The sequence below is a fragment of the Bufo gargarizans genome, chromosome 6 (assembly GCF_014858855.1).
Source record: "Bufo gargarizans isolate SCDJY-AF-19 chromosome 6, ASM1485885v1, whole genome shotgun sequence".
In the NCBI taxonomy this organism is placed as follows: domain Eukaryota; kingdom Metazoa; phylum Chordata; class Amphibia; order Anura; family Bufonidae; genus Bufo; species Bufo gargarizans.
The window spans coordinates 134910821-135054999 of NC_058085.1; positions in this window are offsets into that span (position 1 = coordinate 134910821).

The window sequence follows — 144179 nt, forward strand, 5'->3', positions numbered from 1 at the left end:
CAATCAGTTTCTTGTCTGCCTTTCATTGGAAAGAAAGCTCTGCTAGTTGTAAAAGTGTACACATGTAAGCACACATGCATTCCTCCTACAGTCAATACACAAACAAGGTAATGATGGCTAACAATAGTAGGGTACAATTTTCAAGATACCAGATCTTTGGCCTCCACGGGCTTTCAATTACAATTGCATCCTTTTATACAGACATCTTAAAGATTCCCATTAAGGATTAACACAGTGGTGTAACAAATAATCATGGGATGGAAAACTTGGAAAGGGGTCTCACTCTACCATGATCATCTTCATCAAGATGAAGAATCTCATTAGCGTCTTCATCATGGTAAGGGCTCATGCACACAACCATATTTTTCTTCAGTGTGGTAGCTGTTTTTTCTACTATTACACACTGGACTATTGATTTCTATGGGGCCAAGTACTTATCCATTTTTCCTGGATCCATGTGCCCAGTCCACAGTTCTTATTCTTCTATATATTTGTGGATTAGAATAGCCCTTTCTATTGATTGCAGTGAGAAAACAAAAACAAAAAAACTATGCACATGGAAGGCATCCGTTTTTCACTTATACGTTTTTTGCGGACTGAAAATCTGATTTTGTTGTGTGCATGATGCCAAAGGGAAGCTCATGAGCATCATCATCAAGATCAAAAAGAAGCTCCTGACCACATTCATCAAGGTAGAGAAGCTCATTACCAGCCTTCTTCAGAACCATTTTCATCAGTGTGAAGAAGCTCATGACCACCCTCTTAAGAGTAAAAAAGATCATGACCACTTTCATCCAGATACAAAAACTTATTACCACTTTATCATGATGAGGAAGCTCATGGTCATCTTTACAGGGTAAATAAGCTTATAATGACCATCATCGGGATAGAGAAGCTTATACGACGACCACCTCCTGATTATGGTGTAATGACCACCTTCTGATTATGACTACCTTCATGTGGGTGAAGAAGCACAAGACTAGCTTCAGTTTGGTGAAGAAATTCATGATCACCTTCATGAGGAAGATGAACAAGCTCAATCATGGCCACTTTTATCTGGGTGAAGAAGCTCATGACTACCTTTATGTGGATGAAGACACTCATGACCATCTTCATCAGGCTGAAGAAGCAGATAAATACCATTATCAGGATGAAGAAGGTATACGTTGAATTATCAGAATTAATATTTTTTGTGCATCCTGAAGCTGTATATTGAGGAATGGTAAAAACAGCAGTACAGGTCAAATTTCAAAAACAGGACTGCAGGATTACATATATTCAATATGTAGTCTATGGTTTAGTCATTTGTGGGGCCTTGTTATTAAATCTCAGAGCACAACTTTATTAGACTATTTTATATTTTATTTAATGGAACAAATGGATCGCTCAGAACCTTTTGACACTGTTGTCATATCTAGTCATAAATCTCATGTACATGTTGAGCAGTGACATGTCTTGTGTGCAAATACAAATGAACATAAGTATTTAAGCAATGTAAACAGTGAATCGTTTGAAAACGAGATCCTTTAGTCCACATACTTAAACTATTATTTGATTTAAAACACGGTTATTATGGGATTAAAGGAGTTTATACGACAGCTGATGAGGTGCAGATGTAGAGTGTAAGCTCCTTGGTCCTTCAGCCTAAGGGCTAAGCATCATGGGAAGTAACGTAAGCTTGTAATGAGAAGGTCGGCAAGTTTTCGTAGAGCTAATTAGGATGTCCTGCATTTGGAGGGAGAACGTAATTCTGAACAGATTCGCACCACATGTTCCACTTCGCTTCACAAGTGGTTTTGGTTCACTCTGTAGAAGGCAGCTGTCTCAAAGTCTTACCCACAGTCTGCTGTAGGTTGTAGAAAAATGTAGGGATCATATCTATAACTGAGCATGACTCTCATACTTAATAGAGAGATTAATGGAAACTTGTGGTCCTCAAGCAACTTATCCTGAAGCAGAAGAATCCTGTAGCAGAATAGTTCAACATAACTCTAAACAATGAAGTTCTGAACATTGACTTTGAAGTATTTTGTCTTCATCTGAGATGAACATCTGTCAGTGGGATGCTCTGGCATATGCTCCAGCTTGAGGTGATACATCTTGGATGAAGTCTTCAAAAGCCATTGTTTATTTAGGCATTTGTTTCAATCAGGGTCATGTTACTGTTAAGGTGCCTGCAGGCATTGAGTTGGTAGGTAGAGTGAAGTGATGTTGTGATGTCATCTACGGCCTGTAGAATCAGATAACAAAATGATAACTATCGATGTATAGCATCAGTGCCATGGAATCTGGAAGCTAGGTATGTTGGATTTTAATGTATTTTTTCAGAGATGTGATTCATTGTGTTGTTAGGATAGGACTATATAAAAGACTTCACTAAATATAGCCTAATTAGCAAATATACCGGTGCACCTTGATGATGCTGGCTTCCACATTCTCAACACCCAGCCAACAGGGTCAGCACTTGCCTTCCCTCCTTCTTTCCTGGTCTGAAAAAAAGTCATGGTACAGTAGATAGAAACTAGGCATGTTGAAACAGAGTATGTACTTTAGAAAGGAGATACACTAATAAGGGCTTGTTCACATCACCGCTATTATTCAGTTATGGCTTTCCATAATAACATGATTATAACGGAAAATAACGGAATCCACAAGACGGAAATCAAAACGGAAACCTTTACAAGCATTCCATTTTGATCCATCCTGTCAACAGAACTTTGTTTTCCGTCCAGCATAACGGAAACCAGACGGATCCGTTATGCTTGCCCATATACCTTTACTATGACGGGTCAAAATGGAATGCCTCTAAAGGTTTCCATTTAAATTCCGTCTTATGGATTCCGTTATTTTCCATTATAACCATGTTTTAACGGAAAGCCATAACCGAATACATAACGGTGATGTGAACAAGCCCTAAGCTGTAAGGCTAGGAGTCTAGGACTATACATTAAAATTCACTGAACATAGCATTTGCAGCAGATGTAAGATTATAGATATGGCAACCCTCCACCCCATTTGTGCAGGTTACTTAAGTCCATGACAAGAGACCATCCCTTCTTTCCTTCCTTTCTCCCTTCTATCATTCTTACCTCCCGTCTTTGCTTTCTTCCATTCATACTCCCTTCCATCCATCCTTTCTCCCTTCCATCTATCCTTGATTTCTTCCACCTCCTTCCTTCCTTCATTCCTCCCTGTTATCCATCTTCCCTCCCTTCCATCCATCCATCCATTTTCCCTCCCTTCCCATTCATCTTTCCTCCCTTCCATCCTTCCTAACATACGGCAATTACAATGATACCAGAGCCATTCATTGGTGTTTCTGCATTTGGAGGAAAGTAGAGGATAAGTCCATTACTTGACCTTCCTTTCTGTCAATGTAACATCACTGATCTCTATAAGTGTTAGGAACATTTTAAATAGCAAAATGTTAGCATAAAACAGTATGATAGGAATTGGCAAGAACAACACCTATGTAGATTAGACGTCAAGCAACAGTATTGTCAGACTGGCATCTAGAGGGTACAGAAGTCATTTTGATTCCATGAGCCACTGTACTATGCATTGTTTTCATACCCACCTCACAATATACAATATGAATCCATTAACTATTCTGTGACACAGATTACTAGGCTTTGGAACCTACAAATGATTTTTCCTAAGTGAAAAAACCTAATATTTAAAAAAGCAGTAGCATAACTTAAAGGGGTTGTCTAACTTCAGCAAATAGCATTTATTATGTAGAGGAAGTTAATACAAGGCACTTACTGATGTATTGTGATTGTCCATATTGCCTCCTTTGCTGGCTGCATTCATTTTTCCATCACATTATGCACTTCTCGTTTCCATGGTTACAACCACCCTGCAATCCATCTGTGGTGGTCATGCTTGTTGCACACTATATGAAAAAGTGTCTGCCTCTGGTGTCCAGGACAAATGGGAGCGTACATAGGCTGGTGCTTTTTCCTATAGTGTGCAAGCACGACACGACCACCACTGATCGATTGCAGGGTGGTCATAACCATGGAAACAAGCAGTATATAATGTGATGGAATGAATCCAGCCAGCAAAGGAAGCAATATGGACTATTACAATACATTAGAAAGTGCCTTATATTAACTTTATCTACATGAAAAATCTAATTTTCTAAATTGAGACAACCCCTATAAACATACCCTCCTCTTGCAAGTTTTAAAAGTACAAATGTTGCCAAGTAATCTTGTTTGACAGAGTTTGAGTTTCGCAAAGATACTTCATATCTGTGTCAAGTAGAAGTTAAGCCGAGTTACTGAACTATTCCATTTTGTGTATGCCTTTTCGGTTATGTTAAAGAGAGGATGTTCAGATAAAAAAATCTTGCACTGTATGGACCATCTGGTGGTCAGGGCCTATAGTCTGATAAGCAAAGTGTTGGAAAACACATATTCATAAGTACGCCATGGGTGGTCAGGAGGTAATTCTGTAAAGGGTCGTCTAGTGGTTGCATGGACCCACAGAGCTGCCAGGCAATAATGATCAAGTGGCTGGTGCAGCCCCAGAAGTAATCCCTAGACTGCGCCAGAGGTAATAGTTAAAGCCTGCCGCCATTTTTGGCACAATCTAACCCTTTGATAGACGATCGGTATTGCTTACAGTCCTCTTGACCCCTGGAAAAGACCACTATATCCAAAGTTAAAGTTATTGTTACACAACTGGCCAAAATGTGTAAACCACCAAATGCAATTTCCATCTTAAAGATACTGTAACCATCAAGTGGCTTCGAAGGTTTCATAAAATGGATCACAAAATAGCATTCTCGCTAGTGATGTGCCATTCTTGCACATGTGCCCGCTGAGGCCAGTGATTGACAGCAGTGGTCACGGGACCTAATTACTTGTGATCCAGTGGGGACCTGAAATAGCCAGGATCGGAGTCATAGCTCTATTGGGACTGTCATAGGGTGAGTGGTGTTTTTTTCCCCGGACGCTCTTTAATTTTTCCATTATGCCCAACAATGTCTTTAATGCAATAGGGTCTTCCATCTACCATGGCCTTAGTCACTGGTAGTTGGGTGCCACTGCTACCACTGCACCCCCCATTGCAACACCCTTGGTATTGCTATAGTGAAAATGTATGTGAAAGACATTTTTGCCTCTAAATGCCCTTTTCAGCGCGTAGCTTTCATTTTATTTATGTTTCCATTTATTGCAGTATGGTGAGAGGGTGGTGACAAAAATATTACCCAAGTGAAAGATATCACTTTACATTACCAGTTGTACCCCCTGCCTACCAAAAATCAACTCCCTCAAAAAAAAAAATGCAGGTTAGCCACCCTCTTGCCCTATTCTGTGGCAATTATGCAGCCCTGAATAAATGTTATGTTACGGAATATCTTAACAGATTTTATCAGCCACTTATAACCACTCCAACGGCTGTTAAAAAAGAGAGTATTTCCATTTAAAGGGTTTCAACCAGATTAGCAGCCCATTCCACCCTGCCGTTCATGTGTTCCAATATTAGATTACGGCTTGCTGGAGCATTCTGTACAAAGTAATGTACAGCGTTCTTATTGACTGCTATGGAAAAATGCTCAGTCAATTTCATTAATTCAACACCAAGGAGGAGGCAGAATTAGAAAAATCTTACTCATATATAATTGGAAGTCACTTTCTTTTTTTTCCAGCTCATTCCATGAACAAAGAATATGCTGAGAGAGCTTTCTGGTCATTGCGGGTAGGATTGGAAATAGGGAAAACGACACAATGATTCATACTTAAGTCACTGGCAAAACTCCACACACTCCCTTATAAGAAAAGAGGGGGCTTAATGTGCCTTTGTGATGGGATGAATACAGGGCAAGAACGTAGTAAGAGACGACAATGAGTTTGATCCTATTAGCAAGAATAGCACGTGATCTCACTGGGAAATATAATTCTGCCTTGTTTCTATATATCATGCCAATATATGAGTAGCGTGAAGTCATCGGTAGTGTATGGGAGATTAGATCATTTAGTGCAAGGAGGTTAATTTACATGAATCAGCCATAGAGCTATCACTATATGAAGGCTCCATAGATTGAATGGATACCTTCCTAAACTGAACTAGTTGAAGGGACTTTTCCCTTTCTGTTAGAGAGGTTTAGAAACTGGTCTGAAGTTGCCTTGCCGCTGGGACCGTCAGCAATTAGCTGTATTCTGGGGAGAAACAGTAACAAGAATTTGAGTCCCCTGCAATTCCTGCAAAAAGCAAAATGAAGAAATGAATGGGTTATCTATGCATACATGTGCTGGGTCCTTCAGAAAGACATCCTTGGTAGCCACTCTTCACATAGATAAAGATAAGGATCCTAAAGGGAGAAACCTCCTCTATCACCTCAGACTTCTCTAAAGGTGGATTCTCTAGGGAAAAAATTCCCTAGGTTCTCAACCTGTAGTATGTGTACCACAAAGGGGACATACCAGGTCTCTATGGGATACTTGCACTCTGCTCATATAGTACGTGTGTAGCTCAGTGTATGATCACTTACTTGGGGGTACTTTGGTTTAGCTTATAATGACTGAGACTTACAGGTCTAGACTAAGAGAAGAAGGAAGATCTACATTATGTCTTCATCATACATTGGAATAAGATATAGAACAGATTCACCAGTCTTCCTATAGTCTTCATAAAACCACCATTTGTGTATGACACAACGGCTATGGTAGGGGTCTACAAATTTCTCCAAGAACAGGAAGTTGTGATGACAGAGGACAGGAATGGAATTAGTGATCTTATAAAGTAGATGTTAAACTCAGAATAATTCAAATCCATGTGGATTGTATTTAATTTCAGGATATAAGTAGCTGAACAAGATTGATGTAAGAAGGAAAGCTGAGGAGAAGTGGGAGCATTTGAGGTTAAGGCAACGTCCATCACTGTGTGGGAAACACAGTCCATTGTGGAAAGTCCTGGATTTAGTCGACCACTTGTACATATCCACAGGGATTTTATATTGAACAGTATATTATGAGCTATGTCAAAAAAAGGAAGCTGAGCTGAACACTTTTGAGAAATTTGAGATATTGGACCAAAGTGTATGAGAGCAGTGAGTAAAAGGGTGTGGACTAAGTATGTCTGAAAATTGAAACAGTTATTTTTTTTTTTCAGCACCAGCGCCACTCTTGACCATGAACAATGGTTGTATGAACACTAGTGTTGATCGAGCACCATAGTGCTCGGGGGCTGGGGGCCGAACACATTGGGATGCTCGGGTGTTTTACCGAGCACCCGAATATAATGGAAGTCAATGGGAGAACCCGAGCATTAAACCAGGCACCACCTGCTCTGAAGAGGGGAGGGTGCATGGTTCATAGGAAAAGGTCAGAAATTGATGGAAACACCACCAAAATGGTTCGGGAACAGCATGGGGAGGATGTCTGAATGCATCTTTTACTCCCAGGTCGCTGCTGGGAACGATGTGGTCCGAGTAGTACACCACTTTTAGAGACTGACAATAATACGCACAAAGCCGAAGATAAAATCGATTTTAGAGGAAACATTGTTAGGAAACATTCTTTCCTGTACATTTACTTGAATATAAAGTGCAAGTGCTGCCAAAAATTACAAGCAAGATGCTCTCCGATACAACCTGTATATCACATAAAAGAGGGCCTCATCCACATTGTGGTACAATTGTTCAGGAAGCGGGACTCCTACACTAATAAAGCCTATGCACTAAGTGAAAGGCCTGCCAAAAATTACAAGGAACCGGCACTCCAATACACCTTACAATTACACATAAAGGAGGGCATCATACACACCCTTGAAAAATTATGATTGATGGCCTGCTGGTGACCCTCAAAAACATTTGGAGCAAGCGCCTGCTGATCTGACCATCTAAAACATTATGGGCGAGGGCCTGCTGCCACTTTGGTGACACTAGATAACCATTCAGATGTCTGCCCTATCAACTTTCGATGTTATTTTCAGCGCCAACCACAGTGATCACGGGTAAGGGGGAATCAGTGTTGGATTCCAGAGAGGGAGCCTGAACGGCTACAGCTACCACATCCAAGCAAGGCAGCATGCGCGCAAATTACCTATTAGGTATAATTAGGTGAGGGCCTGCAGGTGAGCTGACTCTGTAAAAGATTGTAGGTGAGCTGACCCTCTAAAACAATATATGCGAGGGCCTGCAGGTGATCTGACCCTCTAAAAAATTATATGCGAGGGCCTGCTGCTGAGCTGACCCTCTAAAACATTATGGTTGAGGGCCTGCTGCTGAGCTGACCATTTAAAAAATTATGGGATAGTGCCTGCTGCTTAGCAGACCATTTAAAAAAATTACAGTGTTCAAAGCAGGCCGGGTCACCTGAATACTTCAGCTAGGAATAATGGAATAGGACTATTTTGTTGGTTTTCGGAACTGGGGCCATGATTAAGAGGGACAGCTGGGGGCATTCGTATTGCGCCGCTAGAGGTGAAATTCTTGGACCAGGGCAAGACGAACCAAAGCAAAAGCATCATAACGTCATAGTTTCGACCATAAACGATGACGACCAGTGATCCGGCGGCATTGTTTCCATGACCCGCCGAGCTACTTCCGGGAAACCAAAGTCTTTGGGTTCCAGGGGGAGTCTGGTTTCAAAGCTGACAAACTACACTGTATGTCACAAATACATTTTTGAAGCTCACATATTACACGGCAGATGTGGCCCTGGTAAGATCACTGTCTGAAGCGGACACAGTCTACGGTAAAAGTACAATGTATGTCACAGATACATTTTTGAAGTGCACACGTTACACTGCAGATGTTGCCCTGGTATTATCACTGTCAGAAACGGACACCGTCTATGGAAAAATTACAATGTATGTCACAGAAATGTTTTTGAAGCGCATACGTTACACTAAAGATGTGGCCCTGGCATGGTCACTGTCAGAAGCAGAAACTAACTACGGAAAAATAACACTGTATGTCACAGATAAATTTTTCAAGCGCACACATTACACTGCAGATGTGGCCCTGGTAAGGTCACTGTGGACACCATCTACAGAAAAATTACATTGTATGTCACAGATACATTTTTGAAGTGTACACGTTACACTGCAGATGTGGCCCTGGTAAGGTCACTATCAGAAGCGGATAACGTATACGGAAAAAGTACACTGGATGTATTTGATATTTTAGGGATGCGCACACTTTACACTGGAGATGTGGCGCAGCTAATCTCACTGTCCGCAGCAGACACCGTCTATTGAAAAAGTACACTGGACGTCCCAGATATTTTTGGGATGCGCACACTTTACACTGGAGATGTGGCGCAGCTAATCTCACTGTCCGCAGTGGACACCGTCTATTGAAAAAGTACACTGGATGTCACAGAAATTTTTCGGATGCGCACACTTTACCCTGGAGAGGTGGCACGGATAATTTAACTGTCCGCAGCGGACACCATCTACGGAAAAAGTACACTGGATGTAACTGATATTTTACGGATGCGCACACTTTACCCTGGAGATGTGGCACGGATAATTTAACTGTCCGCAGTGGACACCATCTGCGGAAAAAGTACACTGGATGTCACCAATATTTTACAGATGTGCACACTTTAAACAGGAGATGTGGCGCAGATAATTTAACTGTCCACAGCGGACACCGTCTACGGAAAAAGTACACTGGATGTCACTGATATTTTAGGAATGCACACACTTTACACAAGAGATGTGGCGCTAATAATTTAACTGTCTGCAGTGGCCTATAACACTGTATTTATCGCAGGATGCGCTAAAAATATATATTGCTGCTGTCACACACATTAGTCCTTAAAAGGACTTTTGGGTCTCTGAAAAGTTTTTTGTATGAAAATCTTCCTATTACACTCCCTACACTATCTGTCCCTTCCTCTGCACAGCTCTTCCTAACACTGAGCAATTTAGCGCAGGTTGCGCTACAAACATATATTGCTGCTGTCACACACAATAGCCCTTACAAGGACTTAAAAATTCAATTACATTCCCTACACACTCTCTGTCCTTTCCTATGCTCAGCTCTCCCTGACTACGAATGAGCCGAACATGCGTCATCGGGTGCTATATAGCACCCAATGACGCGTTCTGGCCAGTCAATCACCGTAATGCCAGTAGCCAACATGGCTACTGGCATTACAGTGAGGGCAGTACTTACCTTCTCGTTTATTGGCTGCGTAGCAGACAAGAAACGTGTGGGGAGGAATTTCGAGCATGGCGCTCGAGCACATGCGGTACTCGGTCGATTGAGCACATGCGGTACTCGCCATTGAGATGCTCGAGCCGAACAGGTGTTCGGCCGAGCATGCTCGATCATCACTAATGAATACCCATTAGCGATCATCTTGCAGTGTAGTACTGCCACCGATTGCCTGATGAACGAACAACTGCTCGATCATCGGGCAATGCAAATCTTTTGACATGTTAAAAAATTATTGTTTGCAGGCAGCAGATCGTGGTGTCTAATAACGATCTGCCGCCAACAAACCAGTACACAGCATGGGCACGAGTGATGGCACAACAATTGCTCCTCCCCATTCTGCGGAGGAGATCGCTGCATGCAATCAGAACTGTCTAATCCGCTAGCGAGCAGGCGATTGCTGGGAGGAAACATTTTCCTTCCGACAATCGTCTGCCACAGTGGGCTGTGTAATACAGCCTTAAAGGGAACCTGTCACCAGTTTTATGGTGTCCTAACTAAGGGCAACATAAATAAGTGACTGATTCTCTTAGCAAAATGCTGGGTCACTTTCTTTAATTGACCCAGTCAATCTTCCAACATCTTGTATTGAAAAGCTCCAGCTGATAATGATGAGTCATGAATATTCATGAGCTCCTGACTCTCCCCGCCCACCTGCTGCTGAGTGACAGTTTGTTTCCATATGAATCAGCAGCAGGTGGGCAGGGGAGTGGCTGTAGCTCTGAATTAAATATACGCTGGACTCAATGACATCACGATTATAATGTCAGAGAGCAGAGATAAGGCTGATCAGCTCCCCAACTGACGGAAAAGACAGAAAATCAGCTATGTACAGCTATGTAGAGAAAAAAAGGCTCCATATTTTTAATAAAGACTGATTTTTAAAGAGTACAATGCAGTTATTAAAATTTTTTTTTCACCTGAAAGGTGTACATAGCCTTTAACCTCTTAAGGACACAGGGCATACAGGTACGCCCTACCACGGTATAGAAGGGGTTGATCCGCAGTGATCGCTGGGGTTTGTGTTTGAGGGAGCGCATCGAGTCCCCGCGCTGCTGTGGCGGGGACTCAATGTCTCAGAAGGCAGCCCGATGCCGTGCAGAGGCTGCCCAATGCCTTGCACGGCATCCGGACCTGCCTTCTAAGGGAGCTGAGGAGATCTAGCCTCAGGCTGGGTCTCCTAGGCAATCTGTTTGTGTACTACTCACTGTAGTACACGAACAGGCAATGCATTACAATACAAATGTATTGTAATGAATTGCAGAGGGGATCAGACCCCCAAAAGTGAACATCAGAAATAAAGTAAAGAAAAAAAAGTTAAAAAAAAATGTTTTTAATAAAATTAATAAAGTAATAAAATTAATTAATAAAGTAAAAAAAGAAAAAAAGAAAACCGTCCCTTTCCCCTTATTTTATAATAAAAAACTGAAAAACAAAACACACATACTGTATTAGGTATCGCCGCGTCCGTAATGACCGGCTCTATAAATATATCACATGATCCATGCTGTCTGATAAATACCATTAAAAAAAAGGTGTAAAATGAAAAGCTATTTTTGTCACCTTACATCACAAAAAGTTCAACACCAAGTGATCAAAAAGGTGTATGCCCCCCCCAAATAGTACCAATCTAACCATCACCTCATCCCGCAAAAAATGAGCCCCTACCTAAGCCAATTCCCCCCCCCCCCCCCCCAAAAAAAAACTATGGCTCAGAATATGGAGACACTAAAACCTAATTTTTTTTTGTTAAAAAAATTCTGGTATTGTGTAAAACTTAAGTAAATAAAAAAAGTATACATATTAGGTATTGCCGCATCCATAAGAAACTGCTCTATAAAAATATCACATGACCTAACCCCTCAGGCGAACACCGTAAAAAAAATAAAAAAAGTGTAAATAAAGCCATTTTTGGTCACCTTACATCACAAAAAGTGTAATAGCAAGCGATAAAAAAGTCATACGCACCCCAAAATAGTGCCAATCAAATCGTCATCTCATCTCGAAAAAAATGAGCCTCTACACAAGACAGTTGCCCAAAAAATTAATAAAACTATGGCTTTCAGAATGTGGAGACACTAAAGAATCTTTTTTTTTTTTTACTGTTTTGTTATGTAAAACTGAAACAAATAACCAAAAAAAGTAGTCATATTTGATATTGACGCGTCCGTGACAACCCGCTCTATAAAAATACCACATGATCTAACCTGTCAAATGAATTTTGTAAATAACAAAAAATAAAAACGGTGCCAAAACAGCTATTTCTTATTACCAAAAATCATATGTACCCTAAAATAGTACTAACAAAACTGCCACCCTATCCCGTAGTTTCCAAAATGGGGTCACTTTTTTGGAGTTTCTACTCTAGGGGTGCATCAGGGGGGCTTCAAATGGGACATGGTGTCAAAAAAAACAGTCCAGCAAAATCTGCCTTCCAAAAACTGTATGGCATTCCTTTCCCTCTGCGCCCTGCCGTGTGACCGTAGAGCAGTTTACGACCACATATGGGGTGTTTCTGTAAACTACAGAATCAGGGCCATAAATATTGAGTTTTGTTTGGCTGTTAACTCTTGCTTTGTAACTGGAAAAAATTGATTCAAATGAAAAATCTGCCAAAAAAGTAAGATTTTGAAATGTTATCTCTATTTTCCATTAATTCTTGTGGAACACCTAAAGGGTTAACAAAGTTTGTAAAATCAGTTTTGAATACCTTGAGGGGTGTAAATGGGGTCATTTTTCGGGTGGTTTCTATTATGTAAGCCTACAAAAGTGACTTCAGACCTAAACTGGTCCTGAAAAAGTGGGTTTATAGAAATTTTTCGGAAACATTTCAAGATTAGCTTCTAAACTTCTAAGCCTTGTAACGTCCCCAAAAAATAAAATGGCATTCCCAAAATGATCCAAACATGAAGTAGACATATGGGGAATGTAAAATAATAACTATTTTTGGAGGTATTACTATCTATTATAACGTTAGAGAAATTGAAATTTGGAAATTTTCTAAATTTTTGGTAACTTTTGTATTTTTTTCTAAATAAAAATGATTTTTTTTTACTCTATTTTACCACTGTCATGAAGTACAATATGTGATAAAAAAAAAAAATCTCAGAATGGCCTGGATAAGTAAAAGCGTTTTAAAATTATTCACACATAAAGTGACGCTGGTCAGATTTGGAAAAAATGGCCTGGTCCTTAAGGTGAAATATGGCCGTGTCCTTAAGGGGTTAAAGGACCTCCCTGCTGAAACCCTTACATAAGCCATAGGGTCCATTCACATGACCGTAAGTGTTTTGCGGTCCGCAAATTGCAGATCTGCAAAACACGGGTACCAGCCATGTGTGTTCTGCGGAACATACACGGCCAGACCTATGATAGAAATGCCTATTCTTGTTCGCAATTGTGGACAAGAATAGGACATGCTCTTTTTTTGCGGGGCTGCGGAACAGAACTATGGATGCGGACAGCACATGGTGTGCTGTCCGCATCTTTTGTGACCCCACTGAAATGAATGGGTCCTCCCCAGTTCCACAAAACTGCGGAACGGATGCGGACCCAGAAATACGTTAGTGTGAATGGATCCTAACCCTTTTCAGCCTGGGCCAGCCCCTGCAAATTCAGGAATGTTGGCAACTATGAGAGCCAGCTTAGGCTACTTTCACACTAGCGACAAGAACCTCTGGCAGGCTGTTCCGTCGGGTGAGCAGCCTGTGGGATCTGTTCTGCCGCTAGTAACGTGTGCCCCGGCCTGCCGCTCCGTCCCCTATTGACTATAATGGGGGCAGGGCGGAGTTCCGGCAGAGAGGCTGCCGGAATAAATGTCGGACATGTCATTTTATTCCGGCAGCCTCTCGACGTGCACGCCGGGGGCACACATTCACTAGTGGCAGGACTGATCCGACAGGCGGTTCACCCGACGGAACAGCCTGCCAGAGGTCCATGTCGCTAGTGTGAAAGTAGCCTTAAGCGCAAGACCTGTGCTGTTGCTGGGCACAAAGTTGACCATTAGAGATGAGCGAAGTATTCAAATATTTTTTTGATTCTACGAATTTTACCCAAAAATTCCCTTTGTGACTAATTACTTCGACACGAAGTTCATTTCTTTGTAAGTAGTGGGTGAAATGACAGGAAGTGGCAATATCGCCGCTCCCTTTCATTGTCCCCCTCAGATACCGCGTTCATAGCTCATCTGACAGTAATAACACAGTGTCAAATTAAAAATAAATAAAAATGAATTAAATTTATTAATTAAGTCATACTTTCCTCATCCATTTGATCGCAATGGGCCGGCCATCATCACGTCGGCTGGCGTGGTGACAGTCATAGTCACCGTGCACGGGATTTCATGCTAGACCTTTAATCAAGATGGCGGCGGCTGGCCCATCACAATTAAATGGTTGAGGTAAGGCTACTTTCACACTAGCGTTCGTCGGTCCGCTCGTGAGCTCCGTTTGAAGGAGCTCACGAGCGGACCCGAACGCAGCCGTCCAGCCCTGATGCAGTCTGAATGGAGCGGATCCGCTCAGACTGCATCAGTCTGGCGGCGTTTAGCCTCCGCTCCGCTCGCCTCCGCACGGACAGGCGGACAGCTGAACGCTGCTTGCAGCGTTCGGGTGTCCGCCTGGCCGCGCGGAGGCGTGCGGATCCGTTCAGACTTACAATGTAAGTCAATGGGAACGGATCCGCTTGAAGATGTCACCAATTGACTCAATCTTAAAGCGGATCCGTCCCCCATTGACTTTACATGGGTAAATCGATTTGCTACCATGAAGCACGAGGAAATTTATCTTGAATTTTCACTGATTTGCTCAACACCATTGACCATGTTTTCTAACTCTTCTCTCTTCTCCTGTTTGCAATGGCTGTAGCTAAAATTGCCGAACCAACTAACAGAAAAAAATATTTTTTCCATTTCTTTGTGACATTCAGTTTTTAGTGGCTTCCTACTATATGACCTGGTGATCTCTGCTGTATAAACACAAAGTATTCTTAACTTCCTGTGACAGGCATGGTTTATATTTCTATGACTCCTAGCAGCAGCTTATGATTTGATAGGATCCTGACCATCTATTTTTACCCTTTCTGCATTATATATGACTCTGCTCTTGTTTAGCTCTGTCTGCGCTACTCCTGACCTCCCTGTACTGTATGCAATAATATATCGGCTAATACCAGTATCCTCCCCTCCTCCACCACATTCAGACACTGCATTGATTTTTACAATTAACCTCAGCTATTGCTATAAAAACTCCCTGTCCTCCCTTTTCATCCCGACATCGGGGGAGGGTAGAATGGAAAGAATAGATAGAGGGATATTTTTCATTATTTTTTTAATACCCTATATTATCTTGTGAGTCTCTCAACATGTATCTGCTTGTCACATGGCTCCGTGTACAAAGGGGTGAAACCCAGGTTAGGTCCATCAAGGCTCTATAGAAATCATCTTTAGATCACATGCTGATATATGGCAGGAATTCCATAGAAATCCACTGCAGCATGCAATTTATGCTACTGTAGGGGAAGGAGAGGGTTATGATGTAGGGTCAGTGTAGAGGCCAGCTCAATAGATGCTCATGTTACCTATTCAGTAGGGGTGGAAGGCTAATCTGAGCTTGTCAATTCCTGGTTGGCCCCATCCTTTTTGCCACTGAAGGCAGGAATCTGCAGGACTCATCTACAGTACATTGTAAGTAAGCAAGGGGAATTGGCCAAACGGACATTGAAAGGAAGTGGGGTGAGAAATCAGTTCCTTCTGTCCTAGGTGGCAAAACCAAGCGCCATATTTAGGGACTATTTAGAACTTTGCTATAGGTCCCCCTCCCTTCTATATACACTACTGTGGTTGGAGGACATTGGGGACATAGTCTAGTGTGGCCCCTCTGCTTATCAAACAGGTTGTGTCTATTGACTGGAATCTGTTATTATGTGCCACTCAGTCTATCTACCTACAGTCTCTCTGCTGGGGTAATCAATATTTCTGTATGGTAGCTTTCACCTTAGCTGGCAACTCACAGCAGCTCAAGACCCGCTATACGGTACAGTAGTAGTGCAAATAATAACAGATTCCAGTCAATAGACACAACCTGTTTGATAACCAGAGGGGACACACTAGACTATGTCCCCAATGTCCTCCAACCACAGTAGTGTATATAGAAGGGAGGGGGACCTATAGCAAAGTTCTAAATAGTCCCTCAATATGCTATAGGTCCCCCTCCCTTCTATATACACTACTGTGGTTGGAGGACATTGGGGACATAGTCTAGTGTGGCCCCTCTGGTTATCAAACAGGTTGTGTCTATTGACGGGAATCTGTTATTATTTACACTACCACTGTACCGTATAGCGGGTCTTGAGCTGCTGTGAGTTACCAGCTAAGGTGAAAGCTACCATACAGAAATATTGATTACCCCAGCAGAGAGACTGTAGGTAGATAGACTGAGTGGCACATAAGTGATGACTCTGACCAACTATGGTGGGATTAAAGAGTTCACTGCACCACGGGCTTAAAGGGATTCTGTCACCTCAACAATCGGTTTCAAAATAAGTATACCGCCATGTAGAGTATGTGACCTGAAACATAATTATACCTTTCTTTTGAAAATCCAGTCTTTTAAGCATGAGAAATGCTTCTTTTTATTTCTATGTAAATAAGGTCTCAGGATTAGGGGACCAGATTTTCACAAGATAACCTACCCTACATGCTGGCATGCCTAGTCCATTTAATTCAACAATTGGAGGTCCTCTTAAAGAAAAACAGATCGGCATCATGGTCTCCCTCACCTTTAAGACTATATATAATCTGCCAGTGTATATGCTGTAGCTAAGTACTGCCAAGATTAGGTCAACACTGCAACTAGGGATGAGCGAATTGACTTTGGATGTTTCATCCGAAGTCGATTCGCTCATCCCTAACTACAACCATTATGCGTGGGAGCCAGGGCCGTCTTTACCAAGGGGCAAAAGGGGCAGCTGCCCCTGACCCAGTTGCTCCTGGGGGGCCCAAGGCAGCTGCCTCTTGAGCCCTGCTAGCCACTGCCCCGGGTGTCAGGCTGTCAGCGTCACAGGGGGTGCTGCCATGCCATGAGTCCCGGCATTGTACTGTGTTAGAGCTGTGAATGTGATCTAGGACCTTAATGACATCATCATCATGTGACCAGTAACCTAGCAATATTACTGGTCACATGGCTATAAAGGTCATCACAGGTCCTACCAGGAGTGTTGCAGGTGAAGTTTGCCTTAACTGTGAAGCTTTGTTTTGTGAAGATTATATCAGAAAAAGGTGACACTCAGGGGCTGTTATGCTAATATACTGTAAACTACTGTATAGTGGGGTGCTGTATACTGTGTGGGGCCTGTATGCTGTGGGTGCTGTATATTGTGGAGTGCTATACTGCTGTACTGTATACTGTGGGGGGCTGTATACTTTATACTGTGGGTGATGTATAGTGGTGAGTGCTATACTGCTGTACTGTATAGTGTGGGGGCTGTATAGTGTGGGGTGCTGTATCGTGTATAGTTTGGGGTGCTGTATACGGTGAGGTGCTATACTGCTCTACTGTATACTGTTGTATACTGTGGGGTGCTGTATACTGTGGGCTGCTATACTATATACTGTGGGGTACTGTATAGTGTGGGGTGCTATACTGCATACTGTGTGGTGCTGTATACTATAGGGTGCTATACTGCATACTGTGGGTTGCTATATACTATAGGGTGCTATACTGCATACTGTGGGGTGCTGGGGTGCACTGTAACGCTAGGGTGGCCGAGCCCCGGTCTCCTTCCTGCAGAGCAGTGCCAACTTCCAGTCTGAGCCCAGCTGCCCAGAGCACTTATCCTGAGCCGCTAGAGTCTTCAGAACTGGAAGTATTTACAGTCATTCACTGTACTCTACCAGATGTGTGGATTTTTTGTGTGTGTGTTGTGGTGGAGGGCGTGATTGCCTGCTAAGGTGTGGGAAGGCGGGATCCAGGGGGCCCAAGTAAATTTTTGCCCAGGGTCCAATCAATGTTAAAGACGGCCCTGGTGGGAGCCTCTACTTGAGTAAAGTTGGTTGTATTGTCTTTTTGTGTCCACTATAAACTACTACTGCACCATTCCTCTCCAGGGCGGTAACTGCTACAATCCCTTGCCTGTCTGTTATAAGATCATTTTGCCATCCCACAAAGGCAGTCCCTAGAGGAAGTGGGGCCCATTGTAGGCTGGTCACACCACCATTTTAAGGACTGAGGAGACCCTGCCCAGGTATATGGAAATGGAGGCATCAATAACTCATTTGCCAAGTGGTTAGGAGTGTAATGGTATGATTTAATGTTTGCTTTGTAGCCCACCTCCTTCATCTATGTATGCTCTGCAAATAAGATTTGTCTTGTCCCCAGGAATGTCCTAAAATAACAAAACCATATAAGGATTTATTTTATAGGGGATATAGGAAGTCCTAGGGGTGATGGAGACAAGGGAGTGAGCACTGAGGACATAACATAAGCTATTGTTATCCCTCAGACATTCACAAGTCTATGGAGATATTAAAGGACACCAGTTGTTCCTACAGATTAGTAAGTATAAAATGATAGGATACTATGTATATCCTATATGAAAATGTCACATAAACACATATGAGGGGACAATAGGAACATAGCAGAGTTATATAAAAAGACCTTGTAAAAGTGATAGAAGTAATGGGTAGATACTTTTCATGATCTAGTCGGGTGAGACTTAAAAGACTTGTCCTATTATAACAACTCAGCACTATGGGACTGCTAAAGATAGCCAAGTACAAGCACTTGTCAATCTCCACCTGCCCCATAGAGTAGAGTGGAGCAGCAGCATGAGTGTCCACCGCTCCACTGAAATAGGGGAACACAGGCCCCTGTTCTCATGATCGGTTGGGATCCCAGAGGTTGGACCGCCGACGATCAGACACTTAGCTCGTATCCTGTGGATAGGAGATAAGTTGTAGTAGGATAACCCCTTTATTAGGCTGCCTCCATCCTATGCTGGATTGACTTAATTAGGAAAATGCATTTCTTGCTGTTTTTCTTTTTCATTTCAGCAGTACTATACAATGGAAAATTAGATACAAAATATTGTGCTTCTGCAGCAGTCAGCTTAAAAGATAAGACCTCTTACATAGATAGGTGATCCAAAGTCAGTTTACTGCTGCTGTCAAGGGAATATGTTATCTGCAAGATAATCCGCATTCTAATAGTAGGTATAGATTTGAGATATCACTATGCCATTTCAGTTTGTCCACAGAAGAGCTTTACAATGATTAGTGTAATTTCTGAGGCTCTTAATTCTGTAACTACAGGGTTCTCTCTCTGGTTGGAGTGAATAGTCTAAGTGAGAAACTCAAATTAGGCTATTTTCCATGCTAAAAGACCAAGGACAGGAAGTAGAATACAAGGGATGACTTAAAAAAATGCTATTCAGAAAACCATCCACCCATAGTCACATTTAGTTATAATTATAATTTTTGATGTGTGCCTTTAAAGCTTATAAAGTGGCTCCATGGCATGAAAGTATAACCTATAATCCAAGAACTAGCACCACATAAAACCAAGGTCCTTCAAAGGGGTTGTGAGCAGTTAGTTTCCAAGGTCCCTTTTCATGTCTCCTTTCTTCGAAACACAATGGCACTCCAGTCCATGAGTTGCATACAGTTTCGCAGCTAGCCCAATTTACTTCAGTGAAGGTGAGGTGGAAGAAAGCAGTCATATCCCATGCAAACCCTTTAACTCTTTTTCTTCTTTGTTTATACAGGTACTTTCACACTAGCGTTTTTTCTAAATCCGACATGGATCAGCAAAAACGCTTCCATCACTGATAATACAACCATCTGCATCCGTTATGAACGGATCCGGTTGTATTATGTCTTCTATAGCCATGACGGTCTTGAACACCATGGAAAGTCAATGGGGGATGGATCCGTTTTCTATTGTGTCCGAGAAAACGTCCCCATTGACTTACATTGTGTGTCAGGACGGACCCGTCTTGCTCTGCATCACATCGCAGACAGAACAACTCTGCTTGCAGCGTTATTCTGTCCGCGATGGGGACGCAACCAAACGGGACGGAATGCATTCTGGAGCATTACGTTTCGTTCAGTTCAGTTTTGTCCCCATTGACAATAAATGGGGACAAAACGGAAGCGTTTTCACCCGCTATTGAAATCCTGTGATGGATCTCAATAGCGGAAAGGGAAAGCGCACATGTGAAAGTAGCCTAATTTAATGTCATCAGTTAACAATAAAGGTCCCTTTAGGCAGGACAACACAGCAGGCGGTTATTGGGAAGGCAGCGTTCCTTATTGGCAATCGTCCGCTCACCAGTCTTAGCCTAAAATCCATTGGACTGAAAAAGTGAATTTATTTAGATGCTGACCCTTGTTAATACAGTTTGTGCATCTTCTGGCAGCCCGTGTGCAGTGCCACAGAGGACTACTGCTAAGGATTCATTACTACTAAAAGAGCTAATGTAATATTGCTGAGGTAAATGTTGTGATTTGTTGTTAAATCACTTATTTTTATATTCACTGTGTATTTATTAACTTTATGCACTTATATAGCACTGCTATATTCCGCAGAGCTTTACAGATATTATCACCTCTTGCTGTCCCCAATGGAGCTCACAATCTAAGTTCCCTATCAGTATGTCTTTGGAGTGTGGGAGGAATCGGGATCACCCGAAGGAAACACAGGGAGAACATACAAACTCCATGCAGATGTTGTCCTTGGTTAGATTCAAATCTAGGACCACAAGGCAGCAGTGCTAAATAGTGAGCCACCATGCTGACCAGTGGGTATTCCTAAAAGCAATGTACGGGAAATATATAGTTAAGATTAGCAGATTTAGTTAGGTTGCCAGGGTGATGGACTTGGTCCCGTTAGTGGAGTTGGAGTGAAGCAGAGCTACAGAAAAGACTTACATGTACAAACTTCTGTAGACTAGACCCAAGTCCAGAGACCCTTTCTCTATGAGACTATAGCTGCCTAAGAAGCAAATTTGTCATCACAGTGTCCCTGAAGGAAAGAAATCAGCCATCTTAGAAGGTCCAGGACCATAAAGGCAGTACAACATAACATGAGCAAGGTATTTGTTAGACAGAATGACTTTGCTGCTTTGTGGGGAGGGCATATAGCCTCAGCACCCGCTACACTTATATAATGGATTAGCCATCTGTTTGAGGAACTGCGGTACTGATTGTGAGAGTGGTGCATGCCTGCGGTCAATTTGTTTAGAGAGACCATCATTGCCGCTGTCTATACACAGCTATTGGGAAAAGCAAGTGCAGTGGGCCCAGGAGGGGCGAGTTGAGGATGAATCACAGTGCAATCCTCACAATGATACTCCCTAGGACTGTGCAGTGAGAGGAGGACACACCCTTTCCTCCCTCAGGGCACACACACTGGTGTTAGGCCCCTTTCACACGGACGAGTATTCCGCGCAGATGCGATGCGTGAGTTGAACGCATTGCACCCGCACTGAATCCCGACCCATTCATTTCTATGGGGCTGTTCATATGAGCGGTGATTTTCACGCATCACTTATGTGTTGCGTGAAAATCACAGCATGCTCTATTTTGTGCGTTTTCTTTACGTAACGCAGGCCCCATAGAAATGAATGGGGTTGCGTGAAAATCGCAAGCATCCACAAGCAAGTGCAGATGCGGTGCGATTTTCGCACGATTGCTAGGAGACGATCGGGATGGAGACCCGATTATTATTATTTTCCCTTATAACATGGTTATAAGGGAAAATAATAGCATTCTGAATACAGAATGCACAGTAAAACAGCGCTAGAGGGGTTAAAAAAAATAATAATAATAATTTAACTCACCTTAATCCACTTGATCGCGCAGCCGGCATCTCTTCTGTCTTCTTTCTTTGCTTTGTGCAGGAACAGGACCTGTGGTGACGTCACTCCGGTCATCACATGGTCCGTCACATGATCTTTTACCATGGTGACGTACCATGTGATGACCGGAGTGACGTCATCAAAGGTCCTGTAATTATTGCAATGCTCACCACAGGTCCTATTGAACAAAGGACAGATGCCGGGCCGCGATCAAGTGGACTAAGGTGAGTTAAACCATTTTTTTTATTTTGTTTTAACCCTTCCAGCGCTAGTTTACTATGCATTCTGTATTCAGAATGCTATTATTTTCCCTTATAACCATGTTATAAGGAAAAATAATACAATCTTCAGAACATCAATCCCAAGCCCTAACTTCTGTGAAGAAGTTAAGGTTTGGGTACCAAACATGCGCGATTTTTCTCCCGCGAGTGCAAAACACATGACAATGTTTTGCACTCGCGCAGAAAAATCGCGCATCTTTCCGCAACGCACACGCCTCTTATCCGGGCCAAAAGTATGACGCCCGTGTGAAAGAGGCCTTATAGTAAATGTGTTGGGCTGTAGCTGGGTCCAACCCCTTTGTGTGCCAAAATTCACTATTTTTGTATTCCATAAAAGTGGAGTAAATCCTTTATTAAACCCTCTGACCCTCAGTGTATTCATATGTGATGCAGCTGCAGCTCCAGCCTATCTCCCCTACCGTCTGCTTCTGTTAGAGTTAACCTGGTCAGCTCTTACAAGCAGGGGCAGTGAAGAGAACTGAGAAGCTACCCCTCATAAAATACACTGGAGATTCTGCACACAGCCGCATAGATAGTATAGACAGACAATGTGAGGTGGGGGGGGGGGGGGAGCTTATAACTGGGAATATGACTGGGATCACATGACATAGTTACCTATAATGAAAGGCTTCTAAACGTCTGTCTGCAACTGAGCTGGAATGAAACAAATTACACTGTTAGAATATGTGACTAAACATCAGCAACCTCTAGAAACAAACACTGCGCATGCGCCTATTTCCCATGTGCAGTGTTTATCAGTGGAGGATTTGGGTGGATGTGTCTGGTCTGGGAGGACGGGATTGCGAAGGGGTGTTCAAAAATTTGCAGTAGGGCCCAGTAATTTCTAGTTATGCCAAGCTAATGCCTGGTATTTCAGCTTAGCTGCTTGAAGTGAATGGGGATAAGCGGCAATACTACATCCAACCTGTAGACAGGAGTGGTGCTGTTACTGGAAGAATGCAGCGATGTTTGTATAATGCTGTATAACCCCTGGGACACCCCTATAAGTTGTAATATTTGTTGGTGGAGTCCTGTAATTGCCTTCTATGCATGTACAGTATATGGTTCACATATTTGGATGATGACGGAATTCTCAGTCCATCTCTCACTCATCGTCTTTGTCTTTCTGTTGCGTTCCATCTATCAGATATCCGTCTATATTTATCTATTCTCCTTGTATTGCAATCTCTTCTACTGGCCGACCCTTACATCCTGCCTCCCTCCTCCTCCATCTCTCTCTGCCCCACTCTACTCTCTTCCTGCCTTTCATGTTCTTCTCACAAGAGGACGATTGTGCTGAGCTGACTGACATTCACGAGAGACACAGAAGCCTCCAATTCAAGCCTATCTATCTTATGGTACTCACTTTGCCTCAACTCCCATAATCCTCAGGGAAAAGGGTCTGTTTGTGAGGTTCATCAGGAGAAGCATTAAGTATGGTCTGCAGCAATGACCTTCTATTGTGTCTGTGCTCTAGATCCTGCAGAATGTGATCCAGGCCCAGACCTGCAATGTAGCCCCTGGAAATGGCATTTCTTGTCACATATCCCTCAATACAAGAAAGTTATATTACTTATACACTTACAATTATACTATTCTGTAAATCTATCCAGCTAAATATTCTAAATGTCTGTCTATCCATCTATAATCTATCTTTCTGTTTATCAATTATCTATCTATCTATTAAAGGGGTTGGCCACTTTCTGGTTACTGTTGACTGATGTGTTTGTGAGATGATTATATGGCACTTACTAATATAACCTTTGTTGAAATTCTGCACCATTTCCAATATCTCATAAGGCATGCTCCCTTGTTTACAAAGTCTTTTGTGCTGTCCACACGGAGGTCCTGTCCATAAGATGGCTGCTGATGGAGGGTCATGTCATCAGGCAAATCACTTCTGTGTGATGTCTCCTACGTTCAAATGCACAGAACATGCCATCTCTACTTGTTCTGTTGGGAGTTTAGTGCAGGTGCAGTGTGTTTGAATGGTGGAGCTATCACATGTACCTGGTCACATGACCCTCCATCAGCAGCCATTTTATGGACAGGACCTCTGTGTAGACAGCACAAAAGACTTTGTAAACAAGGGGGCATACCTCATGAAATATAGAAAATGGTCCAGAATATCTATAAAGACTACATTAGTAAGTGTCATATAATCATCTCAAAAACACATTGATTAACAGTAGCCAGAAAGTGGCTGACCCCTTTAACTATATATTTATATTAACTATCTATCTTGCATGTGTCTGTTTTTATCTATCCGTCTATGAACGCTGCACTCTGGTTTATAAAAACCAGGTGTGGGGGGGCACACTTCAAATGACAACACTCTGAGGGATGGTAATATTACAATTTAATAAAATTTAAATTAAGATTACTCCCCTAAAACATACATAAAATGTGGTACATCATTGAATATGTTCCAACCAATAAAAATGCACACTCGATTCGCAGGATGGCTCTGTACAGCAATGTATATTGTTGTCCACAATCGGCAGTGCTAACCAAACAATTGATAGCTAAAGTCCGGCACATTCAAGCTAAAGGTGATAATGTCCCGCAAGTAAGTGGGGCAGATGTATATGTTCACATCCACTGTTTATTCCAGTGCCCTCTCAATCTCATGCCCCCACTTAGGAGCTGACAGTCAAGAACTTGAAAATGCTGTTATGAAGAAAAGTGCTCCAAACCGAGCCCGGTCTTACCCTTCACCGCTGTTGTAGCGTTGTAGCGTTGTTCCAGGAGGCCGCACACCCGCAGCGTCCCACGTGGTGTGCTGCTGCCTGTACGCGGCGTCCCACGTGACCTGGTTTCCAAGGGGACCGGATGCAAGCTCGTGTGACGTGTAACTTGTGCGTCAGCGTCCACTCTATGCTTTTAGGTTACGTAACTCTTTCTTTTCTTTGCCGGCTTTCTCGCTTTTTTCTTTGCTCGTATGTAGATCAACGCTTACTCTAGACACCGCCAGACGCGTTTCGGGGTCTCAAGCCCCTTCCTCAGTGGCCTACTGGGTAAGCGGATCTTTACTCTTTATAAAGGGTTAGCTCCACCCTCCTTCCTCCATATTGTTTCTACTTCCACTACTCTGTGGGGTGGATTTACTTTGCATGAACCGGGCTGTCACCCTGATGTGCCATTTTATCATACATTTTGTATAAAATAAAATACTTTAAAACAATAAATACAAATGCCCCATATCTGTAAAATTGATATCAGAGAAGACTACAAGGTCTCACATAACAAACGCATGAAAAACGCATCAAAACCGCATTGCGTCTTCCATGCGTTTTTTCTTAAAATTTACTTTTCCTTATGTGTAACCTCAATTTTGCCTTCATATGTTGGGGTGACCAGCACATTCATAGCTGGGACCGTACATTTGCCTTTCCTTCAAAGGCAAAAATTTCCTTAATTTTGTGTAGTCGAGGTGGATATTACTGATCTCTATGTAGTTAGGAGAGGCCGTCCTGCGGGGATGATGCATTTACTTTCAATGTGGAAGGGGAAATGTCAGTAGGGATTGAGAGGTCAATGGATGATGTTTTTAAAGTATTGGAGAAGACTCTACAACGTCAATTAAGAAATAAATGGGAAATAAGGTCACTCACACAGTATCTGGACAAGGGATTCATCCCTAAAGGTTTGACACTCACCAAGATACCTGCTATGGACTTGGTGGATGACAAATTCAAACTGGAGTGGGATACGTTTTTGAAAGCCCAATCAGGAACCCTTGTCCAGATGATTATAAAAAGGAGGATACAAATATCAGAGGAGTTGACGGGACAAATTGATTCCCTAAAGCGAGAAATGGAGACATTTCCAGACACTGAAGTAGTGCAGAAATGGCACGAAAGAATATGCAAAAATTTGGATTCCCTGGAAAGGGAAATAATAGGGAAGAAATCTAGAAAGTTACATCATCTAGAAAGGAAGGAAGCCACTGAAGCTAATGTACGGAGGGAGGTCGAGGACACTGACACTCAGGAACACAATATAGATTATGGAAATGTAAAAATTTCAAATAGATTTGAAACACTGGCTACACCTCATTTTTTAGATTACACTCCACCACACCACAGAGCACGAATAAGGAACACACGCACTCCCACGCCACCACGGCAGAATGTGAGGAAACACAAGAACACACGCACTCCCACGCCACCACGGCAGAACATGAGGAAACACAATTACAGACAAGGGTATGCACACGATTACAATTTGAGGGAGCGTCCGATAGAACACACACGGGACAGGGACAATTTTCCATTATCACGACAACAACACAGGTATCAACAGAACACGGAACAATATCACACGCCAATATTGACCAGATCAAAGTGGCAAGAACACAAAGGACAATTAGGAGAGGACGACATGCACGAAAGAAGGACACACAGAAATCCACACAACCGACGACCAACATAATTAACATTAGTGACACTGTACTTACAGACACTCAGGTACAGTTATTGAATAAGGGCCTCAAATTTGCCCCGTCAAATCCTCTGGACAAGTTTGCCACATATATTGGGGTTGAAAAATTCATTAGACGGCTATGCCTCAAAAAGTATTTTTTGAAAAATCCGATCAACAGAGAAATGGATAGTGAAGGAAGCATCAATAGGTATTCACATACTGATCTAAAAGCTAAATCAAAGAAATTTCCCAGGCAAGAGATCAGTAGTGAAATGGCGACTTTTAAAAATAATGTTGAACGAGACTTGCGAGGAATAAAAAGCCGTAGGATTAATGCCAATTTAAATAGAGAAGAGATGAAGGCGATCAAGTCCTTACAGGAGATGAATGACATTATAATTAGGCCAGCCGACAAAGGTGGGGCGGTAGTAGTACAGAACATGGAAGACTATATGAAAGAGTGTCAGAAACAACTGCGCTCAGGAAATACGTATCAAAAATTGAAAGGGGATCCTACAGAAGAATACTACAAAACGTTAAAAATATACTGTGAAAGGGGAGTGGAGATGGACTTTCTTTCGGAACAGGAGGCCAGGTTTATACTGAATACTGAAAAAAGGATACCAATGTTCTACTGTATCCCCAAGATCCATAAAAACCTGCAGTCGCCTCCAGGGCGACCGATAGTGTCTGGGATTGAATCCATATCATGTAATTTATCAAAGTACATAGATAAATGGCTTCAACCCTATGTTAAACAAGTACCATCTTACATACGTGACACTACTGACATAGTCGGAACCCTGGAGGCGATTAGGTGGGTGGATGGCTGGATCTTGGGGACCTTGGATGTGGGGTCTTTGTATACCATTATTGACCACACCCAAGGCATACAAGCTTTACAAGAACAAATGTCGGGAGATGCGGGTATCCCTAGTGAGCAGTTGGAGTTCCTATTGGGAGGGGTTAGGTATATATTGGCCCACAATTATTTTTCCTTTGATAGGGAGTTCTATGTACAGCGAACTGGCACCGCCATGGGCACCAGATTCGCCCCCAGCTATGCCAACTTGTTTTTGGCTCAATGGGAGAAAGAGGTCATCATGCCGAGGCTGGGGTCGGATCTGGTGCTATGGCGGCGCTACATAGATGACGTCCTGTTCATATGGCAAGATACAGCAGAATCCTTGGATCTATTTCTTCAAGATATTAATAAGAATGATAAAAATCTGGTATTCACCCCTAGCATCAGTAAATCAAAAGTAGAATTTCTAGATCTTGAGATATGGGTGAAGGGGGACCAGCTACAATGCAATACTTTCTTCAAACCAGTCGCTAAAAACAGTTTTATCAGATACGCTAGCTGTCATTTACCCCGCTGGTTAATCAATGTGCCAACCAGTCAGTTCCGCAGGCTACGGCGGAACTGTACTGAAGATGCCAGGTTTGAGGAGGAAGCGACTGTTTTGAAAGAACAATTGCTAGAAAAAGATTACCCGGTACAGGTGATCGAAAGGTCACTTGCAAAAGTGAAAAAAATGGAAAGAAAAGATTTTTTCGGGTAAAGGATCCCCAAGGTTGTGACGAGGTACTGAGAATTATTTTACCTTTTAATTCTCAGTACAAGACTATAGAGAGGAGCATTCGCAAACATTGGGGACACCTATTAAATGATAAGTGGGTTGGCCCCCTTTTAAGTGAAGTTCCCAAAATCACCTACACTAGGGCAAATAACCTGGCCGGGAAGATAGCCCCGACAGTGCAATTGAGGAAGGAAAGCCATAAAAAAGCAAAAGAAAATTGGTTAGCAGTAAATGGATTCTTTAAATGCGGCAGGTGTTCCAATTGTAAAATCACCAGTTTCCCAAAAAAGACCACGAAAGTGGTATCCACAGTTAATACGTTCAGTTTGGAGATACAGGAATGCCTAACCTGCGATTCCACAGATGTTATTTATCTGCTACAATGTGGATGCAGGAAGCAGTATATAGGCAGAACCAAAAGAACGCTGAAAAAGAGAGTGGCAGAGCATGTGGCAAATATCAAAAAAGGCCTGGAGACGCACTCTCTATCTAAACATTTTAAATTAATACATAACTGTGATCCCACAAGTCTAAAATTCGTGGCAATTGAAAAAGTCAAAAAAGCCTGGAGAGGGGGAAACCATATTGCACACATGTCACGACAAGAATCCAGAAGGATCTTCGAGTATGACACCATCATTCCTAGAGGCCTCAATGCTGAGCTGGAGGTCTTTGGGTTTTTGTGAGGGTTGTCCTGTGGAGATGGGAGATCGTAGTCTGGCCGTTTTACCGACACTGTGATTTCCCCTCCCCGCAGGACGGCCTCTCCTAACTACATATAGATCAGCAATATCCATCTCGACTATACAAAATTAAGGAAAAATTTTTTTTTTTCCTTTAAAGGAAAGGCAAATGTACGGTCCCAGCTATGAATGTGCTTGTTACCCCAACATATGAAGGCAAAATTGAGGTTATACATAAGGAAAAGTAATTTTAAGAAAAAACGCATGGAAGACGCAATGCGGTTTTGATGCGTTTTTCATGCGTTTGTTATGTGAGACCTTGTAGTCTTCTCTGATATCAATTTTACAGATATGGGGCATTTGTATTTATTGTTTTAAAGTATTTTATTTTATACAAAATGTATGATAAAATGGCACATCAGGGTGACAGCCCGGTTCATGCAAAGTAAATCCACCCCACAGAGTAGTGGAAGTAGAAACAATATGGAGGAAGGAGGGTGGAGCTAACCCTTTATAAAGAGTAAAGATCCGCTTACCCAGTAGGCCACTGAGGAAGGGGCTTGAGACCCCGAAACGCGTCAGGCGGTGTCTAGAGTAAGCGTTGATCTACATACGAGCAAAGAAAAAAGCGAGAAAGCCGGCAAAGAAAAGAAAGAGTTACGTAACCTAAAAGCATAGAGTGGACGCTGACGCACAAGTTACACGTCACACGAGCTTGCATCCGGTCCCCTTGGAAACCAGGTCACGTGGGACGCCGCGTACAGGCAGCAGCACACCACGTGGGACGCTGCGGGTGTGCGGCCTCCTGGAACAACGCTACAACGCTACAACAGCGGTGAAGGGTAAGACCGGGCTCGGTTTGGAGCACTTTTCTTCATAACAGCATTTTCAAGTTCTTGACTGTCAGCTCCTAAGTGGGGGCATGAGATTGAGAGGGCACTGGAATAAACAGTGGATGTGAACATATACATCTGCCCCACTTACTTGCGGGACATTATCACCTTTAGCTTGAAGGTGCCGGACTTTAGCTATCAATTGTTTGGTTAGCACTGCCGATTGTGGACAACAATATACATTGCTGTACAGAGCCTTCCTGCGAATCGAGTGTGCATTTTTATTGGTTGGAACATATTCAATGATGTACCACATTTTATGTATGTTTTAGGGGAGTAATCTTAATTTAAATTTTATTAAATTGTAATATTACCATCCCTCAGAGTGTTGTCATTTGAAGTGTGCCCCCCCACACCTGGTTTTTCTAGACATTTCTTTACATTTGGTCCTAAGGGTGGGACCAGGGGGTGTGCACCTTATCCGTATAGGAAGAGGGTGAGCCACCGCTGCCGTTTGATTTGCACTCTGGTTTATGTATGCAATGCATACATCAGATAAAGCCAACTTTATAGTAAAGTTTATGAATCTTTGTTTTATAAAGTAAAAAAATACAGATTTCTGGTAGATGCCCAGTACATTGTAAATGAAAGGGAACCTGTCATGTTGAACATGATGCTTGATCTTCATTTAGAATGCTATAGAGGAGAAGCTGAGCAGATTAATATATCGTTTTGTCGGAAAAGATTCAGTACAACTTGTATTCTTTCTTTTAATCTCTGCTCTTTTTATGGAGTCCAGTAGGCGGTCCTAATCAATGACCGACAGCCTCCCCTGTGTTGCTGTCAGTCACTAGGAGCATGCACTGGACTGCTAAGCTTAGAAAGAACAGGAAATTAAAGAAGTTCTCCCATTGTTGTTGTTTTTTTTTTTCGAAACCTAAAGAAATGTCTATCAGTATGTCAAAAGAGTTCTCAGTGTTGCTTCATCCCTGCTACAAGTCTCCTGCTTTCTGCTTTTCCTGTGCTGCTCTGCCACCTTTATCTACTATATTCAGAAATATGGCTGCTGCTCTTTCAAAATTCCTTTCCATGTTGCTGCAGTCTTGCCTACAAGTCCCAGAATTCTGTTGCCTGAAGGGGGATTGTAAATGAGAGTGGGGGTCTACTCCATAACGTTGTTTCCACCTGCTGATCCTCCCCCAGGCAGTCTGTATTCTCATTGTCCCGACAGGACCTTACATAGTTGCCAACAGTCCCGAATTTGTAGGGACTGTTTTTCACAGACAGTTCTGGCAAATTTGGTCTGTCCCTGCTCAAAATGGATGGAGCTACAGATAACCCCACCCATAACTGGTCGTTTTGGATGGAGTTGTGGCATTCCTGTGGGTGGAGTTTTGTGCGCCCTGATCTTACCAACCTAAATGTTGGTCATGTGACCCCTGTTTTCAGAGTTCCAAACATTAAAACACTCATTTGACTAAATTATTATGTTTAATTTCCTAATATAAAGCAGCTTATAGAATAGCCATACCTCCCAACCGTCCCTGATCCAGCAGGGCAGTCCCGGATTTTGGTGGCTGTCCTGTGGTCCTGTTACGGCTGAGGTATGTCCCACTCTCAGCTGTCTTTGCGTCCACAGGACGCAGGGATAGCTGATTGTAATGGTGAAGCAGGGAGCCATCCGACCTCCGCTTGAAGTTCCGCCGCTCGACACTGCTGGTCTGTGTAGGAGGAGCAGTGTAGGCAAGGAGTCAGCCTCTGCTCCTCCTACACAGCCCAGCAGCTCGATGTGCATACTGACTGCTGCTGACAGGGAGTGGAGATCATCGGAGGAACTAGGTGAGAATTTACTTTTTTTTTTTTACTTTCTGTAAAGGGGACACATATCTAGGCATAACTACTGTGAAAGGGCCACATATCTGACCATAACTAATGTGAAGGGAGCACACATGTAGGCATAACTATCGTAAAGATGACACATCCCTGGGCATAACCACAATCCAAAGACATACTGACAGGGACCTTAGATTGTGAGCCCCATTGGGGACAGTGTGATGCTAATGTCTATAAAGCTCTGCGGAATATGTCAGCGCTATATAAGAGCATAAAATAAATAAATAACTACTATGAAGGGGGCACATATGGGCATAACTACTGTGAAGGAAGCACATCTGGCCATAACTATTGTGAAGGGGGCAAATATCTGGGCATGACTACTGTGAAGTGGCACATCTGGGCATAACTACTGTGAAGGAAACACATACACGGTCATAACTTCTGTTAAGGGGCACTTGTGGACATAACTACTTTGTGGTGGCATAAAGGGGGTATACTTACTATGTGGGGGCATTGGGTGTGTATAGTTATGTTTTGGGTGGAGTTAGAGGTTTGGCCAAGTAACAACGCTGCACATAATGTCCCTTTTTGTGCTTTTCAAAAGTTAGGATGTATGGAATAGCTAAAATAGCTCTATGCATTTGCTGGCTGTTTCACTTATCTGCTAAGTGAAAATAAAATGACTTGATCGGGTGATGTAAAAATGTCCCTTCAGGTAAGTGTTTCTTAGGGTGGGTTCACATCACGTTTTTCTCATTTGTGTTGACGTATACAAAAAACATATGTGTGATAGATGCCTCAGACTGATGCCATACAGTGGCATCCGTTCACCATATGGTTCCATTGTAAAACAAAAGTATAAGTTTTTTTACCGGACTGTGCAGGATACATGACCTGCGTATTGTCGAGTCGTTTCCTTCCCAATCTCCCACATTCCCAACCCAATAAAGACACAACTCTGCAGGTGGATTTTAGTGGCCACAGCAGCCATTTTATTAATAACATAAATACAATAAATAACATAAATAATAACCAACCCAAGGCCTTCCCACCTGAAGGCCCGCCCAAGAACACAGAAAACCCTTAGAAAAATGAGAGCACGGGGAGGGTCCTTAGAGCCCCGTAAAAATGACGGATAACTGGCCCGCCCTCAGTTAAATTACCTCTAGCCGATAAAACGCCAGCTCAGAGGCAGAAACCGGTAACAAATGTGGGCAGATACTCGCCATATCACACAATCCAATACCTGGGGAGTCCAGAGCCCCCTTGGCTCCCTCTCCACCATACCAGAGCCACCATAACCACCAACTCCAAGGACCCACCACCTCCCACGACACAAGGAGGTGAAACCTCACCTTCTTGCATCCCACCACACCCGCAACTCCAACTCAATTCCATCCTGTAAACCTGAACACCATAAATCAATCCGCACTACATTCAGATGAACCGCATCCCCACTCCAAAATGCCTCCTCTCCCGCCTCCAGCTCCCTATGTCGAACTGCAATGCCACCATTCCGCACTACCTATCGCCCTATTAACCTTTATCCTCGCTTTGTCCAGCCTCTCCACAGACCTATCATCTCTCCATTGCTTAAGCGGAACCATGTCTGACCAAATCGCAGCAAATCAAATTTAATGTCCTTCGTGAGTTCCCGAAAGGGGCGTGCCCCCAAATTATTACACGCAACACCAAAACCCCCGGGGCATATCTAACCTTGCAAACTTGTAAAACTCCAGAAGAACCCGACTACACAGCATTCCTCTCATCCCCAACCAGCGGATCACCGCCACCTCTCTTGACAAACCCAACTGTCTTCCGTCTGGCCTGACCGCTGCTCGCAACGCTCCCCAGAACACGTAAGAGTGCCCCATAATCCACACCAGACACATCGAACCACCTGCAAGGAAAACAAAATACAACCCATTACCAAAAACGACCCTCAACATGCCCTAACCCCTGCCAAAAAGATCTCCCCTTTTATAGCAATGCGGGTCTAACATATGACCGGAAAAGAATAGACTCCCATCGGCCGATTCGACTTATACCTTCGTCCCCAACTCCCTTCTAGCCGCTTCCGTGGTCGCGCCTAACCTGAAAAGAATGACCTCCAAACAACGAGGGGTCCCTATTCAAACCTCTCAAGCAGACTCACATTACAGCAATAAACTGGAAACAAGAAAGTAACGACCCATCCTCATGAACCAACAATGGTCCATCCCCCCCAACCTCTCGCCCCCAAAAAATCTCTAAGGCATCAAACCGGGCACGCATCTGACCCAACCACCTGATATAAATCAACCCGACAACCCCGACCCAACTGGTCCGTTTTCTACTTCCTAATGCAAAATTCCATCCTATCGTGAAATAAATCCACGTCCTTTCTGCGAAGCCCACCTGCTCAGCTCTTACACCAACTCCCCAATACGCAACGCCCCCAAAAAAGCAAGGGAAAAAGCCAACTTAAACAGCAACAACAACCTCCCCCACTGACACACAAACCCGCTACAACTGCCCCATCATATCCACCAACAACGCGAAGGAAACAGGCTGACGCTGATCCACCCCCGGCGACCAGCTCCTCCGACCCTTTAATGCCTGCACAACCCAAAATGATTTTGTCACATCCGCTGCAGCCCGACAAACTTATTCATTCTGGAAACTGACCATCCCTCCTCCCCACAGTGCCCCACAAACAGCAACATCAAAGCCATGTCTTCTAACCCACACCCCTGAAAACGCTGCCTCCATTCCACCCATAACCCCCATGCCATATCATATGCCGCCCATGTCTCTGCCGACAAGGATCCCCTCACCAATTCTTCAACCGACCAAATGGCAGATTCCACAACTCCTGGGGAAAGCTCGCTCACTGCACGTCCGCCTGCAGTGCCAGCACCGGAAAACGTTACCACTGAAAACGAGACAAAGCATCTGCAATTGAGTTACTAACCCCAGGTACATGGGTCACTACTATCCAAGCATTCAAGAAAAAACAACCTAAAATCAAATGCTGAAGCAAGCACACAACCGGCAGTGACAAAGCCGAAATGCGATTAATGGCCTCCACCATTCCCAAATCATCACGATGAAATCACAACTTCCGATTTTGAAAAAATTTCCCCCAACTGGACACCACAATAGGTAAGAGCTCCAGGAACACCAAATTCTTCACCAAACCTTTGTCACAGCTGAGGATGGGGAAAACCCTCAGCCGTGCGGTATCAGAAGATGGATGGTCAGAGCATGGCCACGACAGGAATCAGGGAGCAGGTCACCTCCTAACAATGCCTAATTCTGACCCTGTCTCCTAGCCTGTATGAGCCGACCCTGAAGGTAGGAGGGCTCATACTCCGTAACCTGATATTCCTGCTAGCCCTCAGGGTGGCCCTGGACTAGGAGCAGGGTAAGATGACCTGTTCCTCCTAGACACGGAGGAAATGGAGTCTCACTGGCCAAGCTACATAGAAAGGGGGACATAAACAGACATATGGCAATGACAGGTAAGTGAGACTAGTGCCACACCTACATGCCACAGACACACAACCTGCAACCCATGTACAAGTGCTGCTGTCCACAACAACACAAAGGACACAGCACACACCAGACATCACACGGGAACCCAGGAAACCATATGCTGCAATAACAAGGAGACCAAACAATCTTCAAAACACCATACGTGAACTTATGACCACAAGGGTGGCCCCCACTGGCAGATGGTAACACACAGGCGGATGACTCCAGCTTACATAGCTGAAGTACCCCACAGACTACTGCTCTCAGCAGAGGCTAAATAGCCCATGTAGCCACACCCACACAGACACACCCAGTGATCACACACACAGAAGGGAGTTAACCCTTCAAACACAAGGCAAGGGAAGACGGCCACTTAAAGGGGAAGTACACACATAAACACACACTTCACCTGTTGCCGCGGGCAACGGCATGCGTGGCAACCATGTCCTGGGGATCAGCCATAGGGCTGAGACACTGCCACCACATGCACACAACACCACACGTTGCCACGGGCAACCAAGTGAAGGAAAGTGTCACAAAACACACCATAGGCCGTGACAACCTTCCTCCTTCCATCGCGTTGGCCACTCCCCTACACACCAATGATCCCGCAAATCTGCCCCAAAACCGTATCCCCCCACAGCATCCGTAAACAAGTCCAGATCTGCTGCCAACACCCCATCCGCTATCCATAAAGACCGCCCATTATATGTTTCCAAAAAGGACGCCCACACCCTCAAATCATCTCGCAACTCCCGATTAAGCCGCAAAGTGATGAAAAGCCTGAACTCCCGCCGTCTCCCGTGCCAACTTCCTACTAAAAATTAGAACCATGGGCATAATACGCCACGCAAAATTAAGTTTCCCTAATATGGACTGCAACTTGCGAAGCCGCATTTTTTGTCAACCACATGCAGCCCACACCCCCGCGGTAGATCCTCCACTTTATCCTCAGGCAACCTGCACTCCATAGTCACAGTATCGATGACTATCCCCCAAAAACTTAACTCCATCGTAGGGCCTTCTGTTTTTTTTAGACACCAATGGAACACAAAAAAAGTGTGACATAGCATCGAAAGAATGCAGCATCACAGAGCATCCATTCGATCCTGGTGGCCCTATGAACAGAAAAATCATCCAAATAATGGATAATAAAACCCCAACCCGACCACTCTCGCACCACCCACTCAAAAAAAATACCAAACGTCTCAAAATAGGCGCACGAAACCGAACAACCCATGGGCAAACACCGATCAGCGAAAAAATCCCCGTCCCAAAAACAACCAAGCAAATGCTAACAATCCGCCAAAAGACGAAACGCTGCCTCAATATCCACCTTAGCCAATAAAGCTCCCCGCCCATAATTCCAAACCCAATGAACTGGCTCATCAAACGATGTATACACGACAGAACACAACTCTGCCACAATCCCGTCATTAACCGAACTACCTCTTCGGCACGACCCCCAACGGTGACTGCCGTAAATCCTGCATCGGTAAGTCCTCAAAGGGCCCTGCCATGCGACCTAATTCTACCTCCTTCCTCAATTTTTTGGGTCACCATCCCTGGAAGCTCCTTAGCTGACCTTAAATTCTCCCCCCCCCCCCCCCCGCCAAAACTCCCCCTCAACAAACGGGATATGAAAACCGTCCCTAAAACCTGTTAACAGAAATTCTACCATCTCTGCATTCGGGTACCTATTAGGAAAGGGCTCCATCTCGGTTACCCAAATTGGCGTCCACCCCTTTTCCAGTCGCATCACCCCAACCCTTTCCTTTTTGCCCCTTGACGCACCTCTGTGTTTCATGATTCCCGCCGCATGAGGAACACTCGTGCTTACATTTGCACTTGTCCCTATACTTGCATCCGCCCTCATTGAACAGAAATCAAAACCCCTTTTGTGAGGCCGCCGAGCACTCCGATTGCCCAGAACCCCTGGCGCCCCCTGTAAAGGGCTGCCCTGCCCTGAACTGGGCCATCACCCGCATCCACAGGCCAATGTCCTTATGATCCCAACGGATGCTAGACCGAACCGCTTTTCGTTGCCGAAACTGCTCATCGTACCTCAACCACCCCTGCCCCCTATATTCCCGATACGCCTCCCCTATCACGTCCAGGTAACAGAAAAGCTCAGAACAATTTTCCAGCGCCTTCTCCCCAATGACACTGGCCAGGATCACAAATGCCTGCAACCAGTTAAAAAAGGTCAGCGGAATCTGTACCGCCACTTATCCTCATCCTCCTTCTACCTATCCTCCTTCCTATCCCTATCTAAATTGAAACGTTCAAGCGGGATTAACGAAAATATGTCCACATATTCCCCTTTCCAAATGTTTTCCCTTACCTCCTGCTTCAAGTGGACCCACAGGGGCCCCTCAAAACAAACATATACTTCCCCTTTTGTCGCGTCATCCATACGCGGCTCCCCCCATCCTTTTCTTTAGTCCCCTCCTTCTCTTTTTCCCCGTCCTTATCTGCCGACCCTTGCGGCGATACCCCCAACAACCCACTGGCCCCCGTACCCACATCCCTACTATCCCTTGTCCCTCCCGTCACCACTCCACCACTATTACCCGTTGACCCTGACCCTTGTAAACCCCACGCCGCCAATGGTGACCCCATCACTGACCCCATACCTACCAACCCCCTTCACTAAATCCCATAACCCCAATGATAACTCCTCCAGCCCGCCTGCGACGGACACTCCTGGGCCCCCCAACCCCGGCAGCCCCCCCAAGACAAGCAAACATTAATGAGGAACCCCCACGTGTCTCACCTGGCTGCGTGGACACTGTGATTCCACCAGACGAATCGTGAGGTAGTGGAACTTGACTGGCGTTAGACTCCCCTCTGGCCGTCCTCAGATCTTCTGCACCTCCTGTGCCCCCTCGTGCTGCTGCTGCCAAAGCCTGAATTTCTGCAGCCTAACCACTAGGGGCCGCCATTGTCAAAGCTGGAGGCGCCTCTGAGCCAGCCACGTGCTGCCCGATAACTGAAGCAAGCCCAGGGCCGCCTTCTTGACCCCGCCGTCCTGAGGAAATAGCCTGGACCTCTCTCCACCGCTGGGCAAGGTGGCCAAGTCCTGGCCCGATCCGGGTCCTGTCTCCCCGCCGACTGTATCTGAGGAGGGGGTATCCCGCCTCACTACAGGATTCCTCCCGGCCCGCGACCACCTAGATGCCCTGTTCCTACCTGCGGCGTATGCCGAAGGGTCCCCGGAGGGGCTCCTTAACTGGCGTCCGGACCCTCAGGGTCACCTCCGCACTAAGGCCCACCGGTGGCCTAGTCCTCCACGGCCAGCTGATGGGGGAAGCCGAGGAAGCAGCATCCCCCGGCCCCAGAAGCAGGCCTTGCACCAATAAGGGCTGCTGCAACACTGCTGTCCCAACCAAATGGCCCCTTTTCCCGCCCTTGCTACCCCTTTTAAACCTTAAACCCCTCCACTAGCAAACCGCCCCCCTTTTGCCCATCACTTAACCCTGTAGGTCCCAAATTCCACTCCCTCCAAATTCCACTCCCTCTCATGCTAGGCCTCCCCCCAGGCTTGAAGCCCTAAGTCCGGCCTGTACTAGAGCGTGGTGTGCTGCGTTTTTGTTTCAGGTGACAATAAACCTTCAGTCTCTGCTTGTCGTTTCCATCTGCAAAGGAAGGACAGAAACTGGCTTCCTAGGGAAGACATAAGTATAAAGACTGGTTAGTCCTATCTAAGTCAGATGATGCACTAACTGAAAATGAAGATGTGAATTGCTGTCTAAACTAAGAATCTCAAAATGTAACTTTATTAGTAAAGGAGGTTTAAAGGGGTTTTCCGAGACTTAAATACTTATGACCTATACTCTGGACACTCACCACCCCAGCCAATGAGCTGTTTGAGAAGGCAGCAAAGTGGTCTTCTCGCAGCTTTCCCTAGGACGAGTGACATCACGTTCATCGGTCTCGTGGCACTGACACAGCTCAGCACCATAGAAGTGAATGGGACTAAGCTGCTATATAATGTACAGCATTGTGCTTGGTGAGCAGAGAGAAGGTCACGACACTCACAGGAGCGATGATGCCTTCTCAAACATCTGATCGGCGGGGGGTCCCGGTTGTAGGACCTCCCACCGATTAGATACTGATGACCTATCTAGAGGTCATCAGTATCTCTATAACAGGTCATCAGTATTTCTATAACACGCTGCCTGCAGATTGGACTGTGTGTACAATGTGACAGATTCCCCTTAAATACGCCGCACACCACAGCTACTGATATGTACTAATGTTTCCGGTGTGGCATTTCACTGTGAGTGAACACAAGTCAGATCTGCTTTGTCAGCAGAAACCCCGGATGAGCCATCCCTGGGCAGGTTTACCTCCAGAGGTCACATTGATAAGTCATCATTCTATGGTCTAGTAAGCACAGGGCTTTTTCTCGCCCCAATCCACCCCCCCCCCCCCTCCCGTTTCGATGGCGCAGGCCTGTCTTCTCTCTATACAGATATACAGAATACAAGACGCAGCCTCAGACAATGTGAATGACTAAGCCTGAGACAACAACCACACTGCCCCTTGTGAGCAACATTCTTATTTAATTAAGAAAAGTAAAATTAAAAGAATAAATACAATTAGTAATAAAATTAATATAAACCATCCCCTTGCATTGACTAATTAAACCTACAATGAGTCCTGTGCGGCACAGAAGCCACTTTGGCTGCCTTATAATTATACGTAATAAGCCATGCAATTACCATAGCAGCTAATATGCAAAAATAGCTTGGAATTTATGCAGTTTACTGTAGTTTTGGTTCTCATTTTACCTCCTGGTGGTACAGCTGGGGCCCCTTTTGAAGAGTTGTCAACAGGCAGATCAGCCTTTGGGCCAACTGTTAGCAATACCAGATGCAGCCTCTAGACAAGAGTGGCACTGTTTTAGAGACATACAGAAAAAAAAAAAAGCAAACCCTACTGTTTGTAACCCTAGACAACCCTTTTAATACTACGAAGAAGTCAGGTGATAATCTCACTATAAACTATAAGCCATACCTTTGCTGTCCGTTTTCCTTCAGTAGTGTCTTAATCATACTCTTCTATTGTAATGTTGAGTATGCTTTGATTAGAGAATCCCCTACATGGCAGCATAATGGTTCATTACAGGTGTTGTCTGAGATTTTGATATTAGTTACCTGTCCTCAGGATAGGCCATCAATGACAGATTGGTGCACCACAGTTTCTTCAAACAGCTGATTGATGGGGGTGCCGGTGGTGCCACAAACCTGATATTGATGGTCTATCCTCTTCGTAGGGCTCTGACGTCACATTCATCAGTCACATGGCCCTCTGTCCCCTCAACCACCTAACTGCTTTGCCCCAGTCCAGTTCCAGCAGTGGGAAAAGTAGCTAACTGGAGGGGGGAGGGCTGCTTTAGGGTACTTTCACACTTGCAGCAGAGGATTCCGGCAGGCAGTTCCGTCGCCGGAATTGCCTGCCGGATCTGGCAATCCGGACGCAAACGAATGGCATTTGTCAGACGGATCCGGATGCGGATCTGTCTGACAAATGCATTGAAATACCGGATCCGTTTCTCCGGTGTCATCCGGAAAAACAGATCCGGTATTTATTTTATCTATCTGCATTTTTAAAGGTCTGCGCATGCGCAGACCAGAAGAACGGATCAGTTTTGCCAAACACTTAATGCCGGATCCAGCACTAATACATTTCAAAGGAAATGAATGCCGGATCTGACATTCTGGCAAGTGCTCAGGGTTTTTGGCCGGAGAGAAAATTGCAGCATGCTGCAGTATTTTCTCCTGCCAAAAACATAAGAGGGACAGAACTGATGCATACTGATGCATACTGAATGGAATGCTCTCCATTCAGAATGCATTAGAATAAAACTGATCAGTTTTTTTCTGGTATTGAGCTCCTGTGATGGAACTCAACACCGGAAAAGAAAAACGCTAGTGTGAAAGTACCCTTAGATGCTGCTATCTCCTGACAGCAATATGTTCAGTACAGGGGAAGATATCACTGATAGAAATCGGGATGCTGTGGATGCAGCTGAAAGTGAAAATAAAAGCAGGTTTTACCTGAAATTATTCCAGACTCGATTTCTAAGAGTGATTTCTCCTCTGTTGCTTGGACTTTAGCACTCATTTGGTCTTGTGAAGCCTGTAATGTCAGCTTTCAAACAAGACCAGTTGCATGTTTCTAGCTGCTACCATTCAGGAGATAGCAGCATCTAAAGCAGCCCTCCCCCTCCAGTTAGCTACTTTTCCCACTGCCCGAGCTAGACTCGGGCAAAACAGTTAGGTGGTTAATGTGAATGGGGTTGAGCAACAATGCCAAGCACAGCTGCTATCCAATAGATGGTGCTGTGCTTGGTAAGCTGCAAGGAGGCAGCGGTGCTCACAGGAGTGCTGCTGCCTCCTCAAACAGCTGATTGATGGGGCGCTGGGTGTCATCAATAGTAAAAACCTGGACAATCCCATTAAGCAATACATACATGGACTGAGTGTATTCCGCATATGTACCCATTTCCAATCAAAATATGCTTAGGATAAACAGATCCTTTCAATTCAGACCTTACGTAAACAAATGACAGCATATTCTGAAATGTCAACTGAAAAGATAGGTACGCTTTAAAGGGGTATTACAGTAGGTACAAGTTAGGGGATAACTATCAGATCGGTGTGGTCTTCCCACTGGGACCCCCACCGGTCACGAGAACAGGGGCGAAGGCTGCTCCTCTGAAATGATTGGAGCAACCAGTCGCACATGTTCCTGGCCACTCCATTAATTTCCATGGAAGTTCTGGAGATAGTCGTGTAGAGCGCTCGACTATCTCCAAAACTCCTATAGAAATTAATGGAGCAGCCGTGTGCATGTGTGACCAGCCGCTCCTGTCATTTTAGGGGAACAGCAAGGTGCCTGCAGGCTGTACGTAGCCCCCATTCTTCTGACCAGTGGGAGTCCCTCACACTGATCTCATAGTTATCCTGTGGATAACTTGTACCTACTGGAATACCCCTTTAAAGCATACCTATCTTTTCAGTTGACATTTCAGAATATGCTGTCATTTGTGTCTGTAAGAGGAATACTTTTATATGCCACTTTTTCAACAGTTTTTACATCTGCAGACTCCATTTAGAAAATTCAGTCATCCCTGAACTAATGGGTGGAGAGAAGCTGCTATGATGACTCCAACACACAGCAAACAGAAACTAGAAGAGATTATACCCCCCTCCCCCCCCCCTATTGCTCTCTCAGACATACAGAGAAGCTGCAGCATGGTAGAATTACAGAGAAGAACACAGCAGTGTAGCTATAAATGCAGTGGCTGTGAGACAGTAAAACACTTACTGCTGGCTGCAGCAGCATCTGTGTGTGTCTCTCTGCTTCTCCCTCCCTCGGCTTGTACTCCACTCTCTCCTTTTTCTAAACTTCTATTGGTAGCATGAAATCTAATGTTTAAGTGGGCAAAATGTCTGCAATATCTCCAAGACCAGTGAATTAACAAAAAAGGGAACAGACTAGGAGGAGGGGAGTCTGATAAGTGAAGAAATAAGCATTTTTCTCTATAAAATATATTGAAAATTTTCTTATATTAATCTGGTCTATTGATTGATGCGATCTTTGTTGACAGCCCTTTCCCAAATAACTTACCCAGACGTTACTGGCGGGGAAGCAGTTGGAAGCCTTATTTCCCTGCTAAAGTTGGTCCTTCAAATGAAGAGCGAGCTTCTCCTTAATAACAAAGGGGAGTACCAAGTGTGGGATTCCTACTATAACCTCAATATGCCTAATAGGGATTGTCTAAAGCAGACCACCACATTCAGGATGAACATTTATTACATATTACATACACTACGTGCAGAATTATTAGGCAAATTAGTATTTTGACCACATCATCCTCTTTATGCATGTTGTCTTACTCCAAGCTGTATAGGCTCGAAAGCCTACTACCAATTAAGCATATTAGGTGATGTGCATCTCTGTAATGAGAAGGGGTGTGGTCTAATGACATCAACACCCTATATCAGGTGTGCATAATTATTAGGCAACTTCCTTTCCTTTGGCAAAATGGGTCAAAAGAAGGACTTGACAGGCTCAGAAAAGTCAAAAATAGTGAGATATCTTGCAGAGGGATGCAGCACTCTTAAAATTGCAAAGCTTCTGAAGCGTGATCATCGAACAATCAAGCGTTTCAGTCAAAATAGTCAACAGGGTCGCAAGAAGCGTGTGGTAAAACCAAGGCGCAAAATAACTGCCCATGAACTGAGAAAAGTCAAGCGTGCAGCTGCCAAGATGCCACTTGCCACCAGTTTGGCCATATTTCAGAGCTGCAACATCACTGGAGTGCCCAAAAGCACAAGGTGTGCAATACTCAGAGACATGGCCAAGGTAAGAAAGGCTGAAAGACGACCACCACTGAACAAGACACACAAGCTGAAACGTCAATACTGGGCCAAGAAATATCTCAAGACTGATTTTTCTAAGGTTTTATGGACTGATGAAATGAGAGTGAGTCTTGATGGGCCAGATGGCTGGATTGGTAAAGGGCAGAGAGCTCCAGTCCGACTCAGATGCCAGCAAGGTGAAGGTGGAGTACTGGTTTGGGCTGGTATCATCAAAGATGAGCTTGTGGGGCCTTTTTGGGTTGAGGATGGAGTCAAGCTCAACTCCCAGTCCTACTGCCAGTTTCTGGAAGACACCTTCTTCAAGCAGTGGTACAGGAAGAAGTCTGCAAGGTAAGAAAAACATGATTTTCATGCAGGACAATGCTCCATCACACGCGTCCAAGTACTCCACAACGTGGCTGGCAAGAAAGGGTATAAAAGAAGAAAATCTAATGACATGGCCTCCTTGTTCACCTGATCTGAACCCCATTGAGAACCTGTGGTCCATCATCAAATGTGAGATTTACAAGGAGGGAAAACAGTCCACCTCTCTGAACAGTGTCTGGGAGGCTGTGGTTGCTGCTGCACGCAATGTTGATGGTGAACAGATCAAAACACTGACAGAATCCATGGATGGCAGGCTTTTGAGTGTCCTTGCAAAGAAAGGGGGCTATATTGGTCACTGATTTGTTTTTGTTTTGTTTTTGAATGTCAGAAATGTATATTTGTGAATGTTGAGATGTTATATTGGTTTCACTGGTAAAAATAAATAATTGAAATGGGTATATATTTGTTTTTTGTTAAGTTGCCTAATAATTATGCACAGTAATAGTCACCTGCACACACAGATATCCCCCTAAAATAGCTAAAACTAAAAACAAACTAAAAACTACTTCCAAAAATATTCAGCTTTGATATTAATGAGTTTTTTGGGTTCATTGAGAACATGGTTGTTGTTCAATAATAAAATTAATCCTCAAAAATACAACTTGCATAATAATTCTGCACTCCCTGTATAGTGAGTTGAGTACCAGCTGACAATCTAAAGTGTATTTGGAGCTCACAACTCTACCCTGACAGCATTGAATTTGAATGCCCATTTCTTTGTTTCCCTCAGGAGACAAGCCACCACCACATACACACTTGGCTGAAACAAGCATGTATGTGTATGGGAGAAATCAGGAGATCAAGCTGAATGAACATTAGGCTGATGGCTGTCGAAGGTGTATGGGCACCTTTATTCTTCCTCCCTTGCTTTCATCCTGAAGTTGCATGATGTCTTGTACTGTCTAATCAAGCTTCCCGATACCCGACTTACAAAGATTTATTACAAGCATGTACAGCATGGATGGACAGTCTATTACACAGGACATAGCACTTTCAAACTTTCTAAGATTCTTTCAGTACATGCATTCAAATGGTAGTCACCCAGAGAGGACATCAGATGGTTGCTAAGCAACCTGAACTTTGACATACACTAAGTGGGTCAAAAGTACATACATTATATCATGTGACCTCATGGTCCAGTAGAGATGGTCTTGTGGCAGTCATTTTGTGGCGAACTTTGCTCATTCGCGATTCGCCAAAAATGCGAACATATGGCGATATCCGCTGGCGCCATATTCTTTTGGATTGCGCCGAACTTTGACCCATGACACATCCATCAGGTGGGACAGGATAGCCAATTGAGACGTTTCAGCACATGGACACACCCCCACCCTATAACAGAACCTGATCTGGCAGCCATTTTACATTCTGTGTTTTGCCAGTGTAGGGAGAGGTTGCTGTGTGGAGCAGGGACAGGCTGTTAGGAACACCAGCTAGCTAATAGGGCCACAAAAGTCCTTTTAAGGACTGGTATAAGTGTGCTATTGATGGGTGTGATATACTTATTATATACTTTCTAACATAGAAAGTATATTATAGTGCATTTGTATTGTGCAGCAGTTGTGTGCGGTTCTCCTGCGATACCGCAGCTATATAGAGGGACAAGCGGTATTGGAAGAACTATTTGCAACGGATGTGATATACGTGTTGGCCCAAAAAAAACTGATTGATGGCTGCGATATACCTGTTGCCCCAAATAAACAGGGTGGTGTGACATAACTGTTGTAGCAAAAAAAAAAATTAAGGGGTGTGATACTGATTAGGGGGTTTGATATACCTGCTTTCACAAAATACTGATTGAGGGCTGCGTTATGCCTGCTTCCACAAAATACTGATTAAGTGGTTTGATATACCTGTTTCCACCAAATATTGATTGAGGCCTGCGTTATACCTGCTTCCACAAAATACTGATTAAGGAATTTGATATCCTGCTTTCACAAAATAGTGATTGAGGGCTGCGATATACCTGCTTCCACAAAATACTATTTAAGGGGTTTGATATACCTGTTTCCACCAAATATTGATTGAGGCCTGCGATATACCTGCTTCCACAAAATACTGATTAAGGGGTTTGATATACCTGTTTCCACCAAATATTGATTGAGGCCTGCGATATACCTGCTTCAACAAAAACCTGATTAAGGGGATTAATATACCTGTTTCCACCAAATATTGATTGAGGCCTGCGATATAGCTGCTTCAACAAAAAACTGATTAAGGGGATTAATATACCTGCATCCACCAAAATATTAATTGAGGCCTGCGATATACCTGCTTCCACAAAATACTAATTAAGGGGTTTGATATACCTGTTTCCACCAAATATTGATTGAGAACTATGATATACCTGCTTCCACAAAATACTGATTAAGGGGATTGATATACCTGTTTCCACCAAATATTGATTGAGGCCTGCAAGATACCTGCTTCCACAAAACACTGATTAAGGGGTTTGATATACCTGCTTCCACCAAATACTGATTGAGGGCTGCGATATACCTGCTTCCACAAAATACTGATTAAGGGGTTCTATATCCCTGTTCCCACCAAATATTTATTGAGGTCTGCGATACACCTGCTTCCACAAAATACCGATTAAGGGGTTTGATATACCTGTTTCCACAAATACTGCTCTTCTCTAGAGACTTAGGCACAGGGTCATTTTGAAAGTGACAGGCAGAGAAAGAGGCAGGCCATTCCGCAGGGGTGGTAGGGGTCGGGCAAGCGTACCAGGCCGGAGCCTAAGTGGGAAGTTGGAGAAGGCGCGTGCGATTACTTCAAAGGACACACCATAGTTGGTTGAGTGGCTCATTCAGCCTCCCATTTCTGAACCCTCCTCACTCTCTGCTGTGTGCACCCCCAAAGACACCACCACCATAGCCCCTCCACTCGAGTCAGAGGAATTATTTTCCCATCCATTCCCAGACCTTACCGATGTACAGCCATTCTTGACATCAGATGAGGAAGAGGAGGTAGCAATGGCTGCCATCCAGCGGTCTGACTACCCAGATCACACCAAGGAGGGAGGTCCCTGCTGTTGCTGCCTACTCCGAGATGTCAAATGTCAGTGGTGGTGAAGGTGACGATGATGACGTGTCGATAGATGTCACGTGGATGCCCACAAAAGAGGAAGAGGAGCGGAGTTCAGAGGGAGAGACGGAGCAGCAGAGAGGGAGGAGGAGAAGCAGGCAGAGCTTGCAGGGCACAGGAGGCAAAAAGCATACTGCAAATGTATCTGGAGCAAGCCATCCACCATGCACGGTCACTTCTGGTGCTCCCAGGATGCCGGCACATGGCTCCGCAGCGTGGTTTTTTTTTTTACGTGTCAGCTGCTGACAATAGTGTTGCCATCTGCAGCCTGTGTTGTCAACGCATAAGTTGTGGTAAGCCCAACACTCCACTAGGGACGACCGCCTTAAGAAGGCATCTGGCCTCCCATCACTGAGCCCAGTTGGAGCAACTCCGTCAGAACCCACAAAGTCACACTCTACATCCTGCCTCTTCTCCTTCTACTCTCTCCCCTCATTTGTCCTCCACTCCACCTTCCACCGTGCCATCGTCGCGTTTATCTGTCAGAAGGCAGGATTCCATGGCCCAAATGTTTAAGCGTAAAAAGTTGATGACGCCGGAAAACCCTCTTGCCCAACTTCTGACCGCAGGAACTGCTAGCCCGCCAACTACTGCCATATAAACTGGTGGACTCGGAGGCCTTTAGAAAATTTGTGGCCATTGGCACAAGGCAATGGAAGGTCCCCAGAAGGAAATATTTCTCCCAGAGCTATATGGCCACGTTCAGCAGCAAGTGAATATATCTCTGGCACACAGTGTCGGTGCCAAGATTCATCTGACCACAGACACGTGGTCTAGCAAACACAGGCAGGGAAGGTACATAGCTTTTACTGCCCACTGGGTGAACCTTCTGACGGCCATCAAGCATGTAACTCATTGCTTCCGTGTGGATTTGGTGTTACCACCATGGATTGCATGCAGGCCTGCCTCTTCTCCTCCTCCTACTCAATCCTCCATCTCCTCCTCAGCTTACTCCTCCTTTTCCACTGCTACCACCTCTTCCACTGCGCCCCCCAAGCTTCCCAGAACCTATTCGACGTGCCAGTTGAGACATTCCCTGGAAGCCAAGAGCCACACTGGTCCTGCACTGCTTTCACTCAGTGGCTAACCCCGCTCAATTTGACAGTTGGTAAACTGGTGTGTGACAATAGTGCTGAAACTGGGCAAAATGACACACATGCCGTGCATGGCACATGTCCTGAACTTAGTCATGCAGCAATTCGTTGCCAAATACCCCGGGTTTCAGGACATCTTGCGGCAGGCCAGGAAAATCTCTGGCCATTTTAGAAGATCTTACACGGCCATGACTCGCCTTGCTGACATTCAGCGGCGACACCACCTACCCGTCAGACGTCTGATTTGTGACAGACCGACGCGCTGGAACACCACCTTGTATATGCTTCATGGGCTGCTCCAGCAGCAACGTGCCGTTAACGACTACCTGTACAAACTCTACAGCAGGACAGGTTCTGGGGAGCTTGGTTTCTTTTCACAGCTCCAGTGGCTGCTCATGCGCGATGGCATGCAGACTTCTGCGACCATTTCATGAGATCACCAAACTGGTCATTCGCAGCCAGGGCACCATCAGTGACATCATACCTTACGTCTTCTTTCTGGAGCGTGCATTGCGTCGTGTCATTGATCAAGCCATCGAGGAGCAGGAGCTGGAAGATGAGGAAGTTGCAATGCTGAATGAATTCCCAGGGGGTGCTACTCCATCTGAGACAAGTCAGCAGGAGTCTGAAGAGGAGTCAGAGGATGGTGGCTGGAGGGAGGAGGAGGAGAAGCAAGAAGAACAGTCTTTGACGGGGACTTTAAACTTTTCGGGGATCCCTGGTGTTGTCCATGGCTGGGGGGAGGAGACTGAGGACGACATTCTCCTGGGTGATGAGAAGGAGCCAGGGCGCTCCACCGCTTCCAATTTAGTGCAAATGGGGTCTTTATGCTCCAGTGTTGGAAGAGGGACCCCATATACAAAGCATAAAGGGCAAGGACCAGTACTGGGTGGCAACATACTTAGACCCCCGGTACAAGCACAAAATGGCAGACATGTTACCAGCATCCCAGAGGGCTGTCAGAATGCAGCATTTCCAGGCCTTGCTGCGAGAGATGCTGCATTCTGCTGTTGCGGGCGCTGGCAGAGGAATTTCCACCCACAGCGAAACCGAAGCGGGTACCAATCCTACCATGCCTGCAAGAAGAGGGCGGTTTGAAGATGTGTTGGTCACTTCAGATATGAGATCATTCTTGAAGCCAACCCATCGACAGCCGCGCTCCGGATCCAGCCTCACAGAACGCCTAGACCAACAGGTGTCCGACTACATCGGGTTAACGGCTGATGTGGACGCTCTGAGAAGCGAGGAACCCCTGGACTACTGGGTGTGCAGGCTTGACCTGTGGCCAGAGCTAGCACAATTTGTTGTGGAACTCTAGGTTTGCCCCTCGTTGAGTGTCCTGTCCGAAAAGACCTTCAGCGCAGCAGAGGGGATCGTGACCGATAAACACACTCGCCTAGCTTACGACATTGTGGACTACCTAACATTTCTAAAAATGAATGAGGCGTGGATCTCTGAGGAATTCAACACCTGTGACGACCATGTGCAATTGAATTTCCTCATGCCAGCCCACACATATATCGGCCACCACACAGAACAAAGAATGGTCCTTGTCTTATGTATATACAGCGGCATAAAAGGCCTTTTCTGTCAGGTGAATGCCAAATTTTTGGGGCCTCTACTCCAGTGGCCTACAGAATTTTTTTTATACAGTGACCGCCTAATGTAGCTCCAGCCACATCATCAACAGTTCTTTTCTTTCAGGTGAATGCCTAATTTTTGGGGACTGTACTGGCCTACAGTTAAATTTGTATCCACTGACCGCCTAATGTACCTCCAGCCACATAAGCACAAGTTCTTTTCTGTCAGGTGAATGCCTAATTTTTGGGGCCTGTACTGGCCTACAGTTAAATTTGTATCCACTGACCGCCTAATGTACCCCCAGCCACATAAGCACAAGTTCTTTTCTGTCAGGTTACTGCCTAATTTTTGGGGTCTGTACTGGCCTACAGTAAAATTTTTAGCCAGTGACCACCTAATGTACTGTACCTCCAGCCACATCATCACAAGTTCTTTTCTGTAAGATAAATGCCTTATTTTTGGGGCCTGTACTCCCGTGGCCTAAAATAAAAATTTTCTAGGCTCCAGCAGGGCACATTTTTGAGAGTTTCCCTTTAAGACACATAAAAATGGACCCTGAATGAAATACATATTTTTTGTGGGAATTTTTGCCAATGATCCCCCTCTGGTATGTCACTGTCCATGTTGTGGGACTATTTGTGCACTTCTAGTAAGTATTTGGTTGCTGCAAATATGACCTGAAGATTTTTCAGGTTCGCCTGCCATTAAAGTCAATAGGGCCCGCCGCAAATGCGTGGCTCGCGAGCATTTGATCGCAAACACGCATTCGCGAATAGTCCCGGCCGATGTTCGTCCATCACTATAGTCGAGAGGGCTCTGGCATTGTACTTGTATCTACACATATGTGTACAGTACATGTCTCCATGGCCATATTTTTTGCATATTACTGTAAAATTTGAACAATCCTATAGATTTTACTGATGTGTCTTATTGTTTTAGTTTAAGATCATTTATACAACTTTTTTGTTTGGTAACTTATTCCATTGTCAATGTCAAGTATTGGAATGATCTGTAGTACAATATTTTTTTCCTTTTTACTCCGAATGAATGGCTGCCTGCAGTCTTGTTGCTTTAGATCTTGGCATGTGCTTATACTATAAGATTCCTCTGCATAAAGCGGCATATCAGGAAACAATTAAATTGGGTCGGGTTTCAAGGTTCACCATCTTCAAAGCAGTACCGTCTCGTGCCGGTGATGTATACACGCTGTCACATTCTAATCAGCATTTCAACTGTAGCGTGTAGTGATTTATCACCAAGGATTTTAAAAAACACATTAGAAAACATCGACTTTTACTAGTTTTTACGCTATAGTGGAGCATATTTTCTTAGAACTCTGCTTTTTTGCTGTCAACGAGGCAGGTATGTCCCTACCAATCAGTGCTGAGAGGGGTAGTTAATATAGGGGCACATCCAATGGGAATGGTTGTCAAAATATTCATATATTTCAAGGAGAAATAACAGAGAATCACAAAATTAATAAAAACAAAAAGTTATTGAAAAATCAACAAAACACATGAAGACTGTTAGTTATTTGAGACGCAAGAAGGAGATGAGCACTGCATGGTATAAGGTACAACAAGCACATAATAAGGCCTCATGTTCACGACCGTGGTGTGTTTTGCGGTCCGCAAAATCTCGGATCTGCAAAACACGGATGGCGTCTGTGCGCATTCCGCAATTTGCGGAACGGCACGGACAGCCTTCGATATAAATGCCTATTCTTGTCCGCAAATCGCGGACAAGAATAGGACATGTTATATTTTTTTAGCGGGCCCACGGAACGGAGCAACGGATGCGGACAGCACACAGAGTGTTGTCTGCATCTTTTGCGGCCCCATTGAAGTGAATGAGTCCGCATCCGAGCCACCAAAACAACGGCCGTGTGCATGAGGCCTAACAAGTAGAACAAAAAGAGCAAAAACAGTCTTGCTAAAAAGAGTCACAACTAGAATAAATCCAAAAATATATATCTTCATTAATGAGTCTTCGCATAAAACCAATTAAAAACAGACACACAAGGGATTGATTACAATTGTCCCTACCACGATACAAGCTATAAATCAGGCTAAACAGAGTATGGCCCAATGCAAAGAAACAACATACAGATATATGAGAGTTCACACAAAATACATACATGTAGAACATTTTCTCAAGTGCTAAAGTGCAGTGGCAAGTAAAAAAATATGACAGTAAAATAACATCCAAATAATCAAAAAGCAGCAATAGAAAAAATAGTGATGCAGAACCCGAAAATAGTGGAGCGATGGTCCAGTGTACAGTAATAGGGATTAATTTCTGGAACAAAATCTACAGCATTTCAATAATGCTTATTTACTTAATGCATATTTTCCTAATTTCACATATCCCTAGCTGTCTAACCCCACTGATAAATGTTGCATGACATATCCAAGATGTGTAAGACATTTCAGGAAAATGAGAGTTCATTGGGTTTATCGCTGCAGATTCCATAGAGGACACTCTATAAATGATACGAGCCCTCTTGGCCTGAGAAGATATCCAAGACCTTCATTTGCATAAAGCACAGGGACACTCGCCCCCCACTTTCCATTTGGGAAAACATTGTAGGGAATGCAGGTGCTACCACTGTATCTCCTTTAGTAGGGTGTCTGGATGGACTAAATTAAAGTGCAGGCAACAGATGCCCTTGAAGTCATGGCTGAAGTGCACAGAAAGAATGCAAAGGGATGAAGCAATGTAGGTAGCAAAGTCAATTAAACCAGTCATATGAAGAAGAAAAAAAACCTTTCAAAATCTTCAGTCTCTGGGGGCAATTTAAGGTGCATGTAGACATGAGCGGACACTAGTAAATAAATGCATAGTGCATGTGGTTTCTAAGAAGCTTTTTAAGACGCTCTTTGAAGGAGCTTGCTGGATATAGGGAGGTAATACCAGCTTTTACACAGGAATGTTCATACATATATTATAACATGCATGTGTACCAAATAAAATGAAGATACATCAGCTGTCAGGTCATGCATAGAATTACTAACAGCCAGGCCATTAAAATGGGAAAGTCAGGTGGCAAATAACATGGCCAATAATGGAACTGCCTTAGGGGTTATTATGCAGTCCTCTTGGGGTCCTGAAAGGCAAACCAGCAGAATTTTGCAGGAATAAAAAAGACTCCATAACTAAAAACATTTGCCACTCAGGAAGCTGGGAAAGCTGTGGCCTTCCTACCACACAAGGGAACCATAACTTAAGCTGTCCTATGTGGGTCGTGGACTTCAGAGAAAAGTAAAAAATAGGTCCCTTGCTCCAGGAAGCCCAGACAAACGGGGCTGGGAGATGCAATCAACTATCTGGTCACTGGCATTTTGGTGCGAGGTGTAGGTAAAGAAGTCCAGCAGCTTTATTCTGAGGTCCTATTTACATAGGCAGATGATTCGGCCAATTATCAAGAATGAAGATTCATATAAACACTCATTACCAATAACTACACATGTAAATGTGTCACCAATCACCCAATCTTGCTTGTTGGGTGACCAGTCATTTATGCAGCACATAAAGTCATTGTTTTCCAGCAGCACAATGCCTTGTGTAAACAGCGATGTGCTTCTGACAAACTGTGAATCTGTATAGGGATGAATGATCGTAGTAGTGATTGTTTATCCCCACACATCACAGATTTTTATTTATGGAAATGCAGGTAAACGAGTGGGCAGTGATCACGAATGAACGGTTTATTTCCAATCATCGCCCTGCACATTGACCCTTGTAAATGGGCCCTTAGTCAGTAGACGAATAAGAAGGTTGGTGATCAGGAATGAAAAGTGTCTGTTCATTGACAAATTCTACTGAACAGAAGCTAAGCTACAGGAACCCGACACAGCCACTATATAGGGCACAGAGCTGTCTGCTTCTGGCTTCGTACATTGTGTTAATTCAGGTGGTCATCACTCTTGCTAGCAGATCATAGTGGGAGTACCAGGTGTCAGACCCTCACTGATCTGATATTACTGACCTATCTTAAATGGGTTGGCCCATCTGGGACATTGATGGGATATTGCTAGGATATGCCATCAATACCAGATAGGTTCAGGTCCTACTTCTAGGACCCGCTCCTATCTAAAGAATGGGACCCCCGAAGTAAAGAAGAGCATAACCGTGCATGTGCAGTTTGCTTTCCTATCATTACCATGGGAGTTCCAAAAATAGCCAAGCGAGCACGCCCAGCTCAACCATTTCTGGACATTTCATAGCACTTTGGAGCTCTGTTCTGGAGGATAGGACCCATGCCTATATGACATTGATGGCATCTCCTAGCAATATGCCATCAATGTCCCAGATGGGAATACCACTTTAATTCTATGTCATCAATAGCAAAGTACTGGAACACCAATTTATTATCTCTGCGGTGCCACAAAAGGTGACATAATACCATACCTATTCAAATCAGTGGGTCTATATAATGCATGACAGGACCGGTTCTCCAGATGATATTAGTATCTGCTCTCCACTCTGCCCAAGATATGACGAGCCTGAAAAAGGACCCCTTCTTTTAACTCAAAATTCCCCAATAGAATGAATTAATGAAAATATGTTTTTTAAGTAGACAACCCTTTTTTTATCCAGTCAGGTGGACAACCCTTTAGGGCCAATATTCGTCACCAATTTCTATCTCCTTTGTCCTTTAAACATCTGCTCAACGAGGCTGACAATATCTTCACCTTGGAACAATGCACATTAACAGCCAGGGGATATTGAGGTTTCCGTGTGACACCTTTATATTTAAATTTCCCAATTGACTCCCAGGTCTTCTGAAAAACTGTTACAAATCCGTATCTTATAACAGTGGAAATTGCAGAGCCGAGCACTGGGAGAATCCGATTTCATTTACCAGTTCCTGTTTCTCTAAGGAGGTTAAGTTACAATCTCTTTCTTTCCCCTGCAATCTTTAGTCTGCATTCAAATAATTACTTTTAACATCTTGGAAAATGCGGTAGATTTGCATTGTAGGTGGTTTGTAATGCCCTGAGGGGATAAATCTGCGACTCTGTTACGAAATGTTACTCATTAGGATTAATTAGTGAAGAAAGTGTTGTACAATTCACAGTCGCAGCCTGAAAGATTTCAGTCCCTAGAGTTAAAAAGAAGAGTTTCTTTAAAAGGGATTTGCAAGGAGTCTTATAAGTAAAGTGTGATCAAAATGTGGTATTTACACGTAAAGAACCATCACAGATCGTGTAGACACATGGAGGCACATCGCACCCTCCTCATAAGAACTTCCTAACAATAAATTAGACACCACAATCTGGGTTGGATAAACAATGGCCGCAATGCTTTATTATGGGTTACCTTAATTAAATTAACACCAGAATAAATTATCGTAAATAATTAAATAATTATAAATACTTCTCTAATAAATAATTAATTCAATAACTCATAAGAATAATCAATTAATTAGAACTACATCCACCCAGCTACACTGAGTGATTCTGCCCCACTAACTCAGCAAAGCACCCACACTTTATTTATTTTTTTGAAGGGGGGAAGGGCGGGGCGATGCGCCTCTTCTCTCTTCAGACTGGCCGCGAACACTGGAGCAGCTGCAATATAAAGGGGATAATATTCCCGCTGCAAACACCTGAACAAATCAAATCTTCGGAATTCTCCCCCCAGCAACCGCTCTCCACCAATCAGCTTCCCGGATTCTTCAGCCACCCAACATCCCAGAACAGGAAAAAAACGGTTACCTCAGAACACCTTAAGGGTCCATTCACACGTCCTGTTTTTTTTCATCCTGAAAAACGGTCCGTTTTTTGCGGATCCGTTGTTCCTGAAAATGTTTCCGTATGTCATCCGTTTTTTGCGGATCCGCAAAAAACGGAAACATGTATACATTTCAATAATCAAATAAAGTTGTTTGGATTTCTTTGAAAAAAAATTGAAAAAAAAAAAAATAATAATAATTTGTTATGTGTTTCCAGGAACGGAATCCGCAAAAAACGGATGACATACGGAATGACATCCGAATGTCATCCGTTTTTTGCGGATCCATTGACTTTGGGTCCATTCACACGTCCGTTTTTTCTTTCCTGATCTGTTCCGTTTTTTCAGGAACAGATCAGGACCAGATCTGGACCCATTCATTTTCAATGGGTCCTGGAAAAAATCGGACAGCACAATGTGTGCTGTCCGTTTCCGTTGTTCCGTTCCGCATGTCCGTTTAAATATAAAACATGTCCTATTCTTGTCCTGAAAAATCGGATCCTGGTACAATGCAAAGTCAATGGTTCCGCAAAAAACGGAAGACATTCGGATGTCATTCCGTATGTCTTCCGTTTTTTGCGGAATCCGTTCCTGGAAACACATAGCAAATTTTTTTTTTTTCATTTTTTTTTCAAAGAAATCCAAACAACTTTATTTGATTATTGAAATGTATACATGTTTCCGTTTTTTGCGGATCCGCAAAAAACGGATGACATACGGAAACATTTTCAGGAACAACGGATCCGCAAAAAACGGACCGTTTTTCAGGATGAAAAAAAACAGGACGTGTGAATGGACCCTTTGTATTGTACCAGGATCCGATTTTTCAGGACAAGAATAGGACATGTTTTATATTTAAACGGACATGCGGAACGGAACAACGGAAACGGACAGCACACATTGTGCTGTCTGATTTTTTCCAGGACCCATTGAAAATAAATGGGTCCAGATCTGGTCCTGATCTGTTCCTGAAAAAACGGAACAGATCAGGAAAGAAAAAACGGACGTGTGAATGGACCCTTACAGGTACCCTAAAACAAAAGAGCGGGAAAAGAGAGAGAAGAGGGATGAAGAAGGCACTACCTATATATATAAATATATATATATATACATATATCCCACACATATATGTATATATATATATATATATATATATATCCATAAGAAAACTGTGGCAGCACTCCCTTGGGAACTTGTGTAGAATATAGGGTGCCCGCGATGGTCCCTCGATTCAGGACGGCAGGAAGCAAAAAAAGGTTCACAGCACCCCTTGAAAGATAAAATGTGCTCTTTTATTCACACATATCAAGTGACAACGTTTCGGTTCTCTCACAGAACCTCTCTCGAGTCACCTGACTTGAGAAAGGTTCTGTGAGAGAACCGAAACGTTGTCACTTGATATGTGTGAATAAAAGAGCACATTTTATCTTTCAAGGAGTGCTGCAAACCTTTTTTTGCTATATATATATATATATATATATATATACACACTCACCTAAAGAATTATTAGGAACACCTGTTCTATTTTTCATTAATGCGATTATCTAGTCAACCAATCACATGGCAGTTGCTTCAATGCATGTAGGGTTGTGGTCCTGGTCAAGACAATCTCCTGAACGCCAAACTGAATGTCAGAATGGGAAAGAAAGGTGATTTAAGCAATTTTGAGCGTGGCATGGTTGTTGGTGCCAGACGGGCCAGTCTGAGTATTTCACAATCTACTCAGTTACTGGGATTTTCACGCACAACCATTTCTAGGGTTTACAAAGAATAGTGTAAAAAGGGAAAAACATCCAGTATGCGGCAGTCCTGTGGGCGAAAATGCCTTGTTGATGCTAGAGGTCAGAGGAGAATGGGCCGACTGATTCAAGCTGATAGAAGAGCAACGTTGACTGAAATACCCACTTGTTACAACCGAGGTATGCAGCAAAGCATTTGTGAAGCAACAACACGCACAACCTTGAGACGGATGGGATATAACAGCAGAAGACCCCACTGGGTACCACTCATCTCCACTACAAATAGGAAAAAGAGGCTACAATTTGCACGAGCTCACCAAAATTGGACTGTTGAAGACTGGAAAAATGTTGCCTGGTCTGATGAGTCTCGATTTCTGTTGAGACATTCAAATGGTAGAGTCTGAATTTGGTGTAAACAGAATGAGAACATGTATCCATCATGCCTTGTTACCACTGTGCAGGCTGGTGGTAGTGGTGTAATGGTGCGGGGGATGTTTTCTGGGCACACTTTAGGCCCCTTAGTGCCAATTGGCCATTGTTTAAATGCCACGGGCTACCTGAGCATTGTTTCTGACCATGTCCATCCCTTCATGACCACCATGTACCCATCCTCTGATGGCTACTTCCAGCAGGATAATGCACCATGTCACAAAGCTCGAATCATTTCAAATTGGTTTCTTGAACATGACAATGAGTTCACTGTACTAAAATGGCCCCCTGTCACAACCAGACAGCTGAGAAGCTCTGACAGAGGCCTTTCAGAACCTCCTCCTTGAGTTTCTGTGTTGTGGTATTCAGTTCCTCCTCTCGTTAGTCTCTCTCAGCTGTCATGTGTTGGACTAATTGCTTCCCTTTAAATTCCTCCCCAGAATGCTTTTCTGGGCGGCTTATACTTCTTCCTGGAGTGTGTGTGCATGCTCACCTTGTTCTCCTGTCTGCTACAAAGCTAAGTGTTATACCTTTATCTGTTATTTTCTGTTTGCTGGATCCCAGGTGACCCTGACTCCCTCCGTATCTTGTGTAGGGAGCCGGTGGTCGTGTCCCCTCACTATTGTAGGGTGCTCAGGGCTTTATAGTCAAGGTTCGTGGATATGCAAACCTCCACCATTAGGATCTTTGCATAGGCTGAGCAGCCAGGGAAAGTGCCAGGTCTTCTGCAGGGGTCTCCCTTGGTTCCTTAGCTTTTGGATCCAGCGAGTCATTTATACATGTTGCTTTGCCTTGTTTCCTGTACACCGTCCGTGACACCCCCACAGTCACCAGATCTCAACCCAATAGAGCATCTTTAGCATGTGGTGGAACGAGAGCTTCGTGCCCTGGATGTGCATCCCTCAAATCTCCATCAACTGCAAGATGCTATCCTATCAATATGGGCCAACATTTCTAAAGAATGCTATCAGCACCTTGTTGAATCAATGCCACTTAGAATTAAGGCAGTTCTGAAGGCAAAAGGGGGTCCAACACCGTATTAGTATGGTGTTCCTAATAATTCTTTAGGTGAGTGTATATATACATATATATATATATATATATATATATAAATACATACACATATACAAATGTACCTATATATATATATATATATATATATATACCTAGCCTACATATATAACCGAGGTGCCTGAGCCCCCATGTGCCCCCCAAGCTAAACGCTCTGGGGGGCTATTCATTCTCCATTTTGACAAATATAAGAAAATGAAGATTTTCTCACCCCTTAAAAAACTATTTTCCATTGAATACATGTGAGTTTTATCTTAAAGGAGGAAGCTCTCAGTGACTGTCCTGCTAAAAGAAGCCATTATCTACTTGGGCACAGAGTGCCTTAATCGGCATGAGGAGACTTATAGGCCATTCATGCTTCTCTGGAATTCTGGGAAGAAACGGATGCAAATGAGCTCTTAACAAGCTCCGCCTCTAATGCCACCAGATGTAAGGCACCTATCCTATAAGTCAATGTTCGACTCTTTAAATAGGCCTTAAGACATAACTCGGATATTAAATAAGCCGGCACCTCATCTTGCAGACAGCTGTTTCAGGTGATTTCCCCTCATCAGTGCAGAGCAGAGAGTACTGGCTTAACTGGTTGAGAGCCCTAAGTCGGGATTAGGGGGGGGGGGGGGTAATATTTCTCCTTGGGAAGAGAGCGCCTTAATCAGCCTGAGGAGACTTATAGGCAATACATGCTCCTCTTGAATTCTGGGAAGAAATGGAAGCAATTTGCATTGTGATAGTGAGACGCCAACTTCTGCGATTGTATTTGTAGGATTTCCCTAAGAACATGTTACTAAAGGGGCTGTCTGGATTAAAAACCCATTTCATAAATGAGCTAATAGAGGGCTACCTTGTTTGGGTCCATTAGCAGTGTGGAGAATGGCTACAAAATGTGTCCTTCCCATGCATTGCTCAAACAGAACATTGATTTCAAACATTGAACATTGAATGGAAAATGTGTAATGCCTCATGAAGTCTGTGGGGGAGATGTAGAGAAATTGAACACTTGCTGCCAGATTCCCATATAGATTGCAGCTGAAGTCAGGGTTTTAAACATACCCCCTCATGATTTGAGCAGGTGCCATAGGCAGCCAATGACAGTTGTGCTATACAGCATACAGCTGCCGGCATCAGAAATAACTCTGATCACAGAAGCCTTGATCAACTGCAACTATAGCATCTGAGTGCTCATTTACCACAAGTGAGTTGCTCCCACTCATTGATTGCCCACCCCTATGATGAGACATATGAAATCTGTTTAATTGCTAAGGTACCCAGATGCTACCAGGCCTGCCATAGCAAATGTTCTATTGACAGGCCTTAATATGTACACAGCAATCTTCACATAGACTGCAATGGCAAAACATTGCAGTCTATAGTACAAGGGATCTAACAATCGAATCCTTTAAAAAGATACACATGGTATGTAATGCCTGCACAACTGTCTAGTGAGAGATATAGCTATATATCTGTACAAATTTGGCTGTAGGAATAAAGGGGTGGAAGGGAGGAGTCTGCTTCACTATGAGCTCCCTAAACGAGCACTGACGGAAGTTAAAGGGAGCAGGGAAGCTACTGAGCATATTAGTCCACCACTGAATGCAGGAGAGGGTGGGCCAGAAGGATAAACAGCAAGGGGGTTACCAAAGAGAATAATGCACATAAAAAGCAGACAGTATTTTTATTTCATGTGCATTTCAAGAATACTTCACTTAAAATTATCTGTTTATTGCATAGTAATACTGTCTGTTGGATAACCCCTTCAAGTGGACTAAAACTAAAACAAAAGGATTAAAATTGAAATCACCCCTTTTCAAATTTATCAAGAAAAAATAAACATTATTGGGTATTTATTTATCCCTAAAACAAAAAAAGTCTGAATCAGCATTTTTTGGCTTCGCCTCCCAAAACCAAATTTAATCCAAATTTGAATAAAAAGCTATTAAAAATCTAAATGGTGCCAATAAAAAATACAATTTGCCCAGTGATACCCCGTGAAAAAAAAGATATGGCTATATAAAAATATTTAAAAAAAAGTTATGGCTTTCAGAATATGGCAATGCAAAGAAATGTGTTTTCAAACTTTTTCTTTTTTTTTTAAAGCATTAAAACATAACAAAAACATTATTAATTTTGCCTCGCTGTAATCATACTGATGCACAGAATAAAGGTAATGTGTCATTTATACCACCTGGTGAATGTCATAAATATGAAATCTGTAAAAGAATGACAGAATTGTAGTTTTTCCAATTCCACCCCATTAATATTTTTCCCTAGCTTCCTAATATATTATACAGAGTATTAAATGGTGCCATATGTGAATGGAAAAGTAAAAAAGTTATGGCTAATGGGAGGTAAAGAAAGAGTTAAAAGAAACGGTATTTTTGATATCTACAGCATTTGATAGACATAGGGAGGACATGTCTTTATTATCTTCTATCTGCTGGTTCAATGTGGAAGCACAATATTCATAATCTCTATTTGTGAGAAGGCCATGTGGTCTGATGTAAGGCTCTGGTCTACTTAAAGCAATGCATGGTTTTTATTAATGGATAATAGCTTAATAATTTATATCCTACGTTCTCTGTGAGACCAAAATGACATTTTTACTGGAGGTATATAATGGGGCTTCTACGGCATATACTGTAATGCAACATTTTTTTTACACAGAGAAGAATATAAGTCCTTGTAGTAAATTTGAAAATTCCCGTCAAAGCTCAGGGATAATGTATATTTCATATACAGATGTAGCAGATCTGAATTATTTTAAAAGGGTTGTGCCAAATTTGCAAGTTGTCATCTATTCACTGGGTTCTGACCACTGGACCCCCAACAATCATGAGAATGGGGATCCTTTTCCCTTGATCCGATGGAGTGGCATGTGCCCTGCCGTTACATTTATTCATTATGGAACCGCCAGAGACAGCCAAGAACAGGTGTCCCGTTCCCCTGATTTCATGTAGTGACAGGTCGGGCATGCACCCTGCCATTCCATTCATTCTCTAAGGATCCACTGTAGCACTTCATTCTGTTGTCTCCAGCAGTCCCACAGAGAATTAGACCTCCATTCTTGGGATTGCTTAGGGTCTCAGTGGTCAGACCCCTAGAGATCATCTAGTTATCCCCTACCCTATGGATAAGGGATAACTTGCAAACTTGACACAAATGCTCAGTGCTGAGTTTTTCATTTGGAAGAACTTATGGTGATACCACAATGTGTTACGTGTAGTAGTACTGGAAGCTACTGAGCCCCAGTGCAAATTCTGTGACAGGACCCACCAACGATCACCTTATTTTTAATCCTTGTCTTCTCCCATGGGGCAGAGGGACTTTTGTCTCCCTCAGTATCCAGGACCCAGATGCAATCACATCATTGGCACCTTCTAGAATTAGGCCTCTGGTGGATCTCCTCTGAACTACAGGAACATGGGTCACATTCAGCCGTGCTACGTCACTACAATCTTAATAAACTGAACCCAGTGGCGTACCGCCCATAGAGGCAGACCACGCCACTGCTATGGGGCCCGCGGCACTGGGGGGCCCGTAGCGCAGATAAGGGCCCGCCCACTCATGACCTGCAGCCGGCTATGCGGCTGCTTTTCTCCCCAGGCCCCCCCCCCATGTTTAGCTGAATCGCCTCCCAGAGGCGCGGCTAAGTCCTCAACACCCGCCCCCCTCCTCAGCGCCGCGCTCTGCAAACACCCGATCCTCCTCTCGTCGGCGTCCCAAATCCCGCGCAGGCGCAGTGCCGGCGATTGCCTGCGCCTGCGCTCTGATAATACGGCTGAGGGCAACAGCTTCAACATCGTCACTGGGCATGCGCCGAGCCCAGTGACGATGTTGAAGCTGTTGCCCTCAGCAGTATTATCAGAGCGCAGGCGCAGGCAATCGCCGGCACTGCGCCTGCGCGGGATTTGGGACGCCGACGAGAGGAGGATCGGGTGTTTGCAGAGCGCGGCGCTGAGGAGGGGGGCGGGTGTTGAGGACTTAGCCGCGCCTCTGGGAGGCGGGTTTTAGCTAAACATGGAGGCGTTAGTAGTTTTCATATTTAGGCGGGCACGGCACTTCAGAGGGGCACCGTTCCTGGGCACCGTGGAGAAAGAAAAACGCCCCTCTGGGCTCCAGTCCTTACAGCGTCATTTGCATATCCTAAGAATCGATTTTTAGAAGAAAGGACAAGACTGACATGGAAAAGAAGAACACAGATGGAAAAAAAGTACTTTATTAAACATGGATCCATGAGTACCTTTTTTCCATCTGTCTTGTTCTTTGGATTGTGAGTCTTGTCATTTCTTAAAAAAATCGATTCTTATGATATGTAAATGACGCTGTAAGGAGCCCAGAGGGGCGTTATTCTTTCTCCACTGTGCCCAGGAACGCCCCTCTGAAGTGCCGTGCCCGCCTAAATTTGAAAACTAATAACGCCTCCAAGTTCATCTAAATCGCCTCCCAAATCCGATCCTCCTCTCGCTGGCATCCCAAATCCCGCGCAGGCGCAGTGCCGGCGATTGCCTGCGCTATGATAAGATGACTGACGGCACTGCGCCTGCACGGGATTTGGGATGCCGGCGAGAGGAGGATCGGGGTGTTTGCCGCAGAGCGCGGCACTGAGGAGGGGGGGTGTTGAGCACTTAGCCGTGCCTCTGGGAGGCGATTTAGATGAACTTGGAGGCGTTATTAGTTTTAAAACTTAGCCGGGCACGGCACTTCAGAGGGGCGTTCCTGGGCACCGTGGAGAAAGAATAACGCCCCTCTGGGCTCCTTACAGCTTCATTTACATATCATAAGAATCGATTTTTTGAAGAAATGACAAGACTCACAATCAAAAGAACAAGACAGATGGAAAACAGGTACTCTGTTAAACATGGATTCATGAAAAAAAAATTGGGGGTAAATTGCTAGTGACAGATTCCCTTTAAGGCTACTTTCACACTTGCGTTCAGAGCGGATCCGTCTGGTGTCTGCACAGACGGATCCGCACCTATAATGCAAACGCTTAGATCCGTTCAGAACGGATCCGTTTGCATTAACATGAACAAAAAAAAACAACTTTTTTTTTTTTTTGTTCATGATAGTGCAAACGGATCCGTTTTGACTTTACATTGAAAGTCAATGGGGGACGGATCCGTTTGAAAATTGAGCCATACTGTGTCAACTTCAAACGGATCCGTCCCCATTGACTTACATTGTAAGTCTGGACGGATCCGTTTGCCTCCGCATGGCCAGGCGGACACCCGAACGCTGCAAGCAGCGTTCAAGTGTCCGCCTGCTGAGCGGAGGACAGACGGAGCCATACTGATGCATTCTGAGCGGATCCGCATCCACTCAGAATGCATTAGGGCTGGACGGATCCGTTCGGTGCCGCTTGTGAGAGCCTTCAAACGGAGCTCACAAGCGGAGACCCGAACGCAAGTGTGAAAGTAGCCTAACATGGCACCCCAAATAATGAGACCTGCAGGCTGCAGCAGATATCCCATGTGACAGGTCACCCCCAGGAAACCCCTAACAGTTTCTGTAGGTCATGTATAAATTTATTTAATGGGGGTGTGGCATGGGAGGAGCAAAGTCAGGAAGTGGGAGGGGCCATGGTGGGTAGTGGGCGGGGTTAAGGGGCCCAATTCAGATTTTTGCTATGGGGCCCAGTGATTCCTATGTACGCCTCTGACTGAACCATTCCTCATTCAGAGGCATGCATGAGAACCGAATCTCAAGTAACACAGCTCAAGAGTGGCAAGGTGATAACTACTGAGAACATCTTGGTCCCAGGAATGCTCTTCCATAAGGAGGACAGCAATGCAAGACTTCTTTCCTTAATAGCATGAAGTCCCTTAGTTGAAACCTTCATCATTCATTATGAGCAGTGAGCAGATACAAAGCCTTTCTCTCTCTCTGGAGGATCTGACCTGTCTATGCAGATACAGATAGGCCAATGATTTCATTAGGCACCAAGCAATTCTTAATTTCTCCTGAGGTGGCGCTGCTGAAGAGCTGGACACCGGTTGCAAGGTTCCAGCATAGATTACAGCCAACTGCTGCAGTTCCCAGAAGAAACCCCTATCATCAAAGGGAAAGAGTTGCCTATATTATTATGCCAATTAAATCAAGATCGTGACACATATCTTTTCTTTTTTTCTGATCTGTTTTTCTTTTGTAGTTGTAGACTATGCTTTTTTTATTTTCTCTGCATATGGTTACGAGGGCAGCCATCTTGCTTGAGCTGTTGTCAGAATCATTTATATATGCTTTCAGAAGCCACATTAGCCATAAACACAATAGATTGGAGGGGACTTTCTAGGACTTCTAATCTTGCCTGCGATGATAATGAGGTGACTGCTGAAAAGTGATTTGTACAGAACAGAATCTCAACATATTATTAGGCTTAGTCATCAGTGCAAAAACTGCAGGTTTTTTTTAATTTCTTTTTAACTACAGCTGTGACATGGAAAATTTTCTAAAAATCACCAATTAAAAAAAATATTGAAGTGCAATTTTTTATTTATTTAAACAATAGGTTATTTTCTGATGACTTTCCCTTTAAGCTTACCAGTCCTTTCACTGATACAAACAAAATATCCAGGTGCAATGGTTTAAGATGACAGAGCGGTGACACACAGCCAGATAGAAGACAGCCAGAAGAACAGTCTTCAGCACTTTCTGTGGCCAATATCAGAATACAACTAAGCCCTTGTTGTCAGCTGTGGAAACAAAAGTGAGAAGAGAATTCCTCCCCAAGCCAGTACTAACAGTGCTGGATGCTGTCCTGCTGTAGCCCTGGAGGAACGGTCCCCTGACATCAGTCCATGATTAGTTGGAACCAATTCTTTACAGATATGGAAGTGAAAGTTAAAGAACCTAATACCGGTAATTAACATTTTGGTCTATTTTTTTAACTGCCTGGTGTTATATGTACTTGCCGTATCTGGTCCTGAGGCAATATCTATTGGGTCTTCACATAGACAGCAGAGATTCAGGATGCTGATGCTAAAGTTTTACTTTACCACTGGACAAAACCAGATGTATTTTATTTACTGCATAATCCAGCCAATTTTCCCATTTGCTCACATTGAGAATAATATCTACCCAAGCATTATTTTTCTTCTCTCAGGAGACATTGCTCATTGTCGTGAAAGCACACTGTGATACCAATTAAGTATTAAGAAATGTATTATGTAATATACAAGGAAAATTTACATGAATAAAAAAAAAATGCCTCCCGGACCATACCAACCCTGGGAAGGGCTGTTTACCAAGTTGGGAGATATCTATCCCTCTTCATGAAAAGAAGGTTGCAGGAAACACATCACAGTCTACCATTTTTGCTATGGGATGAGAAGTTAACTTGACGTTCTTGAGATTATTAGGGAAAATGAGTGTTGGGGCCCTTCATCCAGCTATAGAGTACAGGAGCATTTTCCATTTAATAACATTGTAAACTCATGAGACTTATATGGCTGAGGCACATCATCAGATAAAGGCATGGGTCACCAGATGATCCTCCTTGTCTCTGGTGGACCAATCAGCCCTCATCTCTATGAACCCCACAGTTCACAACATTTTGTTAGGACTAAAGCCTGTATTACACCAGCCGCCTTTTCGGCAGATGATCGCTAACGAGCGTTCACATGAACGCTCATTAACGATCATTAGAGATGATCAAACTTTTGTAAAATTCGATTCAGCTGCTTTGCCAAATTTTACCAAAAAATCTGCTTTGTGACAAACAAGGGTGGGTTCACACTAGCGTTAGGGATTCCGTTATGGATTTCCGTTATGGCTTTCTTATAACGGAAAATAACGGAATCCATAAGACGGAAGAACAGATCCATTCTTCTGCCTATAGACTTGTACTATGATGGAATGCAAAAACGGAAGCCTTTAAAAGGCATTCCGTTTGCTCTCCGTCCTAATAGAAGTCTATGGGAATCAAAACGGATCCGTCTTCGTCCTGTTATGCAAGACGGAAAACAAAGTCCTGTCGACAGACGGACCCAGACGGATCTGTTATGTTTTGCCATAGACTTCTATTAGGACGGAACGCAAACGGAATGCCTTTTAAAGGCTTCCGTTTTGCATTCTGTCTGGGCATTCCGTTATTTTCCGTTATAACCATGTTATAACGGAAAGCCATAACCGAATCCCTAACGCTAGTGTGAACCCACCCTTACTTAGTCATGAACCGCATTTCTTTGTAAGTAGTGGGTGCAGAGACAGGGAACGGCGATTGCGCCACCCCCTATAATTGTACCCTTCAGATGCTGCATTCATACACAATCGGGGCATCTGATAGCTATAATCTGATGTAAAAAAATAATTAAAAAAATATAATACTTACCTGATCCATTTGCTTGTGATGGGCCGGATGCCGCCATCTTGCTTGAAGGTCTGGCACGAAATCTCGCACAGCCCGAGATGACGTCATCACACCGGCAGGCTTGGTGACATCATACATCACCGCGCACAGGATTCTGGCCGAGATCTTCAATCAAGATGGCTGTGGCCAGACCATCGCAAGCAAATGGATCAGGTAAGTATGATTTTTTTTTGTTTCTTACACTATTTCAGGTTAAATCGATTCACAGCAAAGCATGGGGAAATTCGACTTTGAAGACTTTGTGGACTTCGATTCACTCAGCAATAGCGATCATCTTGCAGTGTAATACTGCCACCGATTGCCCGATAAACGAGAAAACACTTGATTATTGGGCAATCCAAATCTTTTGACATGTTAAAAAATTATAATTTGCAGGTGGCAGAATGTGGTGTCTAAATTATTAGACACCACATTCTGCCACCTGCAAATTATAATTTTTTAACATGTCAAAAGATTTGGATTGCCCAATAATCAAGTGTTTTCTCGTTTATCGGGCAATCGGTGGCAGTATTACACTGCAAGATGATCTGCCACCGGTAAACCACTATACAGCACGGGCAAGAGCGATGGCATAAGGATCGCTCCTCCCCATGCTGCGGAGGAGATCGCTGAATGTAATAGCAGCGGTATCCTCTGCTAGCGAGAAGGCGATTGCCGTGAGGTAACGCTTCCCTCCCAATGATAATACATCCTTAAGAGTCCACTGGTCTGTAACAGTACACATTATTTCTTCCATATCAGATATGCATAGTGTTGATCAAGAATATTTGAATTGGGAATTTTTATCGCGAATATCTGCACTTCGAGAATTCGCGAATATTTAGAATATAGTGATATATTCGTAATTTCGAATATTTAAGATTTTTTTTTAATCAGTACACATGATCCCTCCCTGCGTCTAGCTTGTGGGCCAATAAGAAGGCTGCAATATCTTTAAATTTAGGAGTAGTGTTGGCTGCAAATTTTCGTAATGCAAATTTTTATCGCAAATTTTTCAATTGCCAATTTCCGCAATCAAGAAAATAATGACTGGAGATAACGAATTCTCGAATATTCGCCCAAATATTCGCAAAATATCACAAATTCGAATATTGCCCCTGCCGCTCATCACTAGTCAGATGAAACAGAGAAAATTATCTGTGACAAAAAAAAGTTAGTTATTGACAGTCCAAGATAATCTAATCTGTTTAGTGAAATCTCCTCACACAAGAAGGGCATAGGCGCTATAGGGAGCGCAGAGGTATCAGTTGTGCCTGGACCTTGGTACATGAGGGACCCAAAGCACCTCTGCCACACAAGAAGACACCAGTATAATAAATGACTCATAGTAGGCAATGGGCCCCATTACAGATTTTTCATAGGGGCCCAGGAGCATCAAGTTACACATATGCCACTCAATAAGGTGAATAATGTTTAAGAACTTCTTACATTATTGCCTAAAATAATAAACTGAAAAACTCAGAGAGAATCTCATAGTGGGTAAAAAGGTCATGGCAGAGGACAGAAGACTTAGGAGACCAAATGAAAACAAAGGATACTACAAATATAGAAAATTACAAAAATTCCAATATTCAATGGCTATCATACAAGTGAATCAAATTCTAAATATTTTCAAAACTTAAAGAAAGAAAGATCCAAAATCCCCACTCAATGTGAGAAATACCAAGATTCCTGCATTATTTCATAGAGCCCTTCTAAGAAGCAGATGGGCTTTTCAGGTTTTTGGATAAATATTTTTGGAGCGCCAGTTCTCATGTCTTGATTAAACAAGTCTAAAATTTCATGTGAAAATGAATAGTAGCATGAACTGTTCACACCACACATCCCATCTTAATATTTTTTGTACTTTTTTATTCTTGTCTTAATGGGTGTTTGTGCCTTTTCTCTCTTTTAATTTCTATTAAGTATATTATAAACACAGATATATATATGAGCGGTAGTATACAAGTTAGAACTAGCGTCTATGGACAAGAGAAAGCTGTAATAAGCACACTAAACAATCTCTGGGGTTCAAAACATCAGGGTGTTGCATGAAACTAGATCTAAAATGCCATACAACAAAAGGCTAATCTACCAAACACATTCTTTGAAAAGACGAGGAGCACCTAGCTTTTCATGGTCTCTGTTTTCACGTTTGCTTCTGTCAACAGTTACCTGGCAACACTGAGAAAACAGAGTCCTAGGGAGGAGAATTAAAACAATGGCAACCAGGGGCGTAGCTGTAGGGGGTGCAGAGGTAGCAGTTGTAGTGTCCCACTAGGTAGGGGTGGGCACTACACAAGGGTCAATTGGGTCACGTGTTACTTCTACTCACAAGGGACAGTGATATTATATTTATCTATGCATTTAATGTATTTTTCTATTTGTTATTACATGTGTTGGTTCCACTGTTATATGCTCAGCAGGCCTATTTGGGTGTAATTAGACATCCCAGACACTAGAGGGAGATAGGGAGCCCCTAGTATAAATGTCCAGGCCCAGACAGGGAGGGGTTAGGTCATAGTCAGGAGTCTGTGGAGACAGAAGTGAGAAGGCACCAGCCAGAGATATGCTGAGGGCCTCCTCCTGACATGCAGCTAGATAGTCCTGGTTTCTAGTTGCCCCAGGAGGCCAGTGGAGGAGTACAGCCTGCCTGGAGACCAGTAATCCAACAAGCACAGAAGAAGTAACCCCAGTAGTAGGAATGAACCTCCTGGGAGAAACCTGCAGCTTCCCTCACAACAGGAACAAAACAACCAGCTCAGATAAGTAAGCTGATGGGCAGAGGTACTACAAAATAGAAGCAAGGGTCAATACGGGAGGAAGATTTAATACCAAGGATTAAAGCCAGCATTTAGGCATCCGGGCCTTGGGATCCAGCCAGCTGGAATAGCTGAGGGGATAGTGCAGCATAGTTCTGCGAAGCATTAACTGTTTACCCTCCAAGTATCTTGCAAGATTTATACCTGCCATATTAAGAAGTAAGCCTGCTTGTGGAATATTGTTACAAGGGACTGCATCATCATTATCTACTGTATGTACAAAGTTGGACTGTTTCCCAAGTAAAGCAACGTTTGGTTTACCATACCATCTGTGTACTCCATTACTACTCCTGTAAATCGGTGTGCCACCGTTACAGGCACTGGCGTCACGATCCTTAAAGGGACCTTGCCCCAGGCACTCAAAACACCTGCAACATCCAGGGCACCTCATCCACCATCAGGCCTGGTCCCTCCATACAGAGTGTGCCCCAGAGGAACTTGTGTCTACCTCTCCTTCACTGCCGCATGCCTGCCCAGGGTTCTCCTCCAAAAAGTGAGTAACCCTTGATTGCCCATAACCGTGACCTCACTATCGCAATACCCTGCAGGTCTGGCGTGCTGCACAGTCGCTACCAGGCCCAGGAGCCTGTGCCACATAAGAAGACACCGGTATTATAGAAAGTGCATGATGGTCAATTACACCTCTGGCTGGAGAGAAGAGGTTAGGTCAAGAATTTGGCATAGTGGGGGGCCGTTTCATTTTTTTCCTCGGGCAGCATGAAGGTTATGTGCTTCCCTGCCTCTGACAACAAAGCACTGAGGGAAGGGGAGCCCAAGCTGAACTCTTACACCAGGACCCATGAGCCTTTAACTACGCCCCTGATGGCAACCACTGTAGATTGCTTTTCCTGTCCCCAGAAAAGTCATGTTGTAGCCACAGCCCTTACCTGTTGTAACTACTGAATAGGGTTGGTGCACTCATTATGTGTATAGGCACTGTATGGCAAGGCACAGAGTCCCCAAGGGTCTGCTCCATCAATCCTCCTATAATATGGCTGGCATTGGAACATGCTACTATTTCTTTATTTACAGATTTGAGTCCATAGCAGTCTACGATAATTAATTTACTTGATGGACAGCTAATATGGGCTGCTATCAGAGGGGTAGTTCTTCTCTTCTCTTCACCCAGGGAAAAGAGTCTCTTTGCTGGCAGAGTGGTTTGTTGGCAATCCTCACTGAAATTAAGGGAAATTATTTTTGTTCCGCCCCTAGGACCCATATTATTTAGTGTATCCATGGGAGCGGGGAACAGAAAAGTGAGGTCTATGCATTTACCATTATGGGAAAGCAATGTCGCCATGTTGGGATCCTGTATCAAACCATCTATGTTGTATTGAAATAAAAAAAAACTATGAAAATATTCATATTAAAGCTCCTTTAGAATATTGTAAAAGGATGATTATGTCCCCATGACAGTGGCGTGCCTAGGGTATTTGGACGGGTACTTTCTCTGGCACCCACCTTCCCCCCCGCCGAAACCATAAGAAACTTTATTTTTACATTTAAATATACTGAAATATTTATTTAGTTTGAAATAACATTTTTTATCGCTAGTAAACAGAAAATTGCTGGTAAATGAATATTTGAAGGGAATCTGTCACCATGAAAATACAATGTAAGGGTCCATTCACACGTCCTTTGTTTCTTTCCTGATCTGTTCAGTTTTTTGCGGAACAGATTTGGACCAGTTCTGTATCCATTCATTTTCAATGGGTCCTGAAAAAAAATTGGACATTCGGGAAAGAAACAACGGATGTGTGAATGGACCCTAAGCTTGTTATTACACATTTTGTGAAGGAAGGTGAAGAAAAAACAGCTGTTTTTGCACAGCTTTTTTTATTTTATTTTACAGGTTCACCTGACGGGACAGATCATGTTATATTTTTATAGAGCGGGCTGGAGTTTTCACTGATGCCGATGCACCCTGCCCTGATAGCAGGGGCTCAGTTGACAGTGATAGCCAGACCCGTGCCGCTGATCGGACGGGCACAGCTCCTGCACCTGCCCGATCAGCCCGCCATACCTGTACAGCGCTAGGACTCAAGTCATGTACTGCAGCGCCGTACAGGTACGGCACTGGTATCCTACAGGTTAATAAGCCTGGTCCTTTCCCATCCATATTTTGTCCCCTTGTAAATTTCTGCCCTGGCACTGGCTAGCAGCAGCCTTGTGACTCCTCAAAACCCCTCCACCCATTGAAAATTCAAAGCAGCAAGGCCCTTAACTGAAAAAATACTTCTCTAGTCTGTCTAGTCTGCTGCCTCGAGTCTGCACACTGTTCTGCCACAGTGCCACTGTCTGTACCACTCCTAACTGCCACACACCACAGTGCCACTGTCTGCACCACTCCTAACTGCCACACACCACAGTGCTTTTTGCAGGCTCAGCTCGGCGGCAGTGTATCTGCAGACACACACTGTGACACACACAACACTGGTGAGGTGGTCACTTCACTAGAAGGCACAGGCCGCACAGCACAGCCGTTATCTTGCTCAGGAGCACTGGAGCAAGCGGCTACAAGGAACATGGGAGGTTTTCCCACCTGGAAGGTGGGCAGCGGCCGGTGGAGAGCATACAAGTGACATAGGCGTGAGCGCGCTCCCTGGCTTATCAGAGCGAGCACCGGGGCGGATTAAGTATATGATAGGCTGGGGGCTGCTTACCCATCTTGAAAACTATGCCACATATATAGTGTCGTTGCCCATTACCAGGATGCCAGGGATCTGGCAAACATTTTTGGGGCAGCGTATTAAGCAATTTTAGAGGACGGCTATCGTCAGTGCTGACCCCGAACCATATATTCAATGCGATTAATCAATGAAAAAGAAGCAATAGAGGGACGAGTGGTGACAGTGCACAGAACCACATCCCTGGTGCAGGAGTGAACACAGATACGATAGCTCGCCGGTGTTTAGTGGTCAGAGGACTTTTAATGAATTATTATTACAGATTATAGGATAAATGTACATTGAGGGCTATCAGCCGTAGGGGGGCCAGTTTTTATTTAGGAGAACCTAATACCCTTCATTTATCTAGTTTAGATTTGTTGAATTTACACCTCATAGTGTATAGCGTACAACACTCCACAGTATACAGTGTAATACCCCACAGTATACAGTATATAATATCGCCCAGTATACAGTACCCCATAGTATGCAATGCACAGTATACAGGACCCCACAATATGCAGTATAGCACACTATAGTATACAGCACCCCACAGTATGCAGTATAGCACCCTATAGTATATACTGCACCCCACAGTATGCAATATATAGTATAGCACCCCACAGTGTGCAGTATAGCACCCTATAGTATACAGTACCCCACAGTATGCAGTAAAGCACCCTATAGTATACAGTACCCCACAATATGCAATAAATAGTATAGTACCCCACAGTATACAGCACCCCACAGTATACAAAGCGCCACAGTATATCGTACCCCTGTAACAATACAGCCTGGACCGCAGCGGCTCCCTGTGATGATACGCTGGCTTGCGCTCCAGCGTGGAACGCACCGGCCGTCTGCGATGATACGCTGGCTTGCGTTCCAGCGTGGAACGCAGCGACCTGCCTGTGTTGTTACGCTGGCTTGCGCTCCAGCGTGGAACGCAGTGGCCGCCGGGCCTTCTGTGACTCCGCCCACTTACCGCCCGGGCCTTAAATAGTAGACAGGTACTAAGCAGGGTGTTCCACTAATGGAGTGCGCACCCTGCTAGCTCCATTGCATCTGAGGACTCTGTCCACATATCCAAACCTGGATACCTAACAACATCGTGAAGGACTGTCTACCTTCTTGCCACAGGCTTCTAGCCAGGACCAACTAACCGCAAGTATATGCCTGTTACCTGCTCTGATTAATGTCCTGGAACTCAGAGTGGGGTGGTTACTGCTGGTGTGAGGCGATACTCCCAATTCAACTCTAAACCGTGGACATGCTATACTAACTCTGAACCTACTGCATAGTATATACTAAACTGTGGACATGCTATACTAACTCTGAACCTACTGCATAGTATATACTAAACTGTGGACATGCTATACTAACTCTGAACCTACTGCATAGTATATACTAAACTGTGGACATGCTATACTAACCCTGAACCTACTGCATAGTATATACCAAACTGTGGACATGCTATACTAACCCTGAACCTACTGCATAGTATATACCAAACTGTGGACATGCTATACTAACTCTGAACCTATGGCATACTATATACTAAACTGAGGACATGCTATATACTAACTCTGAAGCTATTGCATACTAGATGCTAACTCTGAACTCTGCACTAGCTTATACTAACTTGTGACTCATGTACGTCTGGGAGTCCCTCCTTCCATCAGTAAAACTAATTGGATGGATAGCGGTAAATGATTTTGTTACCCCAAACTCTCCGCCTAAGACTGAGAGTGACACCTGGGGTACATACTGAGTAACCGCGAATCCCACAGCCAAACACAAGGGTGGTGGGATAATAGTGGATGTCCATTGCTTCCGCAGTTGAGATCCTAACTGATCAACTAGGTGCGTTACATATTAGTGGGACCAAAACCGGATTACCGTTGAAGCCATGGTGGACACGGGAGCTTCGGGGAATTTTATCGACACGCATCTGGTTGAGCGAAATAAAATTCCCCACATGAGAAAAAACGTTCCGATATCCGGGAGTTTCATTGATGGTACCACTTCTAGTTCTATCCACAGTCAGACTCAACCCCTCATGGTGACATGTGAAAATAACCACACAGAATTCTTATCCCTTGATATCATACACTCTCCATTGTTTCCCGTGATTCTCGGGTTGCCATGGTTGCAAATACACCAGCCAACCCTCCTATGGAAACAGGGGAGAGTTCAGTTCACGTCACCTTATTGTATGGAGACCTGTTTCCCCCTCAAAGCTCTCATGCACGTGGGAGTGAACCAGGTCCCCATCCAATACGCAGACTTTGCTGAGGTGTTCAGCGCAAAGAAGGCGGAATCTCTTCCGCCCCATAGATCTTACGATTGCCCCATAGACTTGCTGCCGGGTAGTGAGATACCCACGGGTAGAATTTATCAATTGGCACAACCAGAACTTGTTCACCTCAAACAGTACCTAGAGAACTTACGAAAAGGTTTTATTCAGCCTTCAACCTCCCCGGCAGCAGCAGGGATGTTCTTCGTGAGAAACAAAGATTCAAGCTTAAGGCCCATTATAGATTACAGAGCCTTGAACAAAGTAACAATCAAAAATCGGTACCCCTTGCCGCTAATATCCGAACTCATAGAAAGATTACAAACAGCAACAATCTACACCAAGCTGGACTTGAGAGGCGCATACAACTTAATTAGGATCAGAAAAGGGGATGAATGGAAGACAGCTTTCCGCACTTGGTATGGACTCTTCGAGTATACAGTGATGCCCTTCGGGTTGTGCAACGCCCCTGCCACATTCCAAAATTTTATTAACGACATCTTTAGGGATCTACTGGACGTATGTGTAATCATCTATCTTGATGATATACTAGTGTATCCCGATAACTTACACGATCACAGGAAACATGTCCGTTGGGTTCTCGCATGGTTAAGTGTTCATCGTTTATACATCAAACAGGAAAAATGTGTATTCGAGACTACCTCTCTTCCCTTCCTCGGATACATAATATCACCCAAAGGTACTCAGATGGATCCCTCAAAAATCACTTGCATCCAAAATTGGCCGATTCCGGATTCCAGGAAAGCTCTTCAACGGTTCCTGGGGTTCTCAAACTTCTATAGGAAATGTATTAAGGATTTCTCCGCTACCACTAAGCCACTAACCCGTTTAACTAGTGTCAACACGAAGTTCGTTTGGTCCAAGGACGCCCAATCAGCGTTTGAGTTATTAAAGAACAGGTTCACTACGGCACCGATACTGACTCTCCCAAATCCGAACCATCACTACGTGCTGGAAGTAGACGCATCCCAGGCAGCCATAGGAGCTGTTCTGTCCCAGCGAAGCTCTTTTTCAACTCCGTTACATCCTATCAGGTTCTACTCCCGGACGCTAAATACCGCCGAATTCAATTACCCCATAGGCGAAAAGGAACTCCTCGCCATAAAATGCTCCCTGGAAAATTGGAGGCATTTACTTGAAGGATCAATACACCCCATCACAATTTATACGGATCACCGTAATCTACAATACCTGAAAACCAATAAAACATTATCAGGCCGTCAAGTACGGTGGAGTTTTTTTTTTTGACAGGTTTAACTTCCAAATTACATACCGACCAGGCTCATAAAATGGGAAGGCCGACGCCTTGTCACGACTGGCTGAAATTCGCACCTCAGACACGGCCCCCACATGGATCATTCCACCGAAGAAACTCGTCCTTGCCACCATAACGTTGGAAACCCAGCTCAAGGATGCTCTAATTAATGACCATGCTAATACCCCCCCCTGGTCTTTCGCAGAATCAGCAGGGTTTCCTTTACAAGGACAGCCAACTGTATATACCACCCTCCCTCACCAATCAGGTGATCAAACTTTGCCATGATTTACCCCTCGCGGGACATCCCGGCATTGCTAAAACCACAACCCTGATTCGCAGGAACTTCTGGTGGCCAAAGATGTCCAAACAAATTGAGGAATACGTTTCTACGTGCGAGATCTGTGCCTCATGTAAAACTGACAGGAACCGACCTTATGGTCTCCTAATGAGTATTCCCATCGCCAACAGACCCTGGGAATGGGTCTCGATGGATTTCATAGTTGAACTTCCCCTTTCCAGAGGAAACAACACCATCATGGTGGTAGTGGATTTACTGACTAAAATGGCACACTTCGTGCCCCTCAAGAAGTTACCCTCCTCCAAGGACACGGCTGTGGTATTCCTGTCTAATATTATTAAGTTACATGGAATTCCTAGCCAGGTCAAATCAGACAGGGGTTCGCAATTCGTATCCAAATTCTGGAGAGCACTTTGTTCCAGACTTCAAATCGACCACAGAATGTCTACCGCCTATCACCCCCAAACTAATGGGCAGACTGAAAGGGTGAATCAGTGTCTGGAACAGTTTCTCAGATGTCACTGCTCATTTCTCCAGGATGACTGGGAGGGCCTACTGAATTCGCCTATAATAATTCTACGAATTCCTCCACATTACATACTCCATTCTTTGCTAATTACGGATTTCACCCTAGGTCTCTTCCTCAAAACAGCCTTCCCACAAACGTTCCAGCCACAGACGATTATCTGACCACTTTGCAAACTACCCTTAAGACGCTAAAAGACAACCTTCAACGGGCAAAAGAAAGACAGAAGCGTTACTACGACCGTCGTAGGAGAGAACGTCCTCCCTACCAGGCCGGGGACTCGGTTTGGTTATCAACAAAAAACCTTCGGTTGAGGGTACCTTCCAAGAAATTGGGAAGACAATTCCTGGGTCCTTTTCCGATAGAAAGGATTATTAACCCCAACACGGTGGGACTCACCCTTCCTCCTCGATTACAGGTACACCCCACATTCCACGTGTCACTACTGAAGCCGTTTAGACCTAGACCGTTCCCATCAAGTCACCCTCGACCCTTGCCTCCGATAGAGGTCCAAGGAGAAGAAGAATTTGAAGTTGAGCAGCTCATTGATTCCAGAAGAAGACGGGGGAAGATCCAGTATCTCGTTAGATGGAAGGGGTATGGTCCCCAGGATGACTCTTGGGAAGATGTGAAAAACGTTCATGCTCCCAGATTGTTCCATAGAAGATTTCCCAACCGACCCTCTCCTAGCGGGGTACCCCGGAGGGGTCCCTTAAAGGGGGGGGTACTGTAACAATACAGCCTGGACCGCAGCGGCTCCCTGTGACGATACGCTGGCTTGCGCTCCAGCGTGGAACGCACCGGCTGTCTGCGATGATACGCTGGCTTGCGTTCCAGCGTGGAACGCAGCGACCGCCTGTGTTGTTACGCTGGCTTGCACTCCAGCGTGGAACGCAGTGGCCGCCGGGCCTTCTGTGACTCCGCCCACTTACCGCTCGGGCCTTAAATAGTAGACAGGTGCTAAGCAGGGTGTTCCACTAATGGAGTGCGCACCCTGCTAGCTCCATTGCATCTGAGGACTCTGTCCACATATCCAAACCTGGATACCTAACAACATCGTGAAGGACTGTCTACCTTCTTGCCACAGGCTTCTAGCCAGGACCAACTAACCGCAAGTATATGCCTGTTACCTGCTCTGATTAATGTCCTGGAACTCAGAGTGGGGTGGTTACTGCTGGTGTGAGGCGATACTCCCAATTCAACTCTAAACCGTGGACATGCTATACTAACTCTGAACCTACTGCATAGTATATACTAAACTGTGGACATGCTATACTAACTCTGAACCTACTGCATAGTATATACTAAACTGTGGACATGCTATACTAACCCTGAACCTACTGCATAGTATATACCAAACTGTGGACATGCTACACTAACTCTGAACCTACTGCATACTATATACTAAACTGAGGACATGCTATACTAACCCTGAACCTACTGCATAGTATATACCAAACTGTGGACATGCTATACTAACCCTGAACCTACTGCATAATATATACCAAACTGTGGACATGCTATACTAACTCTAAACCTATGGCATACTATATACTAAACTGAGGACATGCTATATACTAACTCTGAAGCTATTGCATACTAGATGCTAACTCTGAACTCTGCACTAGCTTATACTAACTTGTGACTCCTGTAATTCTGGGAGTATACAGCACCCCACAGTATACAGTACCCAATATACAGCACCCCACAGTATACAGTAGAGCAGTATAGCACCCCACAGTATACAGCACCCTACAGTATACAGTATACAGCACTCCACAGTATACAGCACCCCACAGTATACAGCACCCCACAGTATACAGTACTCCACAGTATACAGTACCCCACAGTATACAGTACCCCACAGTATACAGCACCTCACAGTATACAGTAGAGCAGTATAGCACCCCACAATATACAACACCCCACAGTATACAGCACCCCACACTATACAGTAGAGCAGTATAGCACTCCACAATATACAGCACCCCACAGTATACAGTAGAGCTGTATAGCACCCCACACTATACAGCACCCCACAGTATACAGTACCCCACAATATACAGCATACAGCACCCCACAGTATACAGCAGAGCAGTACAGCGCCCCACACTATACAGTAGCTTACAGTATAATAGCATAACAGCCCCTGTCACCTTTTCCTGATGTAATCTTCAGAAAAAAAGATCCACAATTATGGCAAACTTCTCCTGCAGGCTGCAGCACCCCCCTGTATAGCTGACAGCCTGACACCCGGGGCGGACCAGCATCCCCCCTTCCTAGGCACGCCACTGCCCCATGAAAACACTTCCTGGCAGCTAAGCAGGGGCAGAGTGGCAATAGACTGCAGAGGGAAATTTCCCAGTGCACCAAAGCCCAAAGGGCCGCCCGAACGCTCCTCATGGCCTCAGGCTGGGTACATTATGATCTGATGTCCTCAGCATCAATTAATGTAGAAGTATCAGGTACTTATGCGTCTGACCAACAGCAGCAAGTGCCTTTCTAAATTAAACTGTATCACCATTAGTGATGAGCGTCATTGACAATATTAATTTTCACGATATTTCGCGAATTTATGGCCTAATATTTGCCATAAATTATTTGCGATCTCTAGTCATTATTTTCTTGATTGCGAATGTAATTTGTGCATATTGCACACGCAATACAGGCATGGCTCACTTTTGCTATATTTGTCAAGCTGCTAGAAGTTTCCTGAGACTAGAGAAAATGGTTAGCAGCAACTTTCGTGACTGTAAGGAAGAACTCCTGATAGAGTGCTCCAGAACTGCAAAAAACTGCAGAAAATGGCTGCTGGGGAGGTTCTTATATAGTAAGCTCAGGCAAAGGCATTGCAGCCTTCTCATTGGCCCACAAGCAAGAAGGGAGGTTACTGATAAAAAAAAGATAGAATATTTGTGATTATGAATATATAGCACTATATTCTAGATTGTCGCAAATTCTCGAAGTGCTGATATTCGCGATAAAAATTTGCGATTAGAATATTTACCCTCAACACTAATCACCTTCCTCAGGACACTGATATAGTTGAATACTGTGGCAAGGGGCACAGTATCTTGTACTCCTTTTTTATATATAGGAGGACCATTTTTCTTCAAGTATTTGACTGGCTGTTATGGATAATTTTAACTTCTTTGCAATGGTCTTAAATGTTTTTTTTCTTCTTGTAAGCAGCAGAACCCCCCATACCTCTCGCTGCTTCAATGTAAGGTGGCATAATATTAAACCTTCCACGTAGGTGGTGATGTATGTATGGACGCCTTGCATTTAGGAACAAGGAATAATTACTGTTGGATTTGGCTGCAATTTTACAACAAGATTTGCTGGATTTAACTCCATTCCAAAAATAACAGGACATTTGTGGACATCCAATTTGGCTTTTGTTCGAAATGACTTTCAATAATTCTATTGTGAAATATTTATTGGTCAGACATTTTTCACATGACCGCTGGACAATGTAAACGTTGAGTGTAATGAAACAGATATTCTAAATATCCACAGCGATCAACCCAATTGTTTTTTTCTGTCTGAGCCTTTAGACAAGTTGGCACCAGTGAGGGTATTGTAAGTGCCTGGGTAATGATACCAGTTTCAGAGCTTGATATTAGCTATGGATGAGTAGTAGGAAAAACAGAAGCCTTGAAGTTTGTTCTAAACTATCCAGACATAATTGCTGGACTTCTGAAGTTTCCTATTGCATTCCATATTAATATTTATGATAGATAGATAGATAGATAGATAGATATTGTCATGTACTATATGATGTCGGATTTTCATGTTTTGCCTCAATCATGATATAACTAGGGTTGAGCGAACCCGAACTGTAAAGTTCGGGTTCGTACCGAACTTACGGTGTTCGGCACCCGAACTCGAATATTTCAGTAAAAGTTCAGGGTTCGGTGTTCGGGTAATATTAAAGGGACACTGACAGGCCCAATAAGCATATTTAGCTATATATATGAATGCATAGGTCTTCTAATGTGTATTAAAAACATATAAGTATAACCCCTGTCCACCTTTTAAATACATCAAAAACATGTTTGATAACCTGATTTAATCGCTCTTCTTTCTGCCCAAGGGGTGGCGTTTCAGCTCCACATGGGCGCACACACGTGCCCCAACCGCCGTTTTCAAGCGCCACCCAGCTCATCAATATTCACTTCGCTGGGCGGCTTCTGCTGTCCCCGACATTCCGAGATCCCGCGCATGCCCAATAGAAAGATCTCGGAACGTCGAGGACAGCAGAAGCTGCCCAGCGAAGTGAATATTGATGAGTTGGGCGGCGCTTGAAAACGGCGGTTGGGGCGCGTATGTGCGCCCATGTGGAGCTGAAACGCCGCCCCTTGGGCAGAAAGAAGAGCGATTACATCAGGGTATCAAACATGATTTTGCTGTATTTATAAGGTGGACAGGGGTTATATATGTTTTTAATACACATTAGAAGACCTATGCATTCATATATATAGCTAAATATGCTTATTGGGCCTGTCAGTGTCCCTTTAATATACCATCGGATATTAATATACCAATCCGATGGTATATTTTAACTTGAAGCGTCCCCATCACCATGAGAACACCTCTATGTTAGAATATACCATCGGATTTGAGTTACATCGTGAAAACTCAGATCCGACAGTATATTCTAACACAGAGGCGTTCCCATAGTGATGGGGACGCTTCAAGTTATAATATACTGTCTCTTCAAGTTATAATATACTGTCCTCAGTATTAAAATCATTGGTGGCCAGTGCGGCCCCCCCCCCCTATTAAAATCATTGGTGGCCAGTGCGGCCTCCCTCCCCCCTATTAAAATCATTGGTGGCTAGTGCTGCCCCCCCACCCCTATTAAAATCATTGGTGGCTAGTGCAGCCACCCCACCCCCTATTAAAATCATAGGTGTCCAGTGCGGCCACCCCTCTCCCCCCCCCCTAATTAAAGTCATTGGTCAATGATGGGGGGGAGGGGGGTTGTTAACCTGTGGCCACTGCCACCAATGATTTTAATTAGGGGTGGGGTTGGGGAGGCCGCACTGGACACCAATGATTTTAATAGGGGTGGGGGGCCGTACTAACCACCAATGATTTTAATAGGGGGGGTGGGGGTGGGGAGGACGCACTGGCCACCAATGATTTTAATACTGGGGAAGGGAGGGGGGTCCGGTTCCTGCTGCCTGGCAGCACCCGATCTCTTACAGGGGGCTGAGATCCGCACAATTAACCCCTGAGGGGTTAATTGTGCGGATCACAGCCCCCTGTAAGAGATCTGGTGCTGCCAGGCAGCAGGGGGCAGTTATGTACACAGTTCTTAGTATATTCTATCTTGAAGCGTCCCCATCACCATGGGAACGCCTCTGTGTTAGAATATACTGTCGGATCTGAGTTTTCACGATCGTGAAAACTCAGATCTGAAAAAGCTAATAATATTATTTTCCGTTATAACCATGTTATAGCGGAAAATAATAAAGTGAAGTTCGGGTCCCCCTTGACTTCAATGGGTCCAAGTTCGGATCAAGTTCAGGTCCCGAACCCAAACTTTTTTTTAAAGTTCGGCTGAACTCTCCGAACCCGAACATCTAGGTGTTCGCTCAACTCTAGATATAACCCCTTAAAGTGTAACTGTCATGTTTTCATCCAAAAATCAATTTTATCATATGCCACTGCTGGTGCAGCATTATGCATAAAGCAATCTTTAGTTTCTTTACATACCACTGCTTTCCTTGGGTTTTTCCTTTAGTTACGGCTGTTTTGAACTCTACAATATGAGGGTTTTCTCTAAATGGCTCCTCTGCCAGTTCTCTGAAGCCAAAACTGCTTTCCCTCACTTCCCATACACACTTGCTGTAGCCAGCAGCTTCCTGCCAGCCAATCAGATTGCATTACTGAGAGACACGCCTCCTCATTCTGAAGCCTAATGCATAAATGCATTGTGGAGGACCGCCCCTCTGTCTATCTGTCTTCTTAGCCGGAGACAGACAAGCCATAGCAATGGTCTTTTAAGGGACAGGGGACATAAATGAAAGCTGTTATTATAAGGTAATTACAGGTAATTATTTTGGTAATCATTGACAGACTAACTCAGGTATACATGCCTACCTCTAATAAACCAGCAAATAAAATAAAAAAATTACAGTTACACTTTAACCCCTTCAAGTTGAAAAAAATAAAGGACATCAGGAAGTTCCTGAAGATGAACAACCACAAAACCACACTTAGTCAACAGCTGATTGATTACCGAATTAATTCACCGAAGTCTCACGTGACTTCAGCTAAAACTAATTTTGCCTACACAGAGGCAATACATTTTAATGCTATACGAAGCAATAAAACTGAAGTGTTTGAACGAATCGACTTTCGGATCTCTGATCTGAAGCTCAATTCATTCAAAAATAGTCACAATCTTGACCTGACTCAGTTGTTTTGTTAAAATATGTATTGAACAGCTCATATTCATGAGTTCCTGGCTCTTCAAATCCCTACCTCCATATAAAGATAGAAAGAAAATGGTAATCAGTGGTGCGAAGGAGGCGTAGAGCCAGAAGCTGATGAATTTTAGGACTCTTGAGTGCATGCTCTATATTGAGATTCTCAATACAGATTTTAGGAAAATGACTTTGTCAATTCAAGTAACTAAGTTTATGCTGCCGTCAAGTAAGTCATTAATCATTCACCTAATAATCATATAAAGCATGTATTTTACACTGATTCCAGAAGACACAGAATCAATTAATCAATTGGAATACTGCACAAACCATGTTGTAGAGATAACAAAGTTGACAGTGAGATTTATGATATCTTGGAAAATCTGGAGATACTGGCATAACCTTATCTAAAGTAAGTTCCATTTAGAACATACTGTAAGGGATAACTCTCTCTGTCTCAGTGGGTCGCAACCACAGACTTCTTCGCAGACAACAGAATTTAATGTCCAAACTGGTGCTTTATTTTGGCACCTCAGCACCCGCACAAACATAAGCATCAAAAATAAACACCTGCCCGTCTTTGCTCTAACTAATACACAGTACTTTTCCCTGACTCACCTCAAAGCACAGCTTATACAAAGGGTCTCGAACTCCAACCCTGAGCAGATTTGCTCACCGAACACAAGTCCAGATAGGGAAGAGATCCGGCTACACGTAGCCTCGTGGCCCCTCAGCCCTCCAGGCTGAGACCACCCAGAGCCTCTGTAGGCCTCTGTTTCCAAGACTTCTCTCCCCTGACTGACACACAGAGGGTTGGTGTTATCCCTACTTGATTACAGCAGGCCTCACCTGCGATCACCTAAGGTAAAAAAAACAACACACGTACTAGAAGGGTGTGGACTGGCAGATCCCACTACCAAACCTATCCACCAATCCAAATAAAATCCAGCCCAAAACAACATGTAAACAAGACTGTCTCAGAAAACTATGCTTTGCTGAAACCCCTGCAGCTTTCTGGATTTTATTTATTGTAGATTTTGCCGGGTTCAGACAACAGTCTAATGTTTATGGGGAGCTCCCAAATCGCCCCACTACAGACGATGTCTGGGGAGAAAAGGATTGAGAGAAATGAATATTTTTGCACAATCCTTTTGTTTTCTGGGAGATAAGCTGCCACCAGAAGTGACTGCCTGTGGCTTTCTGTACTCTCCCCATTGAATACATATACACCTTTTGGTGAGTCGAAAGTGTATGGAGGAGCCAGGAGGCAGTCTGGAGAGATATCTGTTTAATGTGTATGGCTACCTTCAGGCTAACAGCTTTTCCTTCTGACTGCCTTATATGTATGTGCTTTTGGCTCAGCCAAGCGTGCTTGTTTGTTTCAATGGGGGAGGAGGATAAGTTATTGTCATATGTTCCCCAAGATCAAAGAGTTGTGCATGTTGAAATTCAATGTGCATTTTTGCTCTGCCTTTGGGTAAGAGTTGTTACTCATAAGACCCTCATACACAAGTCTTTCTGCTCATTTTACCAAAATCGCCAGGATTTAAAACTTTTGTCTGATATGTAGGGTGATAAGTTTAATAGACCCCTGAGCATTAGCTACAGGAGGTGTAAACCATGCAAAGAGATTGTGTGTTCATTCTAATAGTGGTACTTTACCTACAAAAAGTAGAAGTAGAAGTGGAGCTCATAAAAGGCTGAATGAGAAAAAAAGATGGTCTCTTTTTTTCAGAGACAGGGAAATCTTATCCATGGGTTGTTGGTACCACAACTCAGCCCAATTGTTTCTTTCATTTTTATTTCCATATAGATGATATCATCTCAGAATAGGTCAACAATATTCAATTGGTGGTGGTCAGACTCACCGAACCCCTACCAATCAGCTGTTTGAAGAGGTGCCATACTCCAGTGAGAGCTGCAGCCTTCTCACAGCGTATCAAGCACAGAGCCATTGTATACTGGCAGTGCTTACAGTCCAGGCTCATTCACTTGAATTGGACTGAAATGCACATAGACCTTGTGACCAATGAACATGACATTACCGGCCTAGGAAGAGGTTGCAGTGTTCACTGCCGCCTCTTCAAACAGCTGATCGGTGGGGGTACTGAGAGTCGGACCCTCTCTGGTATAACACAGATAACTAATCCTTAGGATAGATATATAAGCAAAACTTCGTGGCACTCTGCCGTCCGTTTGCTGCTGGAAGTTGGGTTCCCACCCCGTCTCAATAAAAATATAGAAACTCCAGCAATTGCGTTGCAAGCAAAGAAATTCTTTTAATTGATATTTGCGGTTGTGTACAATGTGACGTTTCGGCCACACATTGGCCTTCATCAGACTACAGCAAAAGGAAAAGAATAAAAATAAATAAAATAAATAGTGTAATCAAATATTACATATAAACATTTTGATAATGTACCATGGCAAGTAACATGGAATATAGGTAAGACATAGGTATAAAACAGAAAAGTATTATATGCAATAAATGAAGTCCAGAAGGTTCTGTTATCAAATCCACATGTCAGTCAGTGGCCGGTCATAAATCATATCCGCATATCCGTCCATAATCAGACAAACATCCTAGGTGCAGGTACTGTGGTCGGTTCCCATAATAGGGCTGTCTCCACTGAAATCATGTTAAGGGGTATATTGTCCATATGAAAAGAAGTCCATAACACACATGAATAATCCGTGAGCATCAGCAGTGTTACAGGAGTAAAAAACAAGCATTTATCATGATATTATGGTTCAGTCACCAGACAGAATTAAGGCTAAATATCTCCATATATGGAGCATAGGCGTATGGAATAGCTAGAGCAGGATCCATGGATAGGTGAAATGGATTGGGAGGGGAGGAGGGAGGGAAAATAATTAGGGAGGGTGGTGGCAAAGAGATTTGTAGTTTGGCTTCTGATTATATGCAGTGGTACGTAGGGAAGACATAATAACGATCTCCAATCCATGAACAGGTATCAATAATTATTACTTAATCCTCAGGATAGGACATCATTATTTTACTCAAGAAAAACCTCTGCAAATTAAAACGAAAATTGAAATTTTCGATGAATTTTACTGATCTCCTTAGTTATGGCATTTTCTATTTTACTAATTATACAATACATGTTTCGGTAGCTTCCACATATTCTATGTATTCTATCATCTATCTCAGGTAGAGATGAAAGCTTTGAAAAATTCCATTTGGATGCTTCACCAAATTTCTCAATTCTGAATTAATTAATCACAAAGCTATATCCCAGCCTGCAGTTCAACTGCAGGGAGAGTGTTTCTCAGCCTACATCACTGAGTATTGCAGGCCACCAACAGTCCTAGCTAATCCCTAGCTAAATAAAAGCATACAGCAGCCTTCAGTATAGGGAAAAAAACATTGTGCACCCCTGCTAGAGCTGTGTGCCAATGATTATTTAGTGGAACAGAAGAAGGACATGGAGGCAGTGCCAATAAAGTAGTGCAGGAAAAAATTGATTCTTTTAAGCCATGTTGTGGCAGTTCAAGCACATGCTTTTGAATCACTTCTGTTAGCTGTTGAATGACTGTGCCATTAGGCTCAGTTCACACTTCACTTATTTGGTTAGTTATGGGTCAAAAACACAGAATAGGTGCAGATAATTTAGTGATACATAGCCTTGTTCACATTTACCTTATTTAACTTATCTTGGACTATATCTACAGTTAGCCAATTGAGTATATTACTGGATGTAGTAACAGCCCAAGCACCACAGATATCAGCTCCTTTCTCTTCTTTTGTATATACAGAGCTAAAAAAAACATTTAGTAACTCTGCCTATTGCTTAGCTTCAGTGACTACTCCACCTCCCCCCCCCCCCCTTTACCATTATTTAGGGGACCTACCTGCTCGGACCTTGGTTTTTTAGCATTTATATATTTAAATAATTTTTGGGGATTTGTATTGCTCTCTTTTGCCACCGGCTGTTCGTTTTGTATTTTTGCTAATTTTATTTCCTTTTTACAGATTTTATTCATCTTCAAACGCTACAGCTGACCCCTCAGATTTGTATTTTTTAAATGCCCTTTGTTTGTATTTTATTGCCTTTTTTACAGCTAGTGATCCATAGGGGGTTTAATTTTAGCCGTTTATACTTGTTACCTAAAGGAATACATTTATTGTGCAATTACTCATTGAGGATTTGAAGCTCTCCCATTTATCCTCAGTATTATTATGTGACAGTAGCTGCTTCCAGTCTATGCCCTGAAATGCTGGCCTGAACCCAGGGAAATTAGCCTTTTTGAAAATACAGTGTTTTTGCTCTGCCTGACAGAGTTTGCTTCTTATAGTGTAGGGGGAATATAATTATATTGTGGTTACTATTACCTAGTGTTTTTCGAACAGTAACATTTCCAACAAGCTCTGCTGAATCAGGATTCGCTCCAGATTTTGGCTCACCATTTTACACCGTCTGCTGGGTCCACATTGATAGATTGCCTATTGTGTTAGCCACTGATTCTGATATAGTGTGAAATAGTTGTCTCATGTTGCAGTAGTGGCCCTATGGGCACTCTGAACTGTGCCGACAGTGGAGGCTGAGGACAAGGCAGAGGATAAGGAGGCAGAGGAGGACATTGGCACCAGAATCACAGCATGAGAATGCGGAGGCTGCATTGCTATCATCTGGCCAAGTTGCCGGTGTGCCTAGGCAGGAACCACATTTACCAATAACAATAGAATTAGATTGTTATTCACACCAATTTTGGAATCAGGGCCCAATAGAATTGTTTATCTATTAAACAAGGTGGACACCACAACAACAGTAGAACAGGTAAGATCATTAACCCCAATTTGAGAATCAAGGCCTAAAGGAATTGTTTATCTATTAAATAAGGTGGAAACCCCAATAGCAATAGAGCAAGACAGGTTGTTCACCCCAATTTGAGAATCAAGGTCTAATAGAATCGTTTATCGATTAAAAAAGATGGAGACCCCAAAAACAGTAGAACAAGACAGGTTATTCACCCCAATTTGAGAATCAAGGTCTAATAGAATCGTTTATCGATTAAAAAAGATGGAGACCACAAAAACAGTAGAACAAGACAGGTTATTCACCCCAATTTGAGAATCGAGGCGTAATAGAATTATCTATGAAACAAAGTGGACACCCAAAAACAGTAGAACAAGACAGGTTATTCTCCCCAATTTTAGAATCAAGGCCTAATAGAATTGTTTATCTATTAAACAAGGTGTACACCCCAATAATAGTTAAAGGAAACAGGCTATTCACCCAAATTTGAGAATCATGGGTGTAATAGAATTGGTTATCTATTAAACAAGGTGGACACCCTAATAACAGTAGAATTAGACAGGTTATTCACCCCAATTTGAGAATCAAGGCCTAATAGAATTATCTATTATTTAAGGTGGACACGCCAATATCAATTTTAGACAGGTTATTCACCCAAATTGGAGAATAAAGGCATACAGTAATAAAATTGTTTACCTATTAAACAATGTGAACACCCCAATAACAGTAGAATTAGACAGGTTATTCATCACAATTTGAGAATCAAGGCCTAACGGAATTGTTTACCTATTAAACAAGTTGGACACACCAATAAAAGTAGAACAAGACAGATTATTCACCCAAATTTGGGAATCAGGGCCCAATAGAATTGCTTTTCTATTAGTCACTGTGGACACTGCTTCAATTAGATAGCTCTGTGCCCTACACTGCAATTGATTCAAACTGTGCTGTCTCCTATGGATCCCTTCAGCGTCTCTACACTGTCTCTTTCACACTGGCAATTAAGTATTTTTTTCTACAGATTGTCAGCACTACTATCCCTAGCGCAACAGCACTTCTACATCTGTCCCTATGCTCAGCTCAGAGTGAAATGGTGAAGACCGTGCGGGGTGAGGCTTTCAAAGGGCTGTGACCTCACAGGGGATGGCTATCTGTGGATTGGCTGGCTGCATGGCATTGTGGGTGATTTTGCGTTCCCATGCTTCTTGCTTTCACTTTGTAACATGTGTAGCCGCAATTTTAGGGAAAAAGAACATTTGTTACCAAGAAGTGCAAGGAAATTTCGTATTCGTTGCGAATCATATTTTTCCTAACCTGTGGATCGAATTCCACTTCGGATGCTTCAATTTGCTCAACACTAATCTCAGGAATGTCAGTGATTCTCATGAGTTGATATTGAAGAACACCGGTTGTGGCCCAAGTGACTCACTGCAGGTGCAGTTCATAGGTGGAAGTCAAGAAGGTGAAATATGTTTTTGGTAACATCCTATTTGACTCTACAGTTTCCAATTTATTTTTTAAGTTTCCAAGTTAATGGCTGAGTTTCCAATACATTTTTTATTACATTTCTCCTGCCAATTTTAGGACTTCTTGGGAAGATTTCTTAGGAAATTAAGGAATAAAGTATAAAACTGGTCACATTATCCATCACATCAAACAGCCCAGATCTTGGCGACAAACCTGAGACTATAGTTATAAAAGTTTAAACTTTTGAATTAATTTGGGAAAAATAACTTGACTTCTGGCTTATTTGTTTCTAAAAAAAAAATCTCTTCTCAGCTAAACAGTTTTTAATTCCAACAACATCCGTAGAAGTTTCAAATGAGGGAAAGCCATCAAACTATACAGTAAAGAATAGATAGATACTTTCAGGAAAAATCATGAACTCATGATTGAGAAGCCTGATAATATAAACTGAAAACAAATATATATAAAACCTATTTTTCAAATACTGTATGATTTAATAGAAGGGAGTTTTCATTCAGCAGCCTATTCTATTATAAAGGAGAGTGGCTACAAAGAGCCTCTCACTCAGGATTTTTGAGCTGTGTAAATCCTGGCAGGGCTTCTAGGAAAGCAGTAATAGTCCTAATGACCCGGCCCACACAAACTGATTGACAGCCTTTTGTGTATATACATGGATACTGTGAGAGCTATCAATCATCATCAAGTGTGTCAATATTTCCAACTCTGGCTTGTCAGAGGGGGAAAGAATTCAACATGTTGGACTTCAATATGACCAATCTTTTGTTCCAACTGGAGATAAGCTGCCACCACAGGAGTCTGGCAGCGGCTTTCTCCCTATCCCTATTAAAAACAAGTGCTTGGTCCAGCCAAACTTTATATTGTTTGTTTCTCTTCATTTTTACGTAGGACTTGTCTTAAAGACTTGATGACACAACTTGAAAAAATGTCAAGAATCAAGATACATTTTTTCCATGAACTCTCTATGAGCTCTTTAAATCTTGCCTTTTGTTCTGTTATCACATTGGCTTTCACATTCAGCATATTCATCTTAGTGATTTCTATTTGAAGCTATATTTATTTCTTGGTTGCCTTGTTCCCCTTTCAGTAATGTACAGAAAAGAATGTGCTCTCTCAAAACAACGTTAAGAAGCTGCTCAATGCAGCCATATTTGCTTATCTGCTCACAGTACTTTGGTAAATTCCTCCAAATCCTGCCATTAATGTTTTTGTAATGTAACCTTTACTGTCCTTGTTGTAGTATTATATATGGGAGTCTGGAAAGTTCTTGTCAGGTTGTCTGAGATAGTTACGATGAGGAAGTTCAAAGGTGCACCAGATGTGAATGTAACTATGGTATTGGATTTTGGACAGGTAGGCCTATGTGTCCTGACTTGTTTATTTTATATAATATACTAGAAACATAGAAATATCATCTTGCAAATACATTAGCAAAATTCCAAAAATGTCCCAAAATTTCAGACGTAGACTTAATAATTCACTCAATAATTTCCTTTTTCTAAAACATTCTCTGCATGATTTTCCTTTCTCACAGCTTCATTCTTGGGAATCACTCTTAAGATGTAGTCCAGCTACTGTACCCCTTTATCAATGTTGCTCTCCAGAGGACATAGGGTTGTTCCTTTTCATTCAGAACAAAAGCAGACTTTCTCTCTGGGGGGTAAGGACAGTGTGGATGTGCAATATGTTATTTATAAGCAACATTTCTGATGCAGCTTCTTTAACTATGGGCTTTGAATGTTGTACAGATGTTTTTTTGAAAGATTTACTACATCTTCAAACTTTGTATCTGAGGATCGTTTTGCACTACTAGGCAAGATCAAGAGGATAGCTACAATCTACGATCCTCCAAAAAATATACATGTAAATAAAATACATGTTAAAAATACCAGCTTTTTTGAGAAGACCACTCTAGGCTACACCTATTACCTATTTGGATTTCTAATTTTGCTACACACTGTGTATGCTACAATATATGACCAAAGTTTGTGATCATCACCCTTATTTTCAAAAAAAAAGTATTAATATGGATCGGACCCCCTTTTGCAGCTATAGATGCCTCCCCTTTTTTGGGAAGACTTTCCACAAGATTTAATAGTGTTGCTGTAGAAATTTTCAGCTAAAAGAGCATTTTGATGTTGGTACTTATGTTGGAAGAGAAGGTCACAGCTTTTTGCAGGTCACTAGATCCATACAAAACTTATCAAACCATGTACATTTATAAACCAAGCTTTGTACACACTCATGTTGGAACAGTAAAGAACTAAACTATTGCCACAATGTTGGGAGTGACAATTCACTGGTAAACAACCCCAGAACATTATCCCTCCTCTCACTATGGATTCCAGTAGGTAGAGTTCTCCATGCTTTTGGCACATTCAGATAACTTTATCAGACTGACAGTTCATGAAGTAAGGAACACATTTCCACTGTTCCAGAGTCAGCATGCTTTACCCCACTCCAACCAACACTTGGAATTGTGCATGGTGATCATAGGCATGTGTGCAGCTGCCATAAAAAATAAAAATAAACATTTCAAGAAGGTTCCTTGTGTTTATTCCCTTCTAGAGCCCGTTTAGAACTCCATAGTGAGCGGTGCAACAAAAGTGATTTTTACATACCACATGCTTCAGCGCTAGAAGGCCAGCTTGTGAGATAATCATTATCTACCATGCACAAGCTTTTTATTACTCCTAGACATTTTCTTTTCCTAGTAATAGCACCTAAGGGCCCTTTACACAGGCCAAGAAACCAAAACATAATGGCTAACGAGATAGGGTACCCTAAAAAGATTTGTTTCTAGGGTGCACCAAAAACTATGGTTTTTGGGAGTTAACCTAATTGTCCAAGGTAGCACATTCCAAAGGATTGATGGATGCAGCTCAATAAAAGTCTTGGAGATGGGAGTTAGAGGTTCAGCTTATGGAGGATTTTATGCATAAAGCATTGGCAGCATGGAAAGCATAGGGCAGGGTGGTAGAGATAAGGGAGGAGATGTACATTTTATACCATATGGGCAACCAGTGCAGTAAGTGGCACATGGTGGAAGCATTGGTGTAGCCAGCACCGAGCTCTACATTACAACTTATACTACCATTAGAGATGTGGCTGTGGGCTTTGTTTTTGCATGCATGTGCAATAGCTGTGGATGAAACACCTGTACTCAATAATTAGGGGGTCCACACAATTTTGGCCGTATAGTGCATATTGGCCAACTTCTTCTTTGAGAGAGAAGCTCCTCTAGGAAACCCTTTCCATTATAATTTTGAAAGCTTGACTCTGGAACTGTCTATAAATTTGCCAGTTTTGCAATAATGATTAGCTATTAAGTCTGATGGTTTCAAAGGATGCTCTGAGACAAGAATCTAATTGGATACTTTAATCCTCAGATTTCAGCTCCATCTTCTCTTAGCTCAAGGGTTAATTTTCATAAAAGAACAAGAAACTGCCTTTAACAATGCATTTGGCACCAGGGAGTTTTACAGTAAACCAGTAACAGCTTTAATGGAGCACTGGGTATCACATTTCTATGCATCTATCACCTCAGTTCCACTTACTTTTTCTATAATAAATTCCTTAGCCAGGCATTTCTTGGGCCTTAGTGATTCAAATGATATGACTAATGCTATGATTGGAAATGGTTGGTTTCTCTTAAAAGTAAAATAAAGACACTGCCATAAACACCTTTAATTTTATTCCTCATAGTCCAGTCACATATAGCCAAGATTCCTACCGATAACTTTCACAGCTATTCCAGCTTCTAAGAAGCAAGAATGTTCTGATCATCTGGAATAAGAACAGAGATGAAGAATACAGAGAACTCACAGATGATATCCATGGAAAAAAAAAATACTGTTTTTTTGTATTGATAAAGGTGGGCACCCCTTCAAGAAGTAGAATGACACTAGTACTGTAGTGGAACCTTCATTAAATGGTAGCACAGGGGTGACAGTTCGGCTTTTGTTCACATGTGTGGTGCCCATCCCCCATAAAGTGTAATTGAGCAGTCTAATCATCAGCCTTCCCTGGTGAGTTTGGTGGCACCCTACTCTTCTCTACCATGTGAGTCTGCTGCCAAAATATTACTGTTAAAATGCTGATGGTGCCACTGCAGCCTCTGATCTAGATCTAGGGAAAATTTCCCATCAGATCCATCAGACCTGGGTAGTAGTAGGAGGAGTGACTATCTGGTACCCTGTAGACAAGAACATATATACATGCAACCTCTGGACATGCTATTAGTCCCATGGAGGGGACATGGACATTATGAATATAATATAAAATTCCGAAGGTCTATCTGTGTACAGCTCTAGGAAATATCTCATATCTATCTATCTAAAGCCTGTATAACACCTGGCCACTGAATGTGCGTTAGCGTTGATTTGGCAGTGTAATACTGCCGCACCTCTACATGCTAGCAGATGATTGGAGGGAAAGCTTCCCTCCCAACAATCTCCTGCCACATCGGGCTGTCTAATACAGCCTCAAAGGGGTTGTGTCACTTCAGCAAGTGGGATTCATCATGTACAGAAAGTTAGTACAGGCCGCTTACTAATGTATTGATACCATAGGTCCTTAATTGTGTCTGTCATTAACAAATTTTACCTGCATGGTATAATTGGATAAAGCACTAATAGTTTAATCTGCTGTATTCATGTCTACATTCATTTCTACATACAATTTTTCTACATACAATCTCGGGAAATCATCCAGAGATCACTTTATGTTCTTAATTGAGGTCTTGCATACAATATATTAATATAATTCTAACTACATTAACATTTATTTTGAACACGCTCCCAAAATTTCTGTTTGGAAATATGTCCCAATTAGCCTTCTGTTCTTCAAGAATATTTTTGAAATGTTCCATCTGTTGACTTTGGGTCTTTGAGACAGGATTATAGGATGGAAGATATTTGCCAGGTCATACTTATCATCTTTCATTGCATTCATCGTGATGAATTGTAGAGAAGTTGGATTCCATCCTGTGCTCTGAAATAACCAAAAAGACTAAAATATTGGAGGCTGTGTATAGAAAATAGTATCATGGGAAAGCAGATGGACTTTTCAGCTGAACTCTAAACGCTGACTATTGAGCAGTAGACTAAATATCATGCAAACTAGTTTAGTAAATGAGAAGGCTATTCTTTATAGAGGGTGCAGAGCTAGCAGTATAGGTCATCAATATCAGATCGGGGCAGGGGCAGATTGGCTATAGACTCTACAGGGAGATTCTACAGTGGGCTTATACCCAGGGGGCCGCCTGAGCCATCTTCATGGGCACCAGCCAGGTAACTAATTATCTATCGCTCCCAGAGTTAATTAACACTGGGGGCTTGAAGTATTTATGTACCTTGTCTGGCGACCACAGATGCCTTCCTGATTCCTAAATTCAATTGTTCTGCCATCTTAAGGCAACTGGAGTAAGAGTACATGTGAGAATGTAACAGCTGGTGTTGGCCACCACAAAGCGGTATTTTGTGCTGCAGAGATATTATTTTGTTCTGAATTGTGTTTTTTTCTGCTGCTGAGGCAGTTTATTGTGTTACACTGAGATATTTGGCTCTGCTGGGGCGGTATTTTGTGCCACAATATGGTCTTGCTGGCCAGCCTTCTGTCTTCTGTCAATTTGGACCCACCTACACTTTTCGTTTAGTTTTTTTCCAGGGCCACTTTAAGTTCCCAGTCTACCCCTGGATTGGGGGTCCGACCCCTGGCACCCTTGACAATCAGCTGTTTGAAGGTGTCACCCAAACTTCAAAGTTTAACTGTGCATCATCTCCTTCCTGGTGCTGGCACATTGTAATTACAATGAGATACACCATTCTGATAATGAGGACCTATCCTCAGGTTAGGTCATCAGTATTACGCCACTGAACAACCCTGTGCCAAGTTTTAAAATGATTTCCTATTCACAGGATATGAGATAACTAACTGCTCAGAGGGGGTTGCTCCATTAAGATGGGAGAACAGGATCCCCATTCTTGGGATCAGTGGGGTCTCAGAGGATCCACTCACACTGATCAATTAGTGATCCCCAATCCTATGATATTTGAAATCCTGGAGATCTATAGTTTTATTGCACAGAATAGGTCATCCATAGCTAGAAACCAGAGAACCCTTTAAGTTTTGTGCAAATTATTAACGTGTGCTAGTATAACATTCACAATTTATATTACTAGTTTTGAGCACTGTGTATGTAAGAATCATTTAGGCATTATGTTGCAGTGTTATTTAGGCACTGTGTTATGAGGGAGGGTGTCCTCAAAAAAATTCCATTTAAGGCCAGCCATGTAGAAGAGGACCTGTCATCTTTCACTGTTTTAGTAACTTCTTGCATTACCTATGCAAAAATGATTCTGGATCATGTTTTCAAATAATACTGTGTTGTTCTGTTCCTCAGTTATTGCTACTAAAAATGTATTAATTAGTGTTGAGCGCGAATATTCGAATTACGAATTTTTTTCTCGAATATCGCAATTTCGAGATTTCGCGAATATTTAGAATATCGTTCTATATATTCGCGAATTCGAATATTCGTATTTTTTTTTTATTATAATATTTTTTTTCTTTCCCACTTCTCTAAAGTTGTTCTTACCTGTCCTTTGGATTCCTGGCTTCCTGGCTGCTCCAGTCAGTGGTGTTTTCAACTTACTGCTATATTCCATATTAGCTAAATTACAATCTAATCTATATGTGTATTTTACGAAATTTCGCAAGTTGCGATGCGAGTAATATAACACGAAATAATCGCATGAAGATTTCAATTTAGCACTGCTATATTCCATATTCTAGCCTAATATGGAATATAGCTGTGCTAAGTTAGCACTGCTGTATTCCATACTAGGCTAGAATATGGAATATAGCAGTGCTAAGTTGAAATCTTCATGCGATTATTTCGTGTTATATTACTCGCATCGCAACTTGCGAAATTTGCAAATGTTCTTAATATTGCTCTAACTTCGTCTTTTAGAATATTACGAATATTCTAAAAGACGAAGTTAGAGCAATATTACGAAATTTCGTAAAATACACATATAGATTGTAATTTAGCTTATATAGTGCTATAATCCCTTTTTTTTTCCTCTAATTTTTTTTGCCTCTTCTGAACTTAAGTTTTGTAAAATATGTACACTGTTAAAAAATATTACTATAGCAGTATATTAGCTTAAATACAATCTATGTGTATTTTACGAAATTTCGTAATATTGCTCTAACTTCGTCTTTTAGAATATTCGTAATATTCTAAAAGACGAAGTTAGAGCAATATTAAGAACATTTGCAAATTTCGCAAGTTGCGATGCGAGTAATATAACACGAAATAATCGCATGAAGATTTCAACTTAGCACTGCTATATTCCATATTCTAGCCTAGTATGGAATACAGCAGTGCTAACTTAGCACAGCTATATTCCATATTAGGCTAGAATATGGAATATAGCAGTGCTAAATTGAAATCTTCATGCGATTATTTCGTGTTATATTACTCGCATCGCAACTTGCGAAATTTGCAAATGTTCTTAATATTGCTCTAACTTCGTCTTTTAGAATATTACGAATATTCTAAAAGACGAAGTTAGAGCAATATTACGAAATTTCGTAAAATACACATAGATTGTATTTAAGCTAATATACTGCTATAGTAATATTTTTTAATAGTGTACATATTTTACAAAACTTAAGTTCAGAAGAGGCAAAAAAAAAATTAGAGGCAAAAAAAGGGATTATAGCAGTATATTAGCTAAATTACAATCTATATGTGTATTTTACGAAATTTCGTAATATTGCTCTAACTTCGTCTTTTAGAATATTCGTAATATTCTAAGAGACGAAGTTAGAGCAAATCACGAAATTTCGTAAAATACACATATTAGCCTAGCCATAGTCAATTAGCATAGGAACGTTGCCTTATACTATCAAGATAAATAATCGCAATACGCGAAAAAAAAATTCGTATATTATTCGCGATAATTGGAATAATTACGAATATTCGATTTCGACGAATATAACACGAATATTCATTCGAATATTTGCGAAATATCGCGAAATCGAATATGGCACCTCCCGCTCATCACTAGTATTAATGAGTCTGCAACTAGGGTGTGTCCCTGCACAGCCCGACACTGTCCACTTATTTCAGTGCGAGACACACACCCGACCGGTAACACCCAGTTGCAAATTCATTAATAAACTTCTAGCGGCAATAACTAAGGAACAGAACAACATTGTTATGTGAAAAGATGGTCCAGGATTCTTATTGCATGTTAGGAATCTTGACAGGTCCTCATTCATGAAAAGAAAGCAACATTGGTACTGTCTTATATGTGTTCTTTTATGTTTAACCTATATTGGAATATCTTCACTTTAATACCGCAACATCTATATATGAAAGGTTCCCATAATCAGAAACTACATGCTGCTGCATCCCCTTGAGACATAGCAATGGTGGTGTTAGCAATATGCCAAGTGACTACTAAGATAATGCATTCATCATTCATGATATCTAATGAGGGCATTACCAGCAATACGAGAAGGCTTATATGAGCTCTGAATAGAAGTTTAGCTACACCATAATCAACTAACCTTACATGGACACGTTTGGTCAAGTATCTCCTATGTAGTACTCTCTGGGACTTAGACATTTGGTATCACAGAAGGGTTACTCTTGAAAACTTAGTTCATGACTACCATTTTTCCTGGGTACAACCAAAGTAAAAGAACTAACAAACACATTTTGTGAGGTAAAAACTACTAGTCATGAAGCCCTACTCAATTAGGAGTTGAAGGGCATCTGAAAAGATTTGTTAGCCTATCGTTACATTGAAACATGGTGTCCTTCATGATAGTATTTGGGACGTGAAGTCCCAAAGTAAGGAACACAGATGAGGTAATAGGGACTTCTAGTAATCAACTGTAATCTGTGGGGGTATTCAGCAAGATGTGTTGAATTTCCCTGCATTGCCACCACAAGTGAAGTTGTACACAGTCCCCATTGAAATCTATGGGCTGTAATATAAAGACATGCTGGGTCCTCCAGGGCAAGAGATGCTGCATGTTGTCTCAGATGTGGGGTTTAAACCAAAGATCTCCCTCATACAGCCAGGTCCATAAATATTGGGACATCAACACAATTCTAACATTTTTGGCTCTATACACCACCACAAAGGATTGGAAATCAAACAAACAAGATGTGCTTTAACTGCAGACTGTCAGCTTTAAATTAAGGGTATTTACATCCAAATCAGGTGAATGGTGTAGGAATTACAACAGTTTGCATATGTGCCTCCCACTTGTTAAGGGAGCAAAAGTAATTGGACAATTTGCTTCTCAGCTGTTCCATGGCCAGGTGTGTGTTATTCCCTCATTATCCCAATTACAATGAGCAGATAAAAGGTCCACAGTTAATTTCAAGTGTGCTATTTGCATTTGGAATCTGTTGCTGTCAACTCTCAAGATGAGATCCAAAGAGCTGTCACTATCAGTGAAGCAAGCCATCATTAGGCTGAAAAAACAAAACAAACCCATCAGAAAGATAGCAAAAACATTAGGTGTGGCCAAAACAACGGTTTGGAACATTCTTAAAAAGAAGGAACGCACCGGTGAGCTCAGCAACACCAAAAGACCTGGAAGACCACGGAAAACAACTGTGGTGGATGACCGAATAATTCTTTCCCTGGTGAAGAAAACACCCTTCACAACAGTTGTCCAGATCAAGAACACTCTTCAGGAGGTAGGTGTATGTGTGTCAAAGTCAATAATCAAAAGAAGACTTCACCAGAGTAAACCATTGGTGAGCCTCAAAAACAGAAAGGCCAGATTAGAGTTTGCCAAATGACATCTCAAAAAGCCTTCACAGTTCTGGAGCAACATCCTATGGACAGATGAGACCAAGATCAACTTGTACCAGAGTGATGGGAAGAGAGGAGTATGGAGAAGGAAAGGAACTGCTCATGATCCTAAGCATACCACCTCATCAGTGAAGCATGTGGTGGTAGTGTCATGGCGTGGGCATGTATGGCTGCCAATGGAACTGGTTCTCTTGTATGTATTGATGATGTGACTGCTGACAAAAGCAGCAGGATTAATTCTGAAGTGTTTCAGGCAATATTATGTGCTCACATTCAGGCCAAATGCTTCAGAACTCATTGGATGGCGCTTCACAGTGCAGATGGACAATAACCCAAAGCATAGTGCAAAAGCAACCAAAGAGTTTTTTAAGGGAAAGAAGTGGAATGTTATGCAATGGCCAAGTCAATCACCTGACTTGAATACGATTGAGCATGCATTTCACTTGCTGAAGACAAAACTGAAGGGAAAATGCCCCAAGAACAAGCAGGAACTGAAGACAGTTGCAGTAGAGGCCTGGCAGAGCATCACCAGGGATGAAACCCAGCGTCTGGTGATGTCTATGCATTCCAGACTTCAGGCTGTAATTGACTGCAAAGGATTTGCAACCAAGTATTAAAAAGTGTAAGTTTAATATATGATTATTATTTTGTCCCATTAGTTTTGGTCCCTTAACAAGTGGGAGGCACATATGCAAACTGTTGTAATTCCTACACCGTTCACCTGATTTGGAAGTAAATACCCTCAAATCAAAGCTAACAGTCTGCAGTTAAAGCACATTTTGTTTGTTTCATTTCAAATCCATTGTGGTGGTGTATAGAGCCAAAAATTTTAGAATTGTGTCGATGTCCCAATATTTATGGACCTGACTGTATTAATGTCCTAAAATTATATTTGAAAATTGATTTCCTAACATAAAAAAAACCTTTACAAATGTCCCTTTCCATATATAGAAAAGTGCTTACAGGTGTTGTTCACCCTTGGTGACTGTTTCTTCAGACCCCCCAGTGTGGCCAGACCTATGGTGGTAATCATACTTACCTGATCTCCACTGCTGGGTTCTGGCTCCATTGGCTCTGCAGGTCCCAGGTTTAGTGACTCTGAAGAAACAGTTACCAAGGGTGAACAACCACTTTAAAGACAGTTATACTACATGGGTATTTTAATAAATATTCAGTATAATAGTAACATTATACTCAGTTGGGTCATGTCAGAATGAGATGGACACTTTAACGGGTTTAGCATGTTATGGTCATAAGATCTAATTCATCTCCTCGGAGACTGACCCTTTATGCTATTAACCCCAGATATATATGGTCTTTGCTAGCAATTGGTTTAAATTTTCTTTCAATAGAGTTAGGAAACTGTCCTAGTATTGATTGATCTGTACAGATAGAAACCAAATCCTTATGTGCTAGGATGTAGAAGTGAAGGCTAGAGGAAGAAGGGGTGGGAGTGGAATGTGAAATACTATCCATAGATCACCCACCATGGGTAGGGCAAGTTCAGATATGTAACCTGCCTGTACCACTATCAATAGCATTTGGCAGTTCAGAGGGGAATATTTCTAATAGTGAAATTAAATATTGAAAGTCCATAAAGTCCATATGGCATATAATGTAAACATATGACATGAAAGTATAAGCTTTGAAGTAACGTAAGCTGACGCGTTTCAGGTGGTATGTCTCTTGAGCAAGAATAGACATTCAGTTCAGAAGAAGGTTGGTGATGACAAATGTTAAAGGAATGAAAGAAATAACCCAGGCAAAATACATGGCATAAAGATACATACAAAGAACATTTCCTAAACATATACATGCTAAGCAATGCATCCATGTCATATACGGTATTATGGATAAAGTTCTGACGAGGATTTAAACGAGCAAACCTTTCCAAAGAGAAGAAGATCTAATGAACATTAAGTAATGCCTTCCTACCATATAATGCAAGACCTTTCCTTGCAGCTCTTATTGTCCATTGTATCATCTCTCTAGGCTCATCCTCCATACAACATGGGAATTATTCCTGTTCTGAATTAACACCAGGCCCTGCACTTCCTCTAATGTAGACATAATGGATTCTATATTTAACAGAAGCCTCCATCCAGATCCAATGCCTGAATGAGTAGGATTAATGCCCCTTTTAGTGAGTGCTGAGGCAGCTGATCCTAACACTTTTCCTGTAGGCATCACTGATCACTGCTATCAAATGCTTTATGATTCATGGTCAGAAAATAAATAGAGGAAGACAGCTTCAATACAGATAAATATTCACAGTTTTGGATCCAACCTTTGGGGCTTTGTATTGCAAAATTATTAAAATCCAAATTTTCTAAAATGTGTTTTCCATAAATCTGTTCACCCTAGAAATGGCAGTAGTCAATACTGAAAGGGTCATGTATGGGACTGGAGTATCCCACCAGAGGATTCTATAATCCAGGCCCTGGATTATAGAATACAGGAGGAAAAGTTGAGGACAACCCCAATCACTTGTGCTGGGGTTTATCACAAATAACCCAAAACCCGCTTCTCCGCCATTACAGAAGAAAAACTCTCCACTCTACTCTCCAGATCACATCTCACAACCTGTGCACTTGACCCAATCCCATCCACCTCTTACCCTGTTACTCCTCTGCCTCTCCCCTCTGCCAATCCCTTCACTGGCTCCCCATTGCCCAGCGAATTCAGTTCAAAATACTAACACATACAAGGCTGTCCACAACCTGTCCCCTCCCTACATCTCTTAGCTTCTTTCCCGATGCATCCCCACACACAATCTCCGATCCTCACAAGACCTTCTTCTCTCCTCTTATCACCTCTTCCCAGAATCGCCTCCAAGATTTCTCCCGTGCATCCCCCACACTCTGGAACTCACCATCCCAACATATCAGACACTCACCTACAGTGGAATTCTTCAAAGGAAACCTAAAAACCCACCTCTTCAGACAAGCCTGCTGCCTGCATACCGCCATGACCAACTTTACCCTCTCCTACTGTGTCCTTCTCCCATACCATGTAGATTGTAAGCCCTCACGGGCAGGGCCCTCTCTCCTTCTGTACCAGTTTGTAAGTCTTGTTCATGCTTAGTGCAATTGTCTGTATTATGTATGTACACTGCTTTTCATATGTACAGCGCTATAGAATGAATGGCGCTTTAATAATAAATAATAATAATAATCAAGCCTTAGAAGACTTATCTGGTGTGGCCCAGCCCATTATCAAATACCCTATTAAGGAATTTTGTGTTATAGGGGGTTTTCTGTTTAGGATGCTCATCTTTCTCTGCATAACCCAGTGCCTACATTTTTTTGCAGACAGTCCATAGTTGTCACTGTGTAATTTTAAAGGAAACCTGTCATGTTGAAAATGCATTGCAATCTGGCAGCAACATGTTATAGAGAAGGGGCTGAGTAAATTGAATTCCTGCTCATTCTGGGCTCTGAAGTCCAGGAGGTGATCCTATTAGTGATTGTAGTGATCTATGTATGCACAGTCATAGAGGTGCAGTACACAGGAATAGGGTACTTGCAAAATTGTTTATTGTTATTAGTGTAATTTGGTTTAATGTACTGTTCTAATGTATTGTACTCATATGGTTTTGTATGGATAAGACAGGGTTTAAAATCCTGACTGTGTCCTTGTAGGAGTCTAGGGGTGGACTTAGTGTGGGTGAGTTAAGTGTTACCGGAGGAAGAAAGAAGAGCTACATGTGCTCATTATACAGAGAACTAGGCCTGAGAAAATCACTCTCTCTCTGAAATATTTACATCAAGTAAGCCATCTGTATTTTACAGTACTCCAGAGAGAGAAAGTAAGAACTAGAAGGTCCAGAACCTGAAAGGCTGAGCATTAGTGTCAGTCCGTAAGGTATTTGTTGTTTAGGGCTGATAAAGACTTTACTGCAGTGATGGTATGACCACATGGAGTGGCTGTGATCCGGTCGGCTTGCGGCCGTGCTGCAGTCATGAACCGAGCAGGCAATTAGCCCCGCAGATTCCCTTCATTTAAATAATGAATATAACACTGTTTATTTGGTCTTTATAACACACGGCCATTAACAATGAAGACCGACTAAAAAGTGCTGTCTTCATTAGTTGAATTAAAGAAAGTTGCGGGTTAATTGGCCGTGTGGTTCAGGACCGAAGCACAGCTGCAACCCGCTACAAGTGGCCATACCCTGAGAGGGATATTGCTAACACACTCTTCACACTTGGACACAGTTCTGGCGAGCTGTATGTTAATCATGTACCCCTCAGCTGAGATTTACAAACAGGTACAGACAAAGGGTACTATGTTAATCAATAGTCTTGTCACTATGATACTTTACACTATGCATCCCAAGCTTTAGGGTGCATTCACACATAGCTAAGCCAGTACTCTCTGCTCTGCATTTACCCCGAAACAGCTGTCTGCAGATGAGATGCTGGCTTACCTAATATCCGAGTCATGTCTAAAGGTCTAATTAAAGGGTCAAACAAACAGGATAGCTGCCTTACATCTGGGGGCCTTCAGAGGCAGAGCTTGTTAACAGCTCATTTGCATCCCTTTCTTCCCAGAATTTCAGAGGAGCATGTACGGCCTAAGAGTCGTCCGTCCCCCCACCCCTTCCCGACTAAGGCACTCTCTCCCTAAGGTGAGATATCCACCCCAAATCTTCACAGGTGGTGAAATGCATATTATAAATAGCTCCCCTGTATTCCAAAAGAGTTTAAATGTGTCTACTCTAAAAATCTGTCTGCTTGTGTTCCACTGTGGAAAACATAATGTGTTGTGGACTTTCTCCATTTCTCCATCAATTTCAATGGGAATCATAATCTGCAATAAAAGCCACACCAAAATCTGCATGAACCTAAAAATACGTACATGCAAATTTCAGTGGGGAGTCACCTTTAGTTTATGCTAATCTATAATCAGCTGCTCTACCGCTAGACAGGGAAAATTTCTTATAATGGTGCCTTACTCCATATCTAAATCATTGTCTATAATATTGACTTTCCATCCACATGGACCAAACTGCCAGAAAGTCTGTAGAAAGGTTGAATTATTGATCAGCACATTTCTCGCTTTTCATACATGTAATTGACTTGTTTTATGATTTTTTCAAAGGGTAATATGATCTTTTACAAGAGGTTTGCTATTCCTTTATGGTAACAAAGTGTATACATGGGATCAATGTATTTTTACACGTTTCCCTACTTAGTCATGCTTTTAATTAAAAACACAAGTGCTGCTGCCAACACTATCGGCCATGTTTGTGAAAAGTCCCATACTGTAAGTGGTTAAAGAAGGGTTGTGATGTCAAGCCTCATTGGGATATACCTGCAATGCATTCTTAGCGTGGAGGAAAATTATCATTTTTCATACAGTATGTTCACATATTTGGAATACCCATCAGAAAAATCCAATGTGTATGTGCCATGGAATTCACAGCACAAATCCTGTGCAAAACAAACCAAAATCAACATGAAAATACCAACATGTGAATCTACCCTGAAAGGGTTTTTCCAGGATTTTTTTCTTTCTAATCTGCCCACTACCCGTGGAAATATTTCTACTCGCCTGGTCCTCACCTCTCAATTCTGTCTCCTCGGGTGTCTTCACTGGACTTCTGGTCCCCATTTGTCAAATTCCTGCATTGATGGGCCGCTGCAGCCAATGACTGGCCTTAGCGGTGACGTGTCCCCAAGTGGCATATGACCCACCAGTGATGTGCCACTTTGGTACACATCACTTTTAAGGCTAGTCATTGGCTGCAGTGGCACATGTGACCCCCAACCCTCGCAGGAAGTTGACAGATGGGGACTCTAGTGAGGACACCCCCGATAGCCAGGGAGCCAGAATACAGTAGAGTGATCTGGATAAGTATAGATTTCTTCACAGGACCTGCTAGCTGGGGGAAAGAATTAAAAACCCCTTATAACTAGTGATGAGTGGCATAGGCAATATTCGTTTTTGCATTATCTCGCACGTTTTTCGCATATTAGCAATAAATTCACGAATTCTAGAATTTTTGATCTCCAGTCATTATTTTTGCGATTGCGCAAATCGGCACTAATGATGCGAATATTTTTTGCGCAATACATGCAACTTCACATTTTATCAGGTCTGAGTAGATATTACTGATTGGTGCGCTCAGTATTGTTGTGACATCACAGCACTATGTCTGTAGCATGTATGTATGGACAGCAGAGAAACAGTAATTCCTATCACACTACCTAACACCCTGCACTGGAACCTATCAGCTACATTATATCAGTATCTAACCTACACTATCTCCCACTAACTATCTGTATTATATATATATGAGCTAACTAACTAATGTACTGTAACTAAATAAGGATCCAGATGAGTCTGCTAAGCACAGAGCACAGCAATGTCACTGCTCTCTCTCTCTCTCAGAACTGCAAAAAACTGCAGAAAATGGCTGCTGGGGAGTTTCTTATATAGTAAAGGGGTAGGCAACTTTCCTATTGGTTGCTAAGCTCTGACAAAGATATTGCAGCCTTCTCATTGGCCCACAAGCAAGAAGGGAGGTTACTGATGAAACAAAAAATCCAGAATATTCGCGATTACGAATATATTGCACTATATTCTACATCTTCGCGAATTCACGAAGTGGCGATATTCGCGATGAAAATTTGCATATTCAGAAACAACACTACTTATAACCCTTTTAAGGTGCAGAACAACCATTGTAGGGCTAATCTTACATAACAGTTGGTAATGTCTTTGGTCTGGGGGGGTATAAAGTGAGGAGTTGTCACACTCTTATAAACAGCTGTTCAGTTGAATTTGATTTTGATGCTGAAAATCAATTAAAAGCTTGTATTATAATGGAGAAAGATGTCTGGCCAACAAAACAATTATTAGTCTCTGTTTTCTCCTGGTGCCCAGTCTTTCTGCATAACCTTATGAGATGTTATGACTAGGGATGAGCGAACTCGAACTGTATAGTTCGGGTTCGTACCGAATTTTGGGGTGTCCGTGACACGGACCCGAACCCGGACATTTTCGTAAAAGTCCGGGTTCGGGTTCGGTGTTCGTCGCTTTCTTGGCGCTTTTGTGACGCTTTCTTGGCGCTTTTTGAAAGGCTGCAAAGCAGCCAATCAACAAGCGTCATACTACTTGCCCCAAGAGGCCATCACAGCCATGCCTACTATTGGCATGGCTGTGATTGGCCAGAGCACCATGTGACCCAGCCTCTATTTAAGCTGGAGTCACATAGCGCCGCCCGTCACTCTGCTCTGATTAGCGTAGGGAGAGGTTGCGGCTGCGACAGTAGGGCGAGATTAGGCAGATTAACTCCTCCAAAGGACTTGATTAACTGATCGATCTGCAGCTGTGGATCATTGAGCTGCTGATCCTCAATTGCTCACTGTTTTTAGGCTGCCCAGACCGTTTGTCAGTCACATTTTTCTGGGGTGATCGGCGGCCATTTTGTGTCTTGTGGTGCGCCAGCACAAGCTGCGACCAAGTGCATTTAACCCTCAATGGTGTGGTTGTTTTTTGGCTAAAGCCTACATCAGGGTGAAGCTGTCACACCAAGTGCATTTAACCAGCAATAGTCTGTTCATTTTTTGGCCATATACAAAATCAGGGGCAAGCTGCGCCTGTCACCAAGTGCATTTAACCCTCAATGGTGTGGTTGTTTTTTGGCTAAAGCCTACATCAGGGTGAAGCTGTCACACCAAGTGCATTTAACCAGCAATAGTCTGTTCATTTTTTGGCCATATACAAAATCAGGGGCAAGCTGCGCCTGTCACCAAGTGCATTTAACCCTCAATGGTGTGGTTGTTTTTTGGCTAAAGCCTACATCAGGGTGAAGCTGTCACACCAAGTGCATTTAACCAGCAATAGTCTGTTCATTTTTTGGCCATATACAAAATCAGGGGCAAGCTGCGCCTGTCACCAAGTGCATTTAACCCTCAATGGTGTGGTTGTTTTTTGGCTAAAGCCTACATCAGGGTGAAGCTGTCACACCAAGTGCATTTAACCAGCAATAGTCTGTTCATTTTTTGGCCATATACAAAATCAGGGGCAAGCTGCGCCTGTCACCAAGTGCATTTAACCCTCAATGGTGTGGTTGTTTTCTGGCTAAAGCCTACATCAGGGTGAAGCTGTCACACCAAGTGCATTTAACCAGCAATAGTCTGTTTATTTTTTGGCCATATACTACATCAGGGGCAAGCTGCGCCCGTCACCAAGTGCATTTAACCCTCAGTAGTGTGGTTGGTCAAGCTGTGACACCAAGTGCATTTAACCAGCAATAGTCTGTTCATTTTTTGGCCATATACTACATCAGGGGCAAGCTGCGCCCGTCACCAAGTGCATTTAACCAGCAATAGTGTGGTTATTTTTTGGCCATATCCCAGTCTAATTCTGTCACTAAATCCATACCGGTCACCCAGCGCCTAAATACTAGGCCTCAAATTTATATCCCGCTAAATCTCTCGTTACCGCTGTCCTGTTGTAGCTGGGAAAGTTATTTAGTGTCCGTCAAAGCACATTTTTTGTTCTGGGTTGAAGTACAATTCCCAATTTAGCAATTTCATAATTTAGTGGTTTCTGCTATATCAGAGCTATTTGAAATCTATCCCTAAAAGGGTATATAATATTCAAGGTGCACATTGGGTCATTCAGAATAACTTCACACACACCCGCTACTGTGTATTTTCAAGTCTAATTCTGTCACTAAACCCATACCTGTCACCCAGCGCCTAAATACTAGGCCTCAAATTTATATCCCGCTAAATCTCTCGTTACCGCTGTCCTGTTGTAGCTGGGAAAGTTATTTAGTGTCCGTCAAAGCACATTTTTTGTTCTGGGTTGAAGTACAATTCCCAATTTAGCAATTTCATAATTTAGTGGTTTCTGCTATATCAGAGCTATTTGAAATCTATCCCTAAAAGGGTATATAATATTCAAGGTGCACATTGGGTCATTCAGAATAACTTCACACACACCCGCTACTGTGTATTTCCAAGTCTAATTCTGTCACTAAACCCATACCTGTCACCCAGCGCCTAAATACTAGGCCTCAAATTTATATCCTGCTAAATCTCTCGTTACCGCTGTACTGTTGTTGCTGGGCAAGATATTTAGTGTCCGTCAAAGCACATTTTTTGTTCTGGGTTGAAATACAATTCCCAATTTAGCAATTTCATAATTTAGTGGTTTCTGCTATATCAGAGCTATTTGAAATCTATCCCTAAAAGGGTATATAATATTCAAGGTGCACATTGGGTCATTCAGAATAACTTCACACACACCCGCTACTGTGTATTTCCAAGTCTAATTCTGTCACTAAACCCATACCTGTCACCCAGCGCCTAAATACTAGGCCTCAAATTTATATCCTGCTAAATCTCTCGTTACCGCTGTACTGTTGTTGCTGGGCAAGATATTTAGTGTCCGTCAAAGCACATTTTTTGTTCTGGGTTGAAATACAATTCCCAATTTAGCAATTTCATAATTTAGTGGTTACTGCTATATCAGAGCTATTTGAAATCTATCCCAAAAAGGGTATATAATATTCAAGGTGCACATAGGGTCATTCAGAATAACTTCACACACACGCTTCTGTGCATTTCCAAGTCTAATTCTGTCACTAAATCCATACCGGTCACCCAGCGCCTAAATACTAGGCCTCAAATTTATATCCCGCTGAATTTGAATACAATACATTGGGCCAAATAATATATTTGTTGTTGTGGTGAACCATAACAATGAGAAAAACATCTAGTAAGGGACGCGGACGTGGACATGGTCGTGGTGGTGTTAGTGGACCCTCTGGTGCTGGGAGAGGACGTGGCCGTTCTGCCACATCCACACGTCCTAGTGTACCAACTACCTCAGGTCCCAGTAGCCGCCAGAATTTACAGCGATATATGGTGGGGCCCAATGCCGTTCTAAGGATGGTAAGGCCTGAGCAGGTACAGGCATTAGTCAATTGGGTGGCCGACAGTGGATCCAGCACGTTCACATTATCTCCCACCCAGTCTTCTGCAGAAAGCGCACAGATGGCGCCTGAAAACCAACCCCATCAGTCTGTCACATCACCCCCATGCATACCAGGGAAACTGTCTCAGCCTCAAGTTATGCAGCAGTCTCTTATGCTGTTTGAAGACTCCGCTGGCAGGGTTTCCCAAGGGCATCCACCTAGCCCTTCCCCAGCGGTGAAAGACATAGAATGCACTGACGCACAACCACTTATGTTTCCTGATGATGAGGACATGGGAATACCACCTCAGCATGTCTCTGATGATGACGAAACACAGGTGCCAACTGCTGCGTCTTTCTGCAGTGTGCAGACTGAACAGGAGGTCAGGGATCAAGACTGGGTGGAAGACGATGCAGGGGACGATGAGGTCCTAGACCCCACATGGAATGAAGGTCGTGCCACTGACTTTCACAGTTCGGAGGAAGAGGCAGTGGTGAGACCGAGCCAACAGCGTAGCAAAAGAGGGAGCAGTGGGCAAAAGCAGAACACCCGCCGCCAAGAGACTCCGCCTGCTACTGACCGCCGCCATCTGGGACCGAGCACCCCAAAGGCAGCTTCAAGGAGTTCCCTGGCATGGCACTTCTTCAAACAATGTGCTGACGACAAGACCCGAGTGGTTTGCACGCTGTGCCATCAGAGCCTGAAGCGAGGCATTAACGTTCTGAACCTGAGCACAACCTGCATGACCAGGCACCTGCATGCAAAGCATGAACTGCAGTGGAGTAAACACCTTAAAACCAAGGAAGTCACTCAGGCTCCCCCTGCTACCTCTTCTGCTGCTGCCGCCTCGGCCTATTCTGCTGCTGCCGCCTCGGCCTCTTCCTCCGCCTCTGGAGGAACGTTGGCACCTGCCGCCCAGCAAACAGGGGATGTACCACCAACACCACCACCACCACCTCCGTCACCAAGCGTCTCAACCATGTCACACGCCAGCGTTCAGCTCTCCATCTCACAAACATTTGATAGAAAGCGTAAATTCCCACCTAGCCACCCTCGATCCCTGGCCCTGAATGCCAGCATTTCTAAACTACTGGCCTATGAAATGCTGTCATTTAGGCTGGTGGACACAGACAGCTTCAAACAGCTCATGTCGCTTGCTGTCCCACAGTATGTTGTTCCCAGCCGGCACTACTTCTCCAAGAGAGCCGTGCCTTCCCTGCACAACCAAGTATCCGATAAAATCAAGTGTGCACTGCGCAACGCCATCTGTAGCAAGGTCCACCTAACCACAGATACGTGGACCAGTAAGCACGGCCAGGGACGCTATATCTCCCTAACTGCACACTGGGTAAATGTAGTGGCAGCTGGGCCCCAGGCGGAGAGCTGTTTGGCGCACGTCCTTCCGCCGCCAAGGATCGCAGGGCAACATTCTTTGCCTCCTGTTGCCACCTCCTCCTTCTCGGCTTCCTCCTCCTCTTCTTCCACCTGCTCATCCAGTCAGCCACACACCTTCACCACCAACTTCAGCACAGCCCGGGGTAAACGTCAGCAGGCCATTCTGAAACTCATATGTTTGGGGGACAGGCCCCACACCGCACAGGAGTTGTGGCGGGGTATTGAACAACAGACCGACGAGTGGTTGCTGCCGGTGAGCCTCAAGCCCGGCCTGGTGGTGTGTGATAATGGGCGAAATCTCGTTGCAGCTCTGGGACTAGCCAATTTGACGCACATCCCTTGCTTGGCGCATGTGCTGAATTTGGTGGTGCAGAAGTTCATTCACAACTACCCCGACATGTCAGAGCTGCTGCATAAAGTGCGGGCCGTCTGTTCGCGCTTCCGGCGTTCACATCCTGCCGCTGCTCGCCTGTCTGCGCTACAGCGTAACTTCGGCCTTCCCGCTCACCGCCTCATATGCGACGTGCCCACCAGGTGGAACTCCACCTTGCACATGCTGGACAGACTGTGCGAGCAGCAGCAGGCCATAGTGGAGTTTCAGCTGCAGCACGCACGGGTCAGTCGCACTACAGAACAGCACCACTTCACCACCAATGACTGGGCCTCCATGCGAGACCTGTGTGCCCTGTTGCGCTGTTTCGAGTACTCCACCAACATGGCCAGTGGCGATGACACCGTTATCAGCGTTACAATACCACTTCTATGTCTCCTTGAGAAAACACTTAGGGCGATGATGGAAGAGGAGGTGGCCCAGGAGGAGGAGGAGGAGGAGGAGGAAGAGGGGTCATTTTTAGCACTTTCAGGCCAGTCTCTTCGAAGTGACTCAGAGGGAGGTTTTTGGCAACAGCAGAGGCCAGGTACAAATGTGGCCAGCCAGGGCCCACTACTGGAGGACGAGGAGGACGAGGATGAGGAGGAGGTGGAGGAGGATGAGGATGAAGCATGGTCACAGCGGGGTGGCACCCAACGCAGCTCGGGTCCATCACTGGTGCGTGGCTGGGGGGAAAGGCAGGACGATGACGATACGCCTCCCACAGAGGACAGCTTGTCCTTACCCCTGGGCAGCCTGGCACACATGAGCGACTACATGCTGCAGTGCCTGCGCAACGACAGCAGAGTTGCCCACATTTTAACCTGTGCGGACTACTGGGTTGCCACCCTGCTGGATCCACGCTACAAAGACAATGTGCCCACCTTACTTCCTGCACTGGAGCGTGATAGGAAGATGCGCGAGTACAAGCGCACGTTGGTAGACGCGCTACTGAGAGCATTCCCAAATGTCACAGGGGAACAAGTGGAAGCCCAAGGCCAAGGCAGAGGAGGAGCAAGAGGTCGCCAAGGCAGCTGTGTCACGGCCAGCTCCTCTGAGGGCAGGGTTAGCATGGCAGAGATGTGGAAAACTTTTGTCAACACGCCACAGCTAACTGCACCACCACCTGATACGCAACGTGTTAGCAGGAGGCAACATTTCACTAACATGGTGGAACAGTACGTGTGCACACCCCTCCACGTACTGACTGATGGTTCGGCCCCATTCAACTTCTGGGTCTCTAAATTGTCCACGTGGCCAGAGCTAGCCTTTTATGCCTTGGAGGTGCTGGCCTGCCCGGCAGCCAGCGTTTTGTCTGAACGTGTATTCAGCACGGCAGGGGGCGTCATTACAGACAAACGCAGCCGCCTGTCTACAGCCAATGTGGACAAGCTGACGTTCATAAAAATGAACCAGGCATGGATCCCACAGGACCTGTCCGTCCCTTGTCCAGATTAGACATTAACTACCTCCCCATAACCATATATTATTGGACTCCAGGGCACTTCCTCATTCAATCCTATTTTTATTTTCATTTTACCATTATATTGCAAGGCTACCCAAAGTTGAATGAACCTCTCCTCTGCCTGTGTGCTAGGCCTAAATATATGCCAATGGATTGTTGCAGTGGTGGCTGACGTGAAGCCTCATTCTCTGCTATGACATGCAGACTGATTCTCTGGTGACATGAAGCCAGATTGTCTGTTACGGGACCTCTCTCCTCTGCCTGGGTGCTGGGCCTGAATTTATGACAATGGACTGTTGCAGTGGTGGCTGACGTGAAGCCTGATTCTCTGCTATGACATGCAGACTGATTCTCTGCTGACATGAAGCCAGATCCTCTGTTGCGGGACCTCTCTCCTCTGCCTGGGTGCTGGGCCTAAATTTATGAAAATGGACTGTTGCAGTGGTGGGTGACGTGAAGCCTCATTCTCTGCTATGACATGCAGACTGATTCTCTGCTGACATGAAGCCAGATTGTCTGTTACGGGACCTCTCTCCTCTGCCTGGGTGCTGGGCCTAAATATCTGACAATGGACTGTTGCATTGGTGGCTGACGTGAAGCCTGATTCTCTGCTATGATATGAAGACTGATTCTCTGCTGACATGAAGCCAGATTGTCTGTTACGGGACCTCTCTCCTCTGCCTGTGTGCTAGGCCTAAATATATGCCAATGGATTGTTGCAGTGGTGGCTGACGTGAAGCCTGATTCTCTGCTATGACATGCAGACTAATTCTCTGCTGACATGAAGCCAGATTGTCTGTTACGGGACCTCTCTCCTCTGCCTGGGTGCTGGGCCTAAATTTATGACAATGGACTGTTGCAGTGGTGGCTGACGTGAAGCCTGATTCTCTGCTATGATATGAAGACTGATTCTCTGCTGACATGAAGCCAGATTGTCTGTTACGGGACCTCTCTCCTCTGCCTGGGTGCCGGGGCCTAAATATCTGAGAATGGACTGTTCCAGTGGTGGGTAACGGGAAGCCAGATTCTCTGCTATGATATGAAGACTGATTCTCTGCTGACATGAAGCCAGATTGTCTGTTACGGGACCTCTCTCCTCTGCCTGGGTGCTGGGCCTAAATTTATGAAAATGGACTCTTACAGTGGTGGGTGACGTGAAGCCTGATTCTCTGCTATGACATGAAGACTGATTCTCTGCTGACATGAAGCCAGATTGTCTGTTACGGGACCTCTCTCCTCTGCCTGGGTGCCGGGGCCTAAATATCTGAGAATGGACTGTTCCAGTGGTGGGTGACGGGAAGCCAGATTCTCTGCTATGGAACCTCTCTCCAATTGATTTTGGTTAATTTTTATTTATTTAATTTTTATTTTAATTAATTTCCCTATCCACATTTGTTTGCAGGGGATTTACCTACATGTTGCTGCCTTTTGCAGCCCTCTAGCCCTTTCCTGGGCTGTTTTACAGCCGTTTTAGTGCCGAAAAGTTCGGGTCCCCATTGACTTCAATGGGGTTCGGGTTCGGGACGAAGTTCGGATCGGGTTCGGATCCCGAACCCGAACATTTCCGGGATGTTCGGCCGAACTTCTCGAACCCGAACATCCAGGTGTTCGCTCAACTCTAGTTATGACTAGTCTTATACTAGTGAAATACGCTGGGGCAGGTTTACTAATCCTATAGATGGTGTAAACTTGGGCAGGTGTCTAGACCTGCACCAGATTTATTACAGGGCTCAGGCTGGATGATAAATCTGGTGCAGGGACAGACAATTTTCTGTACACCTACTGAAAGTGCAATACTCTTCTCTGGGCATCTTTATCTAGGAATATAAAAAGAACAATGGAGCTGTTATCCAAATTCTACAATGTCTACTATGTAAGAAATAGTCATGTAATGTCTCTAAGTTTCATTATCCTGGTAAACTGTGTTAAAATGTTATGTATAATGCTGTTTCAGTAATACAGATAAATGTAAAATGCCTGCAGTATTAGTTTGGTCAGTAGATGGCAGCATAGGACCAATTTGCATTGAAGTTTACCATAGAGAAAGTGTATTACTGTGATACTAGTTCTTTAAGGCAGCAGCTAAGTGTTGCAGTGACACTCCTCTTATGATGTCAGCCTGCCTCAGTGTGAGCAGAAAGAAGGAGGAAGAGGGACTTGAACTGCAGCTGCCGCCATATTGGCTAGATAGAAAACAAGTTCTGTGCTGTGTAAGACGTGTGTGGAGATACTAAAGGACTTCCCTGTACAGCCAAGCTGTGTGAACTTCGGTCTAGAGACGGATGGAGTACAAAGAAACCGTGCATTTAGTGAAGCCAAGTAAAAAAGGACTGTGTGCAGCAACTAACCTGTGGAGCCGACATTGGGCTGAGTGGATAGCCCAAACAGTAAAGAGACTCACAGTGCTGTCGAGGTACCGGACAGTAACTCTAAAATCCTGGATTATATTCAACTGGTTTTCCGGTCTGCTGAAGAGGACTTCTTTGTTGCGGATCCTGCGCTGGTTAAAGGGAAAGGACGACATCGGGTCCCACTGTGCACTTCCACAATATGTAAGAGGTCCACTTGGACCACTGGGACAAGGGGGGTGCGCACCCGCTTGAAAGTTAGGGTGAGTTAGGGACAGTTTCTGGGACTATTATTTCTTAGTGTCCGCACTGCGAATACGGACACAGCAAAGGTGAGAATTGCTGCGGTGTTTAACTTGTATTGTTTATACTATTTTGAATATTTTGCTTGTCTGTAACTTCACTGTTAGGCTACATTCACACGTCAGTATTTTTCTATAATCCGAATTTCGGTCCGTTTTTTGCGGATCCGTTGTTCCTGAAAATGTTTCCGTATGTCATCCGTATGTCATCCGTTTTTTGCGGATGCGCAAAAAACGGAAACATGTATACATTTCAATAATCAAATAAAGTTGTTTGGATTTCTTTGAAAAATAAAAATAAAAATAAAAATTTGCTATGTGTTTCCAGGAACGGATTCCGCAAAAAACGGAAGACATACGGAATGACATCCGAATGTCTTCCGTTTTTTGCGGAACCATTGACTTTGCATTGTACCAGGATTTTTCAGGAACATAATAGGACATGTTTTATATTTAAACGGACATGCGGAACGGAACAACGGAAACGGACAGCACACATTGTGCTGTCCGATTTTTTCCAGGACTCATTGAAAATGAATGGGTCCTGATCTGTTCCGCAAAAAACGGAACAGATCAGGAAAGAAAAAACGGATGTGTGAATGGACCCTTAACCTGCTTTTATGAATTTATAGTAAATGCAATTTTCTTAATCTTGACTTCTGCGTACGCACTCTTTTCTGGTGGCGGAGTCAAATCACCTGCCTTGCTCTCGGTTCACAACCATAATACTAACAGATAACTCACAGCAACAGTAAACTGTTTATCTTTCTGTACTGACTGCTATAGAAGGATGATGTTTTCAATTTAATTTGCAATGACACAGTACAGCTGAAATGAAAAAGAAAAACAGCCAACAATTCAAAAAAAAAAATCTATGAATATTAACTTTATAAAAGATTTCCTTTTCTGACAGACATGTTCCCTTAAGCTCACTCAGTAGATAGCATCATGGTTTACCCTTCATGGATGCCTATTGCAGATAATAAGCAGTCATTCAGCAATGAGACAGAGAAGCTTCCACAAGGTCTTCCACTGGAGTGTGAATGTGACCAAACATGGCCATCCAATTCTAATATAATTGCTAACATCCTTCTATGACATGTAGAGGTCACACAAAGTCCTCTACCGGTAGGAACCTAAAAATGGTGTTACCATCGTCATTCATGTTCAGGTGTTTCTACTCAATTCCAATGTCAACAGACATCTAATCTTGCCATCATTTGTATAGTCAAACTGGTAAAGATCCAGCACTTCAGGGTTGACCTCTATGGCCCATAGATTGCTAATACTGCACCACTTCCACAGTTTTAGTGTTATATCCAGCTTGCTAAGTTTCTTGCCTTTTTTTCTTCTAAGATGTTTACATAATTAGTGGCTTAAGGCTACATTAACACGACAGTGAATAAACGGCCATTAAAAATGGCAAGATGGTCTGTTTTTTATTGTCCATTTTTAAATTGTTGCCTTTGTGAGAAACGGCCATAAAAATGGTCCCGTTCAATTGTATGGGAGTATGTTGGTCCACGAAAACGGACAAAAAAGTCCTATTTTTTGACGGCCATTATTCCCAGGCTTTAAAAAAAAAATGGCAGCACATCACACATCCGTCTTGTGAATGTAGCCTAAGTTCGTTAAGAAAAAAAATAAGAGCTTATCAAAGAAGTTACGTCTGCAGATAAATTACTAGGGAAAATCTTAAGTCTTATCTGAAGGAGGACGCTACAGAAAATAATCTAAGTCTCTAGAGCGAATATATACCTAGCTTTACATTTCACCACCTCCTCACTAATGTAAATGAATAACATTCCTATTTTCCATTAAGCTTCTCATTCATCAGACCCAATGTTCAATTATAAAAGGGCGAGAGACGAGTCTCATTCATTGACGCCACCTCTTTCTTGTCCCCATGGTTTCTTGCTCTAATGACGCCAATTATCGTAGGCATGGGGACTTGATGAACATCCCATGGGAGGGGGGCAGCTGTCTACACAGACCGACATTGCTAGTGAGTGCTGGGTGGGCAGCTACTAGGAGAGGGGGTAGCTGCATAGGATTTCAAATGGGAGAATATGAAAGGAAGCTAAAACATAAGAGAACATGAGAAAGGGCGAAGTTGCATGCGACTGAAAGAAATGAATAGAACAAAGCAGACAGAGACTTTGAGAAAAGAGTTGTCACCTGGGCAAAAGGTCATCTGGGTCTGAACCAAACATAAAATTATCAACCATACAAATATCTTAGTACTCTACAATATCCATTGCATCCCTATCTGTATGAAGTGATGATAGCAGGACATACAGTAGGTAAGATTGATATGATGGTTTAAAAAAGTACTAAAATCACTAACTTTTGGCCAGAGACTGCAGACAATTTAGATTATACATTTAGGCTCACTGCAGTTTGTTTCATTGTGTCCCTAAGGAATCCCTCAAAGCAAATGAGGATAAGTCTACTGGGACCATATCTGAACCTGCACTCACGTCTCGATCAAAGCAAACACTTCCATTATCGTAGCCCAGTAAAAACTAAAGGGCTGAAGTCTCTGCCAAAAAAAAAATACAAAATGTTGTCAATGTACTGTAAAGTCTAGTTTAGACTGAGAATAGAACACAGATGGGGGAGAAGTACTATACCTCCACAACATTGATGGAATTTAACCCCTAAGCATTTTAAGGGTACTTTGCCCTATTTTGTGGGTGGGGTATGGGCGGTGTTCAGAAATTGCCTAAATATACTGACAAAACTGGTGGTTTGAACTTTAATAAGCTGGCTCCACATTTCAGGTTAGATAGGAGGGAGAAGGTTTTGGTCATCCAAGGTAAGGAATCTGTTTAGGCTAGGGTCCCTCTGAGTGTTACAGTCATTTGCTAATTTCTTTGAAAGTAAATGAGTTGTTACAGAGGTGACCTGTTGCAGGTTTTTCTTTTTACGGTATGGAGCGGGTATCCAGTGGCGTCTCTAGCTTTCAAATTTTGGGGGGGCACACTGGGGGCCAGGACAAAAGTAGGGGGGGCAGCGATAACAACGATACTTTTACACAAGTATGCTTAGAAATGCTGCGATACTTTACCCAATACCCAAAACCGCAACAGGGAAGAAAAGTCCTGCTGTCTGTGGTTTAAAAAAATAAATAAAAATCACTCAGATTTCAACTTGTCCTAGTCGCCTGTGGATGACACTTTTATAGGGAGGGGGGTCTGTGGATGACACTGCTATGGGGGGGATCTGTGGGTGACACATACCGTTTATAGCATCTTATGCTATATGTGTCATCCACAGATCCACCCCATATTAGTGTCATACCGGGATCCCCCTCCCTATAAGGCCCCATTCACACGTCCGCAATTTGCGTAACGGAATTGCGGACCCATTCATTTTTATAGGGCAGCACGATGTGCTGCCCGGATAAGGAAATGCAGACCCGCACTTTCGGGTCCGCAATTCCGTTCCCGAAAAAAATGCGGACCCGCGCATTGCCGCTGTTACGGACGTCTGAATGGAGCCTAACAGTATCATCCACAGAGTGGCACAGATATCCCCCCCATAACCGTGTCATCTACAGATCCCCCTCCCTATAACAGTGTCATCTACAGATTCCCCCCCCCCCCCCCCCCCAGTAACAGTGTCATGACATCCACAGACCCCTGGTCCCCCTCCCTATGACACTATAAGAGTATCATCCACAGATCCCTCCCCCCCTATAACAGTGTTAGGCTACTTTCACACTTGCGTTCGGAGCGGATCCGTCTGGTATCTGTACAGACGGATCCGCTCCTATAATGCAAACAATGGAATCCGTTCAGTACGGAACAGTCTGCATTATATTTCTGAAAAAAGTCTAAGTGTAATTTGTATTCAGACGGATCCGTTTGAAAATTGAGCCATATTGTGTCACCTTCAAACGGATCCGCCCACATTGACTTCCATTGTAACTCTGGACGGATCCGTTTGCCTCCGCACGACCAGGCGGACACCCGAACGCTGCAAGCAGTGTCCGCCTGCTGAGCGGAGGACAAACGGTGCCAAACTGATGCATTCTGAGCGGATCTGCATCCACTCAGAATGCATTAGGGATGGACGGATGTGTTCGGGGCCACTTGTTAGAGCCTTCAAACGGAACTCACAAGCGGAGCCCCGAACGCTAGTGTGAAAGTAGCCTAATGACTCATGACATCCACAGACCCCCGGTCCCCCTCCCTATAACACTATAAGAGTATCATCCACAGATCCCTCCCCCCCTATAACAGTGTAATGACTCATGACATCCACAGATCACCCTCCCACCGCCCACATTTGAACATGATTTCTCTAAACGGTAAAGTAAACACTGTAATCATCCAGGCTGCACTGACAGTAACTTTAAAGGGGTTCTGCACTTCCATTTAACAGATGATCTATCCTCTGGATAGATCATCAGATTCTGATCGGTGGGGGTCCCGGGTCAGACACCCGGGACCCCCGCCTATCAGCTGCTTGAGAAGGCAGCGGTGCTCCAGCAGTGCCGCGGCCTTCTCACTGTTTACCGCTGGCCCAGTGAAGTCACAACTTGTATCAACTGGCCTGAGCGCGGCTAAGCTCCGTTCACTTGAGTGGAGCTTAGCGGCGCCCACGCTAGTTGATACTAGTCGTAACTCGTGACGTCACTGGGCCGGCGGTAAACAGTGAGAAGGCCGCAGCGCTACTGGAGCGCCGCTGCCTTCTCAAACAGCTGATAGGCGGGGGTCCCGGGTGTCTGACCCGGGACCCCCACCGATCAGAAGCTGATGATCTATCCAGAGTATTTATCATCAGTTAAATGAAAGTGCAAAACCCCTTTAACTTTAAAGGGAACCTGTCACCAGGATTTTGGCAATAGAGCTGGGGACATGGGCTGCTAGATGGCCGCTAGCACATCTGCAATACCCAGTCCCCATAGCTCTGTGCGCTTTTATTGTGTTTAAAAAACCGTTTTGATTGATATGCAAATGACCTGATATGAGTCCTGTATCCGGAGATGAGTCCAGCGGAAAGGAGCCCAGCACCGCCCTGCGTCCTCTGAATCTCCTCCTTGCTGGCTGACGTCACAGAGCCGGAGCGCCGAAATCTCACGATGCGCGAGCTAGCACATGCGTAGTTCGTTCCCTGTGCTGATGCCAGTACAGGGAATGAACATGATGCCGACACTGCGCATGCGCTAGCTCGCGCATCGCGAGATTTTGGCGCTCCAGCTCTGTGACGTCAGCCAGCAAGGAGGAGATTCGGAGGACGCGGGGCGGTGCTGGGCTCCTTTCCGCTTGACTCATCTCCGGATACAGGACTCATATCAGGTCATTTGCATATCAATCAAAACTGTTTTTTAACACAATAAAAGCACAGAGAGCTATGGGGACCTGGGTACTGCAGATGTGCTAGCGGCCATCTAGCAGCCCATGTCCCCAGCTCTATGGCCAAAATCATGGTGACAGGTTCCCTTTAAAATCAGGAAGATTCAGGGGCAGCCAGCTCTCCTCTAGTTAGAAAGAGACTTAGTCAGACTCAGACAGTCAGTCATTAGTCACTACTTGTACCTTATTATTAAGTTATTAACCTGCTACACCGTCAGTGTCACCACTAGGTCAGGCTCAGTCTCAGTCCAGTCTGTTTGGTATCGGTAGGGTAGGGCCACGGCACACTGTATGTCTCACACAGTCTCTCTAGTCTCTGGCCTGGGCAAGTTAACTACTTACTTCAAGTTCAACTACAGGCAGTGGGCGGGCTGCTAACGGTGATGTCACACAGCTGCGCCGCCTAGGAGGAGGAGCAGGAGCGCCGCCCGCACTGCCAGTAGTTAAATCATGTTAGCTAGTCTCGACTAGCGGCGCGCCGATTTATGCACAGCAGCGCTGCAGCGTGAGCGGCCGCACAGCACTGCCACTGACTGAGTCTTCATCAGGTGGGGAGACCGCAGATGTGAAGATGTCCGCAGGGCGCAGCACAGACCAACTAGTGTCACACACAATGACACACTGCACACCAAAATGAATGGGGGACATTTTAGTTGGGGGGGCACATGGGGGGGCACAGCTTGATGTAGGGGGGGCCGTGGCCCCCTCTGCCCCCCCCCCTGGCGACGCCACTGCGGGTATCTAAATCACCCTGGGGTGGAGGAGAACTAAGGAATAAACTGTTTGGATGTTCTCCTTGGCAGGTTGATCGCCGATTGGCATGAATATGAGACAGGATGTAATCTATCATTACTGATGTTTAATCACTGTTCATACCTCATGCATTTATAGATCCCCCTGTTACAGTCTATAAAGTTTGACATCAGGGTCGAACAGAAAATTTTTCTAGGAACCCAACCCCTATGTCATCGATAAAGTCTAAAAGGTTTTGGCTCCAAAGGCAGCTTCAAATATTTTTTCTCTCCCTGTCTTTTGGGGCACATTATGGAATCAGAGCCTGAGCCCACCAGAGGATCCTCTGCTAATCTGATGGGCCAGTCCAACGCTGTTTCATATCATCATATCTTTGTACCTTTGCATTTACTGTAACGTTTCTTGTTTGTGTTTTATTTGTTGCAGAAAGAAAACTGTGTAGTTATATTCATATTTGGCAATGGAGATATTTACATACACATGCCACATTGCACCGAAGGGTAGCTGCAGATGTACTCTAACATTATGTTAATATATATTTAATTGTCATATAGTTGGAGTGCTAATTCGTATGTTTTATGTCCCCCACCGCCCAGTAGGTTTAGAGTGGGAACTAATGTGTGGTAATTGCAAATGACTTAGATACACATGGTGATACCTTTTTTATTTTTCTTCACCATATTAGGCCCTATTCATATGACCGTATTGTCGGTCCGTGTCTGATCTGCACACCATGTGCAGATCACACATGCATTAGTTTGTTCTGTGGGCCCAAAAAAGCGCACAATGCACACGGACCACATCTGTGTTTTGTGGATCGGTGATTTGCCTCTGCCATTTATCATCTTATCTCAAATTTATTTCTACAATAAATGGGACTTATTCGATTCGGAAGTGCCATGGCATCTTTTCTTCTTCTGGATGATATTTTTGCATACTATAGAGGAACAGAATCTTATGACATGCTGTACGTGTGATGCAATTTCTATTGCTAAGAGCCAGAAGACCCAACACACCCTTCTTTATGCCCATCTTAGTTCATAAAGTGGTAAGCTACATGATAACATTATTTGGATTCAATGACATACACAGAAAATGCCTATCAGAATTGGCCCATTATTATGATGTTGTTTTTTTTCCCCCAGGGACATAAGTTTGTTTCCTTTCCACACTCCATCCATGACTTTGGGACAATTCCTTGGGGACGCCTGCACAGGTTTTTGACAGCTATAGTAAATGGGTGAAACCAGCACTGGAGGGAGTGGCCTCATTGCACCTGCATGACATGTCTCTATAGTACCTTTAGCCATTAATGGTAAACTATGGATTTGCCTGATGCACAATGATATACAGTGAGGTGGAATTCATCTTTTGTAACTGATGACCTATTCTGAGGATACACCGTAGGTCATCAGTATCTGATTGTTGGCAGTTCAACACCCAAGAACCCGACTGATCAGCTGTGAGTATCATGGTCTTCTCACTGCTTACCCTAGGCCTGTGATGGCTAACCTCCGGTACTCCAGTTGTGGTAATACTACAACTCCCAATATGTACACTTGCTTGGTTGGTCTCAGAACTCCATAGAAATGAATGGAGCATGCTGGGAGTCGTAGTTTCACCACAGCTGGAGTGCTGGAGGTTAGCCATCACTGCCTTAGGCCATTGATGTCATGACCATCGTTCATGTGGCCTAGACGCACCTCAGGTCCATTCTCAAACAGCAAATCAGCTGCAGATGATATATCCAGAGGAAATGTCAGCAGTGCAAACAGTAGAATATCCTTATAATTCTAATAACACAAATCATAGTGTTCACATAAAAGCAATCATTGATAAACCTAGAATCTGTGTTTAAAATCATCAGAGATGACTGAAAAAGATGTGACTGATTACTGCAAAGAAGCAGATTATGCTCTTACTACACCAAGGCTCCTGTAGACCCTAATTTTTGCAATATTAACCCCTTCCCGCATCTTCACATACATGTACGTGGGGGAATGTGGTGCCTTACCGCATTCCCACGTGCATGTACGTGATGTGATCAGGCGGGTGCAGGAGCTGCACTCACCCGATCCTCAACATGGGCCTGGCTGTTACGGATTAACCCTTTCACATGCCGCGGGACATGCAGGGTTTACAGAGGGAGGGAGCTCCCTCTGATTCCATTGGCCCCCTGCGCTGAGCTGGCAGGGGGCCGATGGTTGCCATAACAGCCCCGATGCCTTCCACAGGCATTGGAGCCTACCAGCTATGGAAGCCCAGGAGATCCAGCCTGAGGGCTGGGTCTCCTAGGTGACTGTCAGCGTCTTACTGTGTAAGACCCTGACAGTTCAATTCAGTACAATGCAGACTCAAGGGCATACATAGAAATCATTGGGCCCCATAGCAAGTCTGAATAGGGCCCCCAGCCCCGCCCACTACCCACTTTTGCCCATCCCACTAACTGCCGCACCTTTTTTTTCAGTGGATAGGGGATAACTTCAAACAACTGGACTACACCATTAAAGCAGGGCATACGGGGGTGCAGGGTCCATGTATATAGGGTACAGCAGTGTATACGGGGTTCAGGGTCCATGTATAAAGGTATATGGGGTACAGCAGTGTATATGGGGTGCAGGGTCCATGTATACAGGTATACGGGTACAGCAGTGTATATGGGGTGCAGGGTTCATGTATCCAGGTATATGGGGTACAGCAGTGTATATGGGGTGCAGGGTCCATGTATAAAGGTATATAGGGTACAGCAGTGTATACGGGGTTCAGGGTCCATGTATACAGGTATACGGGTACAGCAGTGTATATGGGGTGCAGGGTTCATGTATCCAGGTATATGGGGTACAGCAGTGTATATGGGGTGCAGGGTCCATGTATACAGGTATATGGGGTACAGCAGTGTATACGGGGTGCAGGGTCCATGTATACAGGTATATGGGGTACAGCAGTGTATACGGGGTGCAGGGTCCATGTATACAGGTATATGGGGTACAGCAGTGTATACGGGGTGCAGGGTCCATGTATACAGGTATATGGGGTACAGCAGTGTATACGGGGTGCAGGGTCCATGTATACAGGTATATGGGGTACAGCAGTGTATACGGGGTGCAGGGTCCATGTATACAGGTATATGGGGTACAGCAGTGTATACGGGGTGCAGGGTCCATGTATACAGGTATATGGGTTACAGCAGTGTATACGGGGTGCAGGGTCCATGTATCCAGGTATATGGGGTACAGTAGTGTATACGGGGTACAGGGTCCATGTATACAGGTATATGGTGTACAACTGTGTATACGGGGTGCAGGATCCATGCATATTGGGTACAACTTGTGCCCCATAAAACTGTATACACTGACACTGCACCCTATTTATACTGAATACACTGACCCTGCACCCCGTATACACAGTGCTGTACCCCACATAACTGTATAAACTGACACTGCACTGTGTATACAGGGTGCAGGGTTAGTGTATACAGATGTTGTACAGCACAGCCTACATGGCCAGAATACTGTCCGCTCCTAGGCTCCGTCCCCCTTCTGCCCCACATTTCACTCCCAGCAGCCCCTGCCTCAGCCTTTACCTGCTCTTCTGTGCAGTTTCCATCGCTCCTCCCAGCCTCTCTCCGATTGCCACCGCTCTGGTCTGCCCCTTGCTGTTCCACGGCTGCTGGGGAACTAGTCACTAGCTGTGGTCCTTCAGTCTTGGCTCGGGGCCGCTGGCTGATGACGTAAGTGCAGAGAGGATGCTACGCCCGATGCACGCAGTGCCTCTCTGTGTACTTGAAAAGATACACACTGGCCAATCAGCAGCAGGATCTTTGTGCTGCGAAACGCTGATTGGCCAGTATGAAATGCAGCACGCCCGCAGCCCAGATCATCAGGGGGTTGGGGGGGGGGGGATAACACACATGCCGCCTGATAACTATGCAACTATGATTCTCTAAATAACTTTCTGTGCAGAGTAGACGGAGGGGGCGGGGCCTTCCATGCACTCCAGGCCCCCCTGTGCTGCAGGCCCCATAGCAACGGCGTGGTCTGCCTATATTGGCGGTACGCCACTGTGCAGACTGTATTGCACTGAATTGAAACAGGGATCAAACCCTGAAACGGTGAAGTCCCACAGTGGGACAAATATAAAAATAAAAATAAAAGTGGAAAAAAAAAGGGTTTTTTTATAATAAAAAAAATTTAAGTTTCAAGTAAAAAAAAGCTTCCTTTTCCCAAAATAAAGTAAATTTTATTGGGGGAAAATATGAAAAGTAGACATATTGGGTATCGCCACATCCGTATCAACCGCCTCTATAAAAATATCACATGACCTAATGCCTCAGATGAACGCCGTCAAAAAAATGGTGCTAAAAAAATTATTTTTGTCACCTTACATCACTAAAAGTGCAACGCCAAGCGATCAAAAAGGCGTATGCCCCACAGAATAGAACCAATCTAACCATCACCTCATCCCGCAAAAAAAATTATCCCCTACATAGGACAATTGCCCAAAAAATAAAAAAAAATATGGCTCTCAGACTATTGAGACAATCCTAAATTCAAAAGTGCTTTTATTGTGTTAGATGTAAAAAAAAAAAAAAAAGTACACATATTAGGTATCCCCGCATCCGTGACAATCTGCTCTATAAAAATACAACATGACCTAACCCCTCAGATGAACACTGTAAAAAAGATAAAATAAAAACGATGTCAAAAAGCTATTTTTTGGCACCTTACATAACAAAAAAGTGTAATAGAAAGTGATCATAAAATCATACGCACCTCAAAATCCTACCAATCAAACCATCATCTCATCCTGCAAAAAATTAGACCCTACGTAAGACAATCGCCCCAAAAAATAAAAAAAAATATGGCTCTCAGAATATGGAGACACTAAAAAATTATTTGTTTCAAAAATGATATTATTGTGTAAAACCTAAATAAATAAAAAAGTATACATATTAGATATTGCCGCGTCCGTCACAACCTGCTGTATAAAAATATCACATGAACTAACCCCTCAGATGAACACTGTAAAAAGTGTAATATAGAGCAACCAAAAATCATATGTACCCTAAAATAGTACCAACAAAACTGCCACCTTATCCCGCAGTTTCCAAAATGTTTTTTTTTTTTTTTAAGTTTCTACTCTAGGGGTGCATCAGGGGGTCTTCAAATGTGACATGGCAACTTAAAATTATCCCAGTGAAATCTGCCTTCCTAAAACCATATGGCGTTCCCTCCTACTGCGCCCTGCCGTGTGCCCATACAGCAGTTTAGGATCACAAATGGGTGTTTCTGTAAACTACAAAATCAGGCTACTAAATATTGAGTTTTGTTTTGCTGTAAACCCTTGCTTTGTTACTGGAAAAAATGGATTAAAATAGAAAATCTGCCAAAAAAGTGAAATTTTGAAATTTCATTCCCATTTTCCTTTAATTCTTGTGGGGCACCTAAAGGGTTAACAACATTTGTAAAATCAGTTTTAAATAGCTTGAGGGGTGTAGTTTCTAAAATGGGGTGATTTATGGGTGGTTTCTAACATGTAAGCTCCAGAAAGTGAAACTGAACTGGTCCTGAAAAAATTGGGTTTGGAAATTTTCTTAAAAATGTTAAGATTTGCTTCTAAACTTCTAAGCCTTCTAACATCCCAAAATTTAATTTTCAAAATGATCCAAACATGAAATAGACATATGGGTAATTTAAAGTAATAACTATTTTTGGAGGTATTACTATCTATTCTAAAAGTAGAGAAATTTTTGGTAAATTTGTTATTTTTTTATAAATAAAAATGAAATATTTTGATTCAATTTTACCACTGTCATGAAGTACAATATGTGACGAGAAAACAATCTCAGAATGGCCTGGATAAGGTAAAAGTGTTTGAACGTTATTATCGCATAAAGTGACACATGTCAGATTTGCAAAATTAGGCTGTGTCCTGAAGGTGAAAAATGGCTGTGTCCTGAAGGGGTTAAGTAACTTTTCCCATTACAATCTTATCAGAGGCCCATTTAAACCGGAAAACTCAAAAAGTTTAAAAGTTCTCCAGATGGAAATGAGGCATTCAAATTCACATCTCTAAAAGGTAGAAGTAGCTGGTCCATTGTATAGAGTGCCACAGATCTAAATTTTCAGGAATGTGGCTAATATCCTGCAACACACATCAAAAGGTTAACAATGTAATTACTCTATGTTATTAAGTATTTAGAGGTTATAAGAGGATTATGTGCTTAAACTGGGAAACGTTCACTTAATCCACCATTTGCTCATTGAAAGAAAAGATAAATGATGTAAGAGAGTTATGTACAGCAAGTGGGGGCACCAGGGACTTGTTTCTTTAAAGATTACTAATAATTATAAAACTCAATATAACGCTACATACTGATCCCTAAGTATGTAACTCCAATTACTTCATATAACCGTTCCCTATATCTTCTCCTATTACGCCATATAACCTTTCCCTATATCTCCTTCTATTACTCCATATAACCTCCCCCTATATCTTCTCCCATTACTCCATATAACCTCGTCCTATATCATCTCCGATTACTCCATATATCCTCCCCCTATATCTCCTCCTATTACTCTATATAACCTCTCCCTATATCTCCTCCTGTTACTCCAAGTGAATTCCCCCTATATCTCCTCCTATTACTCCATAAAACCTCTCCCTATATCTCCTTCTATTACTCCATATAACCTCCCCATATATCTGCTCCTATTACTCCATATAACCTCTCCCTATATCGCCTCCTATTGCTCCATAAAACCTATCCCTATATCTCCTTCTATTACTCCATATAACCTATCCCTATATCTCCTCCTATTACTCCATACAACATCTCCCTATATCTCATCCTCCTCCATATCTTAATATATGTATAATTGGATGAAAGTTTTTATTACAAGACCCAGCTCGCTAAAATAGACCATTGTGAACAGGAGGGATGAAGGGAGAAGAACAGCAATATGTATAGAGAGTCAATCACAGAAATCGTGATATGACATTGAGAAGCCTGAAGACCAAAGCAGAAGACTGTTCATTCAGAAGAAATATTATTCAGTTGTCAAAATCAATTTGACATGACAATTAATAAGGGTCACAAGCTTTTGAGCTTTCTAACAAGAACCTAATGTGATTTGATCATATAAGAATTGGACAGACGGCACTTTCTTAATTAGGTTCCTACAGTACCTGGAAGCTATGACATCTGACCATGCAGGTGCTATTTCCAATAAACAAATTCTCTGCCTCTAAGGATATTTAATCAACAAGTAATATTCCTTATGGGGCCAACATCAGGTGGCTGTGTGACCCAATCTCAACATGAAAATCCTAAAATACAAAGAAAAGTCTGTATGGATAATGTACTTTGAAGACAAAGTTCTCATGCAAAACCATTTCCACTATCCGAGATGTAGCTAGGTTTTCATTCAGCTGAGGCAAAGATTCAGTTTCTAGTCCTGCATCAAAATACCTTGTCCCTTGTAGCATGTGGCTTCTTGGCGCTCTAGTGGCAACCAGCATTGGAGTACTGCCCTATGCCTCCACCTATCCCCCTGTCACAACCCCTAACATAGCCCTCAGTATAAGGCCTCATGCACATGATCGTGTCTATTTTGCAGTTCACAAACCGAGGATCGGAGCGGGGTCCGTGTGCCATCCACATTTTTTTGTCGACCCCTTTACTTGGGTCCATGGTCTGCATTTTGAAAACATATTCTACCTTTTTGCGGAACGGACATACAAATGTGGAAAGCACACAGATGATGTTTCTGCACCCATATGACCATTCTACAAAAAGATAGAACAAGTTCCATATTTAACTACAAAATGCTGAAAATTGACCCACTGAAGTCAATAGGCCCACAAAAAATGCGGATACAACACAGACGTAATCATTCCAAACTTGATGCTAGAACAGAGCTGCTTTCAAGAGGTAGGTTTTCCCCCCCCCCCCCTTATTTTACACACATTCTTGTGCCACAAAACATCACAATTTTTATCATAAAATTGTCAAAAGTCATAACTTGCAACTTTTTATAGTACCTTTTACACAAAAAAACTGTGTAAACTACATAGGAAATGTGGGTTCAGTACATATGTAAAAAATGAAAGTATTGACATTGATACTTTTTTACTTACCCAGGAGGATCCCTCATTCTCTCAATTGTAACACCATGTCCAATAGGATAAATGGATGCTATAAAACTCTGTAACATAGAATTTAGTGTAATTTGTAACTGACGGCTCGCTGAGCTGTTCTTCCACGTTTTTTCTCACGGTGAGGTTAAATCTAAGCGCAGGCATTAGGTTTATTAAAACCAAACTTCGCCCAGGTTCTTTTAAATAGGACTTTTATGTTGTTTGTTAAGAAAATCTGGCACAATTAGGATTAATGAGTAGAAGAGTATAGGACTGCAGGGGCATGAGAAAATGCTTTAATGTTTATTAGAAGCAGCCTCCAAATAGATTTTTATAGGAGTCATAGGGTAGCCTGCAATGCAAGACTCCCGCAAGTTAAATTACCTATAAACTCCTAAGACTGTGCATGTCCTTGCTAAAATCACCTGAAGTTTAATAGTAAAGCATTAACCCTTGCCAGCCTTGTTGGTATTGATAATATTATTAATGGTCATTATGGTCATCAGTACTTTACTAGAGTTTGACTAATGTCCCTATGTGGCACCTCAACATATAGATCTCCCTAAATATAACTGCCATGTGGTGATTTAGAGCCACACAAAACACCTTCTGAGTGTTTTATATACCCCCAACAGTCAATGTTTAACAAGTCTGACAACGTTACCTACCTGACCATAATAAATTAGGCATGTAATTTGGCCATGCGCTACGAGCCATGTGGTATGGCCTGTGTTGTCCTGACTGCCATGTAGACATCCATTCCAATTTGTAGACCAGTCAGCAGATGTACACCAATAAAGTAGCTCCTAACTGGCTCCAAAAAGTATCTACCTGACTTGTCATTTACCTAAATATGGGGTTCTCTCATAAATATAATGTATCTGAAGAAATGAGGTGTTCACTCCATGCAATGGACAGTAGCTGGCCTCTGACAGCATGTCAAATAAGCAGTCTCAATTGCTTACCTTTGAAAATTTTTGGGAGAACATCAGCCTTCTTCTAGAGATCACTGGTGTAAAGGACCACATAACAAAAGTCAAGTATGTGCCACCATCACTAGGTTGACAATGAATGGAATTTAGTAATGCAAAAGTAGTATAACTATTGTCACGGAGCATTGTGGGTGGTAAACTCCACACCAAACACAAAAGGTAAGGGAAAAGGTACTAGGCCTGGAAACTAGGGAAAGGGGAAAGGTCACCACCGAGAGAATCCCTAAACCGAGCCCTGACTACTATCAGTATGAACAGACCTCGATGGTAGGAATGTTCATACGCAGGAACCTAGAGCCCTATCTAACCCTAAAGGGCCCTGGAAATAGTGTCAGAACAAAAGATGACCTGTTCCTTCCCAGCTGAAGGAACAAGAGACTCCCTCAGGCCTAATACCAAAAGATATGGGAATACGACAAACTAGAAATAGGAAAAAGACACTTAACACCAAAGTATGCAGATGATTAGGAACTCAGAGGAGAACTAAACACCAGCACTTCCACAACCAGAAAGGAGCTATCAACAGCATAGCATAATGGGTGAGACCAGACTAAATAGAGGAGTTGGAATGACCACTTAAGCTACACCTGAGACAAGAGGTGTGGTGATAACCTGTCACGATCAGTGTGGGGGGAAAACTCCACACTGAACACAGGAGGGAAGGGGAACAATAACTGGGCCTGGAAACTAGGGAAGGAATAGGTCACCTCTTAAACAACTCTAATCCGGGCCCTAACTACCTATCAATATAAATAGACTTTGAAGGTAGGAATATTCATAAGCTGGATACCTAGGCCCTTATATCCCTATAAGGCTCTGGAATGAGGCTAGGACCAGAGACAACCCATTTCTCCCCAGATGGACGAATGGAGGTCTCTGTTTCAGTCCCAGATACAAATAATAGGGAATATAACAAACACAATACAATAAGAAAAGAAAAGACTTAGCTGAAAGTAGAAAACTGGCAAAACCAGAAACACCACAGAGTACAACCGACCAGCTAGTTAGAAGACAGGAAGAAAATCTATAAACCGCACCTCCAGGAGTGAGAAGTGGCTACTTATGGGAAAGGTAAATTACCAACAAGCAACACCTGAAGCAAGGGGTGTGGCATTCACCAAAACACAGACACAATAAGAGCCACAGGGAACTTGTCAATTTAACCCACGAGTTGCCAGTCTCTCCGATCTCCTGGTACCTGCCAGGGGAACGTCCGTGACAGTACCCCCCTTTCTACGGGTGACCTCCGAGCACCCAGGACCGACCTTATCCAGGTGAGATCTATGAAAGGCATTCACTAAACGATTGGTATTAACGTCGGATGCCGGCTCCCACATCCTCTACTCTGGTCCACAACCTCTCCAGTGGACAAGATATTGAAGGGATCCACGGAGAACTTGAGATTCAACTATTTTCGCAATGTCGAATTCCAAATTACCGTCCACCATGACCGGAGTGGGTGGCAAGGAAGATGGCTGTAAAGGTTCCACTTATTTTTTCATCAAAGATCTATGGAACACATTATGAATTTTCAGGGCCTGAGGAAGCTGAAGACGAAAAGCTACAGGATTAATAATGGCCGTAATCTTATATGGGCCGATAAACCTTGGACCCAACTTCCAGGAAGGTACTTTCAACTTAATGTTTCTTATAGACAGCCACACAGAATCACCCACACTTAGGTCCGGACCATTCATCCGTTTCCTGTCAGCCACACATTTATATTTGTTAACCATATTTTTCAAGTTATTTGGAATTTTTCACCATATCGATGACAATGATGATGAAGGGATACCAGGAGTATTAGTACCAGAAAATGTGCCAAACTGCGGGTGAAACCCATAGGCCCCAAAAAACGGCGACTCACCAGTGGACTCCTGACCTCAATTGTTTATGGCAAACTCTGCCAAAGACAAAAAGGAAGACCGCTCCTCCTGGTTCTCAGATACAAAACATCTCAAGTAAGTCTCCAGACTCTGATTAGTGCGCTCCGTCTGTCCATTCGACTGAGGATGAAAAGCCGAAGGAAAAGACAGTTGAATTCCCAGATGAGTACAGAACGCCTTCCAGAACCTGGAAACAAACTGAGTGCCGCGATCCGAGACCACGTCAGAAGGAATGCCATGGAGTTTCACAATGTTGTCAACAAATACCTGTGCATGGGTTTTAGCATTAGGCAGGCCTGGTAATGCAATAAAACGTACCATTTTACTAAAGCGATCAACCAGAATAACTGTCTTTCCTGAAGAATTGGGTAGATCAGTGATAAAGTCCATGGATACATGAGTCCATGGTCTGGACGGAGTGGGAAATGGAAGTAAAGATCCAGAAGGTCGAGTATGTGTTACCTTGGCACGTGCACAGGTAGTACAGGCTGACACATAGTCCTTCACACACTTAGGCCACCCTGGCCACCAGAATCTATGAGATATGAGGTTGGCAGTGGACCTATTCCCAGGATGTCCTGTTAAAACCGTACAATGATGTTCCTCCAACACCTTGTGACGCAATTCCGGTGGCACAAATAGTTTCCCAGAGGGACACGAGTCCGGTGCGTCTCCCTGAGCCTTTAACACCTTCACCTCAAGGTCAGGAGGTGCACATGGTCGCCATTTACCAGGTGATGGGCCTGTGACAAAACTGCTGCTATCCCCACCTCGGATGCGTCTACTTCCACAATAAACGGTTGTGATACATCTGGCTACACCATAATGGGAGCAGAAGAGAAGCATTCCTTAATCACAGAAAAGGCTTGCAATGTCGAATCAGACCATACAGAGACATCCATCCCTTTCTTAGTCATGTCTGTTAAGGGTTTTACTATTGACGAATAATTCTTAATACATTTTTGGTAATAGTTGGTGAATCCTAAAAAACGCATAAGAGTAGGGTTAAGCAAACCCGAACTGTAAAGTTAGGGCTCGTACCGAACTTTAGGATTTTTGGACCCCGACCCGAACCTGAACATTTCTGAAAAAGTTGGGGTTCGCTGTTCGGCTATTTTATGGCGCTTTTTGAAAAGCTGCAAAGCCTGTGCAATTAGAAGCCATCACAGCCATGGCTACTAATGGCATGACTGTGATTGGCCAGTGCAGCATGAGACCAAGCCTCTATATAAGCTGGAGTCACGTAGCGCTGCACATCACTCTGCTGTTACTAGTGTAGAGAGAGGATGCTGCTGCTGTGAGGGAGAGAATAGGAAAAAATCTTTAATCAGAAGTGTAGTGTCCCACTAGGTAGGGGTGGGCACTACACAAGGGTCAATTGGTGTGCGCGTTACTCCTACTCACAAGGAACAGAAATGTTATATTTAATTGTGCATTTAATGTATGTTCTAATGTGTTGTTATATGCAATGTTCCCCTGTATGATGCAATAACAGGCCTAGTTGGGTGTAGTTAGACATCCCAGACACTAGAGGGAGATAGGGAGCCCATAGTATAAATGTCCAGGCCTAGACAGGGAGAGTTAGTGTGTGCAGAGTCAGGAGTCTGAGAAGACAGAGGTTAGAAAGCCTGCTCCTGACATGCAGCTTGATAGCCTGGCTGCTAGTGATGTCCAGGAGGCTAGTGAGAAGATCCAGCCTGCCTGAAACCAAGAGAGCCTTAGTTAGCTCTGAAGTCACCCCAGTTGCAGGAACCAACCTCCTGGGAGAAACCCACAGTCAATCAACAGCCAAGTGAGGAAACTCCAGGGAAAGATAAGTAACCCTGATGGGCAGATGCAAATAGAAAGGAAAGCAAGGATTTAATTAATACCAGAGGAAGATAGTTACCAAGGATTTAAGCCACCCTTTAGGCATCCGGGCCTTGGGATATAAAGCCAGAACAGGAGTTCTAGAAAGGACAGTGTACATTGTGTCTGAGGAAAGGTACAACCTGCTGCTGAGTGCTTGTGAATTTACCCTCTGCGTATCTTGCATAATTATTGCCTGCCGTTTTGTGAATAAGCCTACTTGTGGAACTGTGATTGAAAGACTGTGTTACCACCTGCTGTACAAAGTTGGACTGTTCAGTAAAAGTAACGTTTGGTTCAATATTCTACCTGTGTACCTCCATCATTCCAACTACCAACCGGTGTGCCACCGTCAAAGGCACTGGCGTCACGAATCCAACAGGGACCTTGCCCCAGGCACTTAAAACACCTGTAACATCCAGGGCACCTCATCCACCATCAGGCCTGGTCTCTACATACAGAGTGTGCCCCAGAGGAACCGTGTCTACCTCTCCTTCACTGCCACGCGCCTGCCCAGGGTTCTCCCAAACAGTGAGTAACCCTCGATTGCCCATAACCGTGACCTCACTTCGCTATACCCTGCAGGTCTGGCGTGTTGCATAAATGCTTGTTAACTCAGCGATCTACCTAGATTTAGTTTTGTGGGTGCAGTGCACAATCTTTTTACCCTGCCCTGAGCCCAGTGACACAGAAAAATAACTTTTATTCGTCTGTTAATTAGGTGGATGGTGGCGGCCATTTTATGCAAGCTCAGTGCACAAGCACAGCTTAAAATACTGCAATAATAATCTGGGTTAAAAAAAACACCCATTTTTGGCAATATCCTACATCTTGTGCCTTTGCAGCATTTGTCAGTGTGCAATTTAAGCTAGAAATACAGCTATAATTTTCTGGGTTTTAAAAAACACCCTTTTTGGGCAAAGTACTTAATATTGCAGCCTTTGCTGCATCTGTGATTGGTAAAAACAAACTTGAAATACTTCTATAATTTTCTGGGTTTTAAAAAACACCCATTTTTTGCAACACCCTCCATCTTGGGCCTCTACTGCATTAGTTAGTGTGCAATTTAAGCTAGAAATAGAGCTATAATTTTCTGAGTTTAAAAAAAAAAACACCCTTTTTGGGCAAAATACTCAATTTTAGTTTGTCTCCTGTTGCTTTCTCCTCCTACTCTGCTTCCTCATCCTCTACCGGCTCTTCATCTGGTCAGAGTAACACCTTCACCACCAGCTTCAGCACAGCAAGGGGTAAACGACAGCAGGCAGTTTTAAAAACCCACACCGCGCAGGAGCTATGGACGGGCCTTGAACAACAGACCAATGAGTGGTTGGTGCCAGTAAGGCTCAAGCCTGGCCTGGTGGTGTTCAATAATGGGCGAAATCTCGTAGCAGTTGTGGGTCTAGCCGGTTTGACGCACATCCCTTGCCTGGCGTATGTGCTGAATTTGGTAGTGCAGAGGTTCCTTAAAAATTACCCCGATATGTCAGAGCTGCTGCATAAAGAGCAGGACGTCTGTGCGTGCTTTCCGTGTTCTCACTCTGCTTGTCTGTCAGCGCTGCAGCATAACTTCGGTCTCCCCGCTCACTGCCTCATATGCGACGTGCCCACAAGGTGGAACTCCACCTTGCACATGCTGGCCAGACTGTGTGAGCAGCAGCAGGTGATAGTGGAGTTTCAGCTGCAGCACACACGGGTGAGTCGCTCTGCGGAACAGCGCCACTTCACCACCAATGACAGGGCCTCCATGTGAGACCTGTGTTCCTTGTTGCGCTGTTTCGAGTACTCTACCAACATGGCCAGTGCCGATAACGCAGTTCTCAGTGTTACTATCCCACTTCTATGCCTCCTTGAAAAAATGCTAATGGTGATGATACAAGAGGATGTGGCACAGGAGGAGGAGGAGGAGGAAGAGGGATCATGAGTAGGGTTATTGGCTACGCTCGGGTCCACTACCCCATCATTTAGCTAACTAACCTTCCCCATTTCCTCTCCCAATAACCACACGCAGCCACTGTTTGGATTAAATCGGCCACAGCAGCCGTCTTTTATTAAATAATATAAATAACATGAATAAACATAACACTTGATATAACAATGAAATATATATATAAATATATATATACATGTCTAACTGACGAGGGAGGTCCTAGAAGCCGCCTAACTGCACCTTAAACGACCACAAACCACCACGGCAATTCCATCTTGCCCCCAGCCGCGTACCACAAGCTCGGGGACACCAACTGACGGACGCCATACCAAGCCAACCAGGTGCCCCAACTCTGAGAGTCCAGCCCCACCATTGAGGCCCTCTCATTCACCGTTACCATCCAGTAGCCCCAGCTTCTATGACCTCCCCCCGCCACGACTGCTGCGACAAACGCAACACTTAAAGACACACTCCGTCCACCACCCCTTGTCAATTTTTTTTTTTTTTTTTTTTATTTATTTATTTTTGTTATACATTTTTTTTTTTTATAAAATCCACCTATTTTTTTTTTTTTTTTTTTTGTCATATATGCATCCCCTCTATAATATACCGTTGCCGCCCCGAAACATCCAAATACACACTACGGGAGGGAGGGAGATGCTGGCTCTCTGCTCCTAAAATGGCGGGCGCTGACCTGCCTCACCACTACTTCAGCCTGCCGCTCCCCACCCCTTCCTGGCTCCTCCCCCCCTTTCCCTGCACTCATCCACTTAACCCTTGCCTTCCCTGACCCTTGCTCACAAAACCCCTCATGCCGGCCTCCCCTGAAGCGTGCCGCTTCGTCCGGCCTCACTTGAGTAGGGTTATTGGCTACGGTCGGGTCCACTACCCCATCATTTAGCTAACTAACCTTCCCCATTTCCTCTCCCAATAACCACACGCAGCCACTGTTTGGATTAAATCGGCCACAGCAGCCGTCTTTTATTAAATAATATAAATAACATGAATAAACATAACACTTGATATAACAATGACATATATATATAAATATATATATACATGTCTAACTGACGAGGGAGGTCCTAGAAGCCGCCTAACTGCACCTTAAACGACCACAAACCACCATGGCAATTCCATCTTGCCCCCAGCCGCGTACCACAAGCTCGGGGACACCAACTGACGGACGCCATACCAAGCCAACCAGGTGCCCCAACTCTGAGAGTCCAGCCCCACCATTGAGGCCCTCTCATTCACCGTTACCATCCAGTAGCCCCAGCTTCTATGACCTCCCCCCGCCAACAACGCGCAGCTTGACAGCCCTTAAGCTCGCGCGTTCCGCCACACCCGGAGTGCTGTTTCAATACCTCCCTGCAAGTCCAGTGACCACAAATCAATGCCCACCGCATTGAGGTGGACTCCATCCTGTCTCCAAAAGCCTCCTGTTCCCGCTTCTAACTCGGGGTGCCTCACCACCACCGCCCCATGTTTGGCACAGAACCGCCCAATCACCCTGTTCAGCTTAATCCTAGCTTTATTCAACCGATCTCGCCTCCCTCCAGACCTTCCTGGGGACAATGTCTGACCACACAGTGACAACTGACGGGAAGAGGGACCACAAACGCAAAAAATCAAAACGGATATCCCTGATCAACTCTCTGCAAGGTCGGACCCCTAGGTCATTTCCCCCAACATGCAATACCAAGATATCTGGGACTCTATCTAACCTGGCTTGCCGATGAACCTCCTGCAAAACACTACCCCACACCATACCTCTGCGTCCGATCCATCTTACTATGGCTGTCCCCCGATCAAACCCCAGCTGCCGCCCATTCTGCCGAACATCCGCTCGTAATGCCCCCCAGAACACGAACGAATGGCCCAGGATCCAAACTAATAACGGGGCATCACCTGAAAAAGAACGAGACAAACATGGTTAGACACAGCCTTAAACTGCCCCCAAACGCACATACAGCCGAAAACGCTCCGACTCCCACCTCCCAATACGCTTAATCACTTCATCTCGCACCCCCAAGCGAGCAGCCTCCGTGGCAGCACCGATCCTGAAGGAATGACCCGTAAGCTTGCCAGAGTCCATTCCTAGATTACGCAAACATTTCTTGAATACCGCTATAAATTGAAATCGCGATAAAAAGGAGCCATCCTCGTGTCTGAGAATCGGGCCTGCCGCAACCCCTGCCTTTGCTTGAAAATCCCGCAAACACCGTACTGGACACAATAGACATCCCGGCACCTCAAACAATGAGACTAAATGACCCCTCCCCTCCTGATCCGTCTTTGAAAATCTCAGATAAATCACCACCCTGTCGTCACATAACGTTACACCCTCACTCCTCAGACCCCCTTCCCGCTGCACACTTGCACACACTAACTCCCCTAAACGAAAGGCTCTGAAAAAAGCCAGAGCAAAGGCTAGTCTAAATAAGCTCACCTCCCAAGCCGAGCGACACACTCCAGCTACCTGCTCCCCTAACTGTAACAATAACGAAAAGGACACCGGTAGGCGGGAATCTTTGACACGCTGAAACCTTCTATAACCCTTCAAAATTTGTCGGACCAAAAAGGACTTAGTAATGTCCGGGGAATTCCGCAACTTGAATCCGAAAGCCAAGCCCGCCATGCAACCATTGATCTTGGCAACCGACCAACCTTGATCCTTCACGTGGCCAATGAACAGTAACAACGGAATTTCCCCATCCAGTACCTCGACCCCCAGGTCATTACACCACTGCTGCCACCTACTCCAAGCCCTATCGTACATCCTCCACGTGCCTTCACTCAATGATGCCTGCAACAGACAAGCTACGGTACCTCCAGGATCTCCCACAACGACTCTGGACACACCAATCCGACCTGACTCGCCTCCGGGGCCAGCTGGCGAAACCGCTCCCACTGAAAACGAGAAAGTGCGTCAGCTATACAGTTAGAGGAACCAGGCACATGCACCGCAAACACCCAAGCATTAAGGGACAAGCACCGGAGAACCAACTGCTGCAACAGGCAAATAACTGGGGGGGGGGAGAAGCCGTTACACTGTTGATGGCTTGCACAACTCCCAAGTTGTCACAATGGAAACGAACCTTCTTGTGCCGAAACTTCTCCCCCCAGAGCGTGACTGCCAACACAATGGGGAAGAGTTCCAACAATGCCACGTTTTTTACCCACCCTTTTCGTACCCAGGACTCAGGCCACCGACCCGCACACCACTGCCCTTCACAGTACGCCCCAAAACCCGCTCCACCCGCAGCATCCGTAAACAATTCGAAATCAAACGCATCAACCACCCCCCCCCCATAACTACTGCTCTGCCATTAAACTGTTTCAAAAAGGAATCCCAAACTTTCAAATCCCCTTTCAACTCACTGCCTAGTCTAATAAAATGGTGGGGAGACATCACCCCTCCTGTCGCCGAAGCCAACCTCCTACTAAAAATGCGGCCCATTGGTAGGATTCTGCATGCAAAATTCAATTTGCCCAACAAAGACTGCAGGTCCCGCAGACGAATCTTCTTTGCTCTCAATGCCGCCGCCACCCCTGTTCTTAAATCTGACACTTTGTCTACTGGTAGCCTACACTCCATCCGCTGTGTATCGATGACAATACCCAAAAAGCTTAGCTCAGTAGCCGGCCCCACCGTTTTGCCCACCGCTAACGGGACTCCAAAACACTCAAAAACCGACTGTAATGTGGATAACAACAACGAACAAACCCTAGATCCCCCCGGCCCCAAACACAGGAAATCATCCAAATAATGAATGACAGAGTGACAACCTGATTCCTGAACCACCACCCACTCCAGAAAAGAACTGAAACGCTCAAAATATGCACAAGATATTGAACAGCCCATTGGCAAACACCTATCCACAAAATAAGCGCCATTCCAAAAACAACCCAGTAAATACAAACTATCCGGGTGAACTGGCAACAACCGAAATGCCGCTTCAATGTCACATTTTGCCAACAGGGTACCCTGACCTAGCTTCCTTACCCATTCCACAGCCGCATCAAAGGAAGCATAAACCACAGAACAAAGTTCCGGGTCAATGCCCTCATTGACCGACGCACCCTTAGGGAATGATAAATGGTGGATGAGCCTAAATTTATTAGGCTCCTTCTTAGGGATCAAACCCAAAGGGGAAACTCGCAAGTTACTGATGGGTGATGTAACAAACGGACCATCCATCCTCCCTAGGGAAACCTCTTTAGCTAACTTTCCTGTCACTATGTCCGGGAACTGCAATGCCGAGCGCAAATTCTTCCGCTTCTCTAAGACTGGTAACGGGTGTGAAGGTATATGAAAACCGAACTTAAACCCCGAATACAAAAATCCAGCTAACTCATGGTTCGGATATCTATTTAGATGCCCCACCATCCTTTCCACTCGCACTGGGGTCTGCCCCTTTTGCAAAACTATCCCCCCCCCTTTGTCTACCCCCTCTAAAACATCTGTTAGCCCCATGGCCCCCGCCACACACGGAACATTCATGCCTAAATTTGCATTTTTGGCCGAATTTGCAACTTCCCTCATTGAAAAGGAAGCAGTATCCTCTTCCAACTGGGGGCGGCCCTGTACCTTGCTGTACCCCAACCCCTGACTCACTCCGAAAGGACTGACCACTCCTACCTGGCGCTGTCACCCTCATCCATAAAGCAATGTCCTTATGGTCCCATCTCATATTAGGACGGACCGCTTTCCTCTGACGAAACTGCTCGTCATACCGTAACCACCCGGACCCCCCATACACTCTATAGGCTTCCCCAATAGCATCCAGATAGCAAAATAAAGGGGAACAGCATTCCGGACTCTTCTCCCCAATCACACTAGCCAAAATAGCAAAGGCCTGCAGCCAATTACTAAATGACCTAGGGATAAGGCGATAGCGACGCTTATCATCATCCTCCTTTCTTACTCCGTCCTTTTTTACCACATCAAGGTTGAACCGCTCCAACGGAAGCAGCGAAAAAATTTCTATATACTCTCCCTTTCAAATTTTCTCACGCACCTCCGTTTTCAAATGCGCTCCCAGAGGACCCTCAAAGCAGACATACACCTCCCCTTTTGCGGCGTCATCCAATCTGGGCCTATCCTCCGCACCTCCCGCCAGCGTCTGCACTGACACTGATTCGGCTACACCTGTGCTATTGGCCACTGCTACAGTACTATTGTTAGGGGTCGCCGGCACATTGATATTTTCTGCCCCCAACCCCCACGCTGCTAAGGGGGTAGCCCCCATTGCCCCCCTATCCTGACTAACCCCAGCTAAACCACACAGCAAGCGCCCCAAACCACCGATAATAGCACTATTGCTCCCACCCGCCCCAGGCGCCACATTAAATAGTGATAACAGTGTTCCCAGTGATGTCTCACCTAGCTGCCCGGGTGCTGTGAACCCGGCAGCCGCAGGTCCTGATTCCTGACGTACGACTCCTGGATCCACGACGTTCCTCTGGTGGGTACTTGCGCTGTTCGCCGGCAGCACCCCAGCCGTATCCCTGCTGGGTGCGTTAGGAATGGCTCTGGGACGCCCACTGTCTTCAACGGTGTCAGGACCAGTAGCAAACTGTCCGCCCTCAGGAAATGGCCTGCGCAACTCCCTGTCCTCCATATAAGCATCTGCGCGCCTGTCTTCATGCCCAAGAGGCCTGCTCTGGGGCGGGGAGCCGTCCAGAACAGCCTCGTCCTCCTCCTCTGCAAGAAGCGCATCATGGCGAGGCCTGCGCCCGTCCCTGGCACCCACAGGCGCAGCCTCGTGTGCCACTGAAAGGGGCTCATCCTGTAAGGGCCTGCGCCGGGCCGCCCTGGCCGACCGCGCAGCCCCGCTGCTGCCTCTGCCTCTCCCACGCTGAGCAGGCCTCCCGCTCCTGGGGACAGGAGGGGATCCTGCAGAACCAGGTCCTGACTCCCTTGTAGCTGCCGAGATGGGCTGAGGCGGAGGCCCCACAGCCTCTGGAGGGTCCCGCCGGACATATGGATTCCTCCCACGCCGGGAGGCCGCAGAAGCCTTAGAATGCTCCCGGCGTGGAGGGTCCCTTGTGGGGCTCCTGACACGGCGCCGGACCCGGGGGGGTAAATCAGGGCTCAGGCGCGCCGGCGGCCGTACCCGCCGCGACCGTGTAGCTGCAGGAGTAGGGCTAGACGTACCCACCTCCGCCCCCCCTAGCAATGCGGCCACCTGCTCCTCCAGCCAGTCGCTGCCCCTGGTGTCCGCCGCTTCCCTCAAGCGCCGCAGCATCGCCTCCACTGCTTCTGCCATTGCTGTATCTGATGCTGCCGTTCAAAAGATGCTGGCTCTCTGCTCCTAAAATGGCGGGCGCTGACCTGCCTCACCACTACTTCAGCCTGCCGCTCCCCGCCCCTTCCTGGCTCCTCCCCCCCTTTCCCTGCACTCATCCACTTAACCCTTGCCTTCCCTGACCCTTGCTCACAAAACCCCTCATGCCGGCCTCCCCTGAAGCGTGCCGCTTCGTCCGGCCTCACTTTTCTTATGGTTTCCGGAAGGTCATTCACAAGTGGCTCCGAGGGTGGGTTCCTGCACCCACAAACGCCAGGTACACAATTGTCCAGCCAGGGCACAGTTCTGGAGGATGACGACGTGGAGGAGGAGGAGGAACCATGTTCACAGCAGGGTGGCACCCAAACCAGCTCATGGCCATCACTGGTGAGTGGCTGGGGGGATACAGAGGACACAGACGATACACCTCTCACAAAGGACAGATTTTCGTTACCTCTGGGCAGCCTGGCACACATGAGCGATTACATGCTGCAGTGTCTCCGCAACGACCGCTGAGTTGCCCACATTCTAACTTGTGCTGATTACTGGGTGGCCACATTGCTGGATCCCCATTTCAAGGACAACGTACCGTCCTTAATTCCGTCACTGAAGCTTGATCGTAACATGCGCGAGTACAAGCGCACGCTGGTATAAGCGCTGCTGGTAGCATTCCCACCTGACAGCGGGGGCACAGTGAAAGCACAAGGCGAAGGCAGAGGAGGAGGAAGAGGTTGCCAACGCAGCTGGGGCACCGCCAGCACCTCAGAAGGCAGGGTTAGCATGGCCGAAATGTGGAAAAGCTTTGTCAGCACAACACAACAACCAGCACCACCAGCTGATATGGAACGTCTTAGCAGGAGGCAGCATTTCAGCAACATGGTAGAGCAGTATGTGTGCACACACCTACACGTACTGAATGACGGGTCTGCCCCCTTCAACTTCTGGGTCTCCAAATTGGGCACATGGCCTGAGCTTGCCCTTTATGCCTTGTAGGTGCTGGGCTGTCCTGCAGCCAGTGTGTTGTCTGAACGTGTGTTTAGCACGGCAGGGGGCGTCATCACACAGCCAATGTGGACAAGCTCACATTGATTAAAATGAATACAGGCATGGATCCCACAGGACTTGCCCATACCTTGTGCAGAATAGACATGTATACCGGCCTTAACAAGCCATTGTTATACTGCCTGACCTCACACATGATCCCACTTGTGCTGGAAGTTTATATGCATGGACTGAAGACAGCCAGGGACCCACAGAGCCAGAACCGAGCTATGTGGAGCACATATGCACTTTCCTTCACAGGTGTTGAGAGGCAGGGTAGTGGAGAATTTAGAAAACAACTCAATGCTTGACAACCTTTTTAAGTCCTGCTGGAGCTTCACATCAGCGATTGTAACGCATAAAAGTTTATGTCACATTCAGACAGGGCAGCATAAACATGATTGAAGTTTCGGAAATCAGCATGAACTGTTGGTTCAGCCCTTCAGATCTCTGTCCGCATTGGACGTGGTCAATCCTATATTACAGGAATTCAAATATCAGGAGGAAAAGATATAATTTGCTTTACATAATATAAAAGAAAATTGCCAAGTCAACATCTCCCTCATCTTGTGACCCTATGGCGGCATTTATGTGCTTTCAGCTGCACGGGCAATGTGTGGCCTGTAGATAAGGTTGCAACCTCAGCAGAGATTTA